General features: G+C 40.0%; 3 protein-coding genes across 3 annotated transcripts in view; 1 reads left to right on the forward strand and 2 right to left on the reverse strand.

Annotated features, from left to right (window-relative positions):
• Positions 1–13,949: 13,949 nt before the first annotated feature.
• On the forward strand, positions 13,950–74,166 carry LOC127009748 (extracellular matrix organizing protein FRAS1-like; the record flags this gene model as incomplete). The annotated part of the gene is given in 51 exon segments (XM_050883128.1): positions 13,950–13,985; positions 22,810–23,001; positions 24,505–24,664; positions 27,465–27,682; positions 27,857–28,016; positions 28,436–28,542; positions 30,202–30,321; positions 30,520–30,872; positions 31,873–32,082; positions 32,940–33,091; positions 33,263–33,449; positions 34,241–34,362; positions 35,988–36,134; positions 37,887–38,042; positions 40,059–40,306; positions 40,828–41,149; positions 43,207–43,377; positions 44,278–45,085; positions 45,087–45,244; positions 45,370–45,472; positions 45,617–45,833; positions 46,652–46,904; positions 47,549–47,673; positions 48,695–48,839; positions 48,986–49,198; positions 49,606–49,892; positions 50,288–50,489; positions 51,621–51,808; positions 53,702–53,855; positions 54,009–54,163; positions 55,200–55,254; positions 55,257–55,497; positions 55,611–55,851; positions 56,669–56,832; positions 57,577–57,805; positions 58,147–58,395; positions 59,022–59,169; positions 60,421–62,069; positions 62,071–62,107; positions 62,110–62,161; positions 62,163–62,213; positions 62,637–62,945; positions 62,947–63,511; positions 64,488–64,610; positions 65,879–66,067; positions 66,568–66,765; positions 68,006–68,278; positions 69,313–69,446; positions 70,685–70,787; positions 71,310–71,486; positions 73,292–74,166. Coding segments are annotated over 51 exon segments (11,877 nt in total), but the record flags the coding sequence as incomplete, so codon positions are not given.
• Positions 74,167–93,457: 19,291 nt separating this feature from the next.
• On the reverse strand, positions 93,458–117,561 carry LOC127009617 (calpain-7-like). Its single transcript, XM_050882847.1, has 12 exons — positions 117,366–117,561; positions 114,540–114,759; positions 112,837–112,997; positions 111,942–112,050; positions 110,833–110,949; positions 107,907–108,751; positions 107,139–107,383; positions 106,718–106,926; positions 105,882–106,090; positions 103,524–103,667; positions 103,169–103,251; positions 93,458–96,337 (listed from the first exon to the last, which is right to left on the reverse strand). Exons 2-12 carry the CDS (start codon positions 114,751–114,753, stop codon positions 96,193–96,195), a joined length of 2,481 nt encoding a protein of 826 aa, XP_050738804.1. The 5' UTR covers positions 114,754–114,759; positions 117,366–117,561; the 3' UTR covers positions 93,458–96,192.
• An 11,364-nt stretch (positions 117,562–128,925) lies between these two features.
• LOC127009618 (hemicentin-1-like) overlaps positions 128,926–144,179 on the reverse strand; it is a 142,436-nt gene continuing 127,182 nt past the window's right edge. The window contains exons 8-9 of the mRNA XM_050882848.1: positions 141,359–141,554; positions 128,926–129,232 (exon numbers count right to left, since the gene is read on the reverse strand). Of these exons, the coding sequence (XP_050738805.1) occupies positions 129,126–129,232; positions 141,359–141,554 (303 nt within the window). The 3' untranslated portion in view covers positions 128,926–129,125. The remainder of the gene's footprint in view (positions 129,233–141,358; positions 141,555–144,179) is intronic.

Genomic DNA, 144,179 nt, shown 5'->3' on the forward strand with positions numbered 1-144,179 from the left:
ATCACAGAGATCTTCACGCTTCTAAAATACGCAAGAGTAGCGACGCCCTCTGTACTTAGTGGTTGTTGCAGCCTGAGCGATCGCCTGAAGTGAGGTGTTCCATCATCGGTCGAAATTAATAGTGATGGGTGGGTGTAACTTGAGACTTATTATTAGTTGGGTAGAGACGGAGACGGATGCGATGGAGCTTGACTTTTTTTATAATGATACTGATGAGGTTTTTTTTTTCGTCTGTTTTTCTTCCTCCTTGCTTTTCTTCTTTCCCTTTTTTATTCTTTCTTTCCTTCTTTCTTTTTTCTCTTTCTGTGTTTCTTTTCTTTCTTTCTATCATTCTTTTCTTTTCCTTCTTTTAGTCCTTGTTTGTTTCCTTCTTTTTCTTTCTCTTTTCCTTTCTTTCTTCCTTCATAGAAGCGAAGAAGGGTCAAACTACCACCAGGGTCATAAAACTACCCTTGAAAACGATTACAGCTCCTATGAAAACCCTGTCAAATGTGTGTGCTTGGGGCCGAAATGTCTAAGTATTTGGCCCATAGTGTCGTGTGAGGTTACATTCAGCTCTGGAAAACAAAAAGGAAAAAATCGAAATAGGGCAGTATTATGTTGCAAAGGACAGCAGAAGCCAGACCCTTCCTGACCCCTCTGTGTAACAACCTCAACTGCGATTTTTGTGAACATATTTAATTATTTTGTATACATGTTTTTAGTTTAGCAACACCCAAGCTCCCACAATGTTTCCTTACACACACATCGCCACACCCGAGTTGGTAGGAGCAATTTGTCTCTTATGAAGGTCCCTCAGTTCATGGATGCGGCAAGGCCAAGGTTACGCTGTCCTCAAGAGTACGCGTGTGAGTGCCATAGCAGAGGTCGAGCTCTGTGTGTGGGGGACTAGCCTGACCCTCCCACACAAACTCTCGCACACGCCCCAGAGTTAGTTTTCTTGAATCCCTGCGCTGTTATACACTTTGGGTTATCTTCACGCATATTATTCATTGTTTACATGATGTCGTGTCTGTTTTTAATATTTCTGCCTTCGTTATTTTTAGTTACGCTTCATATAACGTTAAATTTGGCTCAGTTATTTTGAAATTCGAGCTTTTTGAGTTATTAGGTATGATACTATGTAAGGTTTTTGTATCACACACACACACACACACACACACACACACACACACACACACACACACACTTCAATTTGGCTCAGTTACTAAAGTATCGATGTTTAGTTTTATGTGTACAGTAATATTAAACTTTATGATTGTAACACACACACACACACACACACACACACACACACACACACACACACACACACACACCACTTCAAATTTGGCTCAGTTGCTAAATTATCGATGTTTAGTTTTACGTGTACAGTAATATCAAACTTTATTTTTTTTAAACACACACACACACACACACACACACACACACACACACACACACAGGGCAGAGACAGTAATGAGCCCCGGCATCCTTCATGAGATCGTCCGTGTTGCCAGGTCAGTCAAGGCCACGCGCTGTGTTTACAGAGACAACATCGTCTCGCTGCGGCCTGTCGCAGCTGTGGATGAGGCCTCGCGCTGTCGACCCCCACCCCTCTTCTCTCTCTCTCTCTCTCTCTCTCTCTCTTTCCTTTCCTTTCCTTTCCTTTCCTCTCTCTCTCTCTCTCTCTCTCACTATCTCTCTCTCTCGCAACAATAAACCATCAATCAATCTCTCCTCTCTCCTCTCTCCTCTCCTCTCCTCTCTCTCTCTCTCTCTCTGCGACTGTCCTGCAATTAATAAATAGAACAGAAAGAAACGTCGAGACATTATCTCTCTCTGTGGTTCTATAAATACATCCACTCATTTTGTTGTTTGTGAATTATTATCATTATTTTTTTGTTGTTATTTTTGTTGTCATTGATGGAACAAAAATAGCAAGACTGAGGAATTATCCGATATAAAAAGACGAAAGGGAAGACTTCATGAGATGGTGTTATGCTGTTAAGAAATATATGGAACGTTTACATCGAGACAGGAAAGTACACACACACACACACACACACACACACACACACACACACACACACACAAGCGCTAGAGTTTGCGTCCTTTCCCTTGCTATATTTGCCTTTTGAGTCATTTCGTTTTCCTTCTATTCCGTGGACACATCCTGCTCAGTCCACGACCCTGCGGTACCAGCCCTCACCCGCCGGAACTCTGGTGGTATTGACAGAGATGACGCCTGTGCAGATCCGTGACGCTGCTTGAGGTGGAGTCCCTGTGGAGCGCCTCAGTGGAAGAAATAAAGGGAGCAATGTTCGGGGGACAAAGAGGCCATGGAGTGCTCTCGCCTTGGCCACTCCGCCCGTCAGTGACCTGAAAATATCTGGTTCAACAATAACAGGCAACAGTGTGTCGCGTTGTCCGGGCCGGGTGAGCGCCGTCACTGCCCCGTTTAGAGATTGTAGGTGAATATCCTGTCAGTCACAGCTGCATGATAGAACAGATTAGCTTTGTTGAGAAAAAAAGCTCTTAAAATTATAAGAAAAGATATTCCACTGACGTGAATCTGCAAGGCACTCCGTAAGTTTTCATATAAGTGGATATTTTGCACACTTAACTTTTTTTTAACCCTAGCTGATGCTCGTCATAAAATCCTTGGTGGTTGCCTACCTTACAGGCATTGTGGTGCTGGGTTCAGACTCCCGTCAGCACGCGTAACTGGCCATTAGTTCACTTGGCCGCAATGTCTTCCAGGTCTGCTCACACACTGTTAGTACCGAAATGCTGCACTTATTTCTATGGCAGTGCAGTGTTCCAGACGCTCGTACTTTCCTCTATAGTAGGGGGCTTCGTGGTGCAGTGGTTAGCACACTCGGCTCACAATCGAGAGAGCGGAGTGGAAAAATTTGGGCGGCTTTTCCGATACCCTATGCCCCTGTCCACCCAGCAGCGAATGGGTACCAGGTATTAATCGGGGGTTGTGTCCCGTCTCCTGGGATCTGTTCCCTTCTATAATTCCTTCCCCTTCTGTCTCTCTCCGGCATATGACCACAGATGTTGCGCCGACTAAACGAAACTTTCCAACTTTTCATCTCTAGTACTCCTGGGAGGGGATCTTGACACATGTAATTAGTTTACAAAGAAGTGTCATTTGTCTCTAACAGTTATTTGGTTAACCCGGTAGCTGCGGGGATCATGTTTCTTAAAGCCCTCTCCTAAGCGAGAAAAATGAGAAAAAATCATCACTCACGCAAACCATTTCATAATATATATCAACGCATTTGTGATCAGTTAAAGCATCATCTACTTTGGGGGTTTACATCATGGCAAAAATGTGGTCCGTCGCTGGTACACGGTAAAGCCACAAATTTTGCCCGTCGCTGCTACCGGGTTAACTGAGCATGCCAGGCAACTCTGTCTCCACGGATACTCGGGCGCCCCCCCAATAGAAGAATTTACAGATAACAATATGAAAATGCACGTTAATGCTATGTACACCAAGGCCGCATGTGTGTAAGGAGTGTCTTATCGGTCCCCGCCTCATGCACGTCGCCCAGGGCTTTGTTACGGTGCAGGCTCTTAAAACCACCCATGGAAACTATATAGAAGAGAAAGGATGCCAGAAAGGATATATGGAAGAATGAAGGACGTTAGAGAGGAGGAAGAAGGGAGCTGAAGAAGAGAAGAAAGGAGAAATAATGAGTATATAAAAGAGAAAACTAAAGAATACCTGTTTGCATAATCTCATCCGTCTTTTGTATGTCCGTAACACAGTCGCTCACTAATATAGACACGGGATATAAGGTTTGACTTCCCATATAAGACCCATTGGTTTAACATGTTGTGCGTCAAATGTCAAATGTGGGTGTGTGAGACTCGTATTCTTAAGTCTGTATTATAAGACACGTTCGCTCCTAACATCAGCTATTTCTAAAGGTTAAAGAGGGGGTCAGTCGGGTTCTAATGAGTGTTTCTTCAGGTTCATGGTACAAAGAAGGGTCACACTACCACCAGGGTCATAAAACTACTTCTGGAAATGCCCACAAGTCCTACGAAAGCCTTGTCAAATAGGTAGTTCTTGGGCAACGAAATGTCTTAAAATACAACCCTTAGACTCCACCTCCACCTTTGTTCACCGTCACTGCTTAGTATTCAGGAGCGCTACATGATGCAAATGAGTATACGAGTTCTTGAGTTCTTACTAACTTACATTTTATTATGGGGATGTGTCCATTTTAGGGGACGGACGGAAGTGCATGCAACTTGTCGGTACATATAGACGGGGACATTTGCAAGCAGTTATGTATAAAAAACTCTATGAACATCTTTATTTCAGTTCTTTTGATTCGTTATGTCTGATATGAGAGAGGATTATGAAATGTATAAGTGAATCACGCGACACACACACACACACACACACACACACACACACACACACACACACACACACACACACACACACACAGACACCGCTGTACTACCTAAAAACATGAAGTGATTTGGTAAAGGAAACGTAATGCATTTCAAATCTACAAACACCTGCTTCTGCACTTTTTTTTTTTTTCGTGGCCTGCACAGACGATCATCTCCTTTTTCTTTGTTTATTTGCACGAACAAGACTAGGACACGAGTTACACATACAGAGGCAGTTCTTGTTTTTTCTCGAGACTAAACTAGCGGCTTGGAAACACGAATTATGTCTGAGGAGCGCGGGATGCAGGGAAGGAAAGGGAAGGAAGGGGAGGGAGGGAGGGAAAGGAGAGAGAGAGAGAGAGAGAGAGAGAGAGCGGCAAGACAACTGTATATGGCACATGGCGATGCCCTTCACAGACGTTTCCTCCTTTCCTCCTCCCCCTCTCTCTCTCTCTCTCTCTCTCTAAATTGCATGCTGCATTTCCATTATTCTAATTTTCTCATTTTCTCTTCCCCTTATTTGCCTCTAATCCTCCTCCTCGTCCTCCTCCTCCTCCTCCCCCCCTCACTTTACTTTCTCCCTCAAGTAAAAAAGTAAATAGAACAGCGAGTTAGTACTTGAGTGGTGGTGAGTGATCGTGGTGGCGGTGGTGGTGGTGGTAGAGGAAGAAGAGGAAGGGATAGTGGCTGTGGTGGTGGAAGAGGGGTGGTGATGGTAGTGGTAGTGAGGGAGGGGTAGGAGATGAAGAAGGAGGGGGTGATGGTGGTGGTGGCGGTGGTGGTGGTGTTGAATAATAATGGCGTTGTTGGTGAGTAATGATGATGATGGTAGCGATGTTTGTAGTAGTGGTTCTATGATGATACCTATGAACGATGACTGGTGGTGGTGGTGGTGAAGGGTGGTGGCTGTGGTGGTGGTGGTGGTGGTGGTAATGGGGAGTGGGTCGTGGGCACCGTTGCCAGAATATCGTACGCAGAGCCTCGTATTCACTGGTTTCTGAGCCATAGCTATATGAGTCTATATCCAAAAAAACACCAATAATTAACCATTTTAACGATAACTATATATGAAGGCAGTTATTGGGGTCGAGGAGGCAGTTTTGGGGTCGAGGTGGCAGTTTTGGGGTCGAGGTGGCAGTTTTGGGGTCGAGGTGGCAGTTTTGGGGTCGAGGTGGCAGTTTTGGGGTCGAGGTGGCAGTTTTGGGGTCGGAAATCGGCAAACATAGGAGGCTGATCAGGTCGGTTTTCTAAGACACCTTCGCTTCTCACATCAGCTATTTCTAAACGTCAAAGAGGGGATCAATCGGGTTCTAATGCGTGTTTCTTTATGTTCAGGGTATAGAGGAAGGGTCAAACTACCACCAGGGTCATAAAACTACTCCTGGAAATGCCCCAAACTCCTAGGAAAGCCTTGTCAAATAGATGAACTTGGGCCATGTTCTTCAACGTTTCAGGGCTCACACACCCACATTTGATAAGGCTTTCGTAGGAGTTGTGGGTATTTCCATGAGTAGATTTATGACCCTGGTGGTAAAATGACAATGCTCCTGTACCATGAACGTGAAAAACACTCATGGGAACCTTTCTGATAACCTTTGTGGCATTTGGAAATATGTGTTGTGAGGGGAGGGAGCGTCTGAGAATACCCTGAGTACGACAATCTGGCAACGTTGGACTGGTGGGTTCCTCGTTTGTTGTGGTGGTTGAGTTTTTTGGGGGGTGAGTATTTCATGTTAGAGGATTTAGCACTAGTGACCTGCTCTGTTTATATCATGTTAACGTCTAGTTGTTTGTTTACTTGTTTGTTGTGGTGGTTGACTTTTGGGGGGTGAGTATTTCATGTTAAGAGGATTTAGCACTAGTGACGCTCTGTTTATATCATGTTAACGTCTAGTTGTTTGTTTACTTGTTTGTTGTGGTAGATGTTTTTTTCTTGGGTGTTTGATGATAAGGGTACGAGTGACCTGATGTGTGTGTTTATATAATGTTAAGGAGAAAGACACGGACTTGTGATAATGTGATGCGGGCTTTTTTTTCATTATTATTATTATTATTATTATTATTATTTTTTTTTTTTGCCGTAGAACTGTTTCCTTTACCGTAAAATGTGATGCAGGCTTTTTTTTTCATTCTTGTTTCTTTTTTTCTTTTTTTTTTACCATAGAACTGTTTCCTTTACCGTAAAATGTGATGCGGGCTTTTTTTCATTATTATTTGATTTTTTTTTTTGGCCTAGAGCTGTTTCCTTTGCCGTAAAATAAAATGCTAGTGATGATAATGGTTAAAGGGAATGGCTAGTTATTTTTGTTGCAGTAAACGTTTCTTTTAAGGCATTTGATGTTATAGAGTGCCAGTGACTTCTTGTGTGTTTGTATTATGTTAAGGATAGAGGGACATTTGGTGATAATACTTTTGATAATGATGATGATGGTAATAGGGATTGGCTAGTTTAGTGTTTGTTCGTTGTTGTAGATCTTTCTTTTAAAGCATTTGATGTTATAGAGTACCAGTGAGCTATTGTGTATTTATATTATGTTAAGGATAGAGGGACGTTTGTTGATAATACTTTTGATAATGATGATGATGGTAATAAGGATTGGCTAGTTAAGTGTTTGTTCGTTGTGGTAGATGTTTGTTTCAAGGCATTTGATAATAGTCTAGTAATGGTGACCTTATGTGTGTGTTTATATAATGCTGAAGAGGAAGACACGTTTGCTGATGATACTTGTGACGATGAAGATGATGATGATAACAGGGAATGGCTAGTTATTTGTTTGTTTGTTGTGGTAGATGTTTTCCTTTTTTAGGCATTTGATGTTAGTCTAGTTACTCGTTTTGGTGATGATGCTTATATTGACAGTACCGTAGTGACTGGCAGTGGGGGGGGAGGGGGGGTCATAAACACACTGGGTATAGGACTTGCAGCTGTATTGTACCTATGTTTGCAGCGTGGAGCTTCCCTGTTTGGCTGCCTGGCTGGTCTGCTATGGTACCGCACAAACATTATATACCTGGTTGGCTGCGCTGGTGATTAGCTGCTCGTGGTGGTGGAGTTTTTGGATTGCTGTGTTGGTAGTTATGGTCGTGATGGTAATGGTGATAATGGTAGGTTGTGGTTATGGTGGTGGTGGTGGTGGTGATTATGGGGGTGGTGGTGTAAGTGGTGATGATGATGATGATAATGATGATGATGGCGGCAGTGGTGGTGTTAGTGGTGATGGTAGTGATGGAGGTCTTAGTTAGTGGTTTGGTGATGGTGGTGGTGGTGATGATGGCAGTGGTGGTGTTAGTGGTGATGATGAGGGTGGTAGTTGTGGTGGTTTTGGTTAGTGGTTTGGTGATAGTGGTGGTGGTGATGATGGCAGTGGTGGTGTTAGTGATGATGATGATGGTGGTAATTGTGGTGGTTTTGGTTAGTGGTTTGGTGGTGGTGGTGGTGATGATAGCAGTGGTGGTGTTAGTGGTGATGGTGGTGATGGTAGTGATGGAGGTCTTAGTTAGTGGTTTGGTGATGGTGGTGGTGGTGATGATGATGGTGGTAGTTGTGGTGGTTTTGGTTAGTGGTTTGGTGATGGTGGTGGTGGTGATGATAGCAGTGGTGGTGTTAGTGGTGATAGTGGTGATGGTAGTGGTGGAGGTCTTAGTTAGTGGTTTGGTGATGGTGGTGGTGGTGATGATGGCAGTGGTGGTGTTAGTGGTGATGATGAGGTGGTAGTGGTGGAGGTCTTAGTTAGTGGTTTGGTGATGGTGGTGGTGGTGATGATAGCAGTGGTGGTGTTAGTGGTGATGATGGTGGTAGTTTTGGTGGGTCTTAGCTAGTGGTATTGGTGATAATGGTGTTGATGGTGGTGGTGTTTGGGTGAGTGACTGCATTATTGTGGGTAATGGTTATCGCATATGTTGTTTATTCATATTTTCACTGATGACGCAATTTCTGGTGGCGCAGACGGAGTTAGTGCATGGCGTGGGTAGAGTTTTTATAACGCATATTCTTCATTGTAACAAAATCGCAATGAAATTTAGAGTATAGCTGGTATTACAAGACACACCGCCATATCACATCAGCTATTTCTAAAGGTCAAAGAGGGGATCAGTCGGGTTCTAATGAGTGTTTCTTTAGCTTCATGGTACAGAAGAAGGGTCAGACTACCACCAGGGTCATAAAACTACCCCTGGAAATGCCCACAACTCCTACGAAAGCCTTGTCAAATATGTGTTTCTTTAGATTCATGGTACAGAAGAAGGGTCAGACTACCACCAGGGTCATGAAACTACCTCTGGAAATACTCAAAACTCCTACGAAAGCCTTGTCAAATATGTGTTTCTTTAGATTCATGGTACAGAAGAAGGGTCAGACTACCACCAGGGTCATGAAACTACCCCTGGAAATACCCAAGACTCCTACGAAAGCCTTGTCAAATATATGTGTTTTTTTAGGTTCATGGTACAGAAGAAGGTCACACTACCACCAGGGTCATAAAACTACCCCTGGAAATGCTAACTCCTACGAAAGCCTTGTGAAATATCTGTGTTTTTTTAGGTTCACGGTACAGAAGAAGGGTCAGACTACCACCACCAGGGTCATAAAACTACCCCTGGAAATGCTACTCAGAACTCCTACGAAAGCCTTGTGAAATATCTGTGTTTTTTTAGGTTCATGGTACAGAAGAAGGGTCAGACTACCACCAGGGTCATAAACTACTCCTGGAAATGCCTACAACTCCTACGAAAGCCTTGTCAAATATGTGTTTTTTTAGGTTCATGGTACAGAAGAAGGGTCAGACTACCACCAGGGTCATAAAACTACCCCTGGAAATGCCCACAACTCCTACGAAATCCTTGTCAAATATGTGTTTCTTTAGGTTCATGGTACAGAAGAAGGGTCAGACTACCACCAGGGTCATAAAACTACCCCTGGAAATGCCCACAACTCCTACGAAAGCCTTGTCAAATATGTGTTCTTGGGTGGCGATATGTCTTTAATACGACCCTTGTGTCACGTGCAGGCAATCTTAAAATCAATCGACGACAAAGAAGAAAAAATAAGGCTCAGTCAGCGGGTGTCCACTCAGTCAGCAGGCCGGTACAGGCAGCAACGGAACCAGCGCGGCAGCCTTCGTGGCGTCAGGGGCTGCGATTGATAGTCATGTTGTTCCGTTACTCATACATGCATAAGGAGAGCTTCGTCAGGTATCTCAGCTTGAGTTTTTTGTTCTTAGTAGAGGAAGCATCTCAAGGGCAAAAACAAACAAAAACATCAACAAAGAAAAACACGCTAGCATTGCTCCCATAAAAGCAATTAGAGAAGAGTGACCAAAAAAGAGGTCATTTTTTTTACAACAAAGGAGACAGCTCAAGGGCACAAAAAAAGGAAACAATAATAAAAAAAGCCCGCTACCCGCTGCTCCTAAAAAAAGAATCAAAAGAGGTGGCCGAAAGAGAGGTCAATTTCGCGAGGAGAGGTGTCCTGATACTCTCCTCTTTATAGCGTTCAAGTCGTAAGCAGGAGGAAATACAGATAATGGAAGGCTGTTCCAGAGTTTACCAGCGTGAGGGATGAAAGAGTGAAGATGCTGGTTAACTCTTGCATAAGGGGTTTGGACAGTATAGGGATGAGCATGAGTAGAAAGTCGAGTGCAGTGGGGCCGCGGGAGGGGGAGAGGCATACAGTTAGCAAGTTCACAAGAGCAGTCAGCATGAAGATAACGATAACAGAAAGAAAGAGATGCAACATTACGGCGGAATTTTTAGAGGTAGAAAACTGTCAATAAGAGAAAAGCTGTTGATGATACGAAGAGCCATACGAGTAATTGAATCTATGTGATAGAATCGAGGTCTAAACAAAGCAAATAAATGAATAAATAAATAGATAAATAAATAAGAACGCCCACAGCATACCACTCCTTAGAAAATAAAAAAAAACAAGTCCGTATGATCGCATGGGTCATTGTCTTGTGTTGCTTACGTAATAATAATATACTGCAGCTTGATAATATACGACCTTCAGAAATCTGTTAAAGTATTATATGATACAATATCGATACATGTTTACTATCAGATGGCCGTGTGCACCCGGAACACTCGGTATCAATCGTTGTTTTTATTCGTTCATTTCCATAAGCAGCGATGCGATGCACGTGCCATTCATCTTGACGAGATCGGGACCTCGGATTAGCGGATACCCGATGCACCGTGTTTGCTTGTTCTCTCCTACCACTTGGTCCTTGAGGGGGTAGCTTCGTTGGTAGACTTGGATTTTTTTTTAAGGTGATGTGTACACGTTGCAACTTCTTGTACATCCAAGATTGATGGTTGATAGTTTATTGTTGCAAGTAAACAACAAAGGAGAAGGGAGGAGCATGCCTTCCCAACCCCCAGGCAGTACAGAGTGTGATTATACAACTAGCTTGAGACTAGTACACGAAGACACACGAGGGTACATGGAGTGTTAAAGAAACCATCCTTCTTCTGAAAACCTGTTGTTCAGCATCCGCCATCACCATCCGTTAATCGATTTAATCTCCAGTTGAAGTTGTCAGTCGTGTATGCACCAAACTCATAACTGCTGAGTTTGTTCCAAGCCTCTATTACCGTACCAACCGACAACGATCTGTCTAGCACTCACTCTAGCTCCTACCTAAAGGATAACCATGGGTGTATGATTTATAACTTTTTTTTTTTAATTAGGATCTTACCAGTATCATCCTTGTCAGTTTCCATCACCCATTTAAAAGCCTTGATCAAGTCACCGCGCACCTTTATATTGTTTCTACACCTTTACATTGTGTTCCCCAAGTCTTTTTTAAACACAATTATGTTATCGCTTCAGTATAACTTAAACAACTTTTAGCTTGAATGTGTTAACACTCTGCAATGCATATTTCAAACAAAAGAAAATTCCAGGCCCGAACAACTCTCGGGGAATATAAACACCTCTGGAAATAGAATGAACGGCATCGCATTGGCTGCAGCGATAACAGATGTGCGGAGGAACAGCTTGTTGGCCTAGAATATATGAAAAAAATATACATACATACATACATACATACATACATACATATATTAGGTATATTTTTGTATTAATTCGTTTTCTTTTCTTTTATTTGTTTCCTTTCCCGTATCGAACCCCGGTACTGGTGGCGAGTCTCTACTATTAATAAGCGTCTCCCCACCTGTGGCCCTTCACGGCATGGTTGTCATAAACTGTTCAGCTGATAAAATTATTGTGTTTCTTGATGCCTTATTTAATGTACCTCATCAAATAAGGCATCGCGTGATTTGTAGACAGTGTTACCGCGATTGTTGTGGACGTGTGAGCTGTTGTGATATTTTATTTATCTGATAGCGGGATGCTCGTAAATCACTTCTGACACGCATAAAAAAGAGCGAGAGAAGCGAGCGTCTGGAGCCTTGATTTATTAGAACAAGAATCTTAACCCCGGAAGTTTTGTCCACCCGCAAGTTTATGATTCCCACGTAATTATCAATTGGCGCTGACCACCACCATAACATCGGACGGAGAACTCGTGCATCATGGAGCGAGTTGCCAAACACTCACGCGACGCCCTGCGCTCCCCCTCCTGCCGGGTAACGAATGGCTTTATGGGAAAGGTTACGAGTCTGAGCTTCCTGTAGTTCTTGCTCTTTAAGCGAGTGGGGTCCTGCTGCGGCATCTGCCTCGAGCTAAACCCTGGCACTCGGAGGCATGGACATGTTTCCGGTTGTGGGAAGCACCGTTGCCAGATTATCGTACTCAGAGCCTCGTACTTACCGGTTTCTGAGCCATAGCTATTGCCAAAAAACACCAATAATTAACATTTTAACGATAACAATATATGAAGGCAGTTATTAGGGTCGAGGAGGCAGTTTTTGGGTCGGATATCGGCAAACATAGGAGGCTGAGTACGACTATCTGGTAACGTTGGTGGGAAGAGCCTAGAAATGCATTGTGCCACGTACCAATGATAACGTAGTGCACATATTACGTCCTATAAATCGCTAGTTGACTGGATATTGGAGAGATATCTCAAATTCTCATCTTACGGGGAGAAGCCACCATTAGCTCGTGACGTCATCAGGCGGCAACGGAGTACAGCAGACGACAGTACCAGTATTTACCTATTTTTTTTTAGCTATGGCCACTCCAGCTTTCTTTTTCTTCTTCCAACCATTGTACACCAAGCTCACGGTCCCTCCCTCCTCCAGTCTCCTTATTCAGTGTGTATTTTCGTCCGTATTCTGAAACTTCCGGACGTGAACACCAATTTCCCCAACCACATGTCAGTTTTTTAGACTTCATGAATCTCAGAGGTTTTGTTAAAAAGATAATTAGACGAAACTTCAGCTTGGACTAAGTGACTGTAAATGATCTCTCCTTCAGTTGCATCCAATTATTCAAAAGATCGCCGTAATATCACTGTTTGTTAACGGGACAATGTTGATTACCAAAGGCACTTAGTCTTAATGTTGGACGTTTGCTCCCGGCGCCATTGTGTATAGAGGTAGAGAATATAATATCATTGCTGCGATTTTTAATTTCGTAGAAGATTATAAAAAAGGTGGAACATGGGACGCTTAATAATAACAATAGCACTTTTTTATTTGAATTGACTGTATTTGAATATCTTGAGACTGTTGCCACATTCACAGGTTTGATTTACACAAGTTAAGGGGTCAATGCCACAGTCCACGAACCACTATGGAGAATATAGTACGGTTTGGGCCACAAAGCTTCAGGACCCATTACTCTTCAGTATGTATGGTCTTACACACCCACGGTAGATAAGGCTTCCATAGAGGTCGTGGGAAATCTATGGGTAGTTATGAGCCTAGAGGTAGTTTGACAAGTCTTCTGCACCATGAACGTGATAAAAAAAATCTTATGAGAACCTGACTGATCTCCTTTGCGGCCGTTCGAAATATTTATTGAGAGAGCCGAAAAAAGTTTGAGCATAGCAGCGGGGATCATGTTTCTTAATGGTCCCTCTAAGCGAGAAAAATGAGTAAAAATCATCACTCACACAAACCATTTCATAATACATATCAAAGCATTTGTGATCAGTTTATGCATCATCTATTTTTGGGGGTTTATATCATGGCACAAATTTGGACCGTTGCTGCTACACGGTGAAGCCACAAATTTGGCCTGTCGCTGGTACCGGGTTAACTATTATCTTGAAACTTGCCATTTTTCACCTCTTTGGTTAACAGCTTGCACGGTTAAGGTTCTGCAACGTTGCCAGACTGTCGTATTCAGCCTCTTATATTTATCGACTTCCGACCCCAAATCTGTCTCCTGGTCCCAATTAACAAGATTCATTTATATATATCGTTAAAATAGTTAATTCTTGATATTTCTCGGCAATAGTTAGGCGTCAGAAACCGGTAAATACTATGCTCTGAGTACGATAATCTGGCAACGATGAGGTTCAGTGCCCCACATCCATTACTCTACGGGTTTCTCACGCCCAGGAGTAGGCACCATCTGTTCTGTCGCTCCCTCCATACATGATTTCATCCGTAAATAATGGCTCTCTTTCTCTCTCCCTTCAGATCTCTGCCACCAGGACGGCATCTACTACCCCGTGAGTATCTGCTGGTTCCCCACACATCGTACATCACGTCGCCTCGCCTTCCCACTCGGCCTCAAATTAGTCTTCATATCCTGTAACTCATTAATTTTCATCAGCGGCTGGAAACCTTCGCCTTGAGATAAATTATGTGTGTGTCTGGTGTGTCTTGTCTGTCTGTCTGTCTCCTCGTTTTTGTGTTTATTGTTCTGTGGTTTTAAAGTCGTCCATTGTTTTCTTTTGTTCTCATGTTTTCTTCCTTTTTCCCTTTTTTTTCTCTTTCTCGTTTCTTTCTTTCGGTTTTCTTCTTTTTCTTCTCCTTTCAAAGTCGTCTGTGTTGTTTTCTTTTGTCGTGATATTTTCTTTCTTTTTTTTTTCTTTCGTTTTAATTCTTTTTCTTCCCTTTTTTCTGTTTCTTTATTTGTGTTTTCTTTCCTCCTTTCTTTCCTTTTTTTCTTTCTTTTTCTTTTTTTTCTTTCTTTTTCGTATTCTTTCCCTCCCTTTTCTTTCTCTCTCTTTCTTCCTTTGTTTTTTTCCTTTTTCTTCCCGTTTTCTGTCTTTATTTATGTTTTCTTTCTTTCATTCTTCCCTCCTTTCTTTCCTTTTTTTTCTTTTTTTCCTTCCTTTTTTTCTTTCTTTCTCGTATTCTTTCCCTCTCCTATTTTCCTCACATTTATCTTTTTCTATTGTCTCTTTTGCTGTGTTCCCTCATTTCTTTCTTTCTTTCTTTCTTTTCTCATCTCTGTTTATCTATCTATTTCTTGTTTCTTTCTTTCATTTTTCTTTCTTTCTTTCTCTCCTTTATTGCTCGCTCTATTTATCTATCTATCTGGTTTCTTTCTTTTACTTTCCTTCTCTGTTGATGTTACTCTCTCTCTCTCTCTCTCTCTCTCTCTCTCTCTTTGTGTTTTCTTTTTCTCTTTCTTTTTTCTTTCTTTCTCTTCCTTTCCTTCTTTCCTTCCTTCCTTCTTTTTTTTCTTTCTTCTTTCTTTCGTTCCTTATTTTCTTTCTCTTTCTATCCAACTAACTTTTTTCTTTTTTCTCTTTCTTTATCTCTTTATTTATGTGTCTCTCCTTTCTTTTTCCCTGTATATTTCTCTCTCTCTCTCTCTCTCTCCCTGTCCTGTTTTTCCTCGTATTTATCTTTTTCTCTCTCGTCTCTCCCCGCATTTCTTTCCCCTGACAAGTGACGTATGACCTTGGCCGTCTCGACTCAACCAAGTTCTCGTTTTTGCTCCTTTTTTTCAGTTTTCTTCCCCGGTTTTTCTTTTTTTGCCTCATTTGTTTTCTGGTGGAGCTTTGTTTTCTTCCTTCTCTCTCTACATCAAATTATTTTTCTTATTTTCTTTTTTATTTCCGTGTTTTTTTTCTTTTTTTTCAGTGTAGTTTTAAAGTCGGGCATGATTTTCGTTTGTGCTTTCTTTCTTTCTTTTTCTTTCTTTCTCTTTCTCTTTTTCTTTTTCTTTATTCTTTCCTTCTTTCCTTCCTTCTTTCTTTTTTTCTTCTTTCTTTCTTTCGTTCTTTCTTTATTTTCTTTCTATCCAACTAACTTTTTTCTTTCTTTTCTTTCTTTCTTTATTCATTTATTTCTGTCTTTCTTTCTTTTTTCTCTCTATATCTATCTCTCTCTCTCTCTCTCTCTCTCTCTCTCTCTCTCTCTCTCTCTCTCTCTCTCCCTCCCTCTCCCTCCCTTCCTCCCTTCCTCTCCACACACATCCACATACCTTTCCACCACTCCCTGCCCGCCTATCAACACCTCCAACAAGCGTGATGAGGATGGGGAGGAGGAGGGAGAGGAAGGGCGAAGGAAGGGAGAGGAAGGGCGCGGGAAGCTGAGGGAGTGATGGATATTAGGGCGTGAAGGGAGGGCGGCAGGATAGTCTATATATTTTGGGTGGGCGGGGGGATGGGGTGGGGCGCACGTTGGGTGGGCGTAGTGGGCGGGATGGGTAGGTAGGAGGTGAGGGGCTGTCGATAAGAAAGGTAGAGAGGTTGAGAGGTAGAGAGGGAGAGAAATATGACGTGATTAGCATAAGGTAGCCTCACAGACTCCTTATGTTCTTACGTTCTTATATTTTGTCCGCCTTCACGCCTACCTCTCATAATCCTCCTGGTCTCGTCTCTCTCTCGGTCGTTCGGTGTCTCAGTCGCTCTCTCTTCATCTCACGTGCCCTTCTTCTTCCCCCCTCCCTTCCCAGCCTCTTGGAGATGAGTGAGGCCTGTCAACCCCTTTCAGATAACCTGTCGCCCGCCTCTCTGTCTTCCTTACCTGCCTTCTTCTCCTCCTCCTGCTCCTGCCGCTGACTCGCTTATCGCTTCATCTCCAGGTGGTTTGTTGTTTCTTTGGGTTTCAGTTTATTTGTTTTATCGAGGGTTTAATTACTTTTTTTGTTTTACTTTAGTGTGGTAAGTTTTGTCTGTCACTGTCTCTGTTTCTCTGTCTCTGTGTTTATGTCTGTCTGTCTATCTGTCTGTCTGTGTGTCTGTCTGTGTGTCTGTTTGTGTGTGTGTATGTGTGTTTGTCTCTCTCTCTCTCTCTCTCTCTCTCTCTCTCTCTCTCTCTCTCTCTCTCTCTCTCTCTCTCTCTCTCTCTCTCTCTCCATACGATATATAAATGTATGTATGTATATAAAATAGATAAACAGACAGATAGATAAGTAAATAGATAAATAGATAGATAGACAGATAGACAAAGATATTCTCCTTTTCCTCGTTAGCTGCATTTATCATCATTTTCCTCTTTCTATTTTTATCACGTTTTTTAACTTAATTTCTCCTCTTCTAACTCCTCTTCCTCCTCCACCTCATCATCATCATCATCATTATCTTCGTACATGTGTTTCCTCATCGTTTTTTCCTTCGTCATCCTTCTCTCCTTATCTTTTTCATTAACCGAGTGTTCCTCATTCTGCGTTTCTGGCTGTCTCATCTTTTTAGGATATAACACTTTACTTGTCTCTCCTCACATCATTTTTTATTTCCTTCATTCTTTTCTTTCCTTCTTCTCTTCCTTTACTGTCTGGTTCCCTTTCTTTCTCTCTCCCTTTCCACTATGCGTGTTTTTGCTTTCGTTATTCTTTTGTTTTTCTTCCTTCGTTCCTTCCTTCTCTCCTTTGCCTCGATGATGTTTCTTCTCTGTCTCTCCTCCCATCTTTTTTACTCCATTCCTAACTCTTTTTCTTTCCTTCTGCTCTCTCTTTACTGTCTTCTTCCCTGATTCCCTCTTTCTCTCTTCGCTATGTGTGTTCTTCCCTCCATTACTCTTCTTTCCTTTTTCTCTTTCTTTCTTCCCTCCCTCCTTTCCTCGCTTCCGTTATGTGTGTTCCTTACTTCATTATCCTCTTCTTTCCTTCTCCTCTTTTACTGCTTTCTTCCTTCCTTTCCTCTCTTCCGCTATGTGTGTTCTTCCCTTCATTCTTTTCCTTCCTCCTTCCCTCACTGTCTCCACTCGTTCCTTCCCTTCCTTCCCTCTCCTCCCCTCCCTCGCTATACTTACGGCCTGTCAGCCATGTGTCATCCTGCCAGACGCCTCTCTCTCCCTCTCCCTCTCTCCCCCCTTGGCGTTAGATAGACCCCAGCTGCTGCCTTCCTTACCACTGCCAGCTTTCTTCTTGCCCATGCTTGGCTTAAACACGCTACTTTCACCTCTGCTACTCACATCCCTGCCGCTCCCACCCGTATCTCCGTCCCTTCTGCTTGCTTCTTATCTGCCACGTCAACCTGTACCGCTCTGCTCTCGCTCTCACCTTTGCAAATGGCTCCTCCCCGCAGCTGCGTTCGCGTACATCACCATCACCCTTCCTTGCTTGTGCCATCCCCCTGGCAGCTTAATTCATGGCTCCCACTTATTCACCTAGTTCTCTCATGACATCCTCTCCCTCACTCATCCTTGCCTCATCACTGTCCGCCTCACTCACCCTTGCATGCTGCCTCCTGCTTCCCACTTTCGTTCGCGCTCTCGTATCTAAATCTTGCCTTTCAGACTCTCAGGCGCTGTCACTGATACTTCTGATGTGGTCAGCTCTTAATTTCTCCCTCCTCTCCTCACCCCGTCTGTGTATGTTTCTCTCTCTCTCTCTCTCTCTCTGTTTCTCTTTTTATTTCCTACTTCACACACACACACATACACACACACACACACACACACACACACACACACACACACACACACACACACACACACACACACACACACACACACACACACACACACACACACACACACAAATAAGAACGTAAAGAGTCTGCAAGAGGCCGGGGCCCGGTTGGCCTATACAAGGCAGCTCCTGTACGCCAAACACCACCTAACCTCTCTATCCATGAAATTATCCAACCTCTTCTTGAATGTATCTATGGTATTGGTCCCCACAACATGACTGCCAAGCCTGTTCCATTCATCCACCACTCTATTGGTAAATCAATTCTTGCCTATGCCTTTGTTGAATCTGAATTTATCTAACTTAAAACCATTGCTACGTGTCCTATATGGTTCTTTTACTACCGAAACCCTACTGACATCCCCTTTATTAAAGTCCTTCATCCATTTATAGAATTCGATCAGGTCTCCTCGCAACCTTCGCCTTTCTAGAGAGTGTAGATTTAAATGCTTCAGTCTGTCCTTATACGGCAAGTTTCTCACCCTCTGAATCATCTTCGTCATCCTCTTCTGTACAGATTCTAACACCATGATATCCATTCTGTAGTAGGGTGACCAGAACTGAACCGCATAATCAAGATGAGGTCTAACTAGTGCTAAGTAAAGTTTGAGGATGACTTCAGTGCTCCTATTGCTTACGCTCCTTGAGATGAAACCAAGGACTCTGTTTGCACACACACACACACACACACACACACACACACACACACACACACACACACACACACACACACACACACACACAAGCACGCACTCACGCACCCACGCACGCGAGCACACACACACACACACACACACGTATATATAAGATCCACACCAGTTAAGAAATTAAAAAGAAGAAAATAATATATCCAGTAATAATAATAATAATAATAATAATAATAATAATAATAATAATAATAATAATAATAATAATAATAATAATAATAATAATAATAATAATAATAATGTCAAAAATAACAATCACACCAGTGACATTATCGTCCACAACAACAACAACAGCAACAACAACAACAACAACAACAACAACAACAACAACAACAACAACAACAACAACAACAACAACAATAATTACCGTTACCACCACCATCACTAGCACTAATACTACTACTACTACCACTACAACTACAACTACTACTACTACTACTACTACTACTACTACTACTACTACTACTATTACTACTACTACTACTACTACTACCACCACCACCACTCTGCAACTTCTGCCTCCACACCCATCTGAAAAAATAACATCAATTTATCTTATTCAGCTCAACTACACATGAACAAGACTACTTTTTTCTTGTCCCTCCTCCTCTTTGTTTCTATCGTCTTCCCTCTTCTTCCTCTTCTTTACGTTCCTCTCCCTTCCTTTCATAACTTTCCCTTTCCTTTCTGACGAGCCTTTCCTTCTCTTCTTGTTTTCTTTTCACTTCCTCTTCGTTCTCCTCCCACCCTCATGCACCGCAAATTAATCTCCCTCTCTTATACTTTCTATTCTTTTTCCTTTCCTCTGACAAGCCTTTCCTTCTTCTTCTTTTTTTTCACACCCTCCTCGTTCTCTTCCCACTCCAATGCGCCTGAAATTTATCTCCCTTTCTCTCCGTTTCTTTTCCTTACGTTACTTTCCCTTCCCCTCTGGCAAACCCTCCCTTCTTCTCTTCTCTTCTTTTCTTTTCACATCCTCCTCGTTCTTTCTCTTCCCACTCCAATGCGCCTGAAATTTATCTCCCTTTCTCTCCGTTTCTTTTCCTTATGTTACTGTCCCTTCCCCTCTGTCAAACCCTCCCTTCTTCTCTTCTCTTCTTTTCTTTTCACATCCTCTTCGTTCTTTCTCTTCCCACTCCAATGCGCTTGAAATTGATCTCCCTTTCTCTTCGTTTCTTTTCCTTACGTTACTGTCCCTTCCCCTCTGGCAAACCCTCCCTTCTTCTTCTCTTCTCTTCTTTTCTTTTCACATCCTCTCCGTTCTCTTCCCAACCCCACGCACCGCAAATTAATCTCCTATTACAAATTTATCTCCCTTTCTCTCCGTTTCTTTTCCTTACGTTACTGTCCCTTCCCCTCTGTCAAACCCTCCCTTCTTCTCTTCTTCTCTTCTTTTCTTTTCACATCCTCTCCGTTCTCTTCCCAACCCCACGCACCGCAAATTAATCTCCCATTTCAAATTTATCTCCCTTTCTCTCCGTTTCTTTTCCTTACGTTACTATTCCTTCCCTTCTGGCAAACCCTTCCTTCTTCTCTTCTCTTCTTTTCTTTTCACATCCTCCTCGTTCTCTTCTCAACCCCACGCACCGCAAATTAATCTCCTATTACCTTGCTTATGGCGTTTTTGTCACGCGCTGTTCTTAATTAACATTTTTGCGACCACAATTTCAGCGTTCTTTCCCCGCCGCCGCCTCCTCCCTGCTCCTCCTCGCTCCCTTTATTCCCCTCGCACTTTCTTCTCCTCGACGTTCACTTTTTTACCGGGCTCTCCTGCATTATTCGCTGACAGGGTTTCATATAATTAGTGTGTGTGTGTGTGTGTGTGTGTGTGTGTGTGTGTGTGTGTGTGTGTGTTGTCATGTATACTTATGCGTGCCATGTATTTTCTCTATAAACATTACAAGGGAGACTAATAACATATATGCATTGTTTTCATACTTATGCCTTACTTATTTTTTCTTATTTATTTTTCTGGGCCCAAACTTATCGACGAGGCTTTCTTCTTGTGGGTAACAGGTTCCCTTTACTGTGGACGTGTTTTTGGGTACTGACGCTTCATGCAACACTAATTAAGCCTCACCTGGTTTATGCTAATCATTCCTCACATTTAGTCACTACTTCTTGAATGGCATCCTTCTCCCCTCTTCTCGTCTTTCATATCGTAACCTTTTAACTTCAAGAGCTGTCAACGTTACTTTATTGCAGTCTGCTCTTTAACTTCTATCTCTCTCTCCCTTCATATATCTTGCAGCCAACCCTCAACCTCCACTAGAACCCCCAAACTAATACCACAACGGTCCTAACCCCAAATTTCAACCTCAACCTCCACCTCACAGCCCTACTTCTATCCCCCTACCCTTACCTTCACCCCAACCCCAAAATCATACCTCAACCCCGAGTCTCCCCCCTCATCCTCCATTCCAACCTACGTCCCAACCTCCAACCTCCACCCTGAACACCCAAACTCCATTCCCTACCCTCCACTCCTACTCTCACACCTTCCCCATCAACCTCCATCAAGTCTTTTACCCCAACCCCTGACCCTTACTTCCAACCCCAAAACCCCACTCCCCAACCTCCACCCTTCACCCCAAACACCACCCCATTCACCTCCCCCACTCCTTCCACCTCAATCCCTCCACCACCTCACCCCAAACCCCTCCAGTCTCACCCCCTAACCCCGACCCCACACCCTCTTACACTCTTCAGCCTAACTCTTCAACCTCCCACCCCCAACCCTTCAACCCAAACCCATCAAACCACCTCCACTCCCCAGTCTCTCTACCCCATCCCCCCTCTCCCAACCCCCTCTCCACACTCCCTCTACCAGCTATCCCATAACACCGTACTTTATGTGAAATTGTGAAGGCTGTTCTTATGGTGGAAAAGATCAAGAAGTGTGGCGGGGGTGCGAATTTAACGTTGGGTGGCTCGTCTGAGTTTGTGAGTGCGTTGTTGTGGGGGGGTGGAGGGGGGGGGGGAGACAGTGAACGAGTGAGTGCACGGCCTTCTCGAGACCTTGCATTACCTCTCTCTCTCTCTCTCTTTTTTTTGAGTTGAGTAATTACTGACGATAACTCTTAGGTGACGACACTCCTCAATTCGCCAAGAGTAGACAGACTAACCTGACACACACACACACACACTAAATATATATATATATATATATATATATATATATATATATATATATATATATATATATATATATATATATATATATATATATATATAACAAAATTATGTATCCTCATGAACTATAATTTCCTAGATGTTTTTCGAGAATAAAATCGCTCACAAATCTGAAAAAAAACTAGTACCGTCTCGCTACTAATTCTTGCCTTCTTGAATTTGGCCCATCGATTAGTATTTTTTTATTGGCTGTATTCTTATGTTCGGACAATTGTTTTCTGTGAGACAATGATTTTGTACATTTCTGGCCTCAAGAAATCAGATCCCTATAATTTTCGAGCCAGATGCATTGAGATTACGAAAGCCTATTGATTATTGCTTTGTCTGATTTAGCATTAGTATCCCTGTGGTAAAAAATATTGATTAAATAATTGCATACGTGACATTGTGGCAAAATATTTATAGTTACGGGCTTAAGACATTCAACCTGAGGGCCAGAGGTTCGAGCCCTGCTACTTCCTCTATCATGGTGTGGTGAACTTGTTTGGTACCATTGCCTGGACCTTTTCGTTGATTCCCATTGCCAGTGTGTTCAAGGAAATGGGTATTTTCTTCTCTTCCAGTTGAGTAAGACACCTCAGCAACAATGACTCCCCGCATGATTATACAGTTTCAGCAGATAAGATAAAATTTAGCACTTTAAGTTGGTTCTTTGGTAAAACTTGAAAAAAAAGTTGAAAAGTATAGTTTCCATAAACCATAATTTTGTTGTTTCTGATCATCTCGTCATTTGTTCACTTGTTTTGGATCTCAATGCGATGCCTTTTGTTTTCCTTCATTCAGAATGGCAGCGAGTGGCGGCGAGACGCCTGTGTGCTGTGCCAGTGCCACGGAGGAGTGGCAGCGTGTGAGCGGGAGGCGTGTAGGATGCCTTCCTGCCGGCCACCCCAGCGGCTCATCCGACACCCCCAACACTGCTGTCCACAGTGCCTGCCGCCGCCAACGCCTTGCAAAGCAGGAGATTCCCTCTTCCAGGTAGATCCACTTAGCGTTGTTGGTTGTAACCTTCACAAACGTTATATTTGTATTCTATGAATCTAACTGTCACATATGTACTATGGCATTAAAGTACAAATAATCGAAATATACAGAGCGCATTTGTTATCTGGCAGAGTCAGAGTATTATTTATTCAGGATGGAACAAACCCAGGTAAGAGACCAATCGTCGTATTAAAAAGGGTACGGTCACTGGACTTTGTAGGAGTGTTCAAGTTGAATCTCATACTACATAGTACTGGTGTGTGTGTGTGTGTGTGTGTGTGTGTGTGTGTGTGTGTAGAAGATGGATAAATAGGTATACAGAAATAAATTTAGACAGATAGATAACAACAAAAAAACATAAAATCAGGAGTCTGCGAGGGGCCGGTAGACCTATGCAAGGCAGCTCCTGTTAACTTCAGCCCACCTAACCTTACTATCCATGAACGTCACTAGCCTTTTCTTGAATGTGTCGTAGCTTACTGATACTCATCAACATGCCTCACACATGACTTATGGACGTTACGTATTTTTTGGAATATGCTGTTTATTTATTTTACAAAGTTTGGGCTTAATTATCCACATCCTGAGTCTTGATCCGGTGGGGGAAGGACCGTTAAAATGTACTGGCAACTATTGCGTATGCCCCCAGCACACACACACACACACACACACACACACACACACATAGTAAAAAACTGAGGCAAAGAAGATGCTTGAGAGACAAAGAAATATACCTTCCCACAAAGAAATATAGAGGTTTGGAACAGACTAAATGAGGATGTAGTATCGGCGAGGAGTGTGCAAAGCTTTAAGGAAAAGTTGGATAAATGTAGATACGGAGACGGGACCACACGAGCGTAAAGCCCAGGCCCTGTAAAACTACAACTAGGTAAACACACACACACACACACACACACACACACACACACACACACACACACACACACTTACCCTACTCCTATTCTCGCTCTTTTTTTTTTCCTCTTTCCTCTCTGGCTTCTTCCTGTCCTCCATATTTCTCTCACTTCTTTATTGACTTTCATTTCTTCTGCTTTCTTGAGTTGCTGTTTTCATGCTTCTTTTCTCTTAGTATTTTTTTGTTTTTGTTTTTAGCTGTGGTGTACTTTTTAATTTGGCCTCTCCTTCTTTCTTCCTCCTGTATTTTTTTGTCTCCTTTCCTTATAGGTCTTAATCTTTTTATTCTTATTTTTTTATTGTTTTGGATATTCTTTCCCTTCATGCTCCCCTTTTCGTTGGAGAATAGAGATAGATAGATAAATATATAGCGTAGTAGATAGATTAATAGGTAGATAAATAGATAGATAAATAGATAAACAGATAGATAAACAGAGAGAGAGAGAGAGAGAGAGAGAGAGAGAGAGAGAGAGAGAGAGAGAGAGAGAGAGAGAGAGACTTACATAAACTTACATAGAAAATCAGATTGTCAGCGCTCTCTCATGTGATGGTGGTATTGACAGATCTTTGTGTTTCCTCCAGGATGGTGAAGTGTGGTCCCCCGGGGGGTGTGAGCAGTGCCAGTGTATCAGCGGAACAGTGTCCTGCGGCCGCCAGTCCTGCAATGTCAGCAGCTGCCCCGAGGGTCAGGTGCCCCTGCAACTTCCTGAAAAGTGCTGCCCAGAGTGCGTACCGTTGGGCCGTGAGTATTCTGCTGTCACTCAAAAAGAAAATGTAATGTGTATTATTTGGCGGCCCCATCAAAGATTGGTTTTATTAACTTGCAAGATTTCTGGACGAAACTTATTTTTTTCTGATAGGTTTTGACGTGTAGTTTGATTAGATTGTTTTTCCTCACAACTCTCGGAAACTTAATAAATCAATGGTAGCAATGGTTGGTATAGATTTGTGAGAAAAAAAAAAACTTTAAATAGGAAAGTCTTTAAGTTTCCCGGGGAGGCAACATCAGCTGATGCCGAAGCAGCATCAGTGTTCCCACCTGTTAAACTAAAAGCGATTATTGAACAGGGCGAATACATTCTGGAACAAATCATTAATTGTGACAAGACAAGATTGTTTTAGATGCCAAATCGCACTATAGCAGGAGGAAATCAGCCGCTCAGTCGCACGGTGGCGCCTCCGAAAGCTGAACCGCCCAGAGCCTCCTCGTGGCGTGCGGGATCTTGGAGGAATAATACATAAAGTGGCCCTCAGCGGGTCGCTCTTCAATGAGGTGAAGCAAGGGGGGTAGTAGGGCGGAGCTTAGCCAGTGGGCGGAGCCAGCAATTCCACCAAAAACATTACATTTCTCGCTCCCAGATCGTCGGCGTAAATGAGCTTGTCTGCCTTATTTCTTCCACATATCATATGTTTTTAGTTATTCAACTGCTGCAGTATATGCACTAAGGATGTATGTACAGGTTTTAATAGAAAAACACCAGCATTTCCTTGCCTTTATTCCTTAGCAGCTGAGAAGAAACGTTCCACACTCGCCTTGATCCTTCACACTTCCTCTGTATAATGATCATTATATATTGACCATGGTCTTACTTTTAATGTAGAAGCATATACAGCCTTCTATGTAGGGCGTCTCAGATTTGATCAGAACTCACTACGAGTAAATAGAAGGAAGTATTGGGACAGGAAGGAGAACACTTACCCATACGCAAATAATAGTCTATATTTGACTCGACGCCAACCAACCGTGTTACACAATCATGCATGTCATTGCTGGAGGTATATTAACCAGTAAATGGAGAAAATGAAACATACAGGTCAGGCACCAATTACTGAGAGGAGTTGGTTACATTATGTTTTTAGGGAGAGAAATGGTTGTGGAGTGGTGGAGATGGCTTGATCACCAGAGATAAAAATAAAAACTTACAAAAGTGGAATGAATAATTGAAGATAACTCCTGTAAGAGAGAGAGAGAGAGAGAGAGAGAGAGAGAGAGAGAGAGACGTCATGCCCTCTCCTTGTATTCTTCCTCCAAGTGCGGGACCAAAAGAATGTCGAAACCATGTGCGGGACGGGGTCGGTCAAGGATTCTAGAATCACTGGTGTCGGTCAAGGATTCTAGTCTCCCTTGTGTCGGTCAGGTATAGTCTCCTTGGTGTTGGTACAGAAGAGCGGGGTGTCAGGAGTAAGTGTAAAGGGTGTGGTTGACAGGGCAGGAGTGCAGAGAATGTGAACAGGACAAGACACCCCAGCAATGGACTTGAATGGAGCCAGCCGGGTGGTGCTGCTGGAGGGGACACCAGCGGCAGTGAGGAGTGTGGCTAGTGCTCCCTAGAAAAGACAGTAATAACTGATGAGACTATATAATAATATCATATAGTCTCCTTGGTGATAACGCACTCGTGTGAGGTGCGCAACATTTGGAGGTGTTTACAAGCTGGTGTGTGAAAATCATAGATGTTGTTGGTCTGGAGAGAATGCAGGCCTCAGATGCAGACGAGTATGGGGAAACACTAGAATAATTCCAAAAGAAAAAAACAATAAGGCTCAGTTAAGGACAATGGAGAAAGTTAGATCTTTTTTTAATGATAACTGATGAAAAGCAGACTGTGTCAATTTTACCAAACTTCAAATTCTTGCAACAGTGAACTGAAACTGAAGAAAGTGAACATTAAGGTGGATTGCATTCACAGAAACTTTTCATTTAGGAATAAAATTGTAGTGCCACCATTATACAGTAGCTTGGTCCGACCTCACTCCTAGGGCTTTGTATTGCTTGGTCTCCATCATGCAGAAGACATTAAGGAATATGTTCAATGCAAGGCAAATTAGGCAACTAAGATGGTCTGATCCTTGGACAAGAAACCTTAAAAGAAAAGTTTGTTAGTGTGTTTCCATGTGTGAAGGAATGACTCCAGAGTGCACCAAATTATTCTTCACCGACACTGTTGAGTGAGGAGGGAATAACTTTCAGTCTTCAGTGGTTCAGAGCATTACAGTTGATTAATTTAAGAAGGAATTTGACAACTACTTCCTGCACTCTAAAATTTGTAAAACAGACTGTGTCATGGTTTCTGTTTTATGTTTCATTTAGGTTTAGGAACAGACCTCCTGGTCTGGATCGTAGGGTCTGTGTGGTCTGAGTATTTATGTAAATCTATGTAAGACTAAATTAATCCACCAGCCCAAAGTTTGGTGAAAGGAAACAACTACTATACCATTGCAGTAAAAGTAATAAACCCTATTTTTATATCTTTACTTGAGCTGAGCATGTATTGTATACTATATGGCATATTTTACTTTGTTTGAAAATAATTCACCATTTAAGGAGGGTGGAGTGGAAAACTTGTCATTTGTATCATTTTAGGACTTGTTTTTTTACATTAAATTTGTGTGGCATATGTAACACACTAATAACATGGTTAAAGTCAAGCTTTGGCAGTACATGTCATCCTGCAGGACAGAGTATAGGACTTTGGTGTCTGAGCATAAGAAAATTACTTTGACATATAGATATTATAGAGGCATGATGGCTTATCTTGCAGGACCATGCAAGGTGGGGAATGAAGTGCATATAGATGGTGCTTTGTGGTCACCTGTGGCCTGCACTCACTGCCAGTGCCGTGATGGGAGGACACTGTGCTATGTCGCCCAGTGCCCTCAGCTCACATGCCCTGCTAACCACACTCTGGAGGTCACTCAAGGCTCATGCTGTCCTAGGTGTGTGGGAATACCATGTGAGGTGGAGGGAAGAATATTCAAGGTAAGTCTCTTGCATCTTTAATCCTTCTCTCATGAAATAAGTGTCAGGAATTTTGCTCTTCCTGATACATAATTTATTCCTACAAGACAATTAGTTATTACAATTAAATCTAAGTATGTATATATTTTTGTTACAATCATTACTTATTATTTTTTCTGTGTGTGTGTTTATTAGTCTGATGAACATTGGAAAAAAAATGACTGTTTGGACTGTGTGTGCCTGGCTGGGCGTGTCCTGTGCCACCAACAAGAATGTCCCGGCCTCCAGTGCCGGCCAGATGAGGAACTATATCAAGAGGAAGGTGTCTGTTGTCCTACTTGCACCAAGAAGCAGGGTGAGTGAAAAGATAATTTCATGAGATAAGTGTCACGAATTCAATCTCTTTCATATAATTTGTTTACTCAAGACAATCAGTAATTACAATAAAATCATAAATATGTACGTAGATATTTTTGTCACTGATAAGAATGATCCTCATCATGAATGATAACTCCGTTTCTACTAAGGTACAGTGAGAAGTCACAAAAAGTTTGAGTTTTGACAAGACTTTGAGCCAAAAATGTAGGAGATAGTGGACCAGTACAGAGTCTGTCTGTCTGTCCCATTTTGTGGCTGCATAAGATAAGCTGTGGATTATGGAAACATAATTTTAATCCCCATTTCTTTGAAATGGAAACGATAATATCAAAATGAAATGTGGAGAATCACAGTAATAACTGTTTTAATGTGTACTTTTTTCCTTGTATCCTATAGGTTGGTGTCGACTTGAGAATGGTACACGGTTAGCTCCAGGACAAGTGTGGGGCAATACTGCTTGTGACCTTTGTACATGTCAAGAGGGCAAGATTATATGCAATAAGGTATACAAAGTCACTTAAGAAGTTGTGTATGTATGTGTGTGTGTGTGTGTGTGTGTCTGTGTATTTATCTAGTTATATTTACTTAGTTGTGGAATATGGGAGAGGAGCTACGATCGTGCTGTCCCATCACCATATCTATTATAATCCAACTTGGCTTTAAATTCATGAATCATCTTTGCGTGGACCACATCTTTTTCCAGGCCATTCCAGGTCACCACTACTCTGTGGAAAGCTGTTCTTCTCTATGTCTCTTCTTCAGCCTTCCTTTTTCATCTTCCTTCCATGACCTCTTGATTTTCTTGTATCCCATATTATTAGATCTTCTTTGTTCACTTTCTCCATCCCACTCAGCACCCTATATTCCACAATCAGATTTCCTCTCTCCTTCCTTTATTCCAGTGTCGATAGGTTCAGCCACTTCAATCTCTTTTCGTATGTTAAATCTTTGTGTGTATTTACCTATTTGTAGTTTACCGGGCCTGAGCTAAGCTCTGATAGTTCTGTCTCCGTATCTACATTTATCCAGCCTTTCCTTCATTTGTTGGACACTGTTTGCTACCACCACCTCTTCCCGCAAGCTGTTCTATGTGTTAACACTTCTATGTGGAAAACTACACTCTTTTAAGTCACTCAAACAGGTTCCTTTATTAAGTTTCTTCCCATGTCCTCTCAGCCCTTGCATTCTTGCGGTTAAGAAGAGATCATCCCTATCCACCTCGTCAAACTTATTTATCAACTTATACAGCATTATCAGATCTCCTCTCTCCCTTCTCTTTGTTCCAGTGTTGTCAAGTCCATCTCCTTCAATCTGTCTTCATACGTCATATTCGAGAGTTCTGGGACCATTTTAGTTGCAATTCTCTGTATCCTTTCCAGCTTTCTGATATCCTTCTTATTGTGAGGCGACCACACAACTGCAGCATATTCAAGCTCTGGTCTTATCATTGTTGTTATTATTTTCTTCATCATTTCTTTGTCCATAAAATGAAATGATACCCTTATATTTTGCATCATCCTGTAGGTTTCTCCAAACAGCTTGTTTATGTGTTTCTCTGGGAATAGTGTGTCTTGCATCGTTACTCCCAAATCTTTTTCTTCATGTACCACCTTTAAGTTTTCTTCTCCCATCCTGTATGTTTTCCTTGGTCTGTTTTAACTTTTCCCCTTTTTTAATTTGGTACAATGTTCGCTCTCTTCCATTCTAAGGGCACTTTTCCTGTATTTCTAGAGTATGTTATTATGTCATAAAGTGGATCCAATAATTCATTTCTACACTCTTTTAGCACTTGTCCTGAGATTCCATCCGGTCCCATAGCTTTCCTTCCATCTAAGGTTTTCATCTGCTGTATCAGTTCTCCTTTATCAACCTTTACATGATTCATTGCAATTTTTGAGACCCCAGTCAAAGTTGGTTTCTTCCATAACACTTTATGAAAATTTTTATTTAATAGTATTTCTACAATTTCTTTGTCCTTTTCATAGATTACATTTTTTCCTTTAGCCTGTGTGTGTGTGTTTGCTGCTGGATTTCAAGTGCTATCAGGGTGTTGGAGCCAACATATCAATTTACAGATCATTGCTTTTATTTTGATTGATGCATTGGGACAGTTTATGAAAGATAAGGGTATGGGTCTCTGTTAATTTTGGCTATTTGGCCAGGTAGAATGTGGTGGGACAAGGTGTGGTGTTGGAGAATCCTTCGTTACTAAACCTGGAGCCTGCTGTCCCGAATGTGTTGTGGACCATTCTATGTGTCTAGTTGATGGGGCAATTAAAAAGGTGAGTCAAGTGTTTGATTACTTATGCTCTGAGTACACATTACTTTGAGAATAATTATCTGGTCCACAAGTATACATAATTTTTATTTTTATTGGGATGTAATAAATATCTTCAAAACATGTTTAATGTGTCACAACTTTTAATATACAATATATACAAATCATAAATATTGCTGTCATAAGTGTCATCTTAACACAGAATGGAGACGTTTGGAAGTCTGGTAAGTGTCAGCTGTGCTCCTGTATCACTGGGGAAGTCACTTGCTATCAGCCTTCCTGCCCTGTCTGCCCCAGAGGAATGGTAGCAACAACAAAAAATCACAGTGACTGCTGCCCACAGTGTCAGGCCATCACATGTCCTAGCCACTGTTCAGTTTGTCTTCCTGGTAGCCCACAGCCATTGTGCACAGTTTGCCTAAAGGGATATTACCGTCAATCAGGTGTATGTGTGAAAGAATGTGGACAAGGCAGCTTCCGGCAGGGTTCGGAGTGCATTAGCTGTCATCCCACGTGCTCAGCGTGCTCACAGGCAACCATGTTTCACTGTATGAAGTAAGTTTTATTTTACATTGATCATTTCCATTCCCTTCTCCCTCCACCCATGCATCTCATTCACTGCTATTTAAGTTATGCCTACTTCTCTTACTAATACCGTCTTACATCTAAGTAAAGTGGGGAGTATACTCTAAGCTGTGTTGATGTTCATCTCCATTTTGTTGGTCTTTGAGCCTGTGCTGGGTAGGAACCCATTACCCTAGAACACAGCAGGTGTGGCATCCAAGTTATTACAGTTTACTTTCCCCAGATTTCCCCAAGTACTCATTTATCAATTAACCTGAAAGGCAAGATGAACTGCTGGATGGTCTGTGCACCAACTGCCCTAATTAGAATCAAACCTGGACCTGCAAGTTCATAGCTAAGCATAATGGGCTGGAGCTGACCATCAGGCCCCACAAAGAAAGCTTACTGGTGCAATTGCCAAAAAAAAAAAAAAAATAAATAAAAAAAAAAAAAAAAAAATATATATATAGATATATATATATATATATATATATATATATATATATATATATATATATATATATATATATATATATATATATATCAGATAGTCTTGCACTTTTTTTATATAAAAAAAATTGTGTTCACTTCCAAAAGCTATGGTTTGCCTAAATTGTAATATAAATACTTACATGTTAAAATACAGAAGATAAAAAGCACAGGAACCCTTAGGTATTCACCCTGTGCTATCCTATGTTAGGGGAATAAGGTAGAGCAATGAGCAGTGGATTCCTAAATGTTTTGAAAAGGCAGGGAACAAAAGTTTTATTCCAGTTTCTTGTTTTTATTTGTTTACAGTCATAGTTGTGAAGGAAATGGAGTTTCTCTTTTGTTGCACTTTACAGTTACTATTGTCATAATATACAATTCTGTAATGCTAGTTGTTTGTTTTTTCTTCATGTAGGCAAATTTATAACCGATATTAACTTTCTTCCCTTTTAGATTCTCATTATCAAATCATTTTATTAACCACTTATTTATTTAATTACAGATGCAGAGATGGGGAAGTGTTGCATGAAGGCCAGTGTGTGAGTGACTGTGGCCGGGGATTCTTTGCCAGTGAAGGAAGCTGCCGTCCATGCCATGCTTCCTGCAGTGAGTGTGCAGGGCCAGAACCTAACCAGTGTCAGGTGTGCCCTGAAAAGACTTTCCTGCATGCAGGTACTTGCAGTGAAGCCTGTCCCAGGGGATATTATGCCAGGTGATTGATATATAATTTTGTAAAAAAAAAAATAATAATAACATATTTGTTTTATAATAATGCATTGAATTTAGAGGAAAGTTCTTTGAGTGTGAGTATCCTCATCAAGGAGACAGTATTTATACAGAAAATGAAGCTATTTTCAGTCTTGAAGATTAAAAATTACTAAAAAAGTTTTGGAAACTTTTACCTGTATTACCATTGAGGAAGTAAAGGGTACTGGCATACAGGTTCTGTAATGACTGTAATGCTTTAAGATAGTAAAACAAATAAAATGAAAGAGTATTATCATTGTGGGCTGTAGGTACAGGCATGAGGGTAGTTAGATGGATGTTTGCCAGAATTTCAATGATTGCTTTTATGTAGTTATGATTGCAATGGAAAATTTCAGAAGGTGGATGACTCTGAGGTATACATTTTCTAAAGAGAGGATTTAGATTGAAACTATTTCAGAGTACAGAGGTGATAGAAAGGGTAAAATTTTGTTTCTGTTCCATTTATTCTTTTATGTTTTAGCTTCATGTAAAAGTCGGTTTTCACCCTTATTTCCTGCCTAGATGTCCATGCTTCATTTGTACCTATTGTAATTTAATTTTACTTTGATAGGCTCCACACACACTAACATATCTTGGCAATACTCACTCAAAAGTAGCCCTTCATATGTCCAGTCTTTGACAGTAGTCAATAATGGGGTATACTATCAAAGTCTTTTTCCAGGTGTAGATTCACACAGTCTGCACATCCATGTCAACCACCTTTGAGTAGTAAATTAACAAAGTAGAGATACATGATCAACTTCCAAATTTACAATGGCTTTTTTACCAAATGTATCTGATTAAAAGTTTTCCCTGTTTTAGGGAGCAGGTGTGTGAAGAATGCGAGGAAGAATGTGAGGTGTGTGGGATGGGGCAGTGTCTTCTTTGCAACTCTTCCTTGTGGAAAGAGAATGGGCATTGCCGTCAAGACTGTTCACCAGGCTTTTATAAAAGTCAAGGCAACACTTGTGTCAGTAAGTGTCCTGTGTCAAAGTTGCATATTAATTGATGAAAAAATGATAAACACAAAAGTAATTGTTTTTTACGTTGAATCTATGATACAAAATGTAAAAAGCTATAACAATGAGCAAAATGTTTTTCAAAAATCACATTGATGTTGTAAAGTACAATATGGGCTTTTTCAGACTGTCATCCCTCATGCAAGACATGTAATGGTGCTGGCATTTCTTCCTGTACATCATGCCCCCATTACCTTTTCCTAAGTGGGTCTTCCTGTCTGAGCCAGTGTCCAAGAGGAACATATGCTAGAGAAGGGCTGTGTTTACCATGCCACAAGTCTTGCTCTCATTGTTTGGATAAGGGACATGAAAGGTATGTAAGAGTGAAAGGACAATATTTATTTTTGGTAGAGCTCTTGAAATTGTAAGCTTATTCAAGGCATTCAATTCTAGGTACAGTTGTATTGAATAAAAGCTGGGAGGTGTATTTGTTGAACACAGGAAAATTCCAGACTTGGAAAGGTGTTTTACTGTACTGCTGACCAGCCTAAAGTATTTATCTGAAAACACTTTCCTCCAGTGCCCTGTTGTGAATTTACTTCTTATTACAAAAAAGCAGTCTTTCGGCCACCTCTTTTGATTCTTTTTTAGATACAGCGAGTAGCGGGCTTTTTTCATATTATTGTTTCCTTTTTTTTGTGCCCTTGAGCTGTCTCCTTTGTTGTAAAAAAAAAAAAAAAGTCTTCTTCATGGCTTTGCTATCTGGCAGCATGACAGGCAGGAAGGTCAAAGTTATGTTTCATCCTGTGTTGGATGGTCCATATAGTGACCTTGGGTTGAGTCATTCAGCTGAGCTTAATGGAATAATATAAATGAAGAGTTAAGAAATATGAAGGTTGTGAGGGAATGCAAGAAGTTAGAGTTGAGAAACAAGCAGTATGATAACTGCTTTAAGGTAAAATAAAAGTCCTGGTTCTGGCCAGTTATTTTATGATAGTTCCGGCTGGAACCAGAACTTCATAAAGATTAAGTATTTGGCCGGTTACTTCCAGCCGGAACCAGGTTCTGGTGCACCTCTAGTATATACCCATTTGATATGTTTTTGTATAACCAAATATTGTTAGATAATACTTTTAGTATCATTCAGATGAGATCTCTCCATAGCTGTACTGAGTGCTCCCAAGCTGGCCAGGTGGTGGTGATACAAGGGCAGGAAAGTGCAATCTCAGGAAGATGTGAAGACTCCTGTCCATCCAATCACCAGATGCTTGGAGACATATGTGTAGGTAAGTAAGTCACTTTTCTCTCAGAATCAGGATGTGTTGTTTATTTGCTGCTTCATGGTTAGTGGAAATTAATATAAGGCTAATGGTTAGTGACTTTGTGTGAGGTCCAGTTGTAAGATTCCTCAAGAGTATTTTGGTTAAAATAATGGTGGGAAGGTAGTTATAGTACAAGTTTGTTAGTCCATATACCACTGGTTTGAAAATCCCTATAGTGCAAAATCTTCAAGACGGTCACAGAAAATTATCCATAGAAAATAAATGGAATGCAGAAAATTATATTCAGAAAATAATCCAAATTTCAAAACCATGATGGTGTCACAACTTTCTTATCAACATTCAAACACATTTCTTATTCACTATACAGCTGTTTGTAGTGTTTATCATTGTCAGTCCCTTATCATGGATAATTCACTCTTTAATATTAAGGTCAGTATAATGAATAACACCACCATGCGCATGTTTCAGTGATCAGTTTTCCAGGCTCCTGGCAGCAGTCAAAAGTGCATGGTGGTACTGGTACTCAGAATTTTGATGCCACCACCTGTTCCATCCTTCTGTGCCACAGCTGTGTTTTACTCACTCTTACTACTTTAAATTCCCTTTCATTCCATTCACCACACAAATCTTCACCATTTTCCACATTCCATCCCTACACATTTACAAAGCCAAGCATAATACCCTACCCTTCTTTTTTTTTTTTCCTCTTACATTAACACATTCTTCAGGCTAGTGCATACCTCTTTGGTTGGCATTTTCCCTTTATTGAGTCTCTTTTAATCATTCCTCATCTACACACAGCACCAATCTTTTCTTAACCTACTTAGGCTACACATCCTTCCTCTCATGTATAGCAGCATTTCTAATGGGAGGCACCTCCCATCATTAAACACATCTCAGTGTCATGAAACACATGAGAAATTGATCTAGTTTGGAAAGGGGGAATATAAATTTCTGACACCAGACCCAGACAGGAAGCTAACATTTTGCTATTCAGCTAAAAGGGCACCCCACTTGCTAAATGGATTTTTAACCCCTTGCATCCGATGACGCAGTATACGGGTCATTTCGTCTCTCGTAGCATATCCGAGTGACGCGTATACTGCGTCATGGTCATTTCAGCCAGTGTGTGTTTTATTTCTTCTCGGGTATAGTACTCGGATATGGGAAGGGCGCGCGATTTGACAGCTCGTAGTGAAGAGGTTAAAGGCTTTCCACATTGGGCAGGTCACTAAATGGTTTTCCCCTCTGATCAAGATCAATTTCTGTGTTTCCTCACCCCTGGAAACACAGGCCTTCAGTCTTCCTGCCCCAACAGGGGAGAAACACAACTTAGGAAAGAATGCACTTGAATGTTAAGGTGGTGAGGAGTGTCATTTGATTATTGAAAATTTTAACTACTCTGAGTAGGTGTGGATCCACTGCTATTCACAATAACTGCTGTTTAATGAACCATATTGCTGTTATTTTCTCCCATTTATGCCTTTGCATTGCTATCTGTTGATAAATACTTAATTCGTAGAAGACAATTGTATTTATTGATATATTTTTGTATCATTAGAAAGAAAAGATACACAAAAATGTTTTGTTAATTTATAAGAAGTTATAATACTTTATACAAATTGCAGTACCCCCTTTGGGCTGTGATGTGTGGAATGTGGCAGAGCCAACACATTGCCAACAATGCCTCAATGGATGGAAGCAGCAGGGTCTCAGCTGTGTCAAGACATGTGATTCAGGCTATTATTATCTTATGAAGAAGAATGTGTGCTTAGGTAAGTAAATTTTAACATGTTCTGAGCATCAGTAGCCATAATGACAAAGTTGATTGTTGAAAAACATTCTCTTATCTTTAATATGCACTCACATACATGCTGCCATCTGCATGCCTCCACCCCTCCCACAGCCTTGCTGCACACCTCTATAGTTGCAGCACCCAGGTCTGAGGTGTCAATTATTATGCTCTGGCAACCGGATGTCACACGGCTTGTCTGATTTCATGGATGATAATATATGATAGCCTTGGGATTAGGAAGCAGTCATCAGTATCAATAATATGTAGGCAACAATAACAAATACCATCAATTCTACTCAAATTTGAGTTTAAATTTTTTTAGTTTTGTTGCAGACAGCTACGTTGTTCATTTACCTACTTTTCACTGATTATATGTATTAAAGAGCTGTGGCACTGTCAGCCACTGAGAAAAATAGTAGGCTATAAATTAACAAAACAGCTGTCTGTGACAGTACTACTATAATTTTAACCCAAGGTAAAGGTAAAGTTGGGGGCATACACAATAGCTGCGCATAGCCTCAGTGCTCATCTCTGTTGCATTGGCCCTTGAGCATGTGGTAGGAGGGATCCCATTACCCTGGGACACAGGGCCAGTGTGACGTCACATCCAAGTTACCACAGTTTACCTTCCCCAGGTTTCCCCAGGTTTTCCCAGATACCCATTTATCGACCAGCCCAGAAGGGAGGATGAACAGCTGGGTGAGCTGCATGCTGACTGCCCGGGCCAGGATTCGAACCCGGGCCCAAAGTTTCAAATGTGTGGGCTATTCTAAATTATATTATTCATGAAATCAGACATGCTGTGAGACAGCAGGTTGCCAGAGCATGATAATTCATACCTCAGACTTGAGTGCCATGAGTATATCTACTCTAGCTCATCCCTTGAGATCTAAATCCCGTATGCAAAAGTTAACCAGCATTCCTTCATTCCTTTCACTGGTAACTCTGTAACAGCCTTCCTTCGCCTGTATTTCCTCTTGCCTGTGACTTGAACTCTTTCAAGCGGAGAGTACCAGGACACCTTTCTTATCAAATTTAACCCTCTCTTCTTGCCACTCCAGCTGTCCTCATTTTACAGGACCAGCAAACAGCACTTAATGTTTTTTTTTTTCTCCTTAAGCATCTTCCTTTACTGTAAAACAGACATTTCCTTCCTGCACGCACACGAAAGTGAAAATCCAGCCGCTATTATAAAAACTTTGAATCTATTCCAACTCATTGTTATTGTTAAAAATATTTTTTTAGAAATCATTATTGGTGAAATCATACTGTACCATGAAAGATATAGCATAGCACTCTGTAAACTGTTTCCCCATTGCCTCACCTTTTTCTTAATTTAGTTGGTATATGATCTGTAATGAATCCATACTCTTCTAAAGATTTTGTTTTCCCTCATTGTAATAAATCCAGTTTTCTGTAAAACTTGATTTAACTCATTATAAAGGATTTGTTTATTTACTTATTCGTGTTTTTCTCCCTCAGGTTATTGGTTAACAAATATTTCTGAGTGAAAGCAGTTCACTTGTTTCCTGTTTAAGAGTATTCATGAATATGGAAGTCTAATTGTGTTTTATTTACTCAAATCAGGACATTGACTAAAATCATAATATCACTACTGACGTTCAGAACTCATTTTAGGGCTAATGTTATGCAAACTCTTTCCTCACTGCTTTATCCCATCTTAGGATAGTTGTACTTGATTTTTTTTAAAATTATATTTCATTCTTATCAGAGTGTGATCCACGGTGCAAGACCTGTTCTGGTCCTGGTCACAGAAGCTGCCTAACCTGCCACAAGAGGGCCACACTCCACCCAAGGAAGACTGGAGCAGAGTGTCTAACTAAATGTCACCGGAGGCATTACTTGGCTCTAGATAACACATGCCAAAGTAAGTATGTTGTTGCCAGACAGTGAGTTGGGCAAATGATTTATCAATACAAGGATTCACAAAAAATATAAGGAGGTTGCAAGAGGCCAGATGGTCTACACTTGATAACTTCTTTAATTTGCCTAACCTCCATTTAAAACCTTCAATCATGTTTACATCAACTCTGTACGGAATCTGCTTGATTAATTCCGCTCATCCAGATCCAGATCCAGATCTCCTACCTTAATCATGAACTAATTTTTACCAATCTCCTTCCTGAACCTGAAGTTATCCAATTTGTACCCATTGCTATGTGACCTAAAGAGTATTCTTCAATACAATTATTTGATCTAATTCACCCTTAAGAAATACTGGGGAACCTAACATGTGAGGTACTATAGGAAGGGAGAACAAGGCAAGGCAAAGCAAGGTAAAAAGATAAGTCATTGGGTTATACAGTATGGCACATAACCCTGATACATGACTGCATCACTTCTTTTGAACATGTGTTAGATGTAAGTCCCTTGCTCAAGGTTATTGATCAGCCATGACACATGGGCTTAAATATGGTCCTGCAAGTTAGCATGCCTTTAAATATTAAACACGAGGCTACGTTTTCCACATTCTTACCTAGGCCGCTGAGGAAGAAACAACCTCCTAACCCTAAATAGCTATCTAGTAGCAAATGAAAAGGACATGCTGTGGCAGTATCATAGAATCAACCTCAATAGAATAAAATAGCCCTAAGGCATAGACAAAATGTGTTATGCCGTACAGAAAATGCATAATGCCAAACTTCCAATCTCTGTCGATTAAGCATTAAATATTGTATTTTATTGTGTGTAAGATGCTCCTTTGTATAAGATGCACTGTTCACTTTTATTCTTAAGGCTATCTTCAAGTAAAAAAATCCAAAAGTTCATGTGCCTGGGTGTGATAGTAGCCTGGGCAGTCTGTACCCAGCTCACCCAGCTGTTCATCCTCCCATATGAACTTCTCAATAAATGGGTACCTAGGGAAAGTAAGCCATCATACCCCAGATGTTACAATTGCCTTGTGTCCCGGGGTAATGGGTTTTTACTCACCACAGGCTCAAGGGTCAGTGGGGTAGAGGTGAGGACCAAGGCCATGTGCTGCTTAGAGTATGCCCTGAACTTTATATCAAAACATCCTGTTGGTTCTGAGTATGGTATCCATTGTTTACATGTACTGGCTGGACAGCTATTTTTATTTTATTTTTTAGGTGGTGCCTGTAGTGTTGGTAGGCTTTCTTGAGGGGCCTCTTGGATGGCCCCAGCCCATTAGTGGCATAGGCAAATTTTACTTATACTGGCTGCTGTGATATATGACTCTTATTTGGCCTATGCTGCCCCCTGGTGCTCCACTTGAATGAAGTCGCTGAAGTTAGGGTTGATTGAAAATCTGGGCAGCATGTGGGTACTCTTCCGCCACTTGGTGATGTCTTGAAAAATCAGTGTGTTTTGGGTGGGACTCGAACATTGGTCCACAGGCTCACCACGTCTGCATACTGACCATTTGGCCACCGCCTATCCAGGCAGGATGTCAGCATGAAAGCATGTTTTTTAAGGACAACAGGAGGCACTCCATTGGGCCCATAAACCTTCTGAGGACTGAGGCCATGCCTTGAAGTGTCCAGAGTGGAATTTGTAGGGCCAGTGCTATAATGGACACATCAATAGACCAAACACTTGATCTGGGTCTTGGTTAGGGAGTAGGTTAGGTAAATGTGGAGATGTGAATGTTGCAAATAAGTTTATGAACAGGGAGAATTGGAAACTCTACTACCATGGCTACTGTCATAAGGAGGCTTCCTGGAGGGAATAGAGTATAAGAACTATAGATAAATTGTTAGAAAATATGTGCAACACCTCAGCAAGAGAAAAAAAGATTTTTTTTTTGTCATAACTATTCTGGCTTTCATTTTTCCATAGTTTGCATCACTCGGTCATATTCTCTCTCTACTCCAAAAAATGTAGCAACACTTAACTAATCAATTTACCTTTCTTTGTTGGGCAGCTTGTCATCCCTCCTGCAATGTGTGTGCTCTTGACCACACCAACACCTCCTCTAGCATTTGTCTACGCTGTAAGGGGGGATTCAAGCACCGGGAGGGTGACCAATGCGTACTTAACTGCAGCCAGGGACACTTTTTGAGCCATGATTCTAATACATGTGAGCAGTGTCACCCTCAGTGTGCAACATGTGATGGACCTCACGTGACCAGCTGCCTCACCTGCCTTGAAGGAATGAACCTCACACCTCAGGTTTGGACTCAGTAGATATTAAGTAAAAATCCATCATCATTTTTTTCTCCTTATTTCTGTGCAACATAACTCACAAAAACAGTGGTCTAGAATGAAATGACCAGTATGTTGACCTTGAACAGCCAGATAACTTGGAGTTGTACATGTAATATAGTACAGAAATTACTGATATGATTATTTAATTGAATATGTATATTTTCTATAAATGGGTGCAAACATAATAGATGTAGCTACTATTTACATATTTACTTTCTACTTGAGAAAGACTACTGATTGTGATCATTGTAGGCTCAGCTGATAAAGAGTTGACACAAGTTTGCCAACAATCAGGGGTTTTACTACATAAGGAACTTTTTTCATGTAATTAAAATTTTCATATAATCAGTGAAAAGTTATAACTGAGTGAATATTTGTCATCATTACCCATTTTCTTGCATGAAAGTCTGACTTTTTTTCCAGTTTTATTATTCATACTTTTGTGCTGTTTAGTTTATATGATTGAAAATGATATATTTCAACAGGGAATATGTGAAACAATCCAATGTTCCAGTGGTTTCTACCTTACTTCTGAGGGAATTTGCTCCAAGTGTGAGGGAAATTGTAACACCTGCACAAGTGATGGTTCCAGATGCCTCACCTGCCATCCCTCTCAACATCTGCTCTATGGCAAATGTGTTGATCAGTGTCCACCAATGTTTTATGTGGATATGAATGCTGATGGAGAATGTCAAGAGTGTCACTGGACCTGTGAGAAATGTTTGGGCCCCTCGGAAGAAGACTGCCTTGAATGCAGGGCTGATACATTAAAAGAGGGGAATAAATGTCTTGCTGAATGTTCAATAGGTAACTGTCTACATTGTTCCAGTATAAGTGTTAAGGTTTTACTCATATTTGTCTTTTTTTCTACTTTCATGAGGTTTAAATTTAATTTTTCACCCTGTTTTTTATATTGTGAGGTTGTTTTAACTTGAAGCATTGGCAGTATTACAACCAGCAAAATTTACCAAAGATAGAGATCAATCATCAACAACCTTCTTGAAATGTACACCACTGAGTGCTGGGAATAGAACCCAAGCCTTCAGAATAAAAGTCAGAGCTGCACTGAATTCCAAAGTGGAGCGCATCTTGATTCACTCTTCCTTTGCTGAAATCTCCATCTTAGGAGATTTCAATGTTCACCACCAGCTTTGCCTTTCATCCTCTTTCACTGACCAGCCTGGTGAACAAGCCTACAACCTTGCTCTCCCCAATGATCTAGGGCACTTGGTTCAGTACCCTACATGTATCCCCAACCACCTTGGAGACACACCCAACATTCTAGACCTCTTCCTAACTTCTAACCCTTTGGTTTACTCTGTTAAGCTGTTCTCTCCATTGGGCTCCTCTGATCACAACTTTATTTCTGTATTCTGTCCTATCGCTCCTGTACAGCCTCTGGACCCACTGAAGAGACGGTGCTACTGGCATTTTGCTCTGGCTCGGTGGGATGACCTGAGGATGTACTTTTTCAGTTTCCTGTGAAATGATTGCAGCTTCTGGGAGAGAGACCCCTCTGTGTGTGCCCAGTGCATTACTGAGGTGACTGTCTCTGGAATGGCTGCACACATTCCACATTCTTTCTCTACTCTCATGCTAATAAGCCTTGGTTCAGTCATGCTTGTTCTGCTATAAAAGATAGAGGGGCTGCTTTCAAAAAGATACTGAGCCTTCTTACTCCTGCTACTCATGATCTTTACATTTCTGCCAGGAAGTGTGCCAAATCGATTGTCAGACTTTTCAAAAATTCTCTCATCAATAGAAGTGCCACAGCTTTGTTTTCTCTAATTTTTCCAGAGACTGGCACCTTGCCAAAAATATCTCCAATGATTTTATTTCCTCATCTTTCCCACTCCTTAGTCCCAAATGGCAGCATCGCTGCCACATATCTCTAAGGCTGAACTCTTTCTAAAACTGAACTTTCTCTAAAAATTTCACTCTGGACAATTCAAGGCATGGCCTCAATCCTCAGGAGGTTTATGGGCCCAATGGAGTACCTCCTATTGTCCTTAAAAACTGTGCTTCCGTGCTGACACCCTGCCAGGTCAAACTCTTTCGTATCTGCCTTTCAACATCCACCTTCCCTTCCTGCTGGAAGTATGCCTACATATAGCCTGTGCCTAAGAAGAGTGACTGTTCCAATCCCTCCAACTACTGTCTTATAGCTTTACTCTCCAGTCTTTCTATGGATTTTGAATCAAACCAGAAAATCACTCTTACTAGTGGTCTTCTACCTCTTAAATTCTGCCATAATGTTGCATCTGTTTCTATCTTCTATTGTTATTTTCAAGCTGACAGCTCTTGTGAACTTGCCAACTGCACGCCTCCCCTCCTCCCGTGGCCCCGCTGCACACGACTTTCTACTCTTGCTCACCCCTATTCAATCCAAAACCCTTATGCAAGAGTTAACCAACATAATTCTTTTATCCCTTCTGCTGGTAAACTGTGGAACAACCTTCCTTCATATGTATTTCCTCCTGCCTATGACTTGAACTCTTTCAAGAGAAGAATATCGTCACCTCCCCACCCAGAATTGACCTCTCTTGGCCTCTCATTCTTTTTTCTTTTGCTGGAGCAGCATTTAGTGAGCTTTTTTGTCTCCGCCTTTGTTGTTTGCCCTTGAGCTGTCTCCCTTGTTGTAAAAAAATAAAAACCCACTGAAGAGCTAAACGGTCACCATGCCAGAGGCCATTTTTGTGTCACTGTGCCTGACACCCCAGCCCTACTTGTAATAACCAAACTTGATATAATGTGACATTGCATTCCTTTAGATAAATCCCATCAGAAAAGGTCTTTCCAAGCAAACGTTCCTACAATTTTCTTTAGATTTTTTACTGTAATGTAAGTTTTTATGCCTCCTGCAGGACACTACCAGGTTGGCCAGGAATGTCATCCATGCCCTGGAGGCTGTAGCAAGTGCAACACCAGCTCACTGTGTATAGCCTGCCACCCTCCCTACCTGCTGCAGTATGATCTATGTGTTACCTCCTGCAAGTCAGGAACTTTTGCAAATGTATTTGATAATCGCTGCCATGGTGAGTGAAAATTTTGTTGATCATCACCATAAAGGAAGTATATCACAATCTTTATTGAGGTGCCATTTTTCCAATCATACCCAGCTTACAAGGGGGTCATTCAATATATATTCCTGATATTTTAAGCAGTTTTCTGTATTTTTGATGTTTTATTTGTAAAATACAGAAAGTGTGTTTTATTTTAATGAAGTCTTAGATAGATTACAGGACAATTATTTTAAATTTTCAGAAAAATTGCTTTGCTATCTTGTAGAAACAACCATAGGATAATTCTGTCTATTGTAGTTTTTCAGAGAAGCATAACATTATTAATAATCTAGTCATGAAGGACGGAGAAATAAGGTTTCACAACTTTCTTTTGTTGGCAATCAAACCCATACACTATGACCAATGGAGGCTCAAAGACTACTGCTATGCTGATGTACATATTACATATTAAAAGAATAATGATTCTGAAGGCATTTGTTTGCTGTCACTCAGATGGGCATCAGCCAACCCTCTCATTGTCAAGGGCACTGGGGGGAAGAACTTCAAAAAGTGAAAACTGCATTGGTGGAAGGCTGACTGTATGTTGATTACAGGAAAATAATCGATAAATAAAGTAAACCCAACAAAATGAAAGGAGAAGCATGGCTCAATATACTGCAGTGATGTGTCTTTACTAAACCTTCAGTAGCTCAAGCAAGCAGACGTTTGGGCAAATATTGGTAACTTTCCATAAGGATCAATACTTTAGACACTGAACTGACATTGAGTCCAATAGATTATGTCCATTAGTTCCAGTATTTTTACTACCAAGTCCATAATGTCAGTATTGAAAATATTTCAGAATATAAGTTCATAACATAAAGTATTTGGTGTACTTTAACATTGCCTGTTCACAGTGTTGTTGAATTTCAGAGTGTGGAAGTGGGTGTGAGGAATGTTCTCTGTACGAGTGTTTACACTGCCGCCCACCCTACCTGCTGCAGGGGGGCCAGTGTGTGGAGCAGTGCAGTCCCAACTACCTTACCAATACTGTGTCTGGAGTCTGCCACTACAACACTGCAGGGCCTTCATTTCAACTCCTCGGACCCATTGTTGCAGAAAATGGAAAGTTGTTTCCTCTCAATGGTTCTGTGCTTCACATTGTAGACACTGACACTTCCAGTGATTTGCTGGTTGTCACACTAGAAGACCCACCCTCAAATGGAGATCTTCTGAGAATGGTCAATGGCAGCAGCCAAAAACTAAAGAAAAATGATAATTTTACCGTTTCTGAAATGACTGAGAACAAAATATTTTACAGGCATCAGGCAAACCAATCTTTGTTTGGAAAGGTGCAGTTCAATGTGTGGGATGGTCACTATAAGGCAGGGCCAGAATTGATCTCAATCAGTGTGATTTCCCAACATCCTCCTGAAGTGTTTATAAATGAGCCTTTGCTGGTTCTTCGTGGACAGCAAGCTGTATTAAGTAATGAGGTCTTGAATATTCTTGACCTGGACAACCCTGAAAGTGTAACAATCATGCTGGTGGATAGGCCTCATCATGGCCAGTTATCTGTGGCTGATGAGAAAGTCCTTATGTTTACCCTTGAGGAACTGACCCAGGAACAGGTAATATACTCTCATGATGGTTCAAGCAAAGAATCTGACCTTGTATTACTTCAGGCTAGTGATGAGTATAATGTGGTGAACTTCCTCCTTCAAGTATACATTGTTGATGAAGCATAAGCACCCTATACTGACCAGGAACTTTGGTGCAAGGGTGCAGGTGGGTGGAAGAGTTCAGATCTCCCCTCAGTTACTGCAGGCTTCAGACATTGATTCAGAAGATACAAATTTAGTGTTCACTCTTCTGCCTATGCTGGAAAACTCTGGCCAAGGTGAGTGACCCATCTGTTGCTAGTTATATTCAGTAAAATCTGAGTATTGAAGTTAAGTTGAAGTAATGTCTAAACAAGTGAATTTGTTTTAAATACCAGTTGAAAAAGAATAACCTTTTTTTCAGGTAAAATTGCACTTGTCATCCCACTGCCCCCAGCCCCTGAGGGCTTCTTCCATGATGGATGGACTCAGATGGATGAGGCACATTTGGTTAGACCTACCACTAGGTTAGTTGACTACCATAATCTTTTTTTAATTTTTTTTCATATATTGATTGTAGAGCATGCAAGGAATAATTATTGAGACCAAAGCATAAACCATGTTGAATGTAATACACTTTTACAATCTGGCTCATAGTTGACATATTGCAGCTTCACTCAACGGGATGTTGATGAGGGTCGTGTATGGTACTTACACTCTGGGGAGTTAGTGGGCGGTGATAGCATATCAGACCAACTGTTGTTCTCAGTGGCTGACAGCTCCCACCCACCTAACATCCTTGGTGACCAGGCCTTTATCATACAAGTGGAGGCCTCAGAGCCGGGGTTAGATATGTCACCTGCACCAAACACTCAACTAACTGCAACAGTAAGTTTTGGCTGTAATTTAATTTAATTGATATATCAAGTTACTGTGTTGAGAGAACTAAATTAAAGTGTCATTATGTCATTTTTCTTCAACAAGAATTATATATAAAATTTGAAAAAAAAGCTTAGAAGCTTACCTCTAGGGAAAGCTTGGGAGATTACCCTTAGTTATAGAAAATTCACATTTGGGGCAAGCTTACCCCTAGGGTAAGCTTGCTTATCAATATGGTAAGTTTACATCTAGGGCAAGGGTTCCCAATCATGGGTAACTTGCCTTTAATTGGGTATTCCTTGTCCATCTTGATTCTTATGTTATCCCACTAATTACTTAAATACTTCACAGCTTGCATAGAAACAGTAGTCAAGTAATTAGAGTCGGGTAACAGGAATCAAGACAGACAGTGAAAACATTACCAACCTTAGATTCTCTTAGCAACTGAGTCTGAGGAAAATTTACTAAGAAGTTATAGGAACTCTTGTTTTGAACCATTTTCATGTTATCTTTAGAAGCCATTCATCAAGTCTGCTTTTTTCAGCACTTTTATGTCTGTCTGCTGGTACCATTTTAAAAGTTTCTGTTAATTAAAGTAATATACATGTACCCTTTTTTCACTGAAACATGTTTTGAAGTGCCTTAGTTTTATGTTATCAGTGAACCTGTTTTACAAATTTATCAGTGTTCACTCCCTTCATGATAATATTTTACCAAGTTCTCCAAAATTTTACATATGGATATTGTATGTCATGCTCTTTGATTAAAAACTGTAACTGCAACAGGTGGTTATGTGAATTTAACTTCCCTCTCATCCCTCATCTCAGGTGCTGGAGGGCCAAGCTGTGACCCTGACTCCTAGCCATCTCTCTGTTCCTGGAGTTGGTCCATCTGATCACCTTGTATATACCATCACTCACCCTCTGGGGCCTCATCATGGCTCTCTTTTCCACATTGATTCCCCCGGCCTTGAACTGCGACAATTCATGCAAGCAGACATTGATGATATGAAGATCATATATATGCCACCTTTTAGTGACATGGGACAAGAAGATAAATATTTCAGCTTTAAATTTACAGGTAATAAAATATTTTTTGCCATCTCACTATTTATTATGTATGATATAATGTAACTGAAAGAAAGAGTAATGTAAGTTTATTTTTCAGGATAGTGGGTAAAATAATTACTGAAATTACTGAAGCTTATGAATCTGAGATGTATATGTATTTCTCATAAAACTTTGGATACATCTATTACAGGAATATAATAAAACCACTGTGGCTAGTATCAGGTTCAATAGAATAACTATGTTGCCATATTCTTCTCTGAGAATCATGAGCAAACCTTTGGCTTTAGTCATTTCAGTATATCAGTACTTAGTGACTCATCCTCAGGCCATGCTGCCATTATGACACTTATCTTGTCTGTGTCTATAGTTCCCTATTAATCTTCCCTTTAGGTTTGTTGTTTGCTTTCTTTAGATTCAAAAGATAATGAAACAACCTACTTTTTTTCACATTTGCATAAGTACTCAAAAAAAAAAAAAAAAAAAAAAAAAAAAAGATTGTGGTGTTTGCCCTTCATAAATTTCATACTTAACCATTGTCAATTTTTGTCTATTTAATATTTTATATAAGTTGTAATTATATATCCAGTCACCATCCCTACAATTTAAAGCAGCCAGTGCTAAAAGATGACTGATTCAATGCTTAACCTTCCACAGTCTCTGATCCCATGGCAGGAGGCTCAAACCAGCTACCTGAGCAGAAGTTTACCTTTCATGTTGTTCCCCACAAAGGAACCCAGTTTTCATTCAATCACCCAGATCCAGAGATTATCATAAGCAGTGTAAGTTAGTGTTTCTTTGTTTTTGTTTTTGTTTGGGGCATTGATTTTCTTTTTCATTCATTAATCCCATAAGTCTAGACTGAGATAGTGATGTCTTTCTACATATTTGATTTTGAATTTTTCACACTTTGAGCTGTGTACAAAATATTTTTGAAAGTGGAACCCAAAAATATTTTCAGGAAAGCCTGTTCATGTTTTTATTCTTCATATATTTTTATGCTTAGTCGTTCATTTGTAATATTCATCCTGCTTTCTCTTAATATTTCTTTTTTTGCTCCAGTCAATGTTACAAGGAGATGGGATTCTTAATGTGTAGCCAAACATTCGGGATTTGACAATTTTTTATCATTATAGTGTTCAGTTATAGTTGTAAAACCCACCATCACTTTTTCCATCATATTAATAAGCTGACCATATACATCACCTGTCAAATCACACTGTACATTTATCTATTATTTTCCACAATTTTATTCTCTACTTTCCAATAGCGATCAATCTTATTTCCTGTTTGGTCTTACAATGGGGCATATGTAATTGCCCTCTTCTCCACTTTCAGTTGAGGACTTGTATTCAGATAGTTTAGCTTGACATTCACGTTATTCATTTTCCCAGCTTACTGTGCCTATAAAAGTAGACTTACTGATCCCCTTCCTCTTTCCCTTGTAGCTATGCATTTCATCTTATGGCTTTCCTTTACTTCCTAGTACTCATTGTTTTCTTCACATAGTTGAAGGAAGTAAATTTTCCATCTCTAAACATATTGTTATTTTCCTTTTGCTTTTGGACTTTATTCACTCACTACATATTCCAAACTACCACTTGTTTATCTGCTACCAAATTACATTGTGTCTCAAACAGGCCAAAGAAGATTCTGGCCTTTATGTCTATGATATGAGACTACAAGAGCAAACCTTCCAGCTCATGTATCACAAGAGCTTACAAGGCAGCTTACTACTTTTAGAGTTCAGTGTAACATATGAGGGTTTTTATCAAATTTATATAAATATTTTCTTTCAAGCAGCATGAGACAGTGGAGCTCCAATCTGAGTTCTTTGAACTGATGAACTTGGCACAAGGAGAAGAAGTGATATTTATCCTTTTGGAGGCACCTCTCCATGGTACCGTCACAAGAGAAGCAGAGGGAAATTCTTACCTATTTACAGAAGGTGATTGTTAGTTCTTCAGAAGTTGACTTTTTTTCCTGCCAAATTTGATAATTTGAAAAAGATGAGTATACCTGTGAATATGCAGCAGAATCAATACTTACATAGTTTATATTGTTTTCTCATATTAGTATTATTTATTCCTTCAGAGGAGAGTCTGGACCACAGCACTATAAGACAATCCCGCCTCCTGTACAAACATGATGGTTCTGAGGCAACCCAAGACTCCATGGTATTTCTGGCCCTGGGCCACTCGTCTGAAGCCAGCACGCGCATCAGCATCACTGTGCTCCCTCGTCATCATGACCATGACCATCCCTCCAGGAATGAAAATGCCACATTGTCAGTGACACTAAATGAATGTGAGTTTCAAATATTTTTTTGTAACAAACTTGAGTCCACCTTTGTTTGCAAAGTGGCATGCATGATTTTCAATACTACTATAATCTCTTTTAACCACTTATTTCAGTTAAAGGAACAAATATGCTCTGCCATTTATTACAATAAGAAAAATAAATATTATCATCCTTTATTACACTGAAAGGAACAAATATGTTTTATATCATTATATTTTTAAGGATATTTTCATTATTGTGTCTAAATTTGATTAATACATTTATGTACTATTTTATGAAATTATATTTTATTGAAAGATGTAGAGAAATAATCCATTTGAAAAAACGAACAACTGTATTTTCTAGTGTATTTTCTTAAGGATCCCCCCTTCTCCTTAATGAGTGGATCAATTTCTGCTACTTCTGTGTTTCAGATGAATCCAAAGTCATCACCAGTGCTCATCTTCGCTTCACCGACCTGCATTCCCAAGATGAAGACATTGTATACACCATGCTTCTCGAACCTCATTTGGGGTCTCTAGTCTTAATGGAATCTTCTGGTGTTACACAAGTGCTCAATAAGACCAATAAATTCACACAAGCAGACATCGTGCAAGGCTTCATCAGTTACACTTCTCTTGTGGAGATCGGCCCCACAGCAGCAGAGGACCAAGTGACTTTCAATGTTACAGATCTTCAAAGCAATGTACTTTCTAATCAGGTAGAGTGAGAGATATCTTGTTACTCCAATTTGTGCTCGTATTGAGAGTTTATTTAAAAATTTATAGGGATTTGATTCTTTTGATATATTTCATTTGAAATAATTTCATAATAGCTACTCGTCATTCCAAATTAGTCCTGTAGAAGTGAATGAGGAAATTATAATGGACCTGAATGTGATATGTACCCCATTTGAATTTTTGTCTAGATTTATCTCTGAGGATTTAGCTCTACATTAATCATTGAATGATGTATCAGCATCATTCAAATATTGATGCAGAGATCCACCATTGTCATGGAAACTTCTTGTGGTGTTAGCTTGTAAACATGTAGTTTGGTATTCTTTTTTTATAATATTGTAAATATAATCATAAATAATTTCCTAACATGTTTCAGGTGCTTAGGATAGCCATTCTTAGTGTGGACAACAGCATCCCTGAGGTAAAAGTGGGAAGTCCAGTAGTAGTGGCCGAGGGAGGCAGTACAATGATCCCTTCAGGCTCAATCACTGCTTCAGATCTGGACACTCCTCTCTCTAACCTTGAAGTGGTGCTGGATTCACAACCAGTTGTTGGATACTTAACCAACAAAAATTCAGGTAAATTACCATTTGTTGATATTTGTTTTTGATGCTTCACTGGTTAATGTAAGTTAGAAATCAAATTTAGTGCTAAAACTAAATAGGAACTGCTGTCAAGTGTAATGCACATGACTCTCAGCCCACTAAGTCTTTCCTTTGATTAGATATATGTATTTATTTTAGCACACACAAAAGTTCCTTAGTAAAGAAAAAGAACTACCAGCTTATCCAAGTGCCTTTTGCTATTGAAATAATCTGCTTTAATGTTATCCATTGTTTTTTAATGAAAGGGTAGATCTTTCCAACACACGTATGCTTCTCTTGTTAACATTAATGTGTCAGCCATTTGACTAGTATTGTTGTACAATTGACCTCTTGGCATCATTAGCAGACACTTGCTCTCACTATTTTTTTTTGTGAACTTAGATTATTGGTGTAGTCACTGTAGATGATGAATGAGAATGGACCCAAAACTGATCCCTGAGGAGCTCCATTGATGCAAGTCCAGACTGATTTTATTTCATAAGCATGAACCTTTGTATTCAATCATGCAGTCATACTTGAATTCATCTCCTAATCATACTGTTTATGTCATGGGATATCACTTTTACATTTTCTACGCTTGATTCTGTTTTTTGTTTTGTTTCACTGACTGGATTGTTGCCGTGGGTTCAGAACTAGATAGTTCATCGCATCCTTTTGACTATTTTTTGGTACTTTAGACTTTTTTCCCTGATTTGCCAAGATTCTATTGAGAAAAGCTAAAAATGACTCGACTAAAAATTCACTGTTATGCTCTGCCATTTATTACAATAAGAAGAATAAATATTATCATCCTTTATTACACTGAAAGGAACAAATATGTTTTATATCATTATATTTTTAAGGATATATTCATTATTGTGTCTAAATTTGATTAATACATGTATGTACTATTTTATGCAATTATATTTATTGAAAGATGTAGAGAAATAATCCATTTGAAAAAACGAACAACTGTATTTTCTAGTGTTATGATTAACATGTTGAATGGATCCCATTTTTAAGTAGACCAATGAAGTGGGTGTTCACTTGGTTCAGTGGATTATATTCATAATATGCTTGTGGTTTTGGTTTTGAATAGTTTTTTAATGCAGACTATTATTTCAGACATGAGGATTGGTTCCAAGGGAGCAAATCCTCTTACAAAATTTACATACCCAGCCCTGCAGGGAGGCAACATATGGTACATTCAGTCTCATCACCGTCATCAGGAGCCCGTCCATGATACTTTTCACTTCCACATCACTGATGGGAAAAGTAACTCCCCTGTTGAAAGACTCGATATAACTATCAAGGTAATTAATTTTTATTGTCATTTATCGACTCTTAAATATTACTAATTATACATATTGGTGATAGTAATTTTAATGTTACTGGTTTTATGTAAAGGAAAAGGTAGTTACAAATTTCTCATAGCAGAGTAAGCAAAAATTGAGACTATAAACTTTTCTTCAAATTTTGCTCAAGCATTTTTGTATATAAAGTGATTTTGAATTCTCAGATGTAACACATTCAACCAGGTTGCAACTTTGGTTAAGTGGAACTCATGATGGTTGGCTTTTCCACAGGCTACATGCACCAAATCAATATGCAACCTTATACTGTTTATACTTTATTTTCTAGAATAGGAAAGCAATTCACATTACCTGTATCTTATTTTCTTCCGTCTCTTCCTTTTATATCTGCCTTTCCACAAATGTATCTCTTACTTGTTTCCACTCCCATATTCATCACTAAGAAGTTCTTATTTTTAATATAATTTTCACTCACATTTTTTAAAGATTTTACAATAGTTCCCTCTCTACCTAAGTAATTTACTAATTTGCTCATATTTCTTCTCCCTTTTTTCTCTTCTTTTGAGATATTCCTTAAATAAATTTTGTGTAACTTTTAATCTCCACAGTATCATTGATGTTACACATCTATCATACTTTTTTTCTGTACACATTATCCCCAGGTACTCCTTTTGTCACATATCCCTTTATGTGCATGGTGCAACTTATACTTTCCTCTGTTTACAATCACAGTCACCCTCACTGGCTCACCTAAACCACCATACCACACCAACATTCTCTTGAACAATGAAACAGTGTTTTTTTATATTCAAGTAATTTTCTGTTCCCTTGCTCCTCCCACACTTCTTTCATAACTTTCACTGTACTCCTTCTCATATAATTTCACTCTCCACTTCCCTTCTTCCCTCATCCACTCGTCTGTTATCTAACTCCTATTGGGCTCTAACCAGCTGTTAAATGTACAGAGTTCTTAAACATTTCTCTCATAGCAGTGGCATCTCACATTCCTTCTCATTTTCTCACATGTTGCTATTTAACCTATTAGGTCTATTCTCTTTCTCCATACATTTTACTCCTCTATTTGTATTTCTTGATTATTTTCTTTTGCTGAAAGTTTTTTGCCAGTAACTTTTTTCTGTACTGGTGCTCACCACAAACTCAAGCTCACCATTTTTGCTTGCTCATTATACATTTCCTTTTTGCAACCTTACTCCCAATCTCTTTGTTTCCCTTTCATTAGAATAATCCCTTTCTTTTCAAAATGAACTAAGCTTTCATTCAACTTTTCCAGTAATCCCAATATCTCCAATCTTCACATCAAGCAGGATACATGCACACACCCACACTAATTTCAGTATCCTTATTTTTCCTGCCATTTATACTGTTCTTGAACCCGTCTGTTCCTTCCTCATGGACATATAGAAAGGATAGTTCTTTCCTTCCCCCTTCTCTTGCACATTTTCTTTTCAGATTAATTTCTCTTCAACATTTCCTAAATCATGTTCACATTCACACTGCAACTTTTCCCAATTCCCAGTTCTTTCAATATGGAAATTCATGAGGTCCTACACATTTAAGTTGCCTCCATTTTTCTTACACCCCATCATTCTATTGACTTTAAAAGAAGCTCCTCTCAGAAGCTTCCCACTTCTCATCCCACCCCAAAGATTTACTGAACACTGTTTCTTGCCAAAGACTAGTCTTGTCCTTACCCCTCCCTACTGGCATCTGACATGCCTGGCACTATGATATATCTTAGAGGGAAATGAGCTATTGATCATATAGTATAAGTAGGAAAATATAAATGTCAACTAGTAAACATCTTAGTTTGGTGTTGAAAATTTGCATTATCATTTAGTATTGGATCTTTCACAAACTATTTTCCTTTCACAGCCTGTGAATGATGAACCACCAGTTGTTCTTGGAGAACAAGTGGTAGTTGAAAAGGGCGAGACCGCCATCATTCAAAATCAGTCCCTTATTATATCAGACACAGATTCAGGAGCAGAAAATCTAGTGATTATTGTGGAACAGCTGCCACAGCACGGTGAGTTTTTGTCTCACTTTTAAGAAAAGATTGACTACAATCCTGTTGTATGAGAATGATTTGTTTCAGTATATTTTCATGCTATTTTGGCAGTCACTTTAAAGACCCTAAAACCTTTTTATACATCATCATTAAATTTGACATTGTGTCTAGGGTCATTACACAGGAAGAAGTCCTCATCAGATTCTATCAAGCAGAGTGAACGACTCGTGCGTGGCCAACACTTCACTTTTCAGGACATCTTGAACGAGTTGATTCTTTACAGCCATGATGGCTCAAAGTACCCGGAGGATGTAATGGAAATATTGGTAAGTGTGTGAATTTTATGCTGGAGAACACTAACCTCACCATAACTTATCAACTACTTTCATGAAAATATTATAAACTATTACTTTTGACAAGAATCACTCCTTTCTTTCTACATAATTTATTCAAGAGCCTCATTACATATATAGTGCCAGAAATTTTCTATTTGTCCATTTTTCCTGCAGCTACTATTATTTATCAAATGTATCCATGTACCAAACATTTGACTGTTTGCATCATGACTACCATAGTTTATTTTGTGGGCATTACTGTCTAGAACCTAGATAATGCTTTAAAAGCTCAGTTATGGGTTAGTAATAATAATTATTGATAATGTTTTATAAGCTCAGTTATGGGTTACATAAGATAAGCATTTAGTATGTCAAAATAGGATGGAGAGTAAAGTATGTGTGAGAGGCTTGGAATTAGTGTAACAGCAGAGGGAGTGGATTATGGAGTTGTTGAATGGGTGAAGATGGTTTGGATATGTGATGAAAATGAATGAGGTTGACTTTGTAAATTGAGTATAGGAGAGTAGATGATGTCAGGGGGAGACCACAAGTGAGATGTATGAGGGAGTTGGTATGTAAGGGAATGAGTGTTCTGAGAGGAAGTGCTGGAACAGGGAAAGTTTAAACTTCTGCAGTGCCCATCCCCATGAGGAAACAGAGTGTTGGTGATATAGATAGAGAGAGGTGCCTATGCTGGTATGGTTGATTAGTGAATTTTACATTAACAGCTCAATAAGTTTAGTTTACAGTTCTTTCTATTACAGAATGTTGTTGATCAGAGTTAATACTCAACCTGTCTTATTCACATGGGGATCAAGACTGTGTGTTAGCTGATCAAGCAGACTTTTGAGACTATTTCATCAGCCACTGTTTGTTGTTATCTTTAAATTGTTTTCCTACTTTTGCATTATTAAAGTCTCAGTATTTTGCTACTATGCCCTATAATATTTCATCCCCTTATCCTCTGGTATGTAAAAAATACAAAGGTAAATGTTTCACAGATTTTTAATTAATCTGTCTCTTGCAGGTGAGTGATGGCAATCATGAAACTGGAGGAATTGTTGAATTTGAAATAGTGCAAAACAAAATATGTCTCCAAAGCTGAGCATCTCCTCCAGCCTCAGTGTTAGGACCGGCCAAGTTGCTGTCATTTCCCAGAGCCAATTGAAAGCTGAGGATGCTGATTCAGAAGACAAATTTATTCAGTATGTGATCACTAATGTGCCCAATTCAGGAAGTCTTGAAGTCTTTCGTTTGGGTTCATGGGTGGCACTTGATGTAGGGTCAGTTTTTCTGCAACAAGATATTCAGAACCACCATGTTCGGTAAGTATGTCAATATAATAGATATATTGTGGCAATAGTTCTGATGAAAAGTAAACAGATTCAAGTAGATAGTAGCTGTGTCAAAATGTCTCATTGAGGATTATTTTTGACAGATTTGTTCATCATTATGATGCACATGCAACCACGGATGCTCTTCGTTTCAACCTTTTGGATCCCGAGGGAAATATTAACTTGGATCAAGCTCTGCATATCACTGTGTTAGAAGATCATACAGCACCACGTATTGTCACTAATATGGGACTTACACTCTCTGAGGACGACACTGTTCCCATCACCCGCCATCTCCTTTCAGCCACTGATGTTGAGATTGACTCATCACAGTTAATGTTTTCTGTAAGTAATCTCAATTTTTTTCATAATATATATTTTTAATTTATAAGTAACTTTAAAGTCTGTGATGAAATGCATGGACATAAAAATAGAATGCTAAAATGAAAAATATATAGATTGGTTCAACTTTAATGAAGGTTTTTTACTTTAATTATGACCACCATCAAGGTGGTTCGGTCATCGGGACTTTTTCCTCCAACGGCACAGCTATTATAAATAATGGCCAGTGAGATGTTACCACTTATTATTGGTGAAATATCAAATTGGCAACAAGCTCACCATAAATTTAGATTTACAGTAATACCTCAGTTTACGGGTTCCTTACTATATGAGTGTTTTGATTTACAAGTTAAAAAAACTTAATTAAAAATGCCTTGGTTTGTGAATAGTGACTTGGTGTATGAGCATCCTGCTTGTACAAGTCAAAGACGTGAGCGTGGGTTCCCTTTGTTCACCGCAAGACGATTTACATGTTTGTTTTGATGTAAATCTTATATCATTTGTAAATCACAATTACATGCATCTTTCCAACTTTTACATTCTAAAACCTGATGAAAAAGTGGAGGTGACAATTAGTATGTCCCCTCCTCAATAATAAGGGGTGGGGACATGTCTCTTGTTCCCTCCTTGGATTCCTTCCAGCCTACTTGAAGATTAAAATAGAAGAGAATATGCAGGACACTATCAGAATATACAGACATATCAAACAATGCACTCCCCTTACAGAATGATAATTCCATATTCAAATTTTAGAATATAGAGTACTTGAAATTTAAGGGTTTATTGAATATAATAATTTATATTTTTTTTATGTTAACAGGTAGTAAGTGGGCCAGAACATGGGCAGGTGACTTTGGCTACTTCACCTGAAGAAGCAGTATTTAACTGGACTCAGGAAGTATTGAACACAGGAAACTTATTGTACCACCACTATAATGATGATGAGAGCACCAGTGATCATTTTGTCTTCATAGTCTCTGATGGGTAAGTTTACTTAGCATTCAATTATTTTATAAGTCTACAGTATTTCCGTCAATAGTATAGCACCTCCATTGTGTAGTGAATATCTTTCCTAGTCATGAACAAGATGGCAGTGATGTGATGATCAACTTATATTCTTCAAGTAAAATTCCTGTAATTTTCTGTGAAACTCTAAATCATAGAATATTCAGTGGTGTCTGAGAAACACAGATCCATGAAACAACTTGAGAATGTCAAAAAACTCGGTGCTTCACTGTATTGGGTGTTATTCATCATTTGATTAACATATTTTAACTGAGCATAGTACTATAGTCTGTTCACTTAAGCTAGATTCCTGGCGCCTAGGCAGGTTGGTAAGCTTGCAACTGATTGGCTGTTATAAACATTTTTTTAACATCTTCACGGTTCAACTCGTTGTAATACCATTTTCTTATTTGTTTTGTCGAGTTTTTAAAATACATCTTGATTCTACAGTCACTGCTGAGTCTCATGGTGTCAACCAAAACTGGCTAGCTCATATATGAGTTGAGCTATGGCATATAATAAAGAAACATGTATCACTCAAGCATGAAAGATGTGGTCCGACATGAGTGTTAGCGGGAGAGCGGAGCAGCCAATCAGCTGCAAGCTTACCAACCTGCTTAGGCGCCAGGAATCTAGCTTAAGTGAACAGACTAGAGTCATTTTATCTAATTCATGTAAGTTCTCTTTCTCTTAAGACATTTTATCTATATGTTTTCTTCACAGACCTAATAGCATCAAGGATACATTTCATATCACCATCACACCTGTGGATGATCAGCTTCCAGTTCTTGCCACTAATGTTATCAAAGTTCAAGAAGGAATGAAAAAAGTTATTTCTCAGTTTGAAATTGAAGCCTCTGATGCAGATACTCATGATGAACATTTAGTGGTAACAGTGAAACAGCCACCACAGCATGGCTGGTTGGAGGTTTCTGGGGAACAGGATGCAAAGGTAAGACATGGAATTAATTTTATAGGTGTGCTTCATGAAAGAGTAGAGGAGCAGCAGTGACCTTATTCCTTGTATGTTGCTATTTTTTTTTCTCCATATTTTTCTAAGATGCCCACTCATATTGGTGAGCAAGGCAAGTCATAGAAAATAAAATATTCTACCAAAGAAATCACAGAAGTTATGCTGTTTTAGTGAGATGGCGAAATTTTATGGTATATTAAAGAAACTATTATACAAAGCTAGGAAATCACAATGACTGCTGCACTGTAGGTTTTAGGTATTACTGTTATTCATAGAGAAAACCCCTGTATTGTCAATGATGTCTACCTTCTCTGTCACAGACTTTCACCATGCTGGACCTGTATTCAGGGGCTGTATCTTATGTACACGATGGCTCAGATTCCTCTTCGGATACCTTTAGTGCGGTGGTCTCAGACTCCACTAATGCTCTATACCAGCGGGCAGAAAGTCAAATAGCTACAGCTGAACCAACTGCTATTCGTGTTGAAGTTTCTAAGGTAGAAGATGGCACCCCACTCCTGAGAGTGAATAGGGGAATTCATTTTTTGCAACAGGAAGCTGGAACCAAGGTAAGTAGTATTCATTTTTTATCAGTATCAAAATGTACACTTGCTAGCAAAGGTGCTGGTGCCTCACCTGCAAGGTTATGAACCTTGTGATTCACAGATTTGTGAACCAAAGGACCCAACACAAATACAGTTCCCAGCTGACCTTTCGCAATAAATGTAGGAGAGTTGTAGGGGTTGCTTGGTCTTGAGGTAACAGGGTCTAGGGATTGGGGGCTTTGAAGGAAGCAGCAGGGCAAAGGAGAGCTATGGTAATGGGATGTTTTTGTTGGTATTTAAGATATATTTAAAGATTTATAAATGCATGAGTGTCTTCTGTTGCAGCCTTTTGTGGGAAGAACTATGAATGAAATGCAGCTCTTTAATCCCTTTTTATATGCAATCAAGTGAATTTTAAGGTTCATGACATGTCAGATTAGGCAGCAGTGCTTTTGTTGATGAGTGTACGTATCTAAGTAAATAAACTCATGTTTCTAGAATGTAAATGTGTAAGATTTGGGGGGAAAATGATTTTTTTTTATTGTTATCATGGTTATTTAGCTTTTGTATCTTGTATATCTATCCTGACCAATTTTTGATAAGTTAACTTCTAAACTGCCATATACTAACATTCCTTTTTCACTCATAAGGGAAAAAATTTCATCACAAGCCATGAACTGCTAGTTGAGGACAAAGATACTCCCCCCGAGGAAGTGAAAATGATTGTAATGGCTGGACCAGTTCATGGGGAGCTTCATCTCACTTCACAGAAGAATTCTGTTTCTTCTTTTACTCAAGGTAAGCATTGTATTCTAGTTTGATAGATATTTGGTCACTAGTGTTTAGGTAAGGTCCATAATTGTTAGTAGAAGCACCAGTATATTTTTAAGGTTGCACATAGTTTATTTTTTCTAAACATAACTTCATAGTTCTAATCAACTAAGATACAGAAGAGTAGCAGATGGAAATTGGTATCAGTAAACAAGAAAGGTTTGTCTTGCTTTGTTACATTGGCATCTTTATTGATCTCTTGGTTTGTGAGAGCAACAATTACTAGTATCAGTGATCCCCTGGATGAAATAGCATTGAGAAGCTGCACCTATTTTCATCACACAATTCAGAGTAGTTCTGTGAAGAAGTTTTTTATTCCTTATTCTTTGAATGTTTAAAATCATGCAAACTGAACACATATTACTGTAAAATGCTCATATTTTTTTCCATTATGTATAAACTGTGTGTTTTGCATGAATACAATGTTAGGTATTCTAAGGTTTTTGTTATTGGAACTGACATGGCTCCAGTTAACATGAGAATATAGGACAATATTCATAGACTTCATCCCCTTTTCAAATAATGCATATTAAACATATTCCAGGGGATGTCATGTCATCATCACTTAATAATGAATGAATTTTAGTGTTTCCTTAACAATAATAATATTAGGCTATACTGCTGTGAGAATTGAAAGATCTAACAAGTGACTTGCATACAGTTCACATGTAAATGCAAATATGGAAATTATTCAGGGATATAACTGCTAGAAGTTTGAAGACACAGGGGCTGGCTACCTGAGGGGTCCCTTCCTGTATTTTAAGGGATTCACTAAAGGTTTAGGCAACAATGAGCTAGCTACTTTAAAGTTAAGCCACATTGGATTCATGCCTAATGCTATAGTTCTAACCAATGTCAGATTCTGCATTGCCATTACTTACTAGTGTCTGCTCTGAGTGAGAGTGTGGCTCATACCAGTGCAGTTTTTCCTCTGTGGCTGTCACTTTTCTTGGTTACGGAGGCTTGGTCTTGTATCCTGCCTGTCTAGGAAATAGAGATTCTGGTGACAATAATGATAAAACATTTATATATTCCCTTTTGTATTAATCCATTTTTATATTTATTTACTTAATTATTTGTGTGTCAGAACATTCATTTGTTCCATCTTTCATTCATTTATTAATGACTTGAATTATCAGTTCTTGAAATACCAATGTATTTATGAGAACACCTACAAAATGCTCTACTAATATGGTAACTTTTCTGCTTTCTTTACAGCCGATATAATAGCTGGACACCTCTACTATGAACTCACATCGTCTTCCCACCAAGTTTATAGTGACCAGTTTACCTTTGAAGTAACGGATAACAAGTCCAGTGTTGTGCCTGAAAATATTTTTCATATTCAATGGTCATGGTTTGAAATGGGCCAAAAGCAGTACAATGTGACAGAAACTGACAGTGCAGTCAATGTTCTGGTGAAAAGAAAAGGTAATTTGAAACAACAGTCATCAGTTACCTGCCTCACACATGGAGGATCTGCCAGAGGGAGAGCTAAAGTAGTGGATATGGTAGATTTCACAGCTGTTTCCAATACCTTGCTATTTGAAGAAGGAGAAGCTGAGAAATACTGTGTTGTCCCTATCCAAGATGATGATAAGTTTGAAGGCTCTGAGAAATTTACTGTAAAGTTGGTGGAACCAAGTTATGCCCTCCTAGGAAGACCAAGAAAGTCACTTATAAACATTAATGATGATGAAGATAAACCATCAGTCACATTTGATGCTAGTCACTTTGTTGTTAGGGAGACTGAAGGTTTTATTATTGCAAGACTGAAGCGTAGTGGAGATATTAACATGGGAGCATCTGTCATGTGTGTGAGTGAGGATGGATCAGCCATTGGTTCCCAGCCGAACCAATTAGCCAACGGAACGGACTTTATTCATCGTTTACATGATGAGTCTTCTATGGTTGTATTTGCTCCTGGCATTACAGAGTCATCATGTACTGTTAAAATCATAGATGATCTCATTTTTGAAATGAATGAAGAATTTTTTTTATTACTGAAAGACCCCTCTCAAGGCACAACTCTTGGGGAGAACTGGAGAGCTTCTGTTACCATCAGAGGACCAAATGATCAAAGCACAATTGGTTTCAGCCCAACAGAGTATATAGTGTCAGAGAGCAAGGGTACTGTAACTCTCTGGCTTGAGAGAACTGGAATGGACTTCAGTCACACATGCAGTGTTTGGTGCATCACACGAGATGGCTCTTATCAGGAAGCTCAGCCTTCCCTTGATTTTGTCCCACACTCTGAGCAGGTCAACTTTACAGAGGGGCAAAGAATTGCAAACTGCTCCATTCATCTGATTGACGATAAACTTAATCCAAAAGTTGAAGGAAGGGAACAATTTGTTGTGTCCCTAAGGACTGGACAAAATGCTTCCATCAGTAGCAGCACTTCAGAGGCCATTGTGACTTTGACAGATGAAGAGGACAGCCCCTCAATACAATTTGGAGCAGCAGAGGTGACTGTTCGAGAAAACCAGACAGTGGTTAGGATCCCAGTGGTACGCTCAGGTGACATGAGTCAAGTATCTACTGTTCGTTGCTCAACACGACAAAGGTCAGCCAAAGCAAATGAAGACTTTATAGAGCGACCAAACACGGAAGAATCTGTTGTTACCTTCAACAGGGGAGTTTCTCGGATAGAGTGTGAAGTAAATATAATAGATGATCTTATTTATGAAAAGGAAGAAAAGTTCATTGTTAAGTTATCGCATCCAGACTCAACATCAAGTTTTCGTCCCTACCTCGGTGAAGACAGGGTGACACGGGTTACCATCATAGACTGGGAAGATCGCCCAAGAGTATCATTTGAACATGGTGCCTATACCACTCCCCAGCCAACTACCCTCACTCCTTCATCCGTGTACCGTGATACCCATCATCAGGCTTGGTGACGCCTGCAAGTTTCTTGGGTGAATGTTTCCAGCAAGGATGGTTCAGCTGTATCTGGAGGATTACCAGTCACTTCATACTCAAGTGGAATTCAGTCCTGGGGACACCAGGTCAGTGGATATTTTAACAGTTGTAGTGGAGTGCTTTTACAACATGGTGTCTCAGGGATTATAATTATATGTGATAATAATCATAATGACATATTCATCATCAGCAGAAGCATAATGATAATAATAAAAACTGTCGCTCAGTGACACAAACTGTGTTGTGATTTGAGGTTTAGAGGCAAGATCTGAAGTTGTTATAATATCTTATTAACTCTGGACATATACATAGATTATTGTTTACAGTTTCATCAAAATGGCCAGAGCCTTGAAGTCAGTGCTGTAATAACTTGTATAATTATATGACAGAATTTTTCAATCCATTATCTGTTTTGATTTTATGCAAAGATGAACAAAATCAAATCTTTATTGTATTCCATCAAGTTAATTAGTATCATGATTTCAGCTACAATGGTAGTTTTCTTTCAGGATAGCAGCAGAATTGTTGCTGCTGCACAACCCTAGGAGCATGGGACCAAGGACTTTCACAGTAGTGTTGGGACCTGAGAGCCTCACTAATATTCCACTTGGGACTCTTACAACCACATCCATTACGGTTTTACCACAAGTAGATGGACAAAGCTGGATTCTGCCAGCCCCTCCTATAGTTGTTTCTCTCCCTTTCTACCAAAATGCTGGGGAATATATCAAGAAACCAGCTAGTCCAGGCCTTCCACTGATATGTGTATCTCCCTGTGAGGCAAGCTATCCAGGGAGTAACATTACAAGAGAGATGTGCTGAATCAAGGATTAATGTGTCTTCCCTTCAGTACTCATGGGAAGTAGCAGTTCCAGCTGAGGGTGGCAGTGGCATCACTCCATTCTATACTCTCTCAGATGACACAAACTTTGCAAGTTCACACAATAAAGTGCTTGATTCCATGTTTTTTGCTCGACACTTCTCGCTTCGATGTATTGCTACTCCAACTCAAGGTGATGGGACACATGGAGTTCCTTTACGAAGTGAAGGTGTGATCATTGGAACTCATAATGAGGTTTGTCAAGCAGTAATAAATGCAGGCCTTGGTGGTGGGCTCCAGGGTCAATCTTTTAAGGCCTCTTTGACGTACATCAATGCATCAGCAGAACACCACCCCAATACTATCAAAGTTAATGTTGAAATTTCCCATCAAGATGGCATGGTTCCATTGGTATCAACTCTTCCACTTCATAATGTGCGTTACCTTCTAACTGAGGAAGTGTACCGCACACATCATCGCTGCTCCAACTTAAACCTTGATGGTGGGTTCTTGAATCCCTCTTTACACCGTTCATCTAATGAGAGCTATCATGCTGACAGAGAGGTGAGTAGTCTTATGTATATATTCATATTTAGTGAAGGTATCAAAATTCTTATTTTACAGTTTCAAACAAAACTTTAAATTTCTTTTTTTATCAGTTTCTCAACTTTATTTTTTATATAACAGTGTAGTTAGAAATTGAAAGAAAAGTTTAGTATAAAATAAGATGTGACTGAAACATATAGGTACTGTCACTAAGATCAGGCTTTAAATTCTTTAAATCCAAAGTATGATGGAAAATAGTTTTATTGATTGATGAAATTTAACACTGATCACAAGAGATACAACTCTGGCCACAGTTTACCTGTTTACTCCAAATACTTAACTGATGCTAAGAGAAGAGGCAAGGGAGGTCCATCACATCCTGCTTGTGTATCCTGTAATGTCTGGTGAATTCCAATTTCAGTTAACTTTTCTTCTCCATTTTCACTAAATGTTTATTTTGGCCATTATTCTTAGGAAATTAAAACTAAAGAAGAATAGATATGGAGTCATCAAAGAGTGTTGATGAGGAAAACTTATTTAGGTAGGAATGATCAACATACTAATCAAGGGAAATATATAATATATTTAGAATAGGCATGATTTAAATGAAGAGGTCAGCAGAGCATTGTTGAATTCAAGTCTTTGTGCACAAAAAGGAGGGATCAGAGGACTTAGATCCTTATTATGAAGCAGCGGTTGATTTTTAATTTTTAAAAATTTATTATTATTTTTTTAGGACACCAATTACTTGAAACTTCTTCTGCTCCTCATTACTCCACTCATATTTCACAGCCATTTGCTGAGCTGCTCTTTGGCTCATTTTGAGGTGGGTGAAAGTAATAAGAAATAGGTTGCCTTGTCTAACCGACATCCTCCTCTGCCGTAGGAACATGTTAACTTACTTTTAGCAAGTGCTGGGATGCATAGTCACCAATTCCCAGTACCAGCATTTATGATAAAAGATTTACAAGTTATTATTTTTTCTTTCCAACAGAACAAGACTCTTCAACTGTACCAACATCTTGATATGAAGGCATGTTTATGGACCTTCACTGCCTGGTTTTCAATGACTGAGTTGATTGACCGCTGTGGTGGTCAGGTGGTCTCAGATTTCCAGGTGTGTAATTGTTTTCTTTTGTTTGTTATTTGTTAAACGAAATTTTATGAAGAAATCATCATCAGTGTCATCCCATTCATTTCATCAAGTACAGTAAAGTAAATAAGACTTAGAAAATAAAATTCACCCACACCCATACAACTGGGGCCCACCAGCAGTATGTTTGTATCGCCAACAAGGCTCGTCCCCATGTTAATTAAAACTAGCTTGCTTCCATACTCTCTTATGTTGAAATCATGTTACACATGTCAGGATGAAGCCTTAACCCTTTCCATCCGTGGTGCAGACATCGACGTCACAGTATGGAAAGGGTCAAGAGGAAATGGAAGATATTAATCCTCTTCTTAACCTCTCAATCCTCCTCTAAATTCCTCCTAATCCTCTTCCATTTCCTCTTAAGAGGTTTAAAAGAGAATTAAGAGGAAATGGAAGAGGATTAAGAGGTTTACAAGAGGACTAACCCTTTCCATACGGTGATGCCATTGGACGCCCGTCACACGCCGACGTTGGCGTCGCCGGAGTGAAGGGGTTAATGAACAACTGAGACTTGTGGAAGATATACTTAGCCTACCACTACCTGTCTACATCACTTCATATCATGCCATTCACATCATGAACTTTGCCTACAATAATGGTATTTTCACTTCCAGTGTCATGCTTACATTACTTAGTTCATTTATTGAATGGATTAATAAGGACAATTTAGATAAGACTTATTCTGAACAGAGATATTAGAACATATAGCAATTAGTATGAACTGAATAAATTAAGGGTCAGAAAGGAAATTGATAAAACCTAGTTCATGGATAGGACAGATGTGTAAAACAAATTGAGCAGATAAGTAATTGATGTAAACATGCGTGAAAGTTTTAAATGGAGGTTCAATAGATTTATGAATGGAAAAGGGGAGTTGGTGAGAGACTTATTCTCAGGAGCTGCCATGCATCTGTCTGGTCTCCTGTAGTCTCCTTAGTAGTCCTTACATCCCTGTGTATTTGCTATCACATGGTAATTTTGAGCCATAAACAAACAAAGTGGAAAAACAATGGTGTGACCCAGGTTTCCATTGAATCGTTTTCAGATGGATATTTTGGGATACATCATTATGAGAAATCCACAGTAGAGCAATCCACAATAGTGTAAGGCAGCCGTTACATTTTTCAAAATTCCAGATCTCTTGTTAGCTTCCTACATGTTTGTTGCATGTTATGAAAGGGAAGTAGGACATGAAATAATAAAGGATGTAAGACTGAATGTTTGACCTTCAGGTTGGATCAAGTGGTCAGAGTTTCCTGACTGTACGTGTTCCATTGTACATCTCTCGCGTGCATGCCACGTCACCTCCTGGTTGGGCTTCTCTTGACCATCGCACTGAGCTCTCAGTGTCCTTGTACTACAATACCCTTCTGTGGCACCGTGGACCCCTCACCCAACCTTCCCTCACTGCCAGGATACAGGTATTCACAATAAAGAAATAACTTGAACAGGAAATGTACAAATCTCAACCAAGCTATTACAGTATTACCTTACATCATAAATTTATTTGAAAGGAGTATACAAATCTAAGGGAAAAAGAAAGCAAAGTTTTATTTTCAATTATGGTTCATTCAAATAACATTACATTATTACTTGCCATTCAGGAGACTGTACATTATATTATTACAATATTACATGCCATCCAGGAAAATTAACTTTTTATTTTAATTGTATTTTATCATAATTCTTTATATAAATCTTGAAGATTCTAGTTGACTATTTTAAATAATCTCAATTGGGAAATATTACTGCTGTATAAGTAGTTAAACACACTAACCATGGTTTAGTAACAGTGTTATGAGGTGAGCTAAGTGCTGTGATCATCAAGTAAGGTGCTAGTAGCTTACATCCATTGAAAATTGGGGATCAATATGGGTCACCCCATCTAAAGGTATCTTATTGGAGCGTGTTTGTTTTCTAGGTGACGAGAATGTCAATAGATGACTCTGGGCGTCTTGTTATAGACCTAAGGACTCAAGCTAAGTTTAGAGGACAGTTTGTGATGCATCATCCTGAGCTGGATCAGCACACCTCCCGCCTCATCCCACCCAGCCACTTGGATACACAATTCTCATTGGAGCTTGTGTGGTCAGCCTCCACTTGGGAGGGTCCTGAGCAGGTGAGCTACAGCATATTCTGGCACGTATGATGATCCTGAGTTAAAGAGTCTTATGCACTGGTTATAAGATCCTAACTTCTACATCTTGTGATTATGGGGCTCCTGACGGGTGATGGAGAACATTGTCACATGGCCACCTTATGCTATTAGTTTTTCTAAATATATCAACAACTACTTTTCTCTATTATGGCATTTTCTCCATGGACAAAACCGTGAGGACAGATGAAAGGTAAATAAAATGAAAACTAAAATGCTGAATGCTGCGTCATAACCTCCCACTCCTTATATCCTTTGTTTACTAATACCAGGTGTCCAACTCCTTGTAGTTACGTTTGATTTTCAATACCCTTTTTCTGTAGAAATAACCGTTAATAAGTAAATAATTTGCAGATGTGTTTTTAACCAAATAGAAAATTAGACAATAATATGAGAAACACTGTGTCATTGCTGCCCACACTGTTTGTAGTTCTGTTTTTAAGTAACTCATTTTTATTTTTGATTCATAATTCAGTGTAAGATTCTAGTAAGGTAGACTTATTGTGAGATAAAGGAAATAGGTGGTGACAAGTATAGCTGCCAGTGGAGCCATTAAAAGAAGTTGGTTGAAAGTAAAACTTAACCAAAGTGTGTGTGGTTTTGTAAGGCATTAAAAATATCAATTCATTGATCAGTAATGGACAGAATATCAAAACAGCAAGCTCATACTTGCTTGATTTGGGGATTTTTCTCATGCAAGAAGTACACATCTAAGCCCATATTTTCAATGAAAACTTTTGGGGTCATCAAGACTTTTACTCAAGCTCATCCTTGTGCTGCCTGTTGTAAAAAGAGCAGGAATAAACCAATCTTATTAATCTTTTATCCCTTTCACTTATAAAGCTGGAACATCCCTCCTTCCACTGTGCTTCTTAATTTTCTTACTTGAACTCTTTTACTTAAGAGTGTAATATCCAGATAGTTTTAAAACTAGATTTGGGCATACAAAATGTTGACGATCTTTCTTTCTGTCCTCTGTTTAAGAGTATCATATTACAGAGCTTTTTGCTCTTTTTGCTCCTTTTGGCCCTCCCCTCAATAGAAACTAGAATAATGTTTTGTTTCAGTTACTCAGTTTATTCTGTATTTTTTGTCTTCTTGTTTGCATATGTAGATGTACTTCTTCATTGGCTCTTTATACTCCTCCCACTCTGCCTGTTTTCCTGTTTTTTTTCTCATTAGGTACACGTATATCTTTTTACAGGTTTGGCGAGCAACAAGTATTTACAGTCTTCCAGACTACACAGGCGAATACAAGCTTGAGTTGGTGCCCTGCACTGCACCTCCAGAACAAGCCTTCATTGTTTCTGACCCTCCAGCCTGCACACCACAGCCCCCTCAAGCCTTTCCTTTGCCACTTGCCATTCAGCAAAGCCACCGCCCTGTGCCTCTTGTGTACACTCTCAACACAGTATTTCAACTACTCGACAGTCCAGATGTCTTCCTTCAGGATCCTCAAAAAGTGGATAATTTACAGGTTAAGGCATTCTCCTTCTCATACATAACAGTTATTAGTAGTTATTCTGCAGTAAGCCCTCAAGGGACCTCTCTGTTGCACCAGTCATTGAATATTCTATGGCTCTGTGTTGAAGATATTGTAACTATAACTTGTGGATTCACCAAACCCACACTAACTCTTGTGAGACTTAAGTTTCTTGATTTATTGTATTTTGTGTATCAGAATCTGTTTTAATTAAATAGGGTTATGAAACATCACTACAAAGAAGAAAAAGACTGCATTTCCATGGGATGAAAAAAGCTTTATTTTTCCTTCTTTTTTTTATGTCCTGCCTTAAGTGCTGGTAGGTATTCTTGAGGGGCCTCTTGAACAGCCCCAGCCTGTTAGTGGCTGCCTTGATATATGACTTGCTTGGCCCATGCTGCCTCCCGGTGCTTCTCTTGACTAAAGTCGCTGAAGTTAAGGTTGATTGATGATTTGGGCAGCATGTAGGTAATCCTCCGTCTCTCAGTGATGGTTTGAAGAATCAGTGTGTTTTGGTGGGACTTGAACCTAGTCCACTCTAGGTCCTCAGGCTCACCACACCCGCACAATGACCACTCGGCCACCACCTCCCCTGGTGTAGGAGTAGGAGTAGGCTAATGTTTCCAGATACCAAGCGTGCAATCATAATGCAGTTAAAAGATACATAATTACGGAGTGTATTGCACGGATTCCACTTCACTATGCCTTCACGCGACCTCTGTGTATCACGAAACATAAGAAATTAATCCAGACCCAGAGAGGGTTTTACTGATGCCGGGGATCAAACCCACGATCGGCGAGATGTGGAAAGTCACTATCTTTATTTGGTGTTCAACCAGCATTAAAGTAAAACTCAATTTCTTTTATGATTACCTACATGTCAGACAAGAATTAACTGGAATTAAGTGATAGTACTCAAGATACTCTAAAGTATGAATGCTGCTTGAAATGGGATGTAAAGGCCTTGTTAAATTTACATATCTACTTCCAGTGCCCTCCTTAATGTGTGATCTCTTTGCCTTGTACAGGAGATAGACTATAATGGAAGCTTTGGTCCTGGACAGACCATATATGGTCGAGTACTGTGGCACCCGAGTCAAGACCTTCACTCAGCCTACCAGCTCTATATTCAGCGTGTATACCTCTGTACTGGTGCCGATGGGTGAGTAGTTATTTTTCTTGTCATTGTGAAGTATTGTTCATCTGATTAAAAACTTTGATGACCTTTTTGACTCTGTAAGCTTATTAGAGATGAGGTAACTTATGCTTTGCAAATTTATGGATGGGTTATGGTCAGACACAAAAGCAAATAAATTTCAGCAGTCACCAGATCAAGGTTCCTTTCACATAGACATGTCTTGACACTGCATCGAAGCACACATAGTTTTGAGGCACAGGTCAACTTCATTTTGTAATGGTATGTATTGGTGGAAACCCTGACATATGGTAAATAATAAGGTTCATTTATAAAAGCAATTGTGGCATGGATTCAGCAGAGATGTGTTCCCAGGCTCTTTTGACCACACATATTTATAAAAGGATAACTTTCTAACTCCAAGAAAAATAATTTATGAAGCTATTTTTGCATGTACATACTTGAAAACACACTAAATAAAGCAAAATATATATAACATAGCAAATAAGTGATGAAAAATAATGTGTGGTCACCATGCTGTAAATTTGGGCTTGTACAGTCTGAGCTGTCATCATGTTCACCCTGCCCCAAGGCTAGGAGACAGCAAATCACCTCTTTTTATTTGACTGTAGCTACATTAAATTTGCTTACATTCATAAAGTTTTGTATATAATTTATTTATCATTTATTTGCAAGCTTTGGTATAAACTCCAGCATAAGTATTACTATTCTTTAGTGTTACTCTTGAGCATGAATGATAAAAGAGAGAAGTGAAAAGATGAAAAGGGAGGGAAGACATCCAACTTGGTGAAATTGTGTAATAAAATTTTGTGCATCTCAGGTTCAAACTTACCTTGTTTCCATTCCCAATCTCTTCCTCATTGCTTCCATTTTGAGAGATGGCCTTGGTAATTAAACTGCCTTACTTTTTTCCCCTTGGGGACTGATCTTTCAATCCCTTTCCTCCATTAAGTAATGAGTCTGTTTTACATCAGTCTGCCTATGATGGTTTAATGATATTGTATATGAATGTTTGCATGAATGATCTTTGTGTGGCAGCAGTGGTTGGGTTGCTTGATAAGGCTAAATGAGAAGTGTTAAAATTTCAGAATTTTCAGAATTGATTTTCCAGATATGATATCACAGCTTTCTCATCTGAGATCAACAGTTATTGTCTTCTTGTGTAAATAATAGTATCAAGATGTATGAGAATGCAAATGATTCCCCTCTTTCCATACTTCAGTTAATCATTTTGTTCCCCATAGGTACATTCCTACTTATGACCCAACAGGAGAGCTTTACAAGGAAGGGCCTCAATACGGCTGCCTAAAGCCTTCCAGCAAACTGAAACACAGGTTCCTTATTCTGGTAAGACAACCCTTTGGTCTTGAAACAAGTTAATTCTTGAAATTATCATAATAAACTGTTTATTTTGATATGTATGCAACAAATACTTCACAGCATACTAAAATTTGTAATTCTGATTTTTGCAGAAATGAAAGGGAAATCATGGAGTAATTTTTTCAAATAATGAATATAAAAGAGTACATGTTAGCACAAATTTTTAGAAACATAATATGGTAGCTGGGCACAATATTACTTGATTTTTTTTATAAAGTTGCTGTAGAAGTATGAATCAATTTAATTATTTGAAAGATATACATATATCACTCTAACTTAAGAAAGATTAAGACCTCCAGTTTTAACTTGGATGCAAAAATGGCAGTTAGTCTCTGAATATTGAATGAATGATTTGCCTTAGGCTCACAGGCCAAGGAACTGGATATGACATATGTGTTTGTGCTTGATAGGATGATGTAACTTATATAATTTTCAAGGAATAAAAATAGGGATTATGCTATTGTTGTACCCTCTGAATTGTGGTTGCAGGATCGAGAACAGCCAATTCCAAGTGAAGCCGATCTAAGCTTACCGGGACTGAAAGCTCACTTTGCCAGGGACCTGCCAGAGTTTGCCTCTATCAAGCAGTTTTCTGGTGTAGATGGCTTCCTTCTTGACACTGATGGCTTGTACCAGGTGAACTCAGGCCATCAGTGGTATTTACAGGTAAGCAAACAGATTTCCTTAAGTGCATGAGCAATCAAAACAGTCATGTTGTTTAGTGAATAGCACATCACTTGCCCGAAGTTAAAATTTATCAAAATGGAGCACACCATATTGGTGTAAGTATAGAAAATTCATATAATTATTCAATCAAATATCTTTTTTTACCTCTGAGAATTATTTGCACTGTCCTCCTGAGAAATATGGATGCAGATAGTGATATGAGGCGGAGAATATAAATAATATTTTTACATTTTACCCTAAAGTGTCTGTCTTCAACTTAACACACAAACCTGATTTAATAGGATGGAAGTCGTCATATTGTTTAGTGCAGCACTATTTTACCATAGAGCAAGGACACACCCTTGCACACATCTGTTCCAGTCACCAGCTAAATGAACAGAAAGGGATCGCCCAAACTCTTTTCATCCAGCTTTGAATTGAATATTGAACTCCTCACTTTAGAGCTAAATGACTGAAATGAAGAAATTAAAATTGCTCAGTGTTAAAATACTGTAATTATAAGGAAAAAATTGTGGTTTACTGAGTTTTGTGCTTAATTGATAAAATAAATTGTGTGAAACCTGACTGAAAGTTGGGGGCATTTGATTCTATTAGAAAATGGATAATTTGTCATGGCCTCATTCAGAAATATGCTGATAAATATTTTGCCAGAAAACACCTGATATTATAAGAATAAAAAGTGACATTAACAAGGAAAAACGGCCAAAATAGGAGAATTTAAGTGAGGAAGTCAAGGCAAAAAAACTACCAGAGATCAGAACAATAAAACAGGGTTCTATTACAGAGTAATGGACTGAGGTTATGGAATGGGTACCTACAGAGAGAAAAACTCAGAAAGATGGAACAAAGAACAGCACAAAGGGTTTGAAAATGTCATGTGTGAGTGTAGATGGCTTAATCTCAGGAAGGCTAGAAGTTAATTGATTTTTGACCCACCTGTTGATGCAAACCATTCACTGCCAAAATGGTGAAGGGAAGGTGTCGTCAATAGAGCAGGTCAGCACTGGAACTTAGTTCATGCTCAGTGCATGTTCAGATGGGAAGAGTGGTGGCTGTGGCCAAGGCTGAGTCTTCATAACTGGGTGCAGGGAGGGTTCTGACATCATACAAGGTGGTGGCAAAGTGATCATTGACTTCTGATCTTTGTGCAAAGGACTTGCATTTTTCTGCTGAAGTTTCATCATAGAAGCTTGCTGTAAGGCACAGATCCATGGGTCCATGAAACGAGATGACATGAAACTTGGTGCCCCTCTGTAATATTTGTGTCTTTGCCTTTAGTCATGGGGCCCCAGGATAATGGGTTCTTACCCAGGCTCAAGGGTTAATGCAACAGAGATGAGTACTGAAGACATGCACAGCTATAGCATATGCCACCAATTTTACCTTTACCTGAAGCTTTTTTTTTTTTTTGTTTGTTTGTTTTTTTGTTTTGTTTTTCAAGAATACACATCTATTGAAGATTGAAGTATTACAAAAAGAGAGGTGTGAAACATTTAGAGTACTAAATCAGTCTGCAATGATAAGGAGTAATTACCTAATAAGTTTCTGCTGAACCATTGAGGATTAAAGAGGAATTCAATGAACTTTGGATTAGTAAATTTGTCCTATTTCTTTGGATAATCTACTTTGGCTTTTATTTAATTTTTTCTTGAATGTGGAACACTTTTTCACTTTTCTTCAGTACGCTGAAGGATTTTGCAATAGAGATGATGGTATTTTGAGTTCTAAGATATAGGACAAATAAATTTTGTCAGTCAGTATTTTCAACATTTCAAACTTTTTAGGTACTGTACACAATTGGGCCCAGTAATGAACGGCTGCGTCGGGAGACAAACCTCCACTCTACAGTAATGAGTACAGCTCCAGTTTCTTCTGGGAATTATACGACAAAGAGTGAGGACTATAGTGGTGATAACCAACTGTTTAATCATTCATCTCATGAAAAGCAAATTATTGAGTATGAGGATGACAACAAGCTTGAAGAAAGCATGGGGGAGCTACCAGCCCCATCCTTTTTAACATCTTTACACACCAGAAATGGAACAAATATGAGGAACTTTGAATTGGAATTGACAAGTGCCAGGACATCTGACAGCTCCCTTTTTTTGTACATTCTTTATTCAGTGATTGCACTCCTGGCCCTTATAGTGGTGGCAGTTGGAACACTTTTGATTGTAAAAAGACTTTATAAAAAATCAGAAAAAGATAAAGTGATTGTTGTGCGTAGTTTAAAAAATGAACGAGAGGAGTTTAGAAGAAGAGGTGAAACAAAAGCACAAGAAAGGCCAAAAACATTACCTCCCAACATGACACTGAATAGTGAAAGTAATCTTCAGACAGTGAAGGTGAAAACTTTAGCAATAACTGTCAGAAATAATCTAGAAGATGAGGGAACTGAAGTGTAAATTGCTATGTCTTACCTTAAGCAAAGACTCCAGAAGTGAGTCATGTGCATCTTGAAGTTGCTGCTGTGCAGGGTGAGTGGGAAGTTGGACATACATAGCATATGTTGTTGATGCAGGGTAATAATTTTGGGGAAAAAATCATGAAAAATATATATTTAATACCTCTGTAAATCTTGTTGACAAATTTACACATGCACTTGATATGAATCTGACAAAAATATATAGCAAGGCTCATTAAAATCAAAGTTTTGTTGTTTTACGTTTTTCATTAAAATAATGAATCAATTTTTATGTTATCATATGCAGTGTATCAAAGAAAGGCTTTTATAAGAAGTCATAGATATCCTCCACACATCACAGGAAGGGAAACACCTCCCTTTAAGGATTAGGTGCCACATGCTGGTAATTATGCTTTGTACAAACTGAAAAAGATTGCTTTTTTATTATTCCCTTAAAATATGTCATTTTAGACATTTGACTGCCCTACTCAATAGAGAAAACATAGATTCAAATGATGAATACTTTTATGATTTTTATTTATTTATATTTTCTAAGGTGACTGTTTTTTCCATGTTTCTTTACAGTTTTGAAGGATCAACATTTTTTTAAATGCAAACACAGACGGTTCTCATAAACTTAACTTACTAATGGTAAACATCCACCCTTGCTACATCTATGATCTACTTTTGTTTGATCATCATCATTTATCATTATCATCTTCATTTTCATAATTTCCTGTGGCTCGGGTGGAGATCAAAACAGTCTTGATTAAAAATATAAAATAATTAAGTCAGAGGAAGCCAAATAAGTCAATAAAAGGGAAACCAATGCTGCCCTGACCCTTGACAAAGATTATGGACACACAGAGTTATCACTTACAGAGTGGTCTCACTTTCCATTAAGGTCTGAAACAAACTGGCTTTCAGGCTAAAAAGGGTGTGTTTCCCTGGTTCATGCATTTTACCATTCATTCCACCTCATAAACCTCTTCCATTTCATCATGTCAGCTGTCAGTTGTATCCATGATCTCTTAACTTTGCCTACTCACAGTCTTTTGCCAAGTTTGACCACCTTCATCTAGGCCATTGCCCCATATTTTCATCAACTTCACCATCAGTGACTGTTTTAAGCTCTCTTCCACTCTTCTATCATCCATCCTTCCAATGTGGCCATACCAACTAAGCATGGTTTCCTCACTATTAGCATTTTCTACCATCTGTGTCCTCTCTGGCATTTCTAATCTTTACTTTTCTCATAATTTTATCCATGCAAATGTTGAATAGCTAAGGTGACATTACATACCCTTGCACATGTAGTCATGTAGTGAGTTCTTGCAATCTATTATCAAAAGAAATAGTAATAGTATTATTCCTTCACGAATGTATACAGTGATTGGCATTATCTTTTTTGTGTAGGATCTGCACTGCAGAAATTCAGTAGTGGTATTTACCATACATAGGATTCTCAGTGAGTGGTGCAGTCTGATGTATAAATCAATGCTACTAAGTAAAGGTAGAAATCTACACTATTAGATGCATAGTCTTTGTGCAAGTCTTTGTTTCAGATCTTCAAGTCTATGATGGATTGTTCACCTACCAGTGATACAAAGAGATTTTTACCTAAACAGTCATAGCTATTTCCTCCTGTGTGGCTTAACTACAGCATACCAAAATAGTGACATGAAAGTTCATTCATTTACGCATACAAAATGGGCTTCAGTACCACTTGTAGTTATGTCATCAACCATTAAGACGACTCGGACAAGCGCCATGAACCATGTTCAGGATGACCTCCCAGAATCAACCTCAATGGCTCCTGTATGGAATGTGTCACAAATGGAAGTAGTGATTAAATAATTATGGAGAATATTCCCCAGAATAGGAAGTTTCAGCATTAATTTTCAAAATCGTGTGCCCTAAGTCTCATAGATTGATTACTCTCTCATCGTCTTGGGGTGTAGATTATCATGGTTACTTTTTAAGGTGTTACACCAGGCACATGTGTGGACCATCCAATGGTGGATGGATAACTGAACTGACTCAGTCTTCTGCTTTCCCACATTGCAATCCAAACTCCGCTAAAACTGAATCTTTCCTTTGCAAATAGTATTACTATACTACAAAAGACAATTTTATGCAATGAGGATAGTTTTATGAAAATAAACACATTAAAAAAAATTAATACAGAGCAGAATTTGGTACATAAACAGTGGGGAATATTCAAGAGCAGGCTTAGTAGATGAGAGAGATTACATAATGTAGGAAACAAATGCTAACATTGTGGAAGGAAATGGACAATGAAGACCTCTTGCAAAGGATGCCTTTATATATATATATATATATATATATATATATATATATATATATATATATATATATATATATATATATATATATATATATATATATATATATATATATATATATATATATATATATATATATATATATATATATATATATTATATCAGAGCTGAGCATTGTTAACGTATTTGAACTTCTGCTATCACAAATCCACTAACTTATTCCATAACTTTTGCAATCACAATTCCGCAAATTTTGAAATTTAGTTTAAATCGCAATCGCAAATCCGCTATCGCAAATAGCTACACAATATTTGCAGTCTTCTGCCACAAAACTTGACACTGCAAACACAAACCGCAAACAAAAATTCTATTATCAATAGCTCTCGAATCTCTCTTCATTCTATTTGCGATGTAATGCTGTAGCTAGGCATTCAAAGTTTCAATTTTTGTTTTTTTTAAAGACTTAGAGTATAAAGAAAACTATTTTTTAATGACCAGCATTGACCATACATATGCTAATGCTACTTCAAGTATGGACTATTTGTAATCATACTAATTAATTTGTAATAATCTGATAAGCATCTATTTTAAACTTATTTTTAATGAGAAGGACCAAAGGAAGTTCATCAGTGTGACTGTCAACTATTTCCATATTCATATGCCCTGTCTTCTTCAAAATGCTTATTATAATGTTTATAATAAGATCCCCTGAGAGGTTTATGTGAATAAGCTTTTTGTAAAAAGTGGAAAAGGCAACAACTTAATTTTTTTAAAGTTAATCAGTTTTTATTTTAATATTTGAAGAATTAATGAGATTGAGGCTGTTCGGGCTGAACCGGGCTGGCTCCTCCACGTGTTTGCGGAGATTAGCGGAAGTATTACCGCAAATGCTAATCCGCAAATTAGCGACCTTTTTGTCGCAAATGCAAAACCGCAAATGAAATGGAACTTCCGCTATTGCGGATTTGCGGATTTGCGGACTAATTAGCGGAAGTGCCCAGCACTGACATATATATATATATATATATATATATATATATATATATATATATATATATATATATATATATATATATATATATATATATTTATATATATATATATATATATATAGTGTGTGTGTGTGTGTGTGTGCTTATTTACACTACTTTTCAGCCTTATATATAACATTAATCTTAGCCATGTTCATGTTACTCTTAAAAAAAATCCTCTGCTTTTCACACTCCCTTGAACAGTCTTCATAGAAATTCTCCATGCTCTCCTTTTGTTCTTCATAATTATCAACTCGACCATATGCATATCCCACAATCCTTATCTTGTATATTCTAATACATTTTCTAGGTCAGTATTATCCATCATCAGATTTAGCTAGCTGTAGCATTAGCCATTGCTGAGATATTGTAATAGTGTTTTGACAGGGTGTCAGGATGCTGGACACCTGAAGTATTCTGGACTTTTGAACATAGCATCCTCAGATTTATCTTACTTAATTTAGGTGAAACCAAATCTGGAGGTGACCAAGGTCATGGCTAATGTGAAATTTTTGGTGCTAGACTAATTGTGTTTTACTTGACCAAAACCTGCAGCTTTTTCAGGCTTAACTTGGCTTACAATGCTTTCCTTTCGTCAATTGAATTAGCTGTATGTACTAAGTGTTACTCTGCTGCTTTCTAACTTTTCCTATGGAAGAGGTCACATGCTGCCCATAATACCTTGTCATAATGACCAGTACATGAAATTAATTTATGATAATGAATAATGGAATAATAATGGATCTGTGATAAGAATTCAGAAAATTGTATTAGATAACAGTAACCACATATTTATTGGTTGATTATACAAATGAAAGGTGTTTATGAAATATACTTGTGTTAGACTTCTCTCTTAACATTACATAATGCTACATCATAAAACAATATTTTAAGTGTATGTTACATTTTTGTCTCAACTTATTGATTTTAAGTATGCCTGACATTTTCAAGTGCTTACTACTGGAAGTCCAAGACGCATAAATGGTCATATACACCTTGCCTGTACTAAATATTTTTCTAGTGTAAGCAACCATAATACATGAGGTGAATTATGTCATTCCAATAACGAAATGTCTTCTTCAGAATTTACAGTTTGGTATTTTTAAAGAAAATGTAACATTGTGGGACTTTCTAGTTGCTTTGTCAAACTTATTTTTTTGTAAATCTTTTACTGTCCATCATTTATTTCAGAGTTTTGTGTCAATCACTGTCAGGACTTCAACAGGAGAATAATTTTACTGAGGTTTAATTGCTAAACTCTTTAAGACATAGTTGTACCAAAGGTTGGAATTCATGGTCTTGTACAGTGTGTTTTAGTGCCTTAGTGGTGGTACTCTTACTCAGTCTCAGAAGGTGCTATTGTAGGGCTTTTATAGTTTCACAGTAAATTATTGTCACTTTAAACATTGTACATAAGTATAATGTAATGGAAATACATGAAGGTATTTGTATCACCAGACTCTCCATCATGCCAGAAATAGGGTGTTGATGATGATGATTTGTATTTGTCCAATACTGATACATTATTATTTTGATACCTTTTCTCAGGTGTATGAATCACTGCCAATTTATTTATTTAATAAAATAAAAACAGATTGAGCTACCAATTCTGGTAAAATCATATCCTTACTTTGTCCTATAGATCTACTTGTAATAGGAATCTTTAAATCATTATAATTATATAACTATATCTATATAGAGAGAGGGATAAAAAAAAATGTTGGGTATAACATGGAAAGATAGAAAGTGAAAGTCAACAGATAAAGGTTGAAGATTTTCGGGTGATGGTTAAGAACAAGAAATGGACTTCGGCAATGTAGTAACCTGGCCAACACAGAAGACCATAGAAATTCACATGACCGTGATCAAGCTATCTGTATCCACCAAGTGATTAGAGTGTCCCCTTAGCTGAACAGTTCTTGTGGCACCCCGGGAAGGAAAGGTGGGGCCATTACAACAAGTCTTATCATGCGTACAACTGATGGCAAATGAACAATTAAAGTAACGAGAATGGCAACCCAGAAATTGTAGAAGTCAGGGCAGAAAAAAAACAAAAAGTAAGGTAAAGTTTGGGGCATACGTTATAGCTGCGCATGGGCTCGGTGCTCATCTCCATTGCATTGGCCCTTGAGCCTGTGGTGACTTTCACAGGCAGCTACTCGATTAGCTTCCCCTGTTAATTCAATTTCACCTGCCAACCCTGACCTTCAGTCACTTCGGGAATGCTTGGCAGAGATGTTTAACACCATTGCTGGTCTCAGTAACTCAGTAAAATCCATTGATTTGTGGATCTCTGAAACTCAAAGGGGCAACATTGCTTCTGGGGGAGAAGAGAGGACTGACATCTGATGTGTGTACCATCATCAGAGAAGAGGTTTGAGAGTTGAATGAGAGAGAGAAGAGGAAGCTAGGATAGTATTATTATAAGAGGTCTACCCTTTGGAGAAGACTTCCAAGATAAATTTAATTCCATTGCCTCTTTCCTATTGCCAGAGAGATCGGACCCGATTACCTTAGTGGATGTTGTACCAATTTCTCCTTCTTTAGTCATAGCTAAAATCCCCAATTTCACCTTGAAACAAGGATTATTATCAAGGAGCAACACATTATTTAGTAGCCGATATGCGCAGGTTTTTATTTCTAGGGATCTCACTTATAATCAGAGAGAGGAGCTGCGAAGAAAGAGAGCTGCTGGTCGTACTGACATAAGTTCTTTGCCCAGTCAGGCAACCCGATTAGGTAGTGGCTCAGGCCTTGCTTCTGCTTCTGTGTCCTCTGAGCCTGACCCCCTTGTCTGTCCTAGTACTGTTGGCCCCACAAAAAAATGATCATTAGACCCCTCCGGCTCCAAACATACTGATGTTAATGTCCCTGTACATAAATTCTTTATTACTTTTGTTCTTTTGAATTTGAATTCCTTAAAGCACCAGCTGGGCAAGCATCTTGGTCAGATCTTATACAAGTTTGATTAATTTGCCATGTGGTTTGGTTGTTCTTTTGGGTGTTTTTTTTTGGATTGTTTTTATTGACTGTGTATTGAAAATTAGTAGTTGTCCATGCCATCTCGTGATGTCATATTAGCCAACCATCTGACCATCTTAGTGAAAATCATCAGCTGCAGTTTTGATTGGAGACATCGCAGTTGTATGGATGGGGCGTGTCCCCATCCAGGGCCCGGATCCAAAGAGAAGGCTGCTCACCGACATCGGTATCGTTACCGAACGTTTACCCGGACGACTTCGCTAAATTCAGATCCAAAGATGAGACTTAACGATATCACTCGGGCTTCGCTACTACAGAAAGCCAACTGATTGGGTAAGCGACTAAGCGCCACGATGATGTCAACCACGCTGTGACGTCATAGTTTAGCTTCTTGGATGCCATTAACGAATGTTTACATCGGTATCTCAGTTAGCGAGATCGTTAATGCTTCTTGGATCTAGGCCCAGGTAAGAAATCGGTCACTCCAGAAGGGAGGATGAATGGCTGGGTGAGCTGCATGTCGACTGTCCGGGCCGGGATTCGAACCTATAGGCCCGCGGATCCGTAGCTAGACACGCTAACCACTGCACCACGGGGACGTTCAGACATAGAATGAAACAGTCTGAATATGCCCAATTTTGTCTCCTTTTTTCACTTTCTAGATCCTTTGCGTCCCGGTGTGGCGATACGGATACCATTGTTCTCCTGCTAATAAGACCCCTCCCGACCATGTGTGTGTGTGTGTGTGTGTGCTCTCTACAATATTATAATGTGGGAGACGACGTGTGTGTGTGTGTATGTGTGTGATCAATAACTCCCAACAGTGGATGGATGGGAAATACGGAAAGTCGAATAGGGTCGAAGTAATGATCTGTGTGTGTGTGTGTGAGAGAGAGAGAGAGAGAGAGAGAGAGGGAGAGTACTTAGCCTATCAATAGCTTCCTGGGCTCAAAACGCCAGGGCCGAAACCCCAATTGAGAATGTAGCTCGCTCCCTGTATGCTACAACTAGGTAAATACAACTATTATAGCTATTATAAATACACGCTGCTTTCGTGGTGGAGTGGTTAAGTGCCAACCCAGCAGACAGGCCCACCGTTGTCAGATTATCGTACTCAACATCGTATTTACCAGTTTCTGACCCATGACTATTGCAAAATAACGCCAACTATAAATGAATCTAAGTTTTCGGGGTGGAGGAGACAGTTTTTGGGTCGGAAATCAGTAAATATAAGAGCCTGAGTACGACAATCTGGCACGTTGGACACAGACAGTGAATGAATTACACACTAGCGCCAACGTTGCCAGATGGTCGTCCTCTGCCTCTTATGTTTGGCGATTTCCGATCCAAAAACTGCCTCCTCGACTCCAATAACTGCCTTTAGATATAGTGATCGTTAAAATGGCTAATTATTGGTGGGTTTTGGCAATAGTTATATCTCAAAAACGGGTAATTGCGAGGGTCTGAGTACGGTAATATGGCATCGCTGTCTGGTCTCGTTACCAACTCGACGCCTCGATCACACCTCTCCGGACCCTCCACCATCTCCTGAAATATATATCCGTTGTCTTTAGACCCAATATGATAAAAAAATCACACAGAAGAAATGAAGTATGCCGTGATGGAGAAAAAAGATGATCTGAGTATTATAGCCTTTTATTTGAGACTAGTCCTTGTAGCTGCCAGTCAGTCATCAACAGCCATGGCGCCTGACGAGCAACGATGCCAGATTGTCGTACTCAACCTCCTGTGTTTGCCGATTTCCAACCCCAAAACTGCCTCGTCCACCCCAATAACTGCCTTTATATAGAGTTATCGTTAAAATGGTTAATTATTGGTGCTTTTTTGGCAATAGCTATGGCTCAGAAACCGGTAAATACGAGGCTCTGAGTACGATAATCTGGCAACGGTGCTGATGAGTGCGTGGCGGGGATGTATATATGTGTGTGTGTGTGTGTGTGTGTAAAGGATTTCCTCGTCCTTCTGCAGCCACAGGTAAGAATTAAAACTACCTTCAGAGTGACTGTGGTGCCGGGGGCCGTGGTGTGAGGTGGGGTCGGGTGTGGCGCCATCAGTAACTACCAAGGAGACTATATGGTTGGTATTAAAAGGCACCTTCACTTCTCACATCAACCATTTCTAGAGGTCAAAGAAGGGGTCACTCGGGTTCTAATGAGTGCTTCTTTAGGTTCACGGTGAAGAGGAAGGGTCTAGACTACCACCAGGGTCATAAAACTATACCCATGAAAATGCCCACAACTCCTACGAAAGCCTTGTCAAATATGTGAACTTGGGTGACGAAATGTTTTAAAATACGACCCTATAGTTCTAATATAGTCTCCTTGGTAACGTGTTCTCCGGGGCCATGTTCTGCTCACACCACTCGGCTGTTCATCTTTAATCTCCGGTTTGTTAGTTAATGGACACCTGGGGAACCCCTAGAAAGTTAGCGAGTAGTGGGCTTTTTTTTATTGTTTCCTTTTTTTGGTGCCCTTGTGCTGTCTCCTTTGCTGTAAAAAAAAAAATAATAATAAATAAATAAATAAATAAATAAATAAATAAATATATATACCTCCATTACCTAACCTGGATGTCACACTGGCCCTCTGTCCCGGTGTGCCGTTGTCTCGTCCCCTTGAATTAGTTTTGATAATAATGCGCAGGGAACCTATCATACGGTACTGACATACAAGGGGTGCAGGTTATCTCATTTATCACATTTACCGACATACAAGGGGTGCAGGTTATCTCATTTATCACATTTACCGACATACAAGGGGTGCAGGTTATCTCATTTATCACATTTACCGACATACAAGGGGTGCAGGTTGTCTCATTTATCACATTTACCGACATACTAGGGGTGTAGGTTGTCTCATCACATTTACCGACATACTAGGGGTGCAGGTTGTCTCATTTATCACATTTACCGACATACAAGGGGTGCAGGTTATCTCATTTATCACATTTACCAACAAACAAGGGGTGCTGGTTTTATTTATCACATTTACCGACATTGTACCCAAGTTTATTTTTGTTCGTGGGGTTGGACATTCAATGAATTTCGTAATGTCTTCCAGATGCTTTTCCCCTCTTTTATTGCCTACTGCTACTAGTTTCTCAAATTTCCTCTCTGTTCCCTCTATACTATATAATCCCATCCCATCATTTGCATAAAGCAGTGAGTTAAGCTCAGGCCCGGATTAAGCTTGCATTGGGCCCTACGCCACCCACAGTTTTGCCCCCCCTGAATAAATTAGGCAAGATCTGGACAATTTCATATTTTATTGAAACATCAGAATGAATTAATGATACAATATATTTAATACAGATTGTCATCATTTTTATTTTCTTTATATTTTGTATTAGCAGCATACATACCATACTTATGTACATAGGTAACTATAGCAGCTACACCAATGCCCATTTTCTTGATTTCTCTTGTGAAAACTGTTCAATTATGGTTTCAAATGTCATTGAGGAGGTGACATCATTTGCAATTGACATAACAGACAAAGCATTCAGTCGTTTTTGAGTCATTGTTGAACGAAATCTGTTTTTGATCAAAGACAGTTTGGAAAATGAACGTTCACCTTCGCAGACTGTGACTGGTAATGTTAAGAACAATCGCAGAGCAGTTGATATATGTACTGTCAAATGTTGACTCTACAATTGGATTCTTCCTTAAGCATTTTAACAGGATATGAGGATCACGATCCAACTTCATATGGGTTAGAAATTCTGAGAATGTTACAAATTCATCCTTGCAGTGGGGTTCCAAGTCATTGATGTATTTTTTCACCAAGCTGGATATATCAACTCTCAGCTGTGCAGTATCATTCTCCCTCAATGACTTGGTAAAGGCAAAGTCGTCATATATCTTGTGATAAGCCTGGCGACGTTGAGCTAAACTTGCATGTAACTTGTCAATGATGACAATACAACTCTGTACAGGGAATTTTTGCGCATCTCGAAGATCTGCATCAGGTTCAGCAGAATCATCAGCTTGATGCCGCCGTCTTCTCTCCCGTACCTTTTCCGATACATATTCTTGCTGAACATTTTCCATGAGATTTCTTGCATCATTCTCCAGTTCATCAAATTGACCACGAAGCTCAGCAACAAAACTTTCAAGTGATAGAAACAATGATACAGCCATGTTGATATCAATATTTGTGCTTTGGAGAAGAGTACTAGCTTTTTGAAAGCGCTGGAGGATCTTGTTCCAAAGAACACACATAAATGCATTTTCAAGAAGGCACATTTTCTCTGCAAAAACTGATGCAACAAGTCGAGCATCTCCTTTTAGTCCCTCATTGTCTGCAATTTCATTTAACATACCATAGATGCTAGAGTAGTTTAAGTGCAGTGCTTTCACTGATTCAGAATGGAAATGCCAATGTGTGGAAGATAATGTTTTTAGGGTTAGAATTCTACCATTTTCATTAGGTGACAATCCCTTTGTTAGTAAATTCCAGCTATTTTTTGATCCAACTGAATATGCATATAATTCCTGCACAAGTTCAAAGAAATTGCAAGCACTGTTGATTTGTGTTGCCAACACAAACAAGTTTTTGCTATTTTATTTTATCTATTTATTTATTTCTATAAATTTTTTTTCTCGATCAACAGTCCAATGAAGCATACTGATCTCCCTGAGGCTACAGGCATTCCGGGATTTCCATTATGTGGGGGCCCAATTATGGGTCGGGTCTATCAGGTTTTGTGGGCCCCTCAGTGCTTGGGGCCCTACGCCATGGCATACTTGGCGTATAGGATAATCCGGCCCTGGTTAAGCTGGTTTAGGTTCTAAGACATCTCATCATCATATTCATTCTATTTGGTACATTTCTCATTGTTTTGTGTTGTATGTTGTTTATCTAAATACATATAGTTATTGATCCTGTGTACTCCTGGCATATTCCAGTTATTACATTAATTTGTAGTTTATCTCATCTCCAATGTATAGTTCTATAATTACTTTCACTATTTTGGGGTGAATTTTATACAACTATAATGTTTCTATTACCTTTTCCCATTTAATGCTGTCAATGCTGGTCCACCCATTGATGAACCCCCACCCTTCCTTGGTGAGGTTTACATAGATTTACGTAGAATCTGTGATCTAGCCCATTTATTGCTCATGCAAATCCCAGTCAACTGCTTAAGTTGCAGAGACCTGAGCAGTCAGGGTTCCCACCAGATGAATCGACAACTTGTAGTGCGGCGACGAGCCTGGTGGGTGAGCCTCCCATAACTCACTGCCAGTGGGGGGTACCTCTTTGGCCGACTGGTTTAGGAGTGGCTCTCCTGTCTCGCTGGTCGTGGGTTTGATCCCCGGCACTGGCAAACCTTTCCTTGTCTGGATTAATTTATCGTGTGTTTCGTTACGCAGTGGCCGTGTGGGAGTAGAGAAAAGCGAAAAATTCTGGCATTTCACTGGTGGCAAGGCGGTGGCATCCTCTCCTGTGGCTCTGTTGTGTCACCCGGAGTGGGTAACAGGTAGAGTGATGGCCCATGCTCTCTGAAGTTCATAGAAAATGGGAAATCTCAACACATAAATAATTAATCTCCATAGGAATGGGGAGCCGTGTAGTGCGGAGACGAGCCTGATGGGCGAGCCTCCCATAACTCACTCTTCCAGTGGGGGGTACCTCTTTGACTGACTGGTTAAGGAGTGGCTCTCCCATCTCGCTGGTTGCGGGTTCGATCCCCGGCGCCAGCAAAACCTTTCCTTGTCTGGATTAATTTCTCGTGTGTTTTGTTACACGCAGAGGTCGTGTTGGAGTATAGTAAAGAGTAAATTCTGGCAGTTCAAACTGACTGTTTCCTAGTGTGATACCCAGAAATTAGACCAGTATATTTAAAGTGAAACATGTATCCTAACATCAGAGAGCAGGGTGAGGTGAGCCAATATGCATATCCATCAAATATTTCCCCCCTCCTCCTCCCCTCCAAGTTGTTGAAACTGGCGTGAGAATAATTGTTCGTTCAATACCTAGTTTGTGTTCTAAATTTTAGTCACCAGAGAAGTCATTGATTTTATTGATAACCTTCCTCTTTCCAATTCTATTACATACTTAGTCACACTGTGCCCAAGACTACCCATGACTCTAGGGTAAGGTCTTGGGTGTTGATGTGAAAGGGTCGGGCATGTCCTGAAAGAGGTTTAGAAACAGTCGCCGGATGCCGAGCAGACGTTGGAAAGGGAGTGTGGGGTCGTGAGGGTTAGCGCAAAAAAGTATTCCTTGTTAAACTTTCACGAGGAGTTATCAAGGGTCTGGACCAACAGTCATTTCCGGTTGAGGTCTGAGGTCTAAGTCGTAAAGACTGTCGGGGCCATTTTTTGAATTTTGACCATTTCCTGTCGGCACAGTCATCGGTGCCGACTGCTTAAGAATAATGAGGGACTGTTGTGATGCCAATCTTCATCTAATGAAGGACTTTTGTGATGACTGTCAGCTCAGAAATATTGATGTGTCGAGATGCTAACTGCTGATTAGTTTGCAACATGTCCCAAGAATATATTTTTAGACGGCGACTGTCTGCCAACCACTTAGCAGAGTGTTGGCCAGCTAATTTTTCTCACTGGATGTGGAATCCTCTTGCTCCATTTTGTATATTAATTTATGAAAATGCCATGCTGCATCCTGCGGAGCAGTCAGGGGTGAGCCCACATGCGTCGCTTCAGCCTTTTCTTCTTCTTGTTCATCCTCCTGCAGTCCTCGACTACCTTCACTGCTGCCATCAGGAGCTTTATATATTTTCATTTTGCAATTACAAGCACAGCAACAACTTCTGACATGGTTACGTTTCACTGGCACAAATTTGGGAGCCAGCACAGCACGCACGCACTCTTGCTGCCTTTCTCTTGGGTTGAATGACACAACTAGGGTTGCCACCGTGAGGTCAGAAAAATGTGGAATGCAACATCTCACTCTCCAATACGGAATGGATCCATATTTAATGAACGGGTGGCAACCCAAAAAATTTCTCTAGCCTGCCATAATTGACAGCTGCTGCCCGCTGCTGATGGAGGCAGGAGGAAGGGGAAAGGGACATTAAGTCACATATTTTACATGTATTTTAGGATGTACCTTGACAAATACATAATTATACGGGCTGGTTTTGTGATTAACCAAAATATGTGCTCTCTACAATTTTAAGCTAGGTAATTAATTTTATCTGCTTGACCATTCAGACAGTTAGATATGGAACAAATGGCATTCTTTATTGGTTCAAAACGGAACGCTACATTTCACTCGAATACGGAATGATTCCGTACGGTACTTTAAGTGTTTAAGGAACGGGTGGCAACCCTAGAAGCAACGGGAAGTCTCGGTCCATATAGCCCATATACCCCAGGACCCATGAAGAGTGCTATTAAGATGTCTACGGCCAAAATGTCCTTTTAAAATTCTGGGTAGAATTTGGCGACGGTTGGCAAGGCTGCCGCCAAGACAGTTGTGAGGACGGTGGGCCAACTCCTTGGCAACTATTGGCCAGCTGATCAGCCAACCAATTCACAGACAGTGTGCAAGACTGTCATCGAGACTGTCTGCTACTGTCGGCCAATCGGTCAGCAGAGTTGTGGTTGTCGTAGACTTGGCGCCATTTCAAAAAATGACTGTTGAGACTCATCTTGAGACTAGTTGCCAGCATTTGGCCGCATGTCCCAGACCATCAGCAATCAGCACTAGTCGACACCAAGACGTCAAAAAAACCTCCCCCCATTCTTAGAGCATGCATGGGAGCCGACTTGTCAGATCCAAAAGTCGCTGGGTTGTCCCCAGAGTTGGCACAGTGTGAACTGCTTAATAGTTGTTCAAGATAGTGACTTCTTCATTTGAGAAGTCGGCTCCCACGCTCCAAGAATTTTTTGGCGTCTTGGTGTCGGCTACTACGGTTCCTAACTGTCAGGGACATTCGGCCAACTAGTTGGTAGATTGTCTGTCAACTGGTTGGCCGACTAGCTGGCCGACAGTTGCCAAGGAGTTGGCCGACGGTCTTCCTGACGGTCTTGGCGACTGTCTTGTCCTACATCATATTCCTCTATCATAGGATACCTGGACCAAGAAAGTGTGCATAACAATGGTGGGTCTCACCAGGAAGTCACTCGACAGATTGGCCTGGCCCACGGCATAATGGACTCGCTCAATACGAGTATATGGCGTTGTCGATATCTATGCAGGCAGACAAAGATTCGAATCTTTAAGTCGCTTGTGCTCCCTCTTTTACTGTATGGCTGTGAGACATGGACTTGAATAGTGACTTGGACAGGTGTGTTGATGCCTATGGTACTAAGTGCCTTTGCAGGATCATGGGGTATCGCTGGAACGACTTTATGTTGAACCAGTGACTACTGTTTGAAACCGATTCGAGGCCTTTTACCAGCTTTGTCCGTGAATACCATTTATGGCTATATATATAGGCACGTGGCATGCCTCCTGGATGTCGATCCTGCTCACAGGGTTGTTTCTGTACGAGACAACCCTGAGTGGAGGAGACTGAGGGGACGCCCTTGTAACTCATGGATGGGGCAGGTCAGTCGATCGTGCTGGGAGGGACTTGGGATGGACAGGGCAGCTGCATCGGAGCTTGCTTAGGAGGACTAATGGAAGTATAGGTGGTGAGTGAGTGAAGCGATGCGGTCCCGGGCGTATGCTCCCTATTTGGTAGTAGCAACTGAATGATCATTTATCAAGCCAAATACATGATTGTAGTAGTTAAATGCAGAAAATATGATTTCAATTCAATTCCACCTGCACTTAGCATTTTCAAGGCCAGTTCTTTTTTTGTTTTCCTTTATCTGCATACAGAATCATGTTAGTTAGGACTGCCCCTCCCTCCAATGTTTATCTTTTAATTATTACAGGTAAAGGGGTGGCATATGGTATAGCTGTGCATGACCTTGGTGCTCAGTGCTCATCTCCATCTCATTGGCCCTTGAGCCTATAGTGGATGAGAACCTGGGACACGGGTAAGTTTTACATCCCAGGTTTGTGCAGTTTATCTACCCCAAGTTTCCCCAGGTATGCATTTATTAACTAACCCAAACAGGAAGATGAACAGCGGGGTGGGTTGCCTGTCGACTGCCTGGGCCGGGATTTGAACCTAGGCCTGTGGATTTGTAACTAGGTGTATTAACCACTACACCACAGAGGTGCATATTACATGCTTCGTACATTAATCTTTCAGCTTGACTAATTGGTGCATCATGATCCACTAGTAGTAGTTTTCTAACCTCCATAGAATGACAGTTCCAAAGCTTAAATAGTTTATCATCTAGAATTAGTAAGAGAACAGGTTTGCAAACAGGGCAGCATCAGCACAAGTGATTTTTTTATGAAAAGTAAGAGAAAGGTGATGTGCATCACCATCATGCATCTCTGATATATTGAAAATTCATTAAAGATGATTGTCAACTCCTCCATGTTCTTTTACAGTGAAAGGGTAATTACTGCTTCCATGCCATGTTCATATGTGGCTATGACTTACTGATATCTTCGACAGACATGCAAGGCAATAATTTATACAGTGCATTCTGAATTTTTTTTTTTCGTCTATGGCGCCGGTAGGCTTGCATGGAGGGGCCTGATGGTATGTCTCAGCCCGTTGTGGCGCAGGCAAGTATTTTTATAGTGGCGCCATCTTGCATTGGCTCATGCTGCCCCCCGGAGCTCATCTTTGATCCTAGAATCTAGATTCCGGGTTGATGGGTGGTCTTCTGGACAGCATGTGGGTAGTCTTAGGCCACTCGGCAATGACTGAAAAATCGCGGCTTGTGGCACCGGGCGGGGTGCGAACTCGCGTCGTCCTAGATGCGGCGCCGTCACGCTATCCACTCAGCCACCGCCTCCCCGAATGAATGTAATAAGTTATGATGATAATCAGGATTCATAAAGGGGTCATGTATGTTTTTGCCTTGATGATTAACAAAGAAAATTATATATTATGGGGAGGTAGGTGGTGGCTGAGTGGTTAGTGTGGCGACGCTGTGTCCAGGAGGACGTGGGTTTGAGCCCTGCTTGCCACCACAGGTAGGATTTTTCAGGCACTGCCAAGTGGCCTAAGACTACCCACATGCTGTTCTGAAGATCACCTATCAACACGGACCCCAGATTCTCTAAAAGAGGTTCAAAGATGAGCTCCGTGGGGCAGCATGAGCCAAGCAAGATGGTCATCATCATAATCATTTCATCGACACCTGCTCCTAGGAGCTCCCACCAGGGGATGGCCACGGCAGAAGAGTTTCCAACTTTCTCTATCCAGACACTCCCTCCTTGCCTGCTCAAAGTTTCTCAAAGATCTTTTCCCCCTCTCCCTAACATACTCTTGCACCCTATCCCTCCATTTCACTGGAGGTCGTCCTCTAGCTGTGCTATTATTGTATTTCTCAAATCCCTCTTTACCTCCATGCTCACACTTCTGCCATTCATGATTCGTCCCAAAGACCCTACCACCCTTCTTCCCTGCAATGCCCTTTCTCTTATCTCTCCCTCCGTACCACCATGCTTACACATAACTGATCCAAGGTACTTAACTCATTGACCTCCTCCATTTCTTCACCATTCAAAATTATTATGCATTCTTTTTCACATTCAATTCCCACACTATATGGGCATACAAAATCTACAACCTCACTTCTACTTCGCTTACAAACCATCACTTTACTCTTGTTGACATTTACTTTCAGCTGTCTCCTTTTACAGACACTATCAAAAACACTGACCAAATGGTGCCACTATAAACACTTGCCTGCACCATAACGAGCTGGGGCTGACCAGCAGGCCCCACCGAGAAAGCCTACCGGTCCCATAGGCTGGGGGTAAAAAAAAAAAAAAAAAAAAAAAAAAAAAAAGTGGAAGAATTCAATAATATTGATACTAATGTAGGATTCGTTACTCAGGTCTATTTATGGAGCTTTCCAAGGCTGGTGGGTAATATAATTTGTTTTCTTCTCAAACTGATAGGAATGGAATTATGTCCTATATAAGGTTAGAACAAAGACTGTTTATGGATAAAATTTATGACAAATAATGTTGACTTCAGACAGTGTTGTCAAGGAAACATCCATCATAGTAAAGACCTATTGTCATTGACTGATCACAGTTTTATATTAACACTCCCACAGCTATCATTTTGCAGCACCATGTATTAGATAGCTGAGAGTAGTTTTGGCATAAATAGTTGCAATTATTTTTGTTATAGTAACAATGTCTCAAAAGTTCAAATACTAAAAAGAATTGTATCATACATGGACTATTGACACAGTGTTTCATCATTGTATTTGCCAAACATCACAGACCATTACTGTGCCATATTCTGGTCACATGATATAAATATCTTGGAGCAAATATGGGGTTTTAAGTGTCAGTTGACAATCCATCGTAAGTGAACAAGTAGGGTTGTCCTGTTGTGGGCGTATTTTGAGAAAGGTATCAGTCAGCAGGGTGTTGAAATCTGAAGGATCCCTAATAGACGAGCAGTGTGCATATATGACTACTGATGAAACATTTTCATGAAACAAGTTATGTAGAAGACTGGCCAAGAAGCAGGTGGCAGCCAATAGTAATGTCACTGCATTTTAAAGTTACATGAGTAGTATTAGGTCCCCCTGCATCTGTAGAAAGTTGGTGATTGGTATGCTATGTCCAGACTAATTGTGGGAGCAGTTTTTTTTAACACCTGTAACTTTAGCTGTATGTATATCCTTTTTTTTCAGAAATTTGTGTAACTTGCAAAAAGAGTTAAGTTATTGCTGGTATTAACAAGATGGAGCCACGAGTCACATTAGAGCAAACAATGGAGATGCTTTAGGGCTGTCCAGGAATGACTTGTGTAGGTGACTTATAATGAAATGCAGTCTCCTCGTAGGTCTTTGCAGTATTTGCCACAACAGCATGAGGCACCTTGTTCACCTGTTCACACTGTTATCATAAGATTAATTCAATCCACAGTCAAGAAAATTGAAGTGACGATTATTTTCTCCATCTCTGGCATCAATATTGACTGCCACCTGCTGATTGGTCTTTCTTCTACGTATACTCTTCATGTCCCCAAAATGTTTGATTAGTAATCTTAACATATAGTTTGTCTATCAGGGAATCTAATACAGAATTCAACCCATCACTGACAAATTCCTTCAATATATGCCTTCAATAGAGACTAGATCTGTACTGACTGACGTTCACAACTGTCTGTAGTATCCTGTTATCTCTGTCATGTGGCCTGAATTTGACAAAGCAAAAGTCTTTGATACAGCTAGCCAGTAGTTGATCTCATGCCAGGCATGGCATGAGATCAACTACTATCAGTGTCCTGGTATAATAGCAGTACAATTTTTAACTTTCAGCATGGGATTTATATATATATATATATATATATATATATATATATATATATATATATATATATATATATATATATATATATATATATATATATATATATATATATATATATATATATATATATATATATATATATATACACACCACCCTCTTGGGAGGCAATCCAGCCCAACTAAGAGTCAGTCCCAAGCCTGGATAAATGGGAAGGGCTGCCTGTAAGGAAGGGCATCCAAGGTAATAAAACTACTGCTCCAACAGTGACAGTCATTATACATCTACTTGAAAAGGGAACAGTTGATGTAAAAATGGAATTGATGATGATGATATATACACCAAACCTTGATTTAGCAAAAGCTTGACTTATGGACGGCATCATTTTTTTTGGTCGGTTAATCTGCTCATCTATAAGGTGCAGTCAGTAAATTCTGATTTTGACACTAAATAATAGTAGTTTTGCCTTAGCCCTAAATAGTGTCCATCATCCTCAAAGCATCTTTTTAAGTCTAGTTGTTAACATGTGTAGTTACAGATCCACGGGCCTAGGTTTGAATCCTGACCTAGGCAGCCAACCCAGCTGTTCATCCTTCCTTTTGGGATAGTAGATAAATGGGTACCTGGGGAAACCTAAGGAAAGTAAACTGTGGTGTGGGTGAAAATTAGTGTATTAAAAATGTGTAAAACAAACTAATGATATCAGGGGGTCGCTTGGGTTTCATGATTTTGGGAAATGGATCGCAAGTGCAAGAATGTTGGGAGCCACTGACTTGGAGGGTGGTGGAGGCAACTAAAGGCTAAGTTAAACCTACTTTTCTTTGTTGGGTAAAGTCTGGAAATTCATTGACAGCACCTTGTACAAGTGTAAGTAAATTATTAGTCCTTGTATATCACATTTTATTAAGTATAACAAATATGATTTTATTATAATCCATGAGGACAGGCAGTGGTATTCATTCCAAAGTTAAAAATATTTTGTTTTTGATGGCAAGCCTCACATCCTTTCCTTTTCACCATTGCTACTTATTTTTCTAAAACTTCTCAATTTTTTGGCATGACCACAAAACAAAATATGCTAAAATTTGTTGGGTCAATAATGCACTTAGATGAAGTTAGTGAACTGCACAGGTCAGCAATGCCATTATTGATGATTGCTACCTTAATGGGATGACATACATGGTAACAATACAGAACTACCCTAAATAATATATATAAAAAAGAAACTTCTGGTAGCATATATCTAATGGAGGTGTGAAGACCATCTGTTGGACTATTGGCTGCCAGTGTAATGGAGTAACATGGGCTGTAGTTGCCTGAGTTAGCCTTATGGTTACAGGGGAGTAGTTTATTGAAACATTTTACAGATGGAAGTTATTTTCAAACAGGAAGCATTTAGAAATTGTCAGAGGGAGATTATAGACTGACTGTTATGAGACAAAATAATAGTACCTCAGTGTTATTACACATTGACAAATTTAGAAGTCAATTCCGTTTTTACCCTCCAAAGCATGGAAGTTTGCCCAATTTTGCACATTTCTTCAAAGAAATCAGGATATCAGCATTTAAGAGTAAAGATAAATGTTCTACATATTTTATTCTATTAGAATCCTATTATGCAATCAGGGAAAATAGCTTTTCAAGTGCACAGAAAAAAAAATAAACCTTGATATACACAAATGGCAAGGGTGTAGTTAGACAAAATGCTGAGAAGATTTCATCATGGTCTTACATGTGAGGGGAAAACTCAAAGCAGATTTGTAATGCAAGAGGTTAGGTTTAAGGGAAACAAGAATATACGTGGCTAGTAATCTAGACTAGATTGTTTCAATCATGGTATCCGGGTCATTTGTGTATCTAGGTGCATGTTACTCTTCATTACAATGTAATAAACATCTGCAGATGAAACAAAAATGACCATGGCAAGCAAAATGCTTGTGATTCAAATTTCTGTAAGCTTTAACTCATATCTGACCAAACCAGCAGGTGAGAACAATTTAACTGAGGTGTTTTGTTCTTTTGAGCATATCAGACCAATAAAGGTCTGGATATACTTATACAGTGGCCTTGCTTCTAACAAGGGAATTTAGTCAGGGGTTGTGTCATTGGACTAAATTAGCATTGAAGAAACAAAAGAACCTATGGGGAAAATTAATTTTGCCATAGTTTCTGAAAATTACATGATTTCTCGGTCAAGTATGGGAGCCCAAATAGAATCTAGGTAAATAAAAATCTAGGGTTCGGCTAAGCCTGGGATTTGCTGGACATATGCCTTGCCAAGTCTGTGTCTGCGACACTTGCTAGGTGGCTGCATGTTGCTGTTATGATGCTGTGATGGTCATGTCGCCTCCACAGTGTGTAAAGAAAATGGCGCCGCCGTGGCAACAGTGTGCCCTATGTTGACATGAAATAAAAGTCTTCAAATAATTTGTTTTGGTTCATCTCATAGATGTGTTAAACAAAGTGTGGTAAAAGTCTAGGGCAGGTACTGAATGTTGGTGACTGCCAGACAGTGAATGGGCTGTTACAACAATAATAATAATAAAAAAAATACTTGTCCCCAAAATAACATGAAATGCCTTGGACAAACGTGTTGGATGCGAGGCCACTGTACACCGTATGGTTTCAAATATATTTGGTGATGAGCCATGTATGGTAATTTGTATGTTATATTTACCATTATACGAGCTTATGTAATATATATGTATGCAGTATTTTTACAACTAACTGGGGTAAATATTTTATAGAGGAAAAAATAAGGGGCATGCATGAACTAGGGTCACTGAGTATGTGTTGAAACACCAAAAATAAGAATTCATTTTGCATTTTGCATATATATTGTTCATCAATGTGTGTCTGCTATAAGAGTGTGAATAAACACAATAATGAGCAGCAGAATTGGGTAAAAATAAATGCAATGTGTAGGAGGTATGAACACTGGGAAAGGTTCACTCCAACCTGCTGGGCACCTTGACTTCTTGGACAGTATTAGATAAAATTGGTTCACTAAATCAAGGTTTAATATATATTCCTTATCAATAAAGGAAATTTATGTGGAAAAAAATGGAGTCAGAAGTGCATGGAAATAATTAAATTTATTGGGTTCTGAGTCAGATTTGACAGGTTTTACCATTAAATTCTAAGAAACTGAATTTAAAAATGTATTCATTTTGAGCTGAGAATATTTATCATTATTCTGTATACTCATTCATTTCCCAACACTTCTTACCATGTGCATATGAAAGAGGTAAGCGCTTGCTGTAAAATATATATGTATTTAAGCAGTGTCATGTAATAATAATTTTCACATTGTACTTAACCCTTTCCATCCATGACGCAGACGTCGGCGTCACAGTATGGAAAGGGTCAAGAGGAAATGGAAGAGGATTAATCCTCTTCTAAACATCTCAGTCCTCCTCTAAATTCCTCTTAATCCTCTTCCATTTCCTCTTAAGAGGTTTCCATGATAGCTCATAACATAATTCATCTAAACATTTGAATGGTATAAATAATTATGTAGATATGTAGATAAAGTGTTCAGCACTTAAACTAATGATGAACAGATAAAGATTATTTAGGCATCCAAAACACTGTACAATGATACATGTATTTACACAACTATTTCAATCTATTTACTTTAATAGAGGTTGATGAGAAGAGGTTGAGGAAGTACGGTGCCTCCGTGTTAGGATAGAAGGTGCTCGGGATGATATTGTACACTCCAGCCACAATATCAAACAGTTCCATCACTACGAAGCCAGACCTGCAGTGGAAATTCCATCAAAATATGTTAAGTATCATATAGGTAAAGTATTATTGTATTGTATCTGTGCTTCCTACAAAACTTTCTCCCCAAATTGCAAATTCACTGGCATTCTTAAAGGGCCAAATGTTTGTTTTCAGTCAAAATGGGAAAATGGCAAAGAAACTGTCCTTACTATTATCCTTTTTCATGTAACTGCTTTCACATCAGGCAAGTATAAGATAATTAAGGCAGCTCTCAACATGTAACTTATATTGTTTTCTTCCAGGATGAAAATGACTACACGAGACGAGGAAAATGTAAGAATTACAGCTCTCCTCCACCTTCTGTAATTTGATACTCCAGTTCAAGGAGCTATTCCACTCTTGTTGAAGGTCTTGCCCCAAGATAGTTAGCTAACTATTACAGTTACTGCTGTCAAAATCTATAATCAATACAGGCTTCACAAACAGGTTATGTTCATGAAAAAACGTTTGCAAACTGAACATTTGTTGTGCGAAGCAATTGTAACATGGGTTCAATGGAGTTAGGTTCCAGGACCCCAATCTTTTTCCCCATTTAGCATTGTTTTCCCTTTTTTGCAAAATCTTCTTTGTGCATTTTCAAACTCCCTAATCAGGGTGGGGGCAGATCTATCTAGATGAGTATCGCAGCACACTCAAACAAGTTGAGCTGTAACCTTTCCCAATGAACCTTTTAGAGGTACCAAACCCTGAGGATGGGTTGGCATGCCCCTAGCCTTAATTCACCCATATATTTGCTGTGTGTGGTGTCCCTGCAAGGCTGAGAGATTGGAGTCCTGGAGTTTGAGTGATGTAGTGGTGTGCTGTGGCTAGCAGCACACCTCTGGTCCCTTATCCCTGCTAAGATAGGCAGCCTTTCCTGGCTTTGAGAGGTCAACTGGCTAGTCTGTTTGACATTGAGCCAAGCAGCCACCACTGTATTCACCTAGTTGTGGTATACAGGAGAGGAGCTATGGTGGTAGTGACAGGTGGTGGTTGCGTATACTGTTCTGCTACTCCGGGAGTTGTTGGGCTTATAGGCCCAACAATCAACCTCTCCTTGTAAAGGTGTGTCCACACGATTGAGCACTGCCCGTCAGGCAAACACAGTTACCAGATCACGATAGGAAGCGGGAAAGAGTGCTCATGACGTCAGAAGCGAGCACCACGGGGTTATGCCACGTCCACACGGTCGAGCACTGCCCGTCGGGCACGAGGGCTTTGGCTGTCAGCGGGTACATTTAGCAGGCAAAGCATCGAATTGCCCGTGCCCGCAGCTCATACAGGGTACAGGCAGTGGCCGTAGTTTTGACGTTGGTATGGAGCGACGACACTGCCAGACGCACAATGTGCGTAGGCTCACTACATATGATCTCACCTTCATGTAATCATCCTTCAGAACTTCATATATAGCTTGGCAAGTTTCTGGTATGATGGCGGATAAACTCTGCTTGGATATCCTCGTGCTATATTGGAGGGATGTGTACGAACACCCACTAGCCAGAAATCTGAGAGTTGCCTCCATACGTGCTGCAGGTGCAATGTTTGCCTCATATTCGTATCCTGCCTGACAAAGATAATATATTTTTCATCCTGTAGTTCACACAAGAGCGAGAGGGAGACAACGACTCAAATTTATGGACACGATTCTGCAACACCTTGGTGGTGGATGAGGGACCGTTGACCTGATCAGACTGGCTGATGACAGGGGGAGACGGAAATCCATGGTCGCCGACGTCACTTGACTGGCACTCCGGATGGATGGAATTCACGCAAGACAGTCACAAAACTACCCAAAACCCATCGTTTTTGCAACCGCTTCCTGCACCATGCACTTTTCCGTGATCTCTTCAGTTTCTTTTTCATGCAGGCACCAATTATGATTGCATAAAGTGCAATCTTCTTTTGAATTATGGCGCGCACCATGGTGATCGTACTGCACTACAAACAACCCACTCACAACCCCTGGTTACTGCCGAATGAAATATATATATATATATATATATATATATATATATATATATATATATATATATATATATATATATATATATATATATATATATATATATATATATATATATATATATATATATATATATATATATATATATATATATATATATATATATATATATATATATATATATATATATATATATAAATATATATATATATATATATATATATATATATATATACCTGCCAACCAGCTGAACCAGGAGCTCAACCCTGTGGACAACACCACTGGCAAAGTCCGCAGGCCTTGCCTGATGAGGGCAAGGCCTGCCGGGCACTGCCCGACAGTGTGGAGCCTGCCAGGAATTGCTCCATGTGGTAACACTGCTAGAAAGTGGAAGAAATACGCTCAGCGGGCAGTGCCTGCCAGACAGTGGTCGACCGTGTGGACATGGCATTAGGCTTTGTGATGGGTGGGGGCATGGGAGAGAGAATTTAAAGCCATTTATATGGCATTAGTACTCTGAAAGATCTGGGAAAGGGGTAGGAGAGTATCACTGCTCTACTGATCACACCAACCCACTGTTCTTAGGGACCGCCAGGGTGGTGCACACAAGACACAAGCTTGTTGAGCCAGGCCCAGGGTTAGCCTCTGGCAGGCTCTCTGTGTGGGTGTTTGGAACATCCTGAGCCTCTCAAGAGGAACATGGACTACCCCATCAGTCAGCTGAACTCAGGATGTTGAGAGTGGATATAGTGGGATGAGATGAGGAACCTGGCAGTGGAGAGATCAGTAATTAGGGTTATGCCTACTACTGGTCAGGCCAGAGCAATAGTGCCCATCTCTAGGAGTAGCTATAGCCATTTCTAGGTGACTGCAGTCTTCTGTTGTTGGGGTTACTCCAGTTGATGAGCATATAATGCTGGTGAGGTTGAAGCACATTTTGGGCTTCCTATCTTATTGTAGTGCATGAACTGATAGTGAAAAAAAACGTTCTATGCCAGACTCAACTATAGTTGACCAGTGTCCTCTGCATGACACACTCATTGTCTTGAGTGACTTCAATCCAACTACTGGCACAGAGATAGCTGGCTACGTGTTATGTGTTGGTTCCCATGGCTCTGGCACCAAAAATGTAAACGTTTTTTACTTCTGAAATTTGCAAAGTCCAGAAGACTGAGGATTGCTGATCCTGATTGTTGATCAAAGTCATTGCAGAGCATCTGTTGGTGGCAACAAGGTCACTGACATTGTTTTTCTTGATAACGCTGTACTTCTCGCGGAATCTCTGGAGGTCCTGGTGTTGGCTCTCATAGTGCTGCAGAAGGGAATGGAGCCACTGGGACTGAAGGTGTCCCGGGCCAAAACCAAGACTCAATTATTTGGAGGCTTACTGGATGACAAAGTTCAGTCTGTTCATGCATGTAGAGAGGATCTTGAGGTCACCAAAAGTTTCACATGCCTTGATAGTTTAGTGCATAAGTGGTGGGTACTAGGAAGTCACTCAACAGATTGACCAGCTCCATGGTGTTATGGAGTTAACAAGAGTATACAGCTGTAAGACATGAACACTGAATAGTGACTTGGAGAGGCATGCTTATGTCTTTGATACAAAGTGCTTTTGCAGGACCTGGGGGTATCGCTAGAATGACTGTGCTAAACCAGCGACTTACTTGATGAAACTGAATTGAGGCCTGTTACCAGCTTAGTCCATAAATACCAACTCTGGCTGTATGGGCATGTGGCATGCTTCCCAGATGTCAATGCTGCTCATAGGGTTTCATAGAGAAAAACAAACCAAAGTGGAGAAGACCAAGGGGATGCTTACATTCATGGCTAGACCAAGTTGATCAATACTGCTGGAAGGGGCTTGGAATAGAAAGGGTGGCTGTGTGGGGGCTTGATCGTGGGATTTTGTCAAGTACAAGATGGCGAGTGAGTGAAGCGATGCCCCCTCTGGCGTATGCTCCCCGTTAACCAATGATTTACAAATGTGGACCCCTGTATACAAGGCAAATCTATGAATAGATCAAGCCTAGCCCCAAACCAAATATTTTCACTAAGTCAGCTCTAACTTACTACTGAGGGGGAGCATACATCTGGGGATGTGTCGCTCCACTCCTGATGGTCTCCCCGATCAAGTCCCCATGCGGCTATCCTGTCCATCTCAAGTCTTTCCTGGCACAATTGATCGACTTGCCTCAGTCATGAGTTATGCAGGTGTCCCATTGGCCTCCTCCACTCATGGTTGTCTCATACAGAAACAACCCTATGAGCAGGATTCACGTCTGAAAAGCATGCCACGTGCCCATATAGCTGGAGTTGACGTTAATGGACTATGCTGGTAACAGGCCTTGATTCAGTATCATCAAGTAGTTGCTGGTTCAACACAGTGTTATTGCAGTGATATCATGTGATCCTGTATAGGCACTTGGTACCAAAGGCATCGACACATCTCTCCAAGTCACTATTCAGTATCCATGTCTCACAGCCATACAGTAAGATGGAGCACAAAGCAACTTAAAGATTCAAATCTTTGTCTGCCTCCATAGATATAGACAACGCCACATACTCGTATTGAGTGAATCCATAACATTGTTATGCACTACACTACCAAGGTATGTGAAACTTTTGGTGACCTCGACATCCTCACCACATGCATGAACAGACTGGACTGGACCTTGGCATGGCCCAGGAGACCTTCAGTCCCAGGAGCTTCGCTTTCTCATGCAGCACTTTAAGAGCCAACACCAGGACCTCCAGCAATTCTGCGAGAAGTACAGCTTCATTAGCAAAATCAAGGTGCTTATCTTAAAACACCGACCTCTCCACACTACAAGCTTTACTTACGTCTATTCTCCAAAGCTCACTTATGATGGCCGAGTGGTCAGTGTGTGGGCAAGGTGAGCCCGTGGACCAAGGTTTGAGTCCTACCAAAGCACGCTGATTTTTCAAGCCATCACTTAGTGGCGGAATATTTCCCTAACTTCAGCGACTTAGGTCAAGTGGAGCACTGGGGGGCAGCATGGGCCAGGGAGAGTCATATATCATGGCTGTCACTATAAATGAAATTAGCCTGTGCCACTAATGGGCTGGGGCTGTCCAAGAGACCCCTCATGAGAGCCTACAAGTGCAGCATTCATTATAAAGTAACTAATGTTTACTTTCATCATCAATCAAATGAGAAAGCAGTGTATTGAATACCTCTTCACTCTTCCTATCTTACAAGATTGAAGAACTCACTCTCCATTTTCCAGCTTTGTTTTTCTTCTTATTCATCCAATGCAATGGTGATCATCACCAACTCTGGTTGTGGTAATTCACACATCCTTCAGGAATCCTTCAGCAATGATGCAACTCATTGTGCCAAGAGAACGGGAAGGGTATGTACCCGTGACTAGAGTGAGAATGTCCCGTTACTTGAGCATGACTGTCCCCATGATGTGAATAGGGCCTAAGGAAGTGACTGGGTATGGTCTCCCCCCACTCCATACGCCCTACCCTCAAGCAGCTGATTCGCTTCCCTCCTCCCCCCTCTCCAGTGTGTAAAAATATTGAGAACCTTGTAGCTTCCTTACTGACTGAAGTAGCCTACAACATCACCACACTGCCCATGACTCCTCAGAGGGACCAGAATATGCCTTTTTATGACATTGGAATCAGTTGTTTCAAGGTTCGGTAAAGTCATTCTGGGCCTGTTGTGGGCAGAGCAGTGATATTTTAGGGTGCTGCAGTAGTTAGGAGGCTGCAAGGCCTTCTATATTATTACAGATGCATTAGTGGTATCCTGAAGAGTGCCACGAGAGAGAGAGAGAGAGAGAGAGTGGGGTGGGCAGGGTGTAAGCAAATCAGCTGATTAAGGGTGGAGGGTACTGAGGGTGGCATGTTGTACCTAGTTGCTTCCTTAGGCCTTACTCAGATGGTCACGTTCAAGTCAAGGGACGTTTTTGCTCCGAGTGTATTCACACACTTGGTCAAAGGCCGTTATCACTCCATTTGGGGGCCCATGTCATTCCTGCTCCCTTGGTAGTAAGAGTCACACCACGGAGGATGTGTGAGTTTTCACGAGCAGAATTGGCAATGGTCACCGTTGTACTGAATACGGAAGAGAGAAAAAAAAACAGGAAGAGTGAAGAGGAATTCCATACAGCTTACTCATTTGATTAATGATGAAAGTAAAAATTAGTTGCTTTATAAATAAAATTGGTACTTTTGAAGAAAATATTATCCAAAGTTGAAAGATGCAATACTTTTCTTTGTGAGGGCTGAAGCAGGACTGGAGTAAGACCGTGTGTCATTTAAACTATCAGGTTTGTTCCAATCATGATCCGTTCCTGGTCCGGCTAAGATAATTTTTGAGTGGATTGCAATATAGTTTATGTAAGACTGTAGCTGCTAAAGCAGCAGGTTGCTACTATCTCATCCTCAGTCTTTCACTACACAGTGTTATGTTTCCTCTGCCTACATGAAATATCCCACCTGCTCCTAAATGCTAGAATAATTCAGTATGCCATAAGCCTTGAGAAAAAAACTTTAGACTTGATGTGTTGATATATGATATGAGTAACAGAACGGCCCTCTTATAAAACACTCATACTACTACGTAAGTGGGAGCTTGTTTAACACAGTGATTATGCTGAATAAGTGAAGAAAAATGCTCAACTAATTCTTTGCTTGTATAATGCATTTTATTTACAATAAATTTATTATTATACCATGTTTTTATTTACATGGAACAATACCACGCATTACCATTATTTATTATAGGAAATATTAAATTTAGTAAGTTAAAGTAAGTTCATGCCCCTTTTCCAGGACCTCAAGTTCATGTAAGAAGTGACCATACAACCTCAGATAATTATGACATACCTGTAGGCCCCCGACTGTTTTCTTGAAAAGTACCCTTGTGCCTGTGTGTTGTTGGCCTCAACACACACTATCTCAACTCCAATCTGGAAAATTAAAGTATAATTGGAAATAGGGTAGAAAATTACAGTTGACAGCTTAACTATTACTAATACAGTGAATTAATATCTTTCAAGATATAAGGCATTGAAGGAGTTGATTTCATGTATCTATAGGCAAAGGTTACATAAAATGTAAGATGCAAAAAAATATGGTTGCAAACTCAATGACCCAACACAAAGCTTATTTGAAAGGGTAATAAATATAAATGATTAATAACTTTTAATGAAAAACCCTAAATATTTAGTGTCATACATACCTGAATATCTTTAGGAGCTTTTAGTTCTATCCTTAGGCAGGCAAGGTCCGATTCAGTTCGGAACTGGTAGATGGGGTTATTCTTGTAAGTTGCTGGATGGTTAGGGCAGCCACCAGCAGTTTCTCCACTCCATTTTCCAGTGATCTGTTAAAACTTTAACAATTACTGAAATAGAATGTAATGCTACTGACACCCTACTACAATACATATCAAAAGTCTGTTCAAGATAACCCCATGAAAATAGGGGTGCTTACTTTGCCACTATGCAGCTGGCTTTCCTTTGCATTAGGTACAATTTCTTTATGCATTCTGAAAGTTTGCCTTATAAGATCTAAAGTTTAGTAAGTGGAAAACCATCAAGACTCGTGTTGTCAAATTTCAGCTCAATTAGGTATGAAATACCCATAGCATATAACCCACTTTGATGACCCACATTTCTAAAGGGACAGAGTGAGGAAATACAGGTTTCTTGTGTTATCCAATGGGGTTCCTTTCCTGAAAATCTCACAGGATAGTGAGCCATCGGATAGCAAGCTCTACTGGTGTGAAATTCTACCCTCAACAGAAGTCCCTTTCACACTGCAAGCAGTGAGAGGGCACTCACTTCTAGTTAAGAGTACTTCTCAAAAGCCACTGTTTTCATGATTGTTAATAAAGGGCTGTAAGAGGAGAATTCTAAGCATCCAATCCCAGGTCCTTTCAAGAAAACCTACCAGCAATATGGGCTGTACTTGAGAGGTAAAAAAGTAGGTCCCTGGTTGCTCATTAGTGGCAGAATAAAACCTCTATGGGGTGGAAATCCTATTTTGTACCATATACACTGCTGTAGCCCTATCTTGATACTTTTGATATGTACTGCATGCATACCCCTACATGTGGAGAAAAAACTACCACTGCAGTGAAGACAAAATCTTACATTCTACCAGAGACATGTTAAGTCCATTTACGTGAATTCCATTGGTAAACAAATTCAGCAATCTGAATTCATGCAAACAGGAAATTGGAATTACCATAAAAGTCCAAGTCTTGAAAGCATGAACCTTTATAAAAGTTAAATCTCATTCATTAATTAAACTACTGTATTTTGCGGCGTATAACGCACACCTTTTTCAATTAAAAAATGCCAGAAAGTTACCCCTGTGCATTTTACGCCAAAGGTGCAAATTTTTCTTTTTTTCTTTTTTCAGTCTGCCTTTTTCCGCTGTAATTTTGAAGTTTGTGTGGGGTTTTATGGGTCAGCGTGACTCCAAGGCTGCCACACAACTTCTCCGTGCCATTCTCAGTGTTTCCGTGACTGTAACAATGGCAGGAGTGTTTTTTGTATTTTCCGCGTCTGAATCCGCTCCCGAATGTCCACAGCCAGTGACCTTGACTCATCATAAGACTCCTCATCCTCCCAAAAGAGCTCTCAGTGTGAGTGCAATTAGGAGAGAGCTGAAAGTGACTTTTCAAGCTTTGAAAGCGGTGTTAGTGGTGAAGACAGTGACATCGACAACATTGAACTCCAACCCCTCGTCTTATCAGGAAGGCTGAGCCCCGTTATTGTGCAACCTCAGTTTGGTGGCCATCCTGTAGATCAATCTCATTACGGTGATGGTGGAAGTGATACTCAGGCCCCTGAGGATGCATCCCACCACCCTTCAGGGTTATCAAGTTAGAACATGAGGGTAATGAAGGGGGTTTGAAACAGGGTCGAGTGAGTGGAGGGGGAGGGTGGCTGCCAACCACAACCTACTTAGTGCTGCGAACACAGGCTTGCTCCAATTTAAAAGTGACTGCGCTTCATCACATCACCACGGAAACACCACATGATGTAGAGACTTTGGGTTTGAGTCAGACTGAAGAGGAAAGATGGATTAAGCGAATGCTTATAAACAGGGATGTGGAGTCGGAGTTGGAGTCGGTAATAATACCTCCAACTCTGACTCTTACGTAATCATTTATCGTGTGACGTTTTTTTTAAATTTATTTTTTTATTTTTAACCTGCTGCCTATAGCGCATGTAAGCTTTCTTGAACAGCCTCTTTATTCTAAACACTCTACCGACACTCACAAACGGTTTGACGGTATACCACGTCAGCCGACCTTTAGGGGTTAAAGAAGCAATGTAAAAATTGCGCTTCCAAGAGGCGTACAGCATGTTCCCGAAGAAGCCGCCTGAGAGGCATACAGTAGTTTACGGGTTAACTGTACATATTTCTGAGCATTTCAAGCACTGAATATTTTTTTCCAAAATTCTTGTCTTAAAGTTTAGGGTGCACAGTATACACCGGAGTGCGTAATACGCTGCAAAATACGGTAAGTAATTAAAATTTAATAACTTATATCAATAGAAAAAATAACAGTATATGATCTTGCCTCATTCTTCTGTTTACACAAATTCTTTATTTTGTGTAAAGAAAATGGGCACGTTGAATAAACTCGCAAGGAATAGTGAATGGTGAGATGCTTCTCATACTGTGAGACGACCAATGTAAACTTGTGTGTCCCAGCTTCTTTCAACACCATCTTGCACAGGTAGTGGGGGCTGTTGATACGCACACCATCAATGAATGGAGCCGGGTCAACTGTATGAAAATTAATCAGAATTAATAATTTATATAAAACTAGGTAACAGTTCAGTTATATAACTCCTGTAATGATTTCATGTAGTACCTATGCACAAAATCTTGGATAACGTTCATGCTACAATCACTGCTTCAAAGTTGGTGTGATGTTGTGTTATCCTGATATGGTAATATGCACTACTAAAGATTGAGAATCCTTTATCTGAAATCCCCAAATCCGAAAACCTCCATAATGCATAAGGCTTAGCAGTCATGTGGTGAGTGCCAATACAATTGTCACATTCAAAAATAGATTAGATAAATTCATGGACAGCGATACTAGGTGGGGTTAGATACACGGGAGCTTAGGGTCAAAGGAACTGCCTTGTATAGGCCTACCGGCCTCCTGCAGATTCCAACGTTCTTATGTTCTTATGTTCTTAAATGTGGGAATAATGCAACACATTAACCGTTTCCGAGAGGGAGTACATAAAAGACAAAGGATGTACATTACAGAGTGGATAAATATATGCCGAGTAGAAAACTAATGAGTAAACTCAAAAAGAAACTGGGAATCAATATAAAATAAAGGAATTGGGTAGAAAATGTGGAGAGATCCAATATACATATAGAGTATAAAGAACTCACATGGATAGAAGACCTTTTTGCCACCCGTTTTGTATACAAGAAGAGTGATGTATTCTTGATTATTCCTGAAGTCTTCAATCTCTGTTATGTGTCTGGTAAGTAGGATCCATACAGCTGAGCCTCCTGCACACTGAACATCCAGGGAGTACTGTGGGTTCTCACCAACGTTGTACAAGTCTCGTACAGGACCAGCTTTAGCATGCCAAGTTCTGAAAGTAAATTAACTTTCTATTTACAATTTATACATTAATATAGCAATGTACAATAAAATGCAGTTGTGTCACTGTTTTTAAGCTAAATTTAATTGCATTCAGTGAGTTCCAAAAAATAGTAATTTTATGAACACAGAGTAACATATTCCTCAGTTCAGTGTTAAATTACAAGGTACATAAACAGATGTATATTTAATTGTAATACTGACTCGTGTGTGCAGAAGGTGTGTGAGAAGAGCCGGGGATTCCAGTTCATGTAAATCACATCATAAAAATGGCACAGGCTGTCAAAATCAATCCAGAAGACTCCATTGTCAAAGGTCTGGGCACTCTTTGGGTCATAATTCAAGAGTTTGCACATTTCTGGAGTCCAGTGTTCTTGATCCATTTCTGAATAATTTCCTTTCCAGCGCAAGTGTGACCAGGGATTCTTCAGCATAAACAAGCGCTTTCCCTGGAAAACAACAACAAAACTTAAGTATATTCATGAATTAAAATAAATTTGTTATTTCTTGAATGTCTCAAAAGGAGAAAACTAAATGGGGTAGACAGAGGAGAGTTCCCTTCTCGTAGACTTTCATGTGTTTTATATGTATATTGTTCATTTGAAAGGAATTGTAGGATAGAAAGAGTAGGTAGAAAAATATTACTGCCACATATAAAAATGAGATAGAAGAGGCTGAATAAAAGTTTATGAGTGTGTGAGATGACCATAAGTTTATGGGGTTAAACCAGATAAAGTAAGGCAGGAAGGGGTGTGGGGGCTTTAATAGTGTTGCCAAATTGAATTCTCACATACATGTGCATAGCAGCTTACCCCATGGAAACACACTGATACTTGCTGTGTTTATACGTGTACAGTTTGATCTTGATGTTCACACTAGCTTGCAACACTTCTTTCATATGACTGGTAAATTAGTTCAGTGAGGGGAAAAGGCTTCTTAATTATTTTTTGTTAAACTTAAAAGACTACTTACCTTCACCTCCTCAATATCAAGCATTGCATATGCATGAGTAGGGACAAGTCCAGCTCGATCTGCATCACTGTCACTCATTTCTCCAGTTGCTACAGTAACCAATACATCGCCTCGGTGAAAACGATCAAGAATTTTGCGGAATGTTGCTTCTTTATTGAACTCCTTGTCCTTGATAGATACACGCTCAGGGATCCAGCCAGTAAGGGCGTACAGATCAATGTTGCTATTGGACCCAGGAAAATCATAGCCACCCATGACTTTGAGGTAAGACTTTTCAACCAGAGATATCCAGAATTCATGTTTGTTTGTTGAATATGAACAAAGGAGCTCTCCATGATGACCCACAGGAAGTTTGTCATCAATTATTACTTTTCTTGGAATTCCATTTATGTGAAGTTTAATCATGTATTTCCCGCAAGGATTATATACAGGATCACCGTTGCGGTTCTTGGGGTATATGATGTCAGTTATCAGTCTCTTTTTAAATCTTTTTTCATACAGAGCACTGATGGCTACTGATGCCACAAAAGAACAGTCTGAAACACAAGTCTGTTTGATGCTGAAGCAGTCAATTACTTCAATCATCTTAGGATCACTAGATATATCTTCAGGTCGAGCCCACCTGGCAAAGTTTTTTTTCTGCTTTGGTGCCAGTGGAAGAAGACCATCTTTGTCAGTGAAAGGTATAGAGAAAGCAAATTTTTCTTTGAGATCAATTGCAAGGAAAGGGACATAATCCCTTCCATTGACCTTTGAAGTTTGCCTCAACACTTCCACCTCTTCCTTTGTGTATTCAGATTTACCAGAGATCTGTAAGCCTGATTTTCTTGCAGTATTTGGTGTACCTGAAGATGAAAATGCAGTTAATACATAGTGCTAAAAAATGTGACAATTTGTTCTAAATATCACAATAGAAATCTTTTGGTTTTGTGTTTAGTAAAATAATTCCTTGATCAACACTAAGCACTGATAAATGCAATAATGTATCATTGAGTCACTGAAGGCTTCCAAAGGGAATGAGATCAAGTAGTGCAATTTGTGCATACTTGCAAAATATTCAAACAATACATATCAAACAGCACAAGCCATACACAAATATGAATGGAATTCAATGAGAAACAGAGTTATGTGAGTAAAAATCAAATATCATGGCTAACAGGTACGCACAGAGTAGTGTCAATTACAAGAGAAAGAGATGGTGTATCCATCAAAGTCTTGCACTAACTGGGGCCCCATTGAGCTACAAATATTTACTAAGTATTATCACTAAATTAACTGAATTTAATCTTCAGATACAATTTTTATTTTCATTACCAGTGGCATGGAATATCAATCAGTTAAAAGAATGGCTCTATTGAAACTTTCTCTTGTCATCTATATTGTTTTATTATTTTTTGTGTGTTTAAAAAAAAAAAAAAAACAAGAAAAAAAACTGAGAAGCCTATATATATATATATATATATATATATATATATATATATATATATATATATATATATATATATATATATATATATATATATATATATATATATATATATATATATATATATATATATATACATATATATACATAAATATATATACATACATATAATCATAGATAATAATAAAATTATTAATAAGTTTACATTTAATTAGACTATATGCATACATTTACTTTTTAATTAATATATATATATACATAACATATTTAATATTTCTATTTACCCATACTGCATCATCGCGCTTTTTCTTAACTTCAATGATTTTTACTCGTATTTTGTTGATCGTGTTGTTTCATCTATTAAGTACATTTTTTAACACATTGTTTTTGTTTGTTTTTGAGGATTTGTCTATGTCATCAAGTGGCAGCTTTTTGTTCTTTTGTTTTTGGCATTTGGGATGTTTACTTTTCAAAATGATTTTTTTATGTAATTTAGTCCATTTTTTTTTTCCATTTTTTACATCTTAGGCAAGATAGCAGATATATATTTACTTCCATGAGTAAATAATTATTTCAGACACAAGATATGATACATGACAATATGTGAGAATTGTTTTTTGTCTTGTGGACCTAGATAAGGATGATGTTAGATGACGAGTGTGAGGTGATACTGGAGGTTTCCCATCTAGAGGAATATGTTACATTTGTTCATTTATCATTATACCACAGCAAAGAGCAACTTCTAAGCTTTCAAATGATATATAATTGTCCCAGTATTTGTTACAATAATTTGAGTGAACACTAAGGTAAGCAAGGGAACACCTAGTAACATTAGTCACCCGTTTTTTATGTACGTAACTTAAAAACCGCCAGCTCATTTAATCACGGGGTATAAAGGTTAAGTTCAGTTTCAATAAAAGAATCCCATACAAATGAAAACCCATCAAGAGGCAGAAATATATAATAATTTTGCTGCTTGAGAATTTCCACTCATTCTCTTTTGATTCCTTAACATCTTGCTTTTCCAAAAGTCAGTTACTAATATCTTTTCACTTCACACTCTTCCACTGGCAAGTTTAAGAGCAGTCTCCCTTTCCTTGTTTTTCAACTTCCTATAATCCAACTTTCAGAAAGATTACCAAGATATGATTGCAACTAAACTGACCTACACTCTCTTGAAATACTTTTATTCTCCTTTTCTAGCTGCAGTTTATTAACCCGGTAGCAGCGACGGGCCAAATTTGTGGCTTTACCATGTAGCAGCGACGGACCAAATTTGTGCCATGATTTTAAACCCCCAAAATAGATGATACATAAATTGATCACAAATGCTTTGATATATATTATGAAATGGTATGTGTGAGGGGTGATTTTTTCTCATTTTTCTCGTTTGGAGGGACCATTAAGAATCATGATCCCCGCTGCTACCGGGTTAACAAAGCTTCAGCACAAAATTGAAATTCAGCATAATTTATTCTCAACTGACACATGCATGCATACCTTTAGGCTGAGGGTTAGCATCAACAATATTTCCAAAGCCCAATGGAGGAATGGCTCTGGATGGTGACACCTTCTGACACAGTGGCTTTTCTGAAACCTTGCTTTCACTTTCAGTACCTGGGAAAAAAAAGCTTCACAATGATGACACTTTTCTTAGGAAAGGATTCAGGTTACTATTAGCCCACTGCATCATATTGATTTTAAGATTAATGAGGTAAAAGTTTGTGGGGTTCATTACTTTTCTTGCAATTGTGGACTGGATTAAAAGATTTTTCCCTTTTGAATATATCAGAATAGGCTGACAGTGTCTTCCTTTATCAGCAGGACTAGCAGACAGAGCAGAGGCAACGATATCATTAATACAAAGTTTTAGCAACTCATTTCAAGAAGGACATCAATTTTTGTTTCCCCTAAATTCCTCAGAGGAAACAAAAATTGATGTCCTTCCTGAAATAAGTTGCTAAAACTTTGCACTGCTAGAATGGCTCCTCATCTCAATCATCCATCAACAATGAGAAAGAAAAATACCTCCAAGGACTTCAGTAAATGAGCAAAATGAAATTGTCAGTTTAATGGGAATATTCCTTATCAATGCAGATGAATGATGAGAACCACAATAAAGATGGAGAAAATATTGCATGTGTACAAGTGATGCGCTAGATTTATATGATATATAAATCAATGTGATTTACATATAAAATCCATACAATACATGATGGCATTCTTTGTTCTTGCAAAGACTTTACATCTCCAGTCCAGCCCTATGCTTGAAAATGAAGTGAACACTGTGTAGGATAATATTCAGTACGGGTTTTGTGTAAAAACCTGCAAGTTGTATGTTTTTTTTTTTTTTTTTTACTGGGGACCAGCTGATCATGTATACTGCAATCAGTATTGTAAAAATTTGAAGTTTATTTTGATAATGTCTGTCTTTGCCAATACACTAGAAACATGGGGATTAAGAATAGTTATGTACTTATTCCACTGTGTGCCAGTAGGATGTGGGGAAACTAAACAAAATGAGAGGTCCACAATGATGATGAGGTGATGGTTACCATGAAATGTACCTATTTAGGAGGATAAAAATGTTAACAGTATACGGTACTTACTTTTAGCAACTGTGCTTTCTAATCCTTTCAACACTTCAGCTCGAGATAATGCTTGTTCAGCTAACTTTCGAAGTTTGTCTGTTATCCTGGCATTACTTGCATTCTTACACTGCAAGAGAAAGATTTTACTTACATTTCATCATGGATCACAGTTTCCTAAGTCTGTCTACCAAACTACTCTGATTCAATGGCAAAGCTTCCATTTTTTCTTTCAATATATGCTTTCTCCCACTCTGCTTCTCTGAAGAAATATTTCAACTCAGTCCCTTCATTCTATATGGAGTTGTCTCTTACAATCTTGGCATCCACTTTATAGCTGTATACACTGAAGGTCATTTAACTTCTTTCTCATTACTTCTGTTTTACCAATTCATCTAGGTAAATCTATAGTTTAAACAACAAACTATCTTGAGTCATTAGTATTATTAGATGTAAGCTTACCAAAACATTACAATGATCAATGATCATATTTAAATTACATATATCACAATACAAATTCTGGAGATCAGTGTCACAAGAGGAGAAATAGGTCTTTCATTAGTAATTTGATTCCCTACTCAAGTAATGATAATGATATGACATTCACACAAACCAAAATTTCATATGACCAGTAGTCAAAGTACTGTTCAGTCTCCAAACATCCAAAATATGAAAAGGGATGGTAATATCTATTTCATAAAATCAGGGCCTATAGATGTTCCTTAGATAATGAGAATTAAAAAAAGGCAAATTACCTTTCCTCCCAATAAGTTATAGCTATAAAGATCTTAACAAGTGTGTCAGATCAGTTAAATGAGAAACCCCTCTTCTGCACAATTAATGCACTTACAGCACAGTGTATAACAATTTCAGGATTCAACAGTATTATAAGTCCCAAAATGTTGAAAAGACTTACTGCTTCCAAACACAATTCAACAGCACTGGAGTAGAGTTCTATGGCTTCTTCAGCATTACCAGCTTCATCCTCGTCAAAAGCTTCCAGCAACAAGAAGTGTGCTCGGCTCAACTCACTTTCACCCTTTTCAGTGACGACCTGAGATGACTGAGTTTGCTTCTCTGAATTAAAGTAAAAAATAATGGATTCTGAATCATTAAATATCCTTGAAATGGGGAAAATAAGGATTACATATCTCATATATCTACAGTTCTAACGCCCTGCTGCCTTCAGGATATCTTATTATAAAAGTTTAGCCTTAGCAGAAAAATTTAAAGTTTTCCCTGTTCACACACTTTATGTAATATACTCTCTCGTGAACTTAAGATCCCATTACCCCATCATATCTGTAGACTTCCTTCCATCTTTTTCTTCTTATCTGACTCATTCTCTTCACAATATCACCATTCTGCATCCTCAAAATGTGCTAAAACTACCTAAATCAATTACACTTTGCTCTTCAACACTACAATCTACACCTCTTCCTCTCACCTCTATACTCTACCACTTATACAGTCTTCACTATTGAAGTGAATTAAACCCACACTGGCAGGATATATATTTAACCAAACATTTTTGGTGGACACTGCCGCCATCTTCAGTGGTTATGAAGGAAGAGTACTCAATCAATCAGTACGGACACACATTAGGGGGAAGCATTGCTTCACCCACCCTATGACTCCTCCGTCAAGTCCTTTGAGCAAGTTTCCATGCAGGTCCCCTTCCCATTCTACACACAGGACCTATCGACTTGCTCAAGCCACATACTCGGTGGGTGTCCCCTTGGCCTCCACCACTCTTAGAGTAATAACAGAAACAACCTGGCGAACAGGGTTGACTAGAGTGTCACATGCTGGTATAGCCAGAGTTGGCATCTATGAAGTATGCAGATAAAAGGCCTCAAGCCAGTCTCATGGAGTAATTGCCAGTTTGACACAGTCAAATTAGCAATATCCCATGATTTTGCATATGCATTTTTTTTAAGTGCAGCCTACAGCATCAGTAGGCTCTCTTGAGAGGCGTCTTGGGCGATCCCAGCCCATTAGTGGTGCAAGCAAATTTTATTTATAGTGGCTGCCATGATGTATGACTCTGCTTGGCCCATGCTGCCTCCTGGTGCTTCTCTTGACCTAAGTCACTGAAATTAGTGTTGATTGAGGATCTGGGCAGCATGTGGGTAATCTTCCGCTACTCAGTGATGGTTGGAAATTGTCAGTGTCTTGTGGTGGGACTGGACCCTAGGTCTTAGGGATCACCACTTCCGCATGCTGACCACTTGGCCACCACCTCCCCATTACTTATTATCAAAGGAATCAATCTGCCTGGTAAAGACATTGAGAAGACACCCCACGAGCACACTTCCTTTCCTGTAGTACATCACATCTAGGTAAACACAACTAGGTAAGTGCACACACAAAACTTTGCACACCTTTTAAAAATAATGGTTGAGGAAACAGAAATTAAAGTGAAAGCCATGTGGTTGTTTATCTAGCAATTAAGCCCTTGTGGTTGAATAAAAGCTTTTACGCAAACCTTTCCTACCAAATGTTCACAAACTATTCTCTCCAGTAAGTTTTAACCACTACTGCCATCTTTTTTTCAGCTACCAGGGTAGTACTACAATATTTAGAGTTGATATTAGTTTTGACAAGACAGATTCTCACCACTGCTTTCCAGTACATCAGCCCTATTCTTGTACTGCTGGATTCTGTCTAAAACTGCTGGTGAAGAGAGGCCCAAGGTTGCAGCACGGCGGAGGTATTCTGCTGCTTGTCGGTACATGTAAATAGCTGCCTGATGACTCCCATTGCTGTCGAAGTGTGTTGCTTGCCGTGCCACTTCAGCAGCATGATTGATGCATTCTTCTGCATCTGCCATATTTATCTGATGACAAAACAAACAAACAAATGTATAGTACTTTAGTTTTTGTCATTATGTAAAACAATGAGTTAGTATGAAAAAATCGTAGTTAGAATTCATTTACAATGCTTTATTATTACTTTCAACATATATATGATCATTATGTTTCATGTTATAGAAAATTCTAATATAGTTTGCAGGGTCATTACTAAAATATGTACATCATTCACTTCCCATTTCTAACATATGCTGGATGAGCCTCTGAACAATTCAAGACATACAGAGGATGAAATATTGCCAACCGAAGTGTGGGAATACTTCATGTTTAAGTGCCCTATTGTCTTAAGTATTTATCTATTAAAACATCTGTAGTGAGTAGTGGGCCTTTTTTTTATTATTGTTTCCTTTTTTTTGTGCCCTTGAGCTGTCTCCTTTGTTGTAAAAAGAAAAAAAAAGTACAATTCAACTTTTTTATAACCACTTTCTATGGAAATGGCTAAATGAGGGCAGTCAAAGCCCCACTCTGTTAGATGATGCTATGTTTGGTTAGTAGATAATGGGGAGTCAAGGGGGGCCAAAGCCTTTCCCATTACATAGTAATATTAGATTTGTTAAGGGGTCCGTTTCAAGGGTTTACTTTAAAAAATCGTTTTCTGTGAAAAAAATTCAGTAAAATTATAGAAAGCACGGCCTTTTTAATGGTATACTATCATATATGCACGTAGATAAATTAGGTTGTAAAATTTTTTTTTATTACCTGGGAGTAATACTTTATGCAGAAAACTCTCTGAGACCTACACAGCCGTTCATACAAAGTGATATAGATCACGATTCAGAAAAGTGTCTTTTTCTCGATTCTAAAGTTGCTTGCATTTAATGCGAAACTACTTCAAAAGTTCTGAACATATCAAAAAAGCTTTTTCACCAAAAGAAAGAGCGTAAAAAGATGTAAATTTTGAAGCAGAATTTTTGCTATATATATCTTCAAACATTAGTTATGAATTTCTTTGTAGGATTCTTTTTTGGGAAAAAAATATATATAATTATATTTTTCCTGACTTTTATATATATCTTATCAAAAAAATCTGGCTTCCACATGCAAGCAATACAATGTTGTATACGGTGTTAGGAAACCATGCAAATTGGATAAAAATTTTAAGACTAGTTTCATTTTTTTTAAGGATGGAAAAACTGCAAATGAAACATCACTAGCTCTTCATATAACTTTTCTACAAACATTCAACAATCATGGAAATGCTTTGAAATCCAATTCAAGGACTATTTATTGTTGAAAATAGGGGATAATATACTGTATTCACGAAAGCGTAGCCTCCTCTGGCAGCGGCCGCGGCGATGGTGCCGCTGCCGCCGCCACAAAATAGCATATTTAAACTACTCCAACCGAACTTTATGACCTGCTAATGGGGGGGCTTTGCCCCCCCGTTAGCAGGAGGCGCTTCACCTCACTTTGACGCCCCCCTCGCCCTGCTATGGAGGACTTCGCCCCCATTAACCTCCCCTACATTCGGGGACTATTAACTAGAGGGTTGCTTACTAATTTTGAGATGCTGACTGCATATTTCTGGAAAAAATATGATGCTGTTTATTATGGATAGTATTTTTTTTCTGGAAATCACTAAATGTTTGACTTTTAAATGCCTGTTGTGCACCCTCCACCACCAGCCCATGTAGTGGCCCCACCCCTGCCACTGCCCCATCCCATCCTGCGTATTTCCATCACTCCACACTGTTCTAAATAAATTTAAACTAACCTAACCTAACTTTACCTAATGTAACCTACCTAATGAGGGTGCTTCGACCCCTTCAATCCCCTTAATGGGGGGGCTTTGCACCCCTCAATCCCCTAACAGAGAGGCTTTGCTCCCCTTCTATTTTCTGGAAGAGGTCCTTCAGTGTCAGAGGCATTCCTTTGTGGAATTCCCTTCCTGAATCCCTATTTACCCTCCAGTCTCTATCTATTTATATCAGCACTAAATCATCATCTTGGGGACAAACTTTTAGAATATCATTAAATGGACTGTAGCTCTTCATCTAATCATATAAATTAAATTACAAGTTGACTGCATATAATGCACTATTCAGCTGTTTCATTAGTATTTGTTTTTGTTTATGTAATTATATATTGAGAGCTGGCGCATCAGCAGAGTGCTGGTTTCCTAGTACCCCCTCCTCATCATGTGGATTGTGGGGTCGGGAAGCCCACCAGGTGAGCTCTGCATTCTGGGACCAAAAAAGAATCCATATTGTAAGTATTAAATTTGCAAGAGGTGACTACCCTCTCATTAATATTATCCCTACATTTTAATGATCTAAAAATTCTTAATCACTGAAACAATTAATCTGCAACAGAAACGGTGCCAAGTAATGTTGAAGAGCACAGTGAGATCATCATTAAAAATAGGGTAAACGACCTGGGTGACGTTGGTGTAATCCTGGAGTAACACCCTGACCCTCTGCCTCCACAGGCTCCCCAGCGCCCCGCCCAGCACCCCCGGGCCTGGCGGGGAGAGATAAGAAAGGGCAAGGCTGCGTGCTGACAAGTGTGCGGGCCCCGAGCTGACCGCCTCTCGGCTTGCCCATACATTAAACACTAGTCTAAGTTACGTTACCTGTACACTCTGCGGGCCCCGAGGCGCCACACATCCCACACAGGCACGCCCGCACACGCCTCAGCAACAAGTCCCAGGTGCGGGTGGCGATGACAGGTCGCTGTGTTGTGGTCCTGCTGCTGATGATGATGATGGTGATGGGCGGCGGGATGGCCTTGGCAACGGCTCCGCCTTTCTCTCCTCTTTGTTTTCTTCACTTTAGCTTACTTTGGTCTTTTTTTTGCATTTATATTTTCTATAACTTTGTTTGTTTTCACTATTACACTTCTTTTTACTCCTCTTTTATTGCTGATTTTTTTTTCCCAACAATGCGCCAAAAATATTTTTGTGAACGGTACTAACCTTAACTGCTTCTCCCTTTAACCCTTCTCCACTCTGTTGTTCCATTCCTCTTCCCCAATGATCTCCAACACTGATGCTATCAGCCTTTGCCTCTCTGTAGGGCTGTTGCAAGTCTCCTAGCCTCTTGGTATGCTGGACATTGTAGAAGGAAATGCTTCAGTGTCTCGCTCTCTGCATCACATATTTGTAAGATGTATCTTGAGTGTCGATCTTTTCCTGTTGTGGAGTGGTACCTGGACAGTTTACTCTGGCTCTGCAGCCTACATTAATTATTACTGGTGATGGTCTAGCTGTTGTCGTATATCCTTGCTCCCAAGATTTCTTATTTCCATTGTTTGTAAATGTGCAGACTAGATTTGTTATCAATATCCTCCCTCTAATTCCTTGTGTCCCAAGCTTTTATTATATCTTTTAATTCTTGTTTACTTTTGCTATGTCGGGTCCGGAATGTACTTGCTGGCACACACACACACACACACACACACACACACACACACAACTATTATAGGATGTAGATATTGCAAAAAATGTAGCTACCTACAGTGCGATTCCAAGGTACAGTATTGTGAAAACAATTCATCAATGATTATAATTCTATAACACTGAATTTAATTGCACTGAAATACATATTGTTGATAAAAAAATAGTCAAATACTAAGGCCAAATAAATGTTTAATTTTGCTTGAGGGTCAAAATAGGTTTAGAGAATATTGTAGAAAAATGCTTTCAGCATATTATATTGACATCGGTACACATGGTAATGAAGACCGTGCAACCTTACATAGTATACTTTAGTATACTATATAAGATATATTTTAGGGTAGTAGGTAAAGCTGGACTTATAACCCTACTTTGAGGAGTTTCTATCTGAAGACCCATCACATGAGCAAATAGTAACCTGTCACCGCTAAAATAGTAAAATATCCCAGCGTGTGTTACTCTCAGAAGCGAGTAATAGTAATGGAAACGGTTATCAGAGTGATGATTAGCAAATATAATCTCAATGAAAATAACGTGTTAACCATTAGGGTGAGTTGGGTGTGATTCTAAGTTTTTCTAAGTTTTACCAAAACGTATGGCCCCTCAGAAGTCATCCAAAATCTTGTAACACGTTCAGTCTATGTGACTGTGGCCTTGATGAGACTGTGAAATATGCATTGTGAGTATTATAACAGCTAAAACCCTGTGGAAAAGATCGCATCCAATAATATTTGCCATATGGGCGACAGCTTCCCTCATCAGCAACGATGTCTGGACCTCTGATGAACCTGGGGTGAACGATTGTTTCAGTTCTTGTAACTTTATTTCTCACAACGATTTTCATAGCGCTGAAGGCAGCGTAAAGGGAGGGCGGTTATGATAGCAAAACACAGACATAGAAAATAACAAAGCAGTCAATGATAAAGTTCTGGTGAGACAGCTATACAGGTGAAATGTTAATATGTGTGAGAGAAGGATGTGTGACATTGGTAGTTAAGTAAGGATGCAGGTGAAGAGATTGAACCATTTATCGGCGAGAAAGTCGAAACATGTGTGAGAAAACAGAAGAATGTAAATGGAGCAGAAACAGATGAAATCCCATAGGAGACCGGGGCTATAGCTGTTACAATTTTCACATTTTCAAGCGTAATTCCAAAGTTTACAGCTAAAGTAAAACCATTTTTTGTCTGTAACTCAGAAAATATGTGGTTTTATCATACTGCTAGGCGAGAACAGAGGTTGTTTAAATAGAGATAACGACAAAATGCTGAATGAAGAACACAGTGATTGTCGCGTGGATGGGAGAGCAGATATGTGACTAATTGTAAGGAATAAAAGAGTGACTTACACATCTTGCTCTTTAGATATTCAGAAGTATGCTATGATAAACAGGAAAATGTGCAGTCTTAGGAAATGCTGGGTTGAGCAAAATGACAGCAAATATTGTAAGAAGTATATATGAAGACGCAGAAGCAAAATGCATCCTAAGAAACATGGTAACAAACAGGGAGCTGGAGGAGCAAAAGAGGAGCTATGGAAAGCTGCCTCCTCCCTCTCACTCGTAGAACAATATACTCTTAGGCTAAAACGATGCTGATTTCGCCGCTGGATAGATATCACCGTAAGTTGCTTGTTTTTATGCGTATACGTCGTTGAATGCAAGTCAAATATCGCGCACGTTTTTCATTTTTTTTTCTCTTTCCTATTCCATGTATCATCCTGAAACTTTCTGCACACGTAAGTAGGTATCTGGAGCATTAGCCATTAACATTTCATTAAGACTGAGCTGTAATTTCTCTCAAACCCGAAAATCCGGTATGCAGTCCACACAGTGACTGCACACACACACACACACACACACACACAAGAAAAAGTCCTGCAATTGTTATGTAACCCATGCATGGCTGCTGTCCCATCTTCCTGTCACACTCTTTACACCTTCACCGCACCTCTCTTCCCATCTAAATTAGGCGTTAGGTAATTTTTGAACGGCCCTAAGATTCTCTCTCTCTCTCTCTCTCTCTCTCTCTCAAACCTCAAAAACTCACAGCAATGCATCGATCCAGCAAAAAAATCTAACACAATGTTTTGCTTCATTAAAAGAAACTTTTATTTAAGAATAAAGTAATACTCTCCTGCTACAACAGTTTAGTCAGACCCCACTTGGAAATATTTTGGTCTTTGGTCTCCTCACCATGCAAGGATATTGCTAAATTAGAAGGTGTTCAGCGTCGGGCAAACGAAAAAAATCCTTCCTTGCCAAACAACAACTAGAAGAAAGCCAGGCTTTTTACTCCTTCTGATCAACATTGTTTATGATCGATGACACTTTGCACGAGAGGAACAATGGCGTAATGTAGACAGAGACAATTCAGACTTCAGACTGCAAATTTTTCTTCACCAACGTTGTAGTGCGAGAATGAATAAGCTCATCATCAGTGGTTCTCTCTGATTTTCTTCTCTCTCTCTCTCTCGCTTGCTCAATGGAATACTGTATACTGTAACTTCCGTTGCAGTAGATACAAGATATGTATTTTCCGTTGGCAGAGTTATCAGTGCGAGAATGACGCGCGGGAAATCTATTTTTTATGAACGTGTAAAGATGTTGAGAAATTTGATTGGTGATAATAGCAACATAATAATGATGATGATGATGATGATGATGATAATGAAAATGATAACGATAATAATGATAATGTTATTGATAATGATAATAATAATCATAATAATCATTATAATCATACTACTACTACTACTACTACTACTACTACTACTACTACTATCACTATCACTACTACTATTACTACTACTACTATCACTATCACTACTACTATTACTACTACTACTACTACTAATAATAATAATAACTGGTATATATGGGGAAGAAAAATCCCTTAAGTTCTGAAAACAGGTCGCCTTTGTATTTTTTTCGCCAGCTTGGGGAGTATGTAAAAAACGTCTTAGATTGCCACTTTAGTTGATGTTCAAATAAGTTCTGCAATTTCAGTTTATGTTGCTACTTATTCGACCACTCTAAGTTGCTCTTGAATACAGTGTTTACCGCCTCACGTCAGAGCAAGGAAGGGTCCGGCGAGAGCTGTAATACCGCCTAGAAAGAATATGAGCGGCGGCGTCCAGCCAGACAGAGGTGGACAGTCCTCCGTGGTATGCAATATAGCGCGGGAGGCGGGGCGGGGAGGACATGTTGAAGGGAAGGACTGCCAAGACCTTCAAAAAGACCCGGGACACATAAGGCAGGAAAATAGTGCAAGTCTTCTGAATAAAAACAAAAACAAAAACAAAAACGAACCCTTCCGGATGTATCTTGCTCTGAACTGAACGACTTGATATGTAAAACGTTCGTGTGTATTAAGCCATCTGTGAGTTTGAGTTTGTGGCATTTTTCAAGAATAATAATAAAAAATATTCTGCTAAGCCTAATTCACGCTAGGACAGGATTCCAGATATATCTTGCTGTAAACTCAACTCAACTGTAAACTGTAAACTCAACTGTAAACTGTAAACTCAACTGTAAACTGTAAACTCAACTGTAAACTCAACTGTGTGGAACGTTTTTGTGCATTATAACATTTTTGAATTCATAAGTTCGTGGCATTCATTATCCAAGGTAACAAAACATATGTAGGCCTATTCTTCTAAGTCTGATTCACGCCCGGGGAGGATAGAGTTCCATATATGGTTACTCTACCTTTCTCTAGCGACAATCCTCGGCTGTAAGATATTGCCGGGGAAGGATGTGAATAAGAAAAAAAAGTATCTCGTACATAAACTATTGTGCTGGGAAGAATGTAACTTGATTATACGGAATAGTCCTAGATTGTGAATAGAATGCCGTACTTTATCAAATGTAGAGGGGACTGTCCTTGCTCTCTCTCTCTCTCTCTCTCTCTCTCTCTCTCTCTCTCTCTCTCTCTCTCTCTCTCTCTCTCTCTCTCTCTCTCTCTCTCTCTCTCTCTCTCTCTCAAACTTCTAAGGAAATCACACCTTTAAAACACCTTTGTATAGCGTTGTTGCTCCTCTCTCGTCTGCTATCCATGAACTAGAAAAAAAAAAGTCATTAAGTACCACGCATATTTACACTTCCTTGATCGTAGGTTTAATCACGGAAGCTGTAAACTGTGAGGCTGCACTGAAAATATACATAGAGAGGAGGGAGAGTAGAGGTGGGGAGGGGAAGGGGCGGCGAGGGACGATTGTGTATGATGCATATTTATGAACGGAGGGCAAAAAGACGGGATATGGAAACGGTGCCGGAATATTTGCCCTGTTGGCGGAGTGACAGACTGATGGCTCAATCTTGCTCCGGTGCTCCCCTCTCCGCCCATCCCTGTCTCGCGCCCGGCTCCTTGCATCTTTATTTATCATTTTGGAAGGGGGGAGGTTCATGCCTAGTTTTTTTTTTTTGGCTGTTCTGGTGCTGCTCCCATTTCCTCGGCTCTGGTTTTAAATTTGAACGCGTGAATAAAGCTTAGAATGGACGCACACTACTCTTGATTTCCTGGGCAGTTTTGGCGCAGAGTGGACCCTTCACGACGTTGGTAAAACATCGGTACCTTATTTAGCGCGCACTCACTCGCTCACTCTCTCTCTCTCTCTCTCTCTCACACACACACACACACACACACACACACACACACACTATTAGTGCAACAAAGGATCAAATAAATACAGAAAACCTTTGTTTGCATGCAAGTGGGCGTATATTTTTCTCCCTTCATTTGAAATTCCATTTTGAGACTATATATTACCTATATCAGAGTGTTCCTACCGGAGTGGTGGGGGTGGGGGTGGGGGCAGTGGTGGCGGTGGTGGTCCTAAAGGCGGTGGTGGCAGTGATGGTGGTGGTGGTGGTGGTGGTGGTGGTAGTGGTGGTGGCTGTGATGGTGGTGGTGGAGATGGTGGCTGTGCTCTGGGCGGCAATAATGATGACAGATGGTGATGGTGGTGGATGGTGTCATCTTGTATAAATATTTCTGTCCTTAGTCTTGATGATAATTAAATAAAAAAAGAATAAGATGACGCACTGAGCTCCGCAAGGAAAGGCGCAATATATCTCCTAATTCAGTTTTAATATGGCGGGGGGAAAAGCATTGTTTGTTTGTTACAGAGAATGGCTTCCGCATGAGCGATGGATTCTCTCGCTGTATCGATAACCACGACCACAACTAATTCACTGGCAAAATAATTGGTTTGACACGACTCTCTCTCTCTCTCTCTCTCTCTCTCTCTCTCTCTCTCTCTCTCTCTCTCTCTCTCTCTCTTTTTGCAGACTCCTTACGTTATTATGTTCTCTCTCTCTCTCTCTCTCTCTCTCTCTCTCTCTCTCTCTCTCTCTCTCTCTCTCTCTCTCTCTCTTTTTTTCATGCTCTTCTCTATCTATCTATTTATCTATCTATCTATTTATCTATCTATCTATATATATCTGTCTGTCTGTCTGTCTATCTATCTATCTCTACAGCCCTTGACACATTGTGGGATAGCTTCTGATAAATATGGATCTATCTATCTATCTATCTATCCATATATCTATTTATCTATCTGTCTGTCTGTCTATCTATCTATCTCTACAGCCCCTGACACATTGTGGATAGCCTCTGATAAATATGGATGTTTGTCAAGTAGTAATTAACAGCTATCCTTCGCCATAAGGTTAAGTATATCGAGGGACAGTAAGGGCCGTATTTTAAGACGCCATCCCTTCTCACATCAACTATTTCTAAAGGTCAAAGAGGGGATCAACCGGGTTTTCATGAGTGTTTTTTAAGGTTCATGGCACAGAAGAAGGGTCAAACTACCACCAGGGTCATAAAACTACCCCTGGAAAGGCCTACAGCTCCTACAAAAGCCATGTCAAATATGTGAACTTGGGCGACGAAATGTTTTAAAATACGACCCTAAGTATCTGGCCAGTGAGCAGGTTAGAGAAGCAGCAAAAGTCTCTCCTATGTAGTTAAGGCAAGAGTATTGTGAATGGGACAGTTTCTGATAAGCGTGCATGCCTGGAAAGTAGTAAAGCAGGGCGAGGAGGCGGGGCCCGGGTGATGGACAAGCCCCCTGCGACACACACGTCTTGTCTCCCCTCCAAGGCTCCACCCCGCGCGGGCGATAACTCCGCCGCCGCACCACAAGTTTGTCAGGCTTATATAGAGGCACAAGAACAGCTTATTGTGCTGCGCGTGAGAGGGGTCCCAGATGTACGAGGCAGCCATCTTAGTACATTTAGAAACACTGCGTTATGGGCTTTATCTATATCTCCAGTACACTTGTTCTCCATCCCACCAATCCATGCACCCTTCCTAGCCCCCTCGCACGGTATAAAGAGGAACAGAGGACTAATAGAGAAGCATGGGCGCAGTGAGGGGATGATCGGCCCTGCTCTCCTCCACCCCATGCCTCGCCTCTCCCCTGCCCCCTGCCGCGTCCTCTTCCATAGCGCCGCCCCTGAGCTGTCACGTGAACCACTTTTCGGAAGGCAAATCACAGGACAAATACCTTGCAGTCTCAGCAATTGCTTCGTGTCAACACGGATGTTCAGCAACATTTTTCCTCCCCTCTCCTCCCTCCCTCTCTCTTTCCCTCTCTTTTTCTCTTTTCTCTCTTTTTCTCTGTCCGTTTCTCTTTCTGTCTGTATGTCTGTCTATGTTCGTAGAAAGGCGATGGGCAAGTTGTCTGTGTCTGTCTGTCTGTCTGTCTGTCTGTGCCTGTCTGCTCTCTCTCTCTCTCTCTCTCTCTCTCTCTCTCTCTCTCTCTCTCTCTCTCTCGTTCGTAAAAATGCGATGGGCGAGTTGTCGGCTGGATGGGAGTTGCGAGCTGTACGTTCCAACCCAACTGGCGACCAGCAATTTTTCGCCTGTTATTGAGTAGTTTTCCAATCACCGGCACGTTATCCTTCCGCGCTACATTGGTCCGCTCCTTCGGCCAGTGTGGAACGGACAAATGAAAAGTTTACCGCTCCCGTCATGTCAGTTTGCCGCATCTCCACTTTGGGCTATCGATGGGTATGTCCGTGCCATTTTTCAGTCTCGTAATGCATTCCTATCTCGATGAAGGAGAATCTATGCAATAAGTCTCTTTCCATTTATCTATAACTCTGTCTTTTTTTTTTTTAGGGGACTTCCTTTGAGGATGCGGTAAGTACATCAGATTTTTAGTTTCCTCCTGTTTGCACCCTTTCGTTTTCATACATCAGCACCTCCCCTATGTCTGTCTGTCTGTCTGTCTGTGTTTCTCTCTCGGTATCTTTTCTTTATCTATTTTTTTAATCTCCAGAACTCTTACTATCCCTACACCTCTCCGATACAACGTTTCTTGCTAAGAGGAGTTGAGGAGAACAGTTGATATCTCTTCTGGTCTTCCATTCTTTACTGTTTTACTGGAGTAGCGCTTGGCGGGCTTTTGTTTGTGTTTGCCCTTCAGCTGCTTCTGTTGATGTAAGAAAAAGTAAGCACAAACCAGGACGGGTTTCACAAAGACATAAATAACTCCAGCAGACACAATACCCACCTTCATTAATTTTGCATACGCCGATACGAGACGCTGGAACGTCTTCTCTATACAGTAACCACAACCAAACACGAGACGATGACTGCGCTTTGAGATCCTAACATCACAATCATCACCATCATCATCATCATCAGGATTATGGAAGCTGAATCCCGGTAGAGAAAGGAGCATCTGGTTAACAGGTCCCCAATGTCAAGTGAAGCAGCAAATATAATTCTCTTGTTTGTGCGCTCCTGAACTGCTGACTCGACAATATAGAGCAGCAGAAGCAGGACTCTGAGGCGTGTGTTGCGTCTGTGAAGACTATTCAGGCGATAAGTGGATTGCATGCTGTTTGTGCCTTCCCTCCTCCCGCGGCCCCGCTGCACTCGACATTCAACTCTAGCTTATCTCTATGCTATCCAAATCCCTTATGCAAGAGTTAACTAGCATCTTCATTCTTTCATTTCCTTCACTGGTAAACTCTGGAACAGCCTCCCTTCGTCTGTGTTTCCTCCTGCCTACAACTTGACCTTTCTTAAGAGGAGAGGATGGAGACCACCTCTCCAACCGATATTGACCCCTCTTTTGGCCACTCGTCTCTACACTCCTTCACGGGGGCAGTGATTAACGGGCATTTTTTTCTCAATTATTTATTTTCCTTTGAGCTGCTTCCTTACTGTAAAAAAATAAAATAAAGCAAAACAAGAGGAGAGAGCATTGAATTAACTGAGCCCTTTTGACACTTTTATGGGTGGGCGAAGATGGCGCTGGGTGAATCTGGAGTCTCTCTTATTAGGGATGAAACTACATGGGAAGTATTTCGCTGCTGTGTCTGGTCCGTTCTTCCCCGTCCCTCTCCACGCTCTGAAATTTTAATCCCTCCGCAAAGTCACACTTATCAAGATTTCCTCCCCAACCTTCGAGCTGAGCTGACAATTACTTAGGTCCCTTCACTCTGCTCCATTTCTCACCATTCACCCCACGATATTTTTTAAGGCAAGGTATTATAAGCAGGTATGTAGCAGGGGGTGAATACTAAAGAATATCATACGGGCTGCAGTTAAGTGCCTCGTTAAACTGTAGTAATTGTAACAATGTTTAATACTTACTCTCTGAGGGCAAAAGAAAGGTTGTGTTTCACTCATTAAAAAAAGACGACCTCGGAGGGTGGATGACGGTTGCTGGAGGGAAGTAAGGGATCAGTTAATCTTTGTGGGGAAAATGTCAGTAAATGAGGGTTAGAGAGCCTGGGGTGGAAGAGCAGAAAGGAGGAGGAGGAGGAAGAGGAGGAGGAGAAGTAAGACCACAAAGACGACGACGACAGCAACAACGACGATTAATGGGAATGATAAAATAATAAAAGGGTGAATATGATGATCACACAAACGTTATTGGATTTAGAAAACAAAGAAGAAGAAGAAGAAGAGGAAGAGGACGAAGAAGAAGAAGAAGACGAAGACGAAAAAGAAGAAAAAGAAAAAGAAGAGTAAAGAAGAAAGAGGAAGAAGAAAGAGGAAGAATAAATAAAATAAAATAAAATAAAAGAAATGAAGAAAAAGAAGAAGTAGAAAAGAAGAAAAGAAAAAAGAATAAGAGAAAGATGACGGAGAAGAAAAGAAGAAGCAGAAGAAGACGAAAAAAAAGAAGAAGAAGAAGAAGAAAAAGAAGACGAAGACAACGACGACGAAAAAGAAAACAAAGACAACGAAGAAAAATAAATAAAAGAAAATAATAAAAAACAGAATCACAACGCCTGAGAGAACACAACACTGCCAGGAGGTTCTGAGTGGAAGACAGCATGACAAGAACTGCTTCAGGACCCCCCAAAAATAAATAAAAAACAAAAACGAAAAAGAACAGGAAAGGATAGACACACAGCAACGGGCCATGAGGATAAGTGTCAGATGGGTGAAGGGACACAGCGAACTTTATTGCAATAGGAAAAAAGAACAGCGAAATACGAAAGCAGCAGCAGTTTGGGAAGGGAAAGCAGTGTTGGTGGAAAATATTGAAAACTCGGAGGGCGGGGCGGCGAGGGGAGAGATGACGACGTAGGGAGACGCGCTTAAAAGAAAAAATAATGGAGGAATATAACATAAGAACATAAGAACGTAGGGGGTCTGCACGAGGAGAGACTGCGCGGCCCTGGGATAATATTTCCTTTTTCTCTGTGTGTGTGTGTTTCTGTGGTCATGATAAACTGTACAACGGAAAACGCCATAATAAGCAGCCATGATAAAGCGAGCCACACACAACGCAGAGCAACAAACTCACACACAAACGCTGCAAACAAACACGAAAAGGAGGGGTGATATTACAAACAATGCCGCAAACGAACAGATCAATAGACACGGCCATGATAAACGGAGCCACACACAACGCAGAACAACAAACTAACACACAAACGCTGCAAACAAACCCGAACAGGAGCGACGATATAACAAACAACGGACAATGCCACAAACAAATGATGAACTGGAAGACGAGCAAACAAACAGCTCCACAAACAAACAAGGGCGATGATGGGATGAGAAACGCACAGCACCAACAAAACACTAACACACAAACGCTGCAAACAAACCCGAACAGGAGCGACGACATAACGAACATCGGGTAATGCCACAAACAAACACTGAACTGAACGACGCTGAAACAAACAGCTCCACAAACAAACACGGGCGATGATAGGATGAAAAACGCACAACGCCAACAACAGACAGAGGGGAGTCTCGATAAAACTGAACACCGCCCAACGCCACAAAGAAACAGCCATAGAGGAAGGAAGCGTCGGGAACAGAGTCAGCACTCCGCCAAGCACCGACCAGACTCCCGAAACAAATGACGATCGAAAGCAAACCCCGCATGCTGCCTAGTTATTACACACCTATATACCCACATCCACTCCCCTTACCTACCCACCCCATACACTATACAGTATTTCCCTGACGGACAAACAACCTGATTCAACGTGGGCCATATTCTTAATTATAGGAGAAGGGAGCAAATCCCAGGAGACGGGACACAACCCCCGATTAACACCTGGTACCCATTCACTGCTGGGTGGACAGGGGCGTAGGGTATCGGAAAAGCTGCCCAAATTTTTCCACTCCGCCCGGGAATCGAACCCGGGCTCTCTCGGTTGTGAGCCGAGTGTGCTAACCACTGCACCACGAAGCCCCTAGCTCAGGAAGGGTTAGCTTTTAATCCACGCCACAGTAATGAAACACTCGAAGCTTAAAACACATTGTATTACTTATGATTAAACGCACACATACCTCTGACAATATATATATACCGTATGCTAATTACATCTCTGAACATGAATATCCTCCTCGACGCCTTACAGATACAGTGTGAACGAAGGTGTTACTCAGGGAAAGCCATACAAAAGGCAGAAAGTACAAAAATGGCGAGCTGTGATTGGTGGACAGATCATCTGACGGCAATGAAGGCAGCGCTCAGGAGGAGGAGGAGGAGCGGCGAGGTCGACCACACCAACCCCGCTCGACTCTCGTGGTGCATAGCGGCCGGGAACTGCTCTGTAGGGGAGGAAGGAGGACGCTGAAGGGGGAGCGTTATGCTAGGAGGAAGGGATCGGTTGGGAATTGACTGCTATGCTAAGGGCGAACTGTTGGGGTCTGCTGGGGTCAACGTTGCCAAATTGTCGTACGCTGAACATTGCATTTATCATTTTTAGGCTCCAAGACTGTCGTAACCCCACAATTAACAATAGGAAATTAAAGTTAGCGTTATAACTGTTAAATATTGATAGGTTTCGTAATTTTTTGCTATAGTTATCGGTCAGAAACTACCAAAATGCAATGCGCTGAGTACGATAATTTGGCAACGCTGGTTGGGGTGTATGTTCCGATGGGGAGAATCTGTTTTGTAGGAATGAAGCTTATTTTAAGGGGTTTTCAGGATGGGAAGTGTTGTCTGGGGATGAAATGGCTTTGTGGGGTAAAACTTATGCATATGGTGAACTCTTAAGGTTGGGACTAAAGAGGGTCTTAGTACGAAACTGTAGAATTGCGTAAACTCTGGATTGGGGTAAAATGATTGATTGGGAAGAAACTGTTGTAATGAAGAGGATTTGAGTTCTTGGGGATGATCTGTTCTGCTGGGAGGGAACTGTTGAATTTAGGAGTAACTGCTTTATTGGGAAGGAAGTATTCTATGGGGAGGACTTGTACTGTTGGGGAGGAGCTCTTCTGTGGGGGAGCAACTGTGGAGGAGGTTTTTTTTTTTTTTTTTACAGCAGAGGAGTCAGTTCAAGGGCATAAAAAAAGGTAACAAATATGAAAAAAAAGCCCGCTACTCAAAAAAAGTTGGGGAGTAAGTGTTGAGTTTTTGGGAAGGAAGTGCTGAGCCTTAGTGTGGGGGATCAGTCTATTTTGGTGGGAGAATGTCTCTATCTTTGAAATGCTTGATTGTAAGGAACTGTATTTTCCGGGGCTAAAGTGATTTGAAATGGATATTCATGTTCTGTTGGAAGGTGTTCAGATCGGGATGGCCTGACCTGGAAACCATTTCAACCTGGACTGCCATTTTAAGGAGTGACGGATATGTGGAAAGGGGTTCATGGAAGTTGTCATGATAGAGTATATGTTCATGAGGAAAATATTAAACTTATAAAGGGAATGTTTGCAAGAGGAGAAAACTATATCTAAGAGCCAATGTTTTGCTGGATGAATGGATGCATTACGGGACACGTTACAGTTATAAAAGACATTATCGTAACTGGATTATTCTTGCTGGTAAAAGTGTATTGACGTCGATTTTAAATGTTCAGAGACAATAATGAACTTTTCTTAAAGGGTGTTGTGTAATAAAACCTTAACTTCTGAGAGTTATTTATAGTATTATACAAATATTATTCACGTCAACGTATATGAACATTTCACATGATGCAACAATTACCATACAAACTGCAGCAAGCTAACGCCGTGCATGAAACTCGCTGATGCACGCGTTCTGGTTTGCTGGACATGATAAACAGCGAGTTGTAAACAAAAACAACGAGGCTGATAAAACAAAAAAAAAAAAAACATAGCAAACATTTCCCATCAAGCTCGGGCGCCAAAGACAACAACAAAAACAACAACAACAACAACAACATGCAAAAATCACCAGTAACAAGTAGAAAAAGAAAAAAATAATGCATACAAAAAATCGTGCGCATGACCTCAAATGAGAAAAATAATTACATTTTGTGCCTGAAAATATATAAAATGGATTCTAAAATTCGAGGCTTTGGCATGGAGGCGCAAAACATAAAATACTAAATAAGTGCATTCACCTTTTTTTTGCGTGCATAAATATTCCCTGCGACTTCCCCATAGGTAGAAAAATGTGTGTGTGTGTGTGTGTGTGTGTGTGTGTGTGTGTGTGTGTGTGTGTGTGTGTTCGAGAGAGAAAGTTGGTGTGTGTGAGGGTGTTAGGGATAGACCAGTCTTTCCCAAACCTTTCTTACCGCGAACTCGTGTTATTTTATGCATCACCTTCACGACCCACCACTTGAAAGCTTTTTGAACGTACTGAGAACTGTGTGACTCTCGCCGTCTTGTGTTCACTTATTTATTCATGGGCGTGTCGCGGCCCGAACTGTACTATGGCGGGACCCGTGCGTTGCAGACCCTTGATTTTTATTTTTACAGCAAAGGAAGAAGCTCAAGAGTAAAAATAAGTTAGAAGAAAAAACCCGCTAATTACATGCCCGTATGAAAATAAGTATAGATGGGAGGTCACAGTCAAAAGAGAGGTCAATTTCGGGTGGAGGTGTCTTGCTACTCCTCTCCTGAAGGTGGTCAAGTCGTAGGCAGGAGGAAATACAGACGAAGGAATTTTACTTTTCCGTAGTGCTAGCGTGTACTACATTATCACTCGTGTATGTAATGCCAGACTCAAACTTGTCTTTCACGCCCTTTCATTTCTGCTTCACAATTAGCCTGCATCCAAACCGGTGAACCTTTCCCCTTAAACTGAAAATGTGTATATAGTTTCAATCTTCCTCGAAACAAAGACTAATCACCATCGTCATAGCCTGTGCGTCGATCCTGTTATAATCCCATGTGTTATATCTGCCGCGTTAATGCTTATTCAGCCCCATAAAAGTGTTTCACGGATGATGGAGATGCAATGCTTTACAGAGAGGCAGTATGGGAATGATCAGCGTGTGTAGGTGTTGAAGGTGTGGTTAAATGTTCATGGTTCGCTAAAGGTTCCCAATGTTCAACAGCCGACGGTGGCCAAGACCCTCCTTCTCCCCTTCCCTCCTCTCTCTCTCCCCACACGTTACCCATGAATTCCGAACTTGATTGCAACTTCGGTCAAATTAGCACCCAAATGTAAAAATTATCCAAAGCTGCGCACGCACGTCCATATACGTCCATACACACACACACACACACACACACACACACACACACACACACACACACACACACACACTCAATTTTCTGCATTGATACGAGGGGACAAAGGAGTGCCGGGGCTTTTACACTTTTCTTTATCATTTCGCTTCCTTTTTTTCCGCGTAACGTGATTTTTGAAGGCCTAGAACACGCAACCAATTTTATTTTTATGGGGATAACTTTTACTCAAGTCCAGTGGGTCTGATAACGCGATGTTTGGCAATCGTGATATATGAAACAATCACGGGCTGCAAATCCTAAGCTGCGCCGTGATTGGCTGGGCAGTTTTCTAATCTTTCACTGCACGCTGCCTCGAGGCCTTCAGTGGATGATTACATACCAATTCCATTTAAATTAATGACATTCCGGGCAAAAGTAATTAATTCGATGTGTAGTAATTTTCTTAGAACTTGCACTTGTGAACGCAGCTATTTTATTGCAATTCTTGTATGCAGAAAAATTCATTAACTTTATTGAACCCCCCAAAAGTAGTTTTCCATTGTCATTCTTACATTCGTCACACAACTCTTTCGACATCTCCGTCAAGAGAACTGGCGTCGCCTTGTACGGTAAAATATGTTATTCTTGGCTGAACCTTCTGTGGACGCGAACTGTTCCATGACGCTGTTGTAGACACGCAGGGCGACAACGGCAAGGGGAAAACGCGTCTGTCTTTACACGTGCAATCACTTGGGTAACACAAGTTTAATTTAGGTTTTGCATGAATACACTCTTCATGGCCGAACGTGAATCAGACCAGTCGCTCGATTGGAATGGAATATTTGTATGGAAACCCGAATTCCATTACCAGTGTCAGCCACGGATTTACTCTGCATTTATTTCTTCCGGAGTGGAATGAAACTCTTCCTCCATTCCAGGACTATTTTTATTTCCCTCTCTTCTTCTATGTATGTATGTATGAAGAGAAAAGTGTGAAATCAATTTATTCTGCTAGTCATAACATACGGAGCCTCACAAAATATTTAAAGAATGCTAAGAAACGCACAAAATATAACAGGTAGAAAAAAAAATGCTGGGTATAATTTGAAGAGACAGGAAGTGAGCATTATGGATTAGGGAACAGAAAAATGTTGCTATCGTAATCAGCATTAACTATAAGAAGTGGACTTGGGCAGGTCATGTGCGTAGAACTGATAACAGAAGAACAAAGAAAATAACGCGAGTGGAAACCCTCCAAATATACAAGTCACGGCAGACAGAGGGCCAGGTGGCGAGGAGAAAGTGGAGCATTTGTCGGAGAAGGATGGAGTACACTAAGATCAAATAGAGAAGGATGGAGTACACTAACATCAAGTAGAGAAGGATGGAGTACACTAAGATCAAATAGAGAAGGATGGAGTACACTAACATCAAATAGAGAAGGATGGAGTACACTAACATCAAATAGAGAAGGATGGGGTACACTAACATCAAGTAGAGAAGGATGGGGTACACTAACATCAAGTAGAGAAGGATGGGGTACACTAACATCAAGTAGAGAAGGATGGGGTACACTAACATCAAATAGAGAAGGATGGGGTACACTAACATCAAGTAGAGAAGGATGGGGTACACTAACATCAAGTAGAGAAGGATGGGGTACACTAACATCAAGTAGAGAAGGATGGGGTACACTAACATCAAGTAGAGAAGGATGGAGTACACTAACATCAAGTAGAGAAGGATGGGGTACGTTAACATCAAAAAGAGAAGGATGGGGTACAGTAACATCAAATAGAGAAGGATGGGGTACACTAACATCAAGTAGAGAAGGATGGGGTACAGTAACATCAAATAGAGAAGGATGGGGTACACTAACATCAAATAGAGAAGGATGGGGTACACTAACATCAAATAGAGAAGGATGGGGTACACTAACATCAAGTAGAGAAGGATGGGGTACACTAACATCAAATAGAGAAGGATGGGGTACACTAACATCAAATAGAGAAGGATGGGGTACAGAAACATCAAATAGAGAAGGATGGAGTACACTAACATCAAATAGAGAAGGATGGGGTACAGAAACATCAAATAGAGAAGGATGGAGTACACTAACATCAAGTAGAGAAGGATGGGGTACACTAACATCAAATAGAGAAGGATGGGGTACACTAACATCAAGTAGAGAAGGATGGGGTACACTAACATCAAATAGAGAAGGATGGGGTACACTAACATCAAATAGAGAAGGATGGGGTACACTAACATCAAGTAGAGAAGGATGGGGTACACTAACATCAAATAGAGAAGGATGGGGTACGTTAACATCAAATAGAGAAGGATGGGGTACACTAACATCAAATAGAGAAGGATGGGGTACACTAACATCAAATAGAGAAGGATGGGGTACGTTAACATCAAATAGAGAAGGATGGGGTACACTAACATCAAATAGAGAAGGATGGGGTACACTAACATCAAGTAGAGAAGGATGGGGTACACTAACATCAAGTAGAGAAGGATGGGGTACACTAACATCAAATAGAGAAGGATGGGGTACGTTAACATCAAATAGAGAAGGATGGGGTACACTAACATCAAATAGAGAAGGATGGGGTACACTAACATCAAATAGAGAAGGATGGGGTACACTAACATCAAATAGAGAAGGATGGGGTACACTAACATCAAATAGAGAAGGATGGGGTACACTAACATCAAATAGAGAAGGATGGGGTACACTAACATCAAGTAGAGAAGGATGGGGTACACTAACATCAAATAGAGAAGGATGGGGTACACTAACATCAAATAGAGAAGGATGGAGTACACTAACATCAAATAGAGAAGGATGGGGTACACTAACATCAAATAGAGAAGGATGGGGTACACTAACATCAAATAGAGAAGGATGGGGTACACTAACATCAAATAGAGAAGGATGGGGTACACTAACATCAAATAGAGAAGGATGGAGTACACTAACATCAAGTAGAGAAGGATGGAGTACACTAACATCAAATAGAGAAGGATGGAGTACACTAACATCAAATAGAGAAGGATGGAGTACACTAACATCAAATAGAGAAGGATGGAGTACACTAACATCAAGTAGAGAAGGATGGGGTTCACTAACATCAAGTAGAGAAGGATGGAGTACACTAACATCAAATAGAGAAGGATGGAGTACACTAACATCAAATAGAGAAGGATGGAGTACACTAACATCAAATAGAGAAGGATGGAGTACACTAACATCAAATAGAGAAGGATGGAGTACACTAACATCAAGTAGAGAAGGATGAGGTACACTAACATCAAATAGAGAAGGATGGGGTACACTAACATCAAATAGAGAAGGATGGGGTACAGAAACATCAAATAGAGAAGGATGGAGTACACTAACATCAAATAGAGAAGGATGGGGTACACTAACATCAAATAGAGAAGGATGGGGTACAGAAACATCAAATAGAGAAGGATGGAGTACACTAACATCAAATAGAGAAGGATGGAGTACACTAACATCAAATAGAGAAGGATGGGGTACACTAACATCAAATAGAGAAGGATGGGGTACACTAACATCAAATAGAGAAGGATGGGGTACACTAACATCAAATAGAGAAGGATGGGGTACACTAACATCAAGTAGAGAAGGATGGGGTACACTAACATCAAATAGAGAAGGATGGGGTACACTAACATCAAATAGAGAAGGATGGGGTACACTAACATCAAGTAGAGAAGGATGGAGTACACTAACATCAAATAGAGAAGGATGGAGTACACTAACATCAAGTAGAGAAGGATGGGGTACACTAACATCAAGTAGAGAAGGATGGGGTTCACTAACATCAAGTAGAGAAGGATGGGGTACACTAACATCAAGTAGAGAAGGATGGGGTACACTAACATCAAGTAGAGAAGGATGGGGTACACTAACATCAAGTAGAGAAGGATGGGGTACACTAACATCAAATAGAGAAGGATGGGGTACACTAACATCAAATAGAGAAGGATGGGGTACACTAACATCAAATAGAGAAGGATGGGGTACACTAACATCAAGTAGAGAAGGATGGGGTACACTAACATCAAGTAGAGAAGGATGGGGTACACTAACATCAAATAGAGAAGGATGGGGTACACTAACATCAAATAGAGATAGTGATTGCTGGGAAAAGTTTTTGTCCTGCAGTGAACTATATTTTTTTTATAGTAACGGTTGCTTCTACTGTTGATAATTGATGATGGTGAAGTATGTAATGGAGAGGAAGAACATCAAGAGGAGGAGGAGGAGGAGGAGGAGGAGGAGGAGGAGGAAGAAGTAAGGAAGCGAAGGAAGGCAGAGTGGAAGGAAAACAAAGAAGGAAATGAGGAAAACGGAGAGGAGGAACATCAAGAGGGGGAAGAGGAGGAAGAAGAGGAGGAGGAGGAGGAGGAAGGATGCCCATGATAAGCAATGTAAGGTTTTGTGTCTCTTGGTAGATGGCAGATGAGTAAACACTGAATAATGTCCTAGAGGAGGGCACGAGTAAGTAAACTCAATGACTAGGATTGCATGGTGACGACGTTTCATTAGCTTCACGGGGGTACGCCTGTTTTCAATGGTTCATAATTATCTATATGACTAGAATATGTAATTCGTAACTCATTTAAACGAATATATTTACTGCAAGACTAATAAACGGTTTCATATATGACAGGATTGATAAATTTATACTAGAACTAAGAAAATTTCCTGTGTGTAAACTGCACGATATGTAAAATCATCTCAAACAAATTTTTCCTCCAAAGGCTTTTTTAACATTTGGAAAGAGAGGCGGCATTTTACCAATCATAGACTGCTTTTTGTACATGCCGGAACAAATATTGTCAAAGAAAGACGCAAAGGCCAGTTTCATAGTATTGATGCTCAACCTTCTATGCGGGAAAAGGGAACAGGTGATGTCATCGGTATTCTATAATTATCTACAGGCCTTTAGGTTTCAAGTTGAGAAAAGTTTCACACTTTTCACACATGAAAAAATATGGTAAATCTAATGCAAGTGTATAACAATAGTTTACTTTGCTATTAACAGAAGACGGGGTCCAGCACGCCCCCAGCATTTCAGCACAGCACTGAACAATGCCGTGCAAGGTGACATCCCGTGCTGAGGGTGACAGCAAATTTACACTGGCTTGCAGGTGTGGATCCCCAGTTCTCCGACGAGGCCTTCCACAAGTCATGAGCCACGCACAAGATAAATATTCGGATAATACAAGAAAGTTTGATTTATCCTTGGAATGCCACACGCACTCAAACATGCACGCAAACCTGCAAGCGAACACACACAAACACGCGAACACACACGCGAACACACACACACACACACACACACACACACACACACACACACACACACACACACACACACACACACACACACACACACACACACACACACACACACACACACACGCACACACACACGGGTAATTTAGGGATGACCAGTACAAGGAGGTCCAATGTTTCCACCGGGTGACTAAGGATACTTTCAGATTTTTTAGGGTTCAAAGATTGCACGGCTCCTGGTGTGTCAGTTTGTCACTTACTATTATACCAGTGGCTGCCATCATCCCTTTGCCGTGTGTTGACAGCAATGTAAATCTTTGATAAATTTAATTTCCTAGAGGTTCTGTGGTGCGGCCGCGGAGTGTGGGCCTGCCGCGGTGTGTGCTGGCGTTAGTTGTTAAGCACGGCTGTGTGGCGCCAGGCGGCCCTCGCCACCCACGCCTGCGGGCCCTCCTGGCACAAACTGGCTTCCGCAGGACACTTACACTAATGAATTTCATGAAAAATGTAATCACATGCAGTTTTTGTTCTCATTTCAATATTCTTCATATCCAACCATGTGGACCACCAGCCAATATTTCATGCAACCTGTTATATATATATATATATATATATATATATATATATATATATATATATATATATATATATATATATATATATATATATATATATATATATATATATATATATATATATATATATATATATATATATAAATATATATATATATATATATATATATATATATATATTTTTATTTTTTTTACGTGGTTGCCTATTGCGCCGGTAGGCATCTTCCCGGTGGGGCCTGATGGTCGGCCCAAGGCTTCTTCCAGGTGGGGCCTGATGGTCAGCCCAGCCCGTTCTGGCGCAGGCGAGTGTTTATAGTGGCGCCATCTTGCATTGGCTCATTCTGACCCCCGGAACTCGTTCTTGATTCGCTTGGACGGCTTCCTCTAGAGTCCGGGTTGATGGGTGGTCTTCAGGACAGCATGTGGGTAGTTTTAAGCCACTCGGCGGTGACTGAAAAATCCGAGTGGTAGCGTGAGGATTCGAACCCGCGTCGTCCATCACGCGGCGAATGTGGGTCCAATACGCTATCACTTCGGCCACCGCCTACCCAATATATATATATATATATATATATATATATATATATATATATATATATACATATATATATATATATATATATATATATATATATATATAAATATATATTTATATATGCATAGATATATATATATATATATATATATATATATATATATATATATATATATTATATATAGTTATATATTTTTAATTTTTCTTTTTCTAATGAATGTAATTCGTGGTTGCAGGTGTTAATAAAAATCCTTCACGAGCTCCAAGCACATTCGGGGAGCGTATTGACTGCAGATCGCGAGTCCAGTGCGTGATCAAGAGGAACGAGGCAAGCAGGGCCTCCCTTGCTCCTCTTGACATGAAGCCAGGCAACGGAGGCCGCGGCTGAATGGATAACACGGGAGTGGTGTGAAGCCCTCGACGAGAAGCGACACAGATGCAGCGGGCAAGACACACAGACGTGTGTGTGTGTGTGTGTGTGTGTGTGTGTGTGTGTGTGTGTGTGTGTGTGTGTGTGTGTGTGTGTGTGTGTGTGTGTGTGTGTGTGTGTGTGCGTGCGTGCGTGCGCGTGTGCTTCCAGACAATGTGCCCTCTGGGACTCACAAGTAATTCATAGCATTATTTTTCTATCATGTTTTTACAGACGTTCCTTACCTCTCCATGAAACCCTTTGTCATGTTTTAAGCCGAATATGATTAATTAGTTCTAATAATTAATTCTGGCTTCACAACCTGTCGGGGCTCACCTGGAAAAAGGTTTCGAATAAAAGTCCATATGGGTTCAGGTTGTACGGTGAATAATTAAAGACGAACAATATGGGCCTCGGCATGGAGGGCAGCCAGAGGTGACTCAAGCAGACGACGTAAATAATTAACGTAAGAAAGGCATGTTCTAATCTTTCAGTTCATTCGCACAAGGCAATTCTTGACCGTCTGAGCTTTATTTAGTCTAGAGCACATATCTTGAACACATAATTTGTAACTACAAATTTGCACTTTCAAAAATTAATGTTAAAACGTGTGAGAGCAAAGGTGAGTAATTGATGATTATATCCAAAAGTACATGTTTGATTATATAATTATAGGCGGTGGGGTGAGCAGTGCTTCCTTTAATTTGAAGTGTCATTGATATAGGAGTGAGTTACTACGGATTATATTTTGTTTCTCATTAGTGTAATGCATTGCCCTTCTTTACTCTAAAAGAAGTTGTATAATCGAACGCTTAATAATCTCACATTCTTCAAAGTTGGGGGTTTTGTATCGTCCCCGTCTGTTCTTTTCCCCTCCCAGATGTTGTCCATATACAAGGGCCTTGTCCGCCCTCGTATGGAGTATGCATCTCACGTGTGGGGGGGCTCCACACACACAGCTCTCTTGGACAGAGTGGAGTCTAAGGCTCTTCGTCTCATCAACTCCTCTCCTCTTACTGACAGTCTTCTACCTCTTAAATTCCGCCGCAGTGTTGCATCTCTTTCTATCTTCTACCGATATTTTCATGCTGACTGCTCTCCTGAACTTGCTAACTGCATGCCTCCCCTCCTTCCGCGGCCCCGCTGCACTCGACTTTCTACTCTTTCTCACCCCTATACTGTCCAAATCCCTTATGTAAGAGTTAATCAGCATCTCCATTCTTTTATCCCTTCCGCTGGTAAACACTGTAACAGCCTTCCTTTGTATTTCCTCCTGCCTACGTCTTGACCTCTTTCAAGAGACGAGTGTCAGGACACGTCTTCTCCCGAAACTAACCTCTCTTTTGGCCTCTCGTTTTGTTTGCTTTTGTTGGAGCAGTGCTTAGCGTCTGTTTTGTTGACTTTTTCTTTTGTTGCTCTTAAGCGGTCTGCCTTGCTTCTTGGAGATGACGAAAACGAAAACGAACACTCATTTGCAGCATCACGTACAAGGAATGGTGATATCTATGGCAAAAAAATAATAGAGGATCAAGAAAACAAAAAGTAATACACATTATACCATAACAAAAAAGAAAAAAAAAAGAAGAAACGATTCCACAAGACCATCCACGCAAAAGACGCGTCAAAAGCTAAAACAAAATTCTGTAATTACCAAGGAACCAATCTTCTTTGGTTTATAAATACTGCGAAAATATTCTCTACCAAAAAATATTCTCGACCGTGGGAGCTGTAATCATACCAAAGTCTCACCGTCTTAGCAATCATCGCACATTTATGAGTTCATTTCCGCGGCGTAAATCACGGGACAGGAAATTCGAGACTCAGTACAAGCGGCACATTAGCGAAAAGTAGGAGGGGGGCGGGAAGAGGTGAGTTCCGGGAGTAGCTAAAGATTACGCGGAAACTCAAGGCTCGCTGACCGCCGGAGCAGCAGTGCCATGGAAGTGAAGGCAGAGGCGGGAGTACGTCGAGGCGCAGGCGGTGGCGGCGGCAATGAACGACGATTGTTGGAAAGTTGGTATTGTTCGAGTGCCGCCGAGAGGTTCAAGGGGCAACGAATCCTGAAGGCGGAGTGGATGCGAGAGCCGGAGTGATTTTGGCGTAAGATAATGAATTTCGGACCTTGATGATGCCATGATTAAAATAAAGAGAGAGAGAGAAAAAAAAAAATCTACGGCTATGGCTTACAAGTTTTCATTAGTTATTTCTCAAGAACTCCTTTGGCTGTATTTCTGATGGGCTGGCAACACTGATCATCCCCTCAGAAGCACAATCATGACAGGTAAAACTAACCATTGCAAACAAATCATCACACAATCATGCATCTGTTTTTAAGTATAGGGCATGCTGAAAGAAGCACGTAAAATATATTTAGCACGTGCAGTTAACAAAGGACACTGAATGATATAAAACTACACGATTACACTTGACGCACATGGTCACTGGCACTTACCGTCGACGATGTAGACGGTTGTGGTGGCGGGCAAGGCGGAGTGCGGGTGGCAGGTGTAGTTGCCGGCGTCGGGCGGGGCGGCGCGCACCACGGACAGCCGGGACGTGACCACCCTCCCGCCGGCCTCCGTGTGGATGCTCACCCCACCGCGGGGGCCCGAGATGGTGACTTTGGTGTCGTTGTGCTCCCAGTCCACCTGGAACACGGAGGCACGCCATTCACGCGACACATTCACCTCTGTCTCCTAGCAAGACGAGTTCACTTTCCAGGGAAATGTAGATAACCAACATTTAGTGGAAGTAACAATAACGCTGCAGCTCTGATTATAGTGCGTGAAACATTTGACTTTTATTATCAAAACCAAATAAATTCTATCATGTGAAATAATAATGATTACTCTGAAGTTATTAATTTTTATTCTTATTTTTTTTTTTGCAGATAGAAGTGTGCTTACTACAAAGAAAAAAATAAACACCATATAATTCATGACTTAGAAACAACTTTCAAATATTCTGCAGATCAAAATACAAAAAACAGTAATATATTATCCACAATCAATTTTTCAAATAGTCCAATACATTCTTAAAATATTCCTTTGAATAATGCGCCACGGACCTGTTTCAGAAATGAGTACGGAAGTCTGTCAGACGTAGGAAGACATTATAGATCCCTCACTGGTTGAAGTACGAACAAAAAATATGATAAAAGGGAGGAGAACGGAAAAATTTCCCTCCTCCAGGAAATGGAAAAATTGGGACAGAGGGAAGAGGTCTTCAAAGTGCGGATGCCCGATAAAAAGGAGGATCACATTTTCTGGTCGTTCGCTCTGGGAAGCCTTAGATTATACTCCTTATCTTTTAAGGTCGTGTGGCTTCTCGCACCCAACGGGACCTACAAAGGAAGCGCCTCAATTGGAATTAAGAGATCAGTTCCATTGTTTCCAAGACTCTGCTCTTGATTTTGCTGATATCAATGTTCGTGTTGAATATTGGCTCACCAAGACGTTCGTTCTGATGCCACCGGGGCCGCCGTTACAGCTGTTAATGTTTGCTTCTTTCTGTAACGCTGGACCGAGTGCCAACGGTCAATCAGGATGTTTTGCTTAACAACAATGATGCCGAACTTCAACTGCTTTCCCGCCCTCATAAACCTATATCAGGGAAGTGTCAAGACATACTTATCTCACTCTACCCTCCAAAAATTCTGTCTACACCGATAACGAGGTGGATATCTCGTAACAGGCGAGATCTACAACGGTTAGATATTTGCGAATACAGAATCGAGAAATAGTTTCCTCTGCTGATGAGGAAAAAGGTAACCTCGCTTCATCATGACGCACACAAGAATATTTAATATGCAATCCTTATGTTCTTCTCTACGATGGTGACCGGTCTTGTGAGATTTCTACTATTCAAACAAAAGGACTACAATTAATACTCTTCCGGCTTTTAGGTTTTGTTGAGCTGATATTCTTCGTCATCCCCTGATGCTGACGTAATCTACTGTCTATAGACACATATCAGGTTTTTAATGTTCAAGAAAAAATACCCGTGCCCTTTATTACACAGGAACATTGGCCAAGAAAATATCTGAAACTCGTAATACTACACAAACACTACACAAATGCTCCCTACGTCAAAAGACTGTAATGAACGGCCGCGCCACTGCTGGCACGGACAGTCGCTCGGACCAACTTGTTGAACACAGTACTGTAGGCAGAGCCGCGGGGGTACAAATACCGCAAGTTGCAAAGTTCGTAACAGCGATACATTCAAAACAGAGAATTAAGGATGAAGGGGATAATTTAGGAGATAGAAAATAAAAAAAAAACAAGGTTTGGCTTACTGATGAGATCCAGCAAAAAAAAAAAAAATGTCTGATAAAAAAGTAATGTGTTTAGTTAGATTCAAATTGCCATAAGATATATCAAATACTGGTGTTCAAGCAAAAGTAAAAAGGGATTCTCTTTCGTCTTGAACTTTTCTGAATAGCATATTTATAACAGCAGAGAACTACAGACACACAACTTTTGAAAAAAACAACAACCCTGGAACAGGGATTAACATCATATTGGCTGCAACTATAGCAAATGTGGTACTAAAGAATACCTATTTTTTTATAGTTGGTCAAGAAGAAAAAAAATAGCCCGACACAAGAGAAGACTTTTGACATGATTGGAATATTTGATGCTAGTATCCTACAGCAGGCAGGAAAGGAGCTGCCCCGAAGTAGAAGTTGAAACCTGCACTTGTTTTGGTGTAAGAAAACTGGAAACTTCCTTGAAAAAGTATTGGGAACATGCCCAGAAGATCGACGTCACCATCGAATTCAAGAATTTTTCTTTAGAACTGAAAGCCAACATACAAACAACAAGGTCGGAATAGCGTTCAACTTCAAACTACAACGACTGAGCTTAGAATCAAAATGAGCGGTTAAACTTTCAACTTTAGAACAGTCACAAGTTGCCCCCCAGGAGACTGCAGTAGAGAAAAGAACAGTGATGCACCAAACACAGCAGAGCATCATGTATGGGAAATGGGCTCATCAGACAAAATCTCCTTGATCGATGCCTTTCAACTGCACTGTACGTAAGTTTGCTGCTATATCACAAAATAAGACTCCCTTGTACTTTGATGTAACCAACGGTGACTTGCTTTCTGCTTATACGTGCGAGCTGCCCCACTCAACTGAAAACCAACATTATCTTCCTGACGGATCAGAGCTTTTTGGATGGGCCTCCGCTTCATTATTAGAGTTTTTTGACTGTGCAAGGATCCCATGAGCTCAGAACGAGAGAAAATTGAGGTCCAACAGATATTAG

Source organism: Eriocheir sinensis, chromosome 41 (assembly GCF_024679095.1).
Source record: "Eriocheir sinensis breed Jianghai 21 chromosome 41, ASM2467909v1, whole genome shotgun sequence".
In the NCBI taxonomy this organism is placed as follows: Eukaryota; Metazoa; Arthropoda; class Malacostraca; order Decapoda; family Varunidae; genus Eriocheir; species Eriocheir sinensis.

What these genes read in the sequence shown, in the direction of transcription:
- LOC127009617 (XM_050882847.1), bottom strand. Translation starts at nt 114,753, where the DNA reads ATGGCAGATGCAGAAGAATGCATCAATCATGCTGCTGAAGTGGCACGG. An exon ending in TGATGTACTGGAAAGCAGTG is followed by an intron (nt 112,998 to 114,539) that starts GTGAGAATCTGT and finishes ACTTTAATTCAG; the next exon opens with AGAAGCAAACTCAGTCATCT. An exon ending in AGAAAGCACAGTTGCTAAAA is followed by an intron (nt 110,950 to 111,941) that starts GTAAGTACCGTA and finishes TTTTTTTCCCAG; the next exon opens with GTACTGAAAGTGAAAGCAAG.